Source organism: Hyla sarda, chromosome 6, assembly GCF_029499605.1.
Source record: "Hyla sarda isolate aHylSar1 chromosome 6, aHylSar1.hap1, whole genome shotgun sequence".
Classification (NCBI taxonomy): Eukaryota; Metazoa; Chordata; class Amphibia; order Anura; family Hylidae; genus Hyla; species Hyla sarda.
The window spans coordinates 125,962,974-126,107,152 of record NC_079194.1 but is presented as its reverse complement, the minus strand read 5'-3'; the positions used below and the strand labels follow the sequence as shown (position 1 = coordinate 126,107,152).

Here is a 144,179-nt window from a genome sequence, read left to right as displayed (position 1 = left end):
GGATTTTGGGCAATAAATACAATACCGGAGTAACAGGATATTTTAGAAGCAAAAAATCAAATAGTGGTTTATCAATAATCTGTAGATCAAAGGCATGTGTCACAGTATTCTCTATTTGACAGTTAAATTCCAACTTGGGGTCTGAATGTAATTGTTTATATGTAGTGGCATCTGACAACTGACGTGTAGCTTCATGGATGTATTGCGAACGATCCATTACCACAACCACACCCCCTTTGTCCGCAAGTTTTATTACCAGGTTGTGGCCATGGATCAGTTTGTTCAGTGCTACCATCTGGGACGTGGTCATGTTGGGGTGTACAAGTGTGTTGGACTTGAACTATTTCTTAGCTTTTCAATGTCCTTTCTAATGAGGGCATAGAATGTGTCTAATATGGGTGACGACACAGGTGGTTGAAAGTCACTCTGTACTTTTATACCCGCACCAGAAAAACAATGACTATTTACGCCATCATCAACAGTGACATCAGTTGCAATAACAGGTTTACAATTAAACCAGATCTTAAGTTTTAACTTTCCAATAAATTGCTGTAGGTCTAATTCAAGTTGAAACCAGTCAGTAGTATTAGTGTCACGATGCCGGCTGGCAGGTAGTGGACCCTCTGTGCCAGAGAGGGATTGGCGTGGACCGTGCTAGTGGACCGGTTCTAAGCCACTACTGGTTTTCACCAGAGCCCGCCGCAAAGCGGGATGGTCTTGCTGCGGCGGTAGTGACCAGGTCGTATCCACTAGCAACGGCTCACCTCTCTGGCTGCTGAAGATACTGAAGATAGGCGAGGTACAAGGGAGTAGGCAGAAGCAAAGTCGGACGTAGCAGAAGGTCGGGGGCAGGCGGCAAGATTCGTAGTCAGGGGAGATAGCAGGAGATCTGGTACACTGGTTATAAACACACAAAACGCTTTCACTGGCACTAAGGCAACAAGATCCGGCAAGGGAGTGCAAGGGAGGAGACTAGATATAAGCAGGGAACAGGTGGGAACCAATAAAGCTAATTGGGCCAGGCACCAATCATTGGTGCACTGGCCCTTTAAGTCTCAGGGAGCTGGCGCGCGCGCGCCCTAGAGAGCGGAGCCGCGCGCGCCAGCACATGACCGCAGGAGACGGGAACGGGTAAGTGACCTGGGATGCGACTCGCAAGCGGGCGCGTCCCGCTGTGCGAATCGCATCCCCAACGGCCAGGGCAGAGCAGCGCTCCCGGTCAGCGCTGACCGGGGAGCTGCAGGGAGAAGGACGCCGTGAGCGCTCCGGGGAGGAGCGGGGACCCGGAGCGCTAGGCGTAACAGTACCCCCCCCCTTAGGTCTCCCCTTCTCTTTATCGGGTAACTGCCTCCCCTGGGATGAGGACACCGGGAAAGGATGGAGGGATTCCTCAACGGCAGGCAGAACCGCAGGAGTAGGAATGGGGAGAGAGGGCAGAGGGCGGGACCTGGCACGGGGCAGTGTGACACCAGGACGAGGGCCATGAGGGGACACAGAAGCTTGCCTGATGGAACTGGGAGGGGGGGAGGGGCATTTCCTGTGGCAGGCAGAGTCCTTAATGACCTTAGGGGGACCAGATACAGGAGGAACCACAGAGTTACAGCAAGGGTTACTGGGAACCGGTTTTAGACAGTTCTTGGAACAAGAGGACCCCCAACTCTTGATCTCCCCAGTGGACCAATCCAGGGTTGGGGAATGAAGTTGAAGCCAGGGAAGTCCAAGGAGAATTTCCGAGGTGCAATTGGGGAGGACCAAAAGTTCAATCCTCTCGTGATGAGATCCGATGCTCATAAGAAGGGGCTCCGTGCGGAAACGTATGGTACAGTCCAACCTGGCTCCGTTGACCGCGGAGATGCGGAGTGGCTTGACAAGACGGGTCACCGGAATATGGAATTTATTCACAAAGGACTCCCGAATAAAATTCCCAGAAGCTCCAGAGTCCAGACAGGCCACGGCTGAGAGGGGAGAGCTGGCTGAAGTGGAAATCCGAACAGGTACCGTGAGACGTGGAGAAGCCGACTTGGCATCAAGGGACGCCACACCCACGAGAGCTGAGTGTGAGCGTGCGTTTCCCAGACGTGGAGGACGGATTGGGCAATCCACCAGAAAATGTTCAGTACTGGCACAGTACAAACAAAGATTCTCTTCCTTACGGCGATTCCTCTCTTCCAGGGTCAGGCGAGACCGATCCACTTGCATGGCCTCCTCGGCGGGAGGCCTAGGCGCAGATTGCAGTGGAGACTGTGGGAGAGGTGGCCAGAGATCTAAGTCTTTTTCCTGGCGGAGCTCTTGATGCCTCTCAGAAAAACGCATGTCAATGCGAGTGGCTAGATGAATGAGTTCATGCAGGTTAGCAGGAGTCTCTCGTGCGGCCAGAACATCCTTAATGTTGCTGGATAGGCCTTTTTTAAAGGTCGCGCAGAGAGCCTCATTATTCCAGGATAGCTCAGAAGCAAGAGTACGGAATTGTATGGCGTACTCGCCAACGGAGGAATTACCCTGGACCAGGTTCAGCAGGGCAGTCTCAGCAGAAGAGGCTCGGGCAGGTTCCTCAAAGACACTTCGAATTTCCGAGAAGAAGGAGTGTACAGAGGCAGTGACAGGGTCATCGCGGTCCCAGAGCGGTGTGGCCCATGACAGGGCTTTTCCAGACAGAAGGCTGACTACGAAAGCCACCTTAGACCTTTCAGTGGGAAACAGGTCCGACATCATCTCCAAGTGCAATGAACATTGCGAAAGAAAGCCACGGCAAAACTTAGAGTCCCCATTAAATTTGTCCGGCAAGGACAGGCGGAGGCTAGGAGTGGCCACTCGCTGCGGAAGGGGTGCAGGAGCTGGCGGAGGAGATGATTGCTGAAGAAGTTGCGAATGTTGGCGCACAATGGTGGACACTTCCGACAGCTGGTGGGTTAGAAGGGCGACCTGTCGGGCGATATCAGAGGCAACTGGCAGGGGAACTTCAGCGGGATCCATGGCCGGATCTACTGTCACGATGCCGGCTGGCAGGTAGTGGACCCTCTGTGCCAGAGAGGGATTGGCGTGGACCGTGCTAGTGGACCGGTTCTAAGCCACTACTGGTTTTCACCAGAGCCCGCCGCAAAGCGGGATGGTCTTGCTGCGGCGGTAGTGACCAGGTCGTATCCACTAGCAACGGCTCACCTCTCTGGCTGCTGAAGATACTGAAGATAGGCGAGGTACAAGGGAGTAGGCAGAAGCAAAGTCGGACGTAGCAGAAGGTCGGGGGCAGGCGGCAAGATTCGTAGTCAGGGGAGATAGCAGGAGATCTGGTACACTGGTTATAAACACACAAAACGCTTTCACTGGCACTAAGGCAACAAGATCCGGCAAGGGAGTGCAAGGGAGGAGACTAGATATAAGCAGGGAACAGGTGGGAACCAATAAAGCTAATTGGGCCAGGCACCAATCATTGGTGCACTGGCCCTTTAAGTCTCAGGGAGCTGGCGCGCGCGCGCCCTAGAGAGCGGAGCCGCGCGCGCCAGCACATGACCGCAGGAGACGGGAACGGGTAAGTGACCTGGGATGCGACTCGCAAGCGGGCGCGTCCCGCTGTGCGAATCGCATCCCCAACGGCCAGGGCAGAGCAGCGCTCCCGGTCAGCGCTGACCGGGGAGCTGCAGGGAGAAGGACGCCGTGAGCGCTCCGGGGAGGAGCGGGGACCCGGAGCGCTAGGCGTAACAATTAGAAGGGCAAAAATGTTGTCCCTTTGACAATAAATTCTTTTGTTCCATAGATAATGTAATAGATGAGATATTTACCATGTCTTTTAATGTGCCCTTCTTGATGAAGTTGATTTTCGTCTGTGTCCCCTTGATGCTGGTCATATACTGTCCTCAAGTGCGTATCTGGTCTTTTGTGCCGGCGGCCTCCTCACCTGGTGGGTTTTCTCATGGCAAGTCCTGTACCCCTAAAAAATCAGGTTTATCTGTAGAGGAAATCAAATCAACATCAGTATTTCTACTATTATAGTCACTTCTAGCATCCTTGGATTAAACCATTTGGGGGTTGTAGACTGTACACCCCAGCGGTAAATTTTCCCATTTGAGTAATCATTAGTGTCCCGCACCCACTTCTGATGCTTTACATCCTCCTGCTCCTGTCATTTGTAAGAATTAATCAGCACCGCTACACGATCCGAAAGGGTTGTGTAAATTTGCCAGTACCTAAAATTTTTTTAGACAGCGGACATGGCGAGAGGGATTTAAAATTTACCATAATTGATCACGTACCACTACCTAAACGTGGTGGTAACTGTATAGCCAAACTTAAACATAAAGAACTATGGTGGATCTACCAGTTGGACACCTTAAAACCACGTGGACTCAATGTGGATTTCAGAATTTTGCATTACATATACAATGCATAGGTTCCTATATGCTATTACTGTTTGTGTAGGAATATAAAGTAATATATAGTCTTTTCTCTTTTTTTTTCAAAGATGGCCATGGAGTGGACGAAGCGCTCACACCACAATCTTCTGAATATATCTAGCACAAGTGGATTATCCTGATTTATTTAATTTATTTATTATTTTGAACTTCAAATTTTGCTCCACAACAGTATTTGGAGTCTGCAACAACTGTGGAATTGATGTGCCATCCCCAAGCCTTTGTCACACTTCTTCAGAGATAAGGTATGGACCGTGAGTGATTCTGGTCTGTTACCTATGGCAGCAGCAATGGATCGCTCTAGTTCACAGGACTTGGGTTTGCTACGGTTTCCGCAGCACCCTGAGCTCCGTTGTGCAAATTACCATAATAGAAAATTGCTGTGTTGGCTACTATGGGATTTGGGCACTGATTCCCACACATAAGATGGCGCCATGACCCTCTGAACTCATTGTGCGCATGTATGGAAGGTAGCACCGTAGCTCCTTAGTTACTGCTGTCACATGATTCAACACGTGACCGCAACTCACGATGTCACATCTGGTTTATTTTACAACTTGGAAATAACTGTCTGCACGTTGTATACTGTACTGAACATAACCCTGCATATGGTGAGTGACTCTGTCCCCCCACCCATGTTATTAACACTTATATGATGAGCACCTGAAACACTATTACAGGATGTAATACACTGTATACATATGTCGATGAATGCCATATTTTTGCTGTGGATTTTATGTATATGGCCATTTCTTATGTCTGCACTTTGTAATTATGACACAAGTGTTTTTTTACACTGTATCCACTTGATTATGTAAATTATCTGATTGGCCCTGTGTGGTCATAAATAGTCACATGGTTACACAAGTTGCTTGATAATGATGGTTTGAGACCATCGAAACGTTGCTGCACATTGGGATGAATAAATAATTTTTCACTATAAATTTTCACTATACTGGAGTGCCACCATCTTTTCCTTGGAGTACTGAAAAGATTAAGGTTTTTTAATAGAAGTAATTTACAAATCTGTTTAACTTTCTGGAGCCAGTTGAGATATATATAGCTATCAAGTTTTTTCCTGGAATACCCCTCTTTGTGGTCTTCCAGCTGGAGTTAGTGCTGTATGGCTTACAGGTCAGATGTATGGGCTTCATCTTACACCCTGCGATAGAGAATCATATTACACGCAACCATCATTGCAAGTCTTCTAAAGTATATTTTCACCACAGTCAGCCAATTTGTGTAGGCCCTCCTCTGTAGAGGAATATCTTATTGAACTGTGTACATCACCACTAGCAACACAAAAGTGCATAAAGTATTACTACTACTAAAGCAACTTAAATGGAATTGTGACCAATACTCAAGTATCCCTCCAAAAGAGTATTGAGGAGATTTATCAAAACCTGTGCAGAGGAAAAATTGACCAGTTGCTTGTAGCAGCCAATAAGACTGCTATCAAGCCTTTTTAAAAATAAAAGAAGCGATCTGATTGATTGCAATGGCCAACTTTTTCTTTACACAGGTTTTGATGAACCTCCCCCTTTATCTCTGCTACCCTGTGCTGTGATGGAAGAATATCGGTCCCGTGGTCCCGAGAAAAAAGAGAAGTGCTTCTGTGGGCGCTCACCTCCGTCACAGATGTAGTCCGTCACAGGTATGTGGAAGTTTCCGAGAACTTGGTAAAATAAAACCGCTTGGACACGGATGTATTTTGGAAAATAAAAAGAAGGTTTATTCCTTCAGCATGCAATACAGCAACGCGTTTCGAGGGGCGGGGACCCCCTCTTCATCAGGCTATCTGATTGGGCAGTGTGGATGTCCTTTATTTATACCTCATTTGCCCGCGAAAATCACATGTGTGTGTTACATAACATGAAAATAAAACAATAAAGAAAAAAAAATTAAATAAATAAATAAATAAAATCCATAGAAAAGAAGACATTTACATAAAAAATGGAAGTGAGCATTCTGTAAAATAACCCACAGATGGTCAGTTTGACTAACCATTATATTATGCACCTTATCTTGTATTGCATATGTGATATGTAATAATTCTGCAGACGTCGGGCCATTTCAAACGCTCTCCCTTCGGAGATCTACAGTGGCTGGGTGAGAGGTCTGAGGCACCGACCGCCGGTCTGTCCACACATCCGTCCTCCTGGCCGCTTATTGGATGGGGGACCGGCGTCAAACCCATTTCCCCACACAGGGATGATTACATTTATTTAATGCATATGTGTATGTGTATGTACATACACACACATCCATACGCATGGTGGATGGATGTGTACTTATCAGCTGTTTGTTTTGTTTTAATTCAGTTTGTTTGTTGTGGTTGTTGTGTCAGTTGTTAACTATCTCATCTTTTTAAGATATTAATTCCACCGCTTCATTCAGGCCATGTGGTTGTAATGTCTGAAGGCTGTAAATCCAGAACATTTCTTTGCGTGACAGGATTTCAAACCTATTTTTCTTTCCCGGTGGAATGTGCTCAATTGGGGTTATGGATATGGCTGTCATGTTTCCCTCATGCATCAGGCTCAGATGTCTAGATAGGCTATGGTGCATGAATCTCTTCTTTATGTTGGAACGATGCTGATTCAATCTCAAATGTAATGGTTGTGTTGTTCTTCCAACATATTGTTTACCACATTGGCACTCTATGAGGTAGATGACATATTCCGTTTGGCATGTCATCAGATGTTTGATGGGGAAGGTTTCACCCGAATGGGTACTGGAAAAACATTTTTGGTTATGGCGTATGGTAAAGCAACATAGGCATCTAGGTTTTCTGCATTTGTATGTTCCCACGTTTCCAGTTTTGTCGTTTTTCTGGGAGGATTTGTTGTGGCATTTGAGATTGCTTGGGGCTATCATACCCTCTATGGTTGGTGCCCGCCTGAAAGTCAATCCCGGATTTTTTGGGAGAATTTTTCCTAGATGTGGATCACTTAGTAGTATTCCCCAATGTTTCTTCATGATGTTTCTGATTTTTGTTTGACCCGCTGAATATGTGGTGATGAAATTGCATCTGTTTTTTTCCTAATTCCAGATGCAATTTCATCACCACATATTCAGCCATATCCATAACCCCAATTGAGCACATTCCACCGGGAAAGAAAAATAGGTTTGAAATCCTGTCACGCAAAGAAATGTTCTGGATTTACAGCCTTCAGACATTACAACCACATGGCCTGAATGAAGCGGTGGAATTAATATCTTAAAAAGATGAGATAGTTAACAACTGACACAACAACCACAACAAACAAACTGAATTAAAACAAAACAAACAGCTGTTAAGTACACATCCATCCACCATGCGTATGGATGTGTGTGTATGTACATACACATACACATATGCATTAAATAAATGTAATCATCCCTGTGTGGGTAAATGGGTTTGACGCCGGTCCCCCATCCAATAAGCGGCCAGGAGGACGGATGTGTGGACAGACCGGCGGTCGGTGCCTCAGACCTCTCACCCAGCCACTGTAGATCTCCGAAGGGAGAGCGTTTGAAATGGCCCGACGTCTGCAGAATTATTACATATCACATATGCAATACAAGATAAGGTGCATAATATAATGGTTAGTCAAACTGACCATCTGTGGGTTATTTTACAGAATCAAGTATATGCAAAAAAAAAGAAACAGAGAAGAGAGCGCACTAATGTGCCATGATTCTGTATGTATAGGAGATACACAGGTGAACAAAGACTGGTGCGCTCACCTGGGGGTGTTGTGTTACAGACACAACACCGTTGAAGGCTTATTCCCCAGATCCCTGGGAGGTGATGGTGGAAGAGCTGCTGGGCACCCGTTCGTCTCGGGAACTGGTCCTGGACGTCTGGTATAGGGAAAAGAGCAGTGGAATCCTGGTTCCACGAAGAAGCGGTGCTTGGTAGCGCTCGTTTCCAGCGAGAGACGAAAGATTATAGTCTACGAACTCGGGTATGGCATAAAGAAAAAAGTCTTTATTCGCACATGTAGTAACACAAGGGATAACGCGTTTCGAGGGGCGGAGACCCCCTCTTCGTCAGATCCAATCATACATGATATGATTGGATCTGACGAAGAGGGGGTCTCCGCCCCTCGAAACGCGTTATCCCTTGTGTTACTACATGTGCGAATAAAGACTTTTTTCTTTATGCCATACCCGAGTTCGTAGACTATAATCTTTCGTCTCTCGCTGGAAACGAGCGCTACCAAGCACCGCTTCTTCGTGGAACCAGGATTCCACTGCTCTTTTCCTTATTTTACAGAATGCTCACTTCCATTTTTTATGTAAATGTCTTCTTTTCTATGGATTTTATTTATTTATTTATTAATTTTTTTCTTTTTTTTTTTCTTTATTGTTTTATTTTCATGTTATGTAACACACACATGTGATTTTCGCGGGCAAATGAGGTATAAATAAAGGACATCCACACTGCCCAATCAGATAGCCTGATGAAGAGGGGGTCCCCGCCCCTCGAAACGCGTTGCTGTATTGCATGCTGAAGGAATAAACCTTCTTTTTATTTTCCAAAATACATCCGTGTCCAAGCGGTTTTATTTTACCAAGTTCTCGGAAACTTCCACATACCTGTGACGGACTACATCTGTGACGGAGGTGAGCGCCCACAGAAGCACTTCTCTTTTTTCTCGGGACCACGGGACCGATATTCTTCCATTCCAGTGACCGTCCTCCGCCGGTGAGAACGGGTCTAGTGCCGGCTGCACTCCTCCAATCTGTGTCCTCCAGAATAGTGGGAAACAAGCGTCTACTGGTGTTGTGCCCACGGTACAACACAGAAAGGTGAGCAAACCTAACATAACAACTGAAAACACGAATCTGGAAACGGCTGCTCCCCCCCTTCCTTGGAGCCGACATCCATTTTTAATTTAATTTAATTTTCTTTTACACTCAGATTATCTATATATATATATTTTTTTTACTACGCTTAGATGCGCATTGTGTCTCCTCTGTCTTTTTCTATATATTTCTGTTACCCTGTGCTGTGAGGCATATATTGTCTGGTTGTGTACAGAGGACTTCAGTAAAGTAAGCCCCGTTTTGCAAGTTTATCTGGAAAGATTCTGTTGCACACACCATCACGGATACACCGCCCAGACACCTTACCCAAGCATGCCAGGGGTCAAGGACTACCTGCACTTGCACAAGTCAACAGGGGGACACAAAGAGAGAGATAGCCACAAAGCCATTCATGACCATACTAAAGATTTCTCCTGCCCTGGACTTCTCCACTCATCCAATGTTATGTTGTGAGCAAAGGAATGGAGACAAGTATTACCAAATCAAGCAGGGTCTTCCAAGCGGTGCTCAATATTTCAAGAGAGAAGCATGCTGATCCTGTAAAAGGCTTGGCAATGACCTGTCCACCTATGGGTGTTAGTGAGGACAGACCTGCATGGAAACATTACAAAATGGAAGGAGCAGAATCTCTCAGCACCCGAGTATTTCAGGAGAAGAGTGTGCTGATCTTGTGTGTGCCAGTGACTTGCCTGCACTTGAGATAATTCGGACAGATCCATTCCATCTGAGAAGGGGCGAGATCTGTCGCAGCACATGATGATTACTATTAGCAGCACGTCAGACTCTGCACAGAGATTTCAGGCTTGGTGTATAAATGTGATTAGTATCAATCTTGCCGGGTAATTTTCCCAATATCTCCAGGCTGAGGGTTCAAGAGACAATAAATTAGGGACTGAGCCTTTTTCCATTAGGATCACTTGTCTGGTAAGAATTGGATATAGCTGAGCATAGGACGCTTCTGAATTAATTGTATGGAAGGTCTTGATTTATTCTGCAGAACAAATTCAGAGAATATGAAGTTCTGCCCTTGGGAAAGTGGGTGCATGTGAATGAAGTGTCTACAGCCATGTATGCCTAGAGAAGCCACTCACATATAGTATCTATAGCTGGCTGATGTGCTTCTGGTGCATGGTTACCTCTCACAACCCACTGTCTACAGCAGTCCTGCGCCGTTTCTGACATACTCAATATTATTGACAGCTCCCATTATTCAAAGTGACAGTGCATTTATAACCTTGTGTATATGCTTCGGTAAATAGACTTTGCATTTTCATGCTGCCAGTCTACCCTGTACGGAATGATGGAGAGAGAAAGGTAAGAGTGTTAAAATCTTAGGGCCCCTAACAGTTATTAATAGCTGCAGACTGGCTACATAGAATTCTTATGTATACGCTATGGGACTGGCTGGAAAATATATTTAACACGGTTCACATTTTTTCAAGGACAATCATAACTGTTTTGTAAGGCATCTTAGGAGAGAAAGAAAAAAGATGGATAGATTGATGGATGTGAGATAAACAGATGGATAAATAGATAAAGTAGAAATTCCAGCATTTCAAAGTAAAAGCAGTTAAAGCCGTGGTTTATTCATCAAAGTTATGCAAAGTTTTAGCTCCCTCGCAAAGCCTTTATCAAGCCTATTACTGCGATTTCGGCTTAACTGTTTAAAGTAGTATTCCAACTTTAAACATGTGTCTTCTATCAAGCAAAGAGTTGCTCCATTTATTTTCTATGGAAGCACCAGAGATAGCTGAACACAGTGCTCGGTTGTGTCTGGCCATCCCACAGACAGTGAATAGATTGGCTGCAAACATGCACAACTTGCCGCTTTATTCTGAGGTGCAACTCAGGCCTCCATTCTCAAGATTGTGCCAGGTCTCAGTCACTAGACCCCCTGCAATCTGACACTTAACCCCTATCCTGTGTGTTTGATGTTGGAATACCCCTTTACGTTGAACTTGGAAACCAAGGTATGATATCTGTTAGCACCTTTCATGTTTAACTTGTGAAGTACTGCTTTCTTGTTTTGATGGATGGATGAATGGATATATGATAAATATTAGAGAGAAAGAGGGATGAATAAAAATAAAGATATGCAAAAAAAAAGATATAGATAGAAGATATAGATAGAAGACAAAGTTTCCCAGCACATTCAGGAAAATAAAGCTAGTATTTTTGTTAAGATAGATAGATTTTGCACCACTTTGAACTTATTTATGGTGTACTTCTTCTCAGGGTTGGTTCTGCCTATAGGCAACATAGGCGGCAAGAAAGTTAGTAGCCAACATCCAAAGCACCCACCGCTCCTCCAAAGCACCCGTTCAGCCAGTACCATCATCGAACGACACCCCCCTCCCTGATACCATAATAATCTGCATTCTTCAGCCTGCTGGAGGAGCTTTGTGCCATCTCCGAGGCCAGACAGGCAGGTAAGGCTCGTCCAGCATCCTGACATTGCGTGCACCTCCATACACCCGCCCTATGAGGAGGAGGTTTGTTACAGTGTGTCACCCCAGTAGTAAGGAGGGGTATGTCAAAGGGCAGGGTCAAGGTTACAGCAAAATTAGGTTTCACCTAGGGTGGCAAAAATCCTTGCACCAGCCCTACTGTTTCTCTCTCTTTTGTAGTGTACCATGCACTTCTGGCTTGGTATGTGGCTTCAGTGACTACATCCTCTTTATAGTTTATTTAGTACAAGAAGAAACACTTAGAAAAGAGAAATAATAATTCACAGCATGAGAAATTCTCAGAGGATTCCCCTCGGCTACATAAATATTTAGTAAAATCTCTTCCAGCCCTCTAGAAATGCAGACAATATTACAACGTACAGTGAAACAAATTGCTAGCTATTCAGATTCCATCCACTGAACACCCAGGAGGAGGCCGCAGGCTCATTACTACAAATAATAAAGCTAGAGAATACAAAACCTGGTGTGGAATATTTATATGTGTGCTGAATACTATTAGTGATGGCAGCTGCATTGAATTACAGATCAGACGGTGGCACCTCTCATTCTTAAATTGACTTCAGAAACTTCTGCCATCTATCTCTCTCTCTAGTGGTGCTAAGATTTATTAAAATCTAATATTGCCTCTGTGTCCAAGAGAGAACCAACTCTCCAGGTAAAATGGTTTACACCAGACCCAGCTGCATATTCCCACTGTTGTCTCCTGAAAGTTACAAGGCCCCAATCTGAACATTCCCCCCTCTTATCTAATAAATATAACTCAATAAAATTAATGAAAAAATCCCAGTAACTACAAGATCCCGAGCCATCTTCTTCCATCAGTTATTCAATTCAGATGTTAACTTGTTGTATCTGTTTTTGTTAAAGTTGCATGACATCCAACATGGCTGCTCTTTTAGCAGGTAACTCAGTATTCCCATATCCATGACTGCATGACGAGACTGACTGTCATTCCCATGACAGAAGCCTAGGAAATCTGATTGACCAAACCTATAGCAGCCATTACAATGGCCAATTTGTTTGTTGGGCATTACTCCAGATACAACTTAGAGATGGATGATTAAGTTCTTCCCTAAGAAAACATAGTTTAACCCATGGTCTTCTACCAAGCTTTAAAGCTTGTAATTTTATTAGCATGTTTCCTGTTGGTCAAAGTGTGTATCCTCTCGTGGTCCTTATCACAGTTTTTTTTCTTTATTTGTAAATAACTTTTTGTTTGTGTGGGATGGTACAAACTTTGCAGTTTTATAGGACTGTTGTCATGATTTTACAAGAAAAGCACAAGTGAAGTCACATTGGGTGAATTTACCACAAAATCATATTGATGAAGGGAACATCTCATATACATGGATTGTTTTACACACTTAAAATACATTGACCTCCCTATATTGCCAAATGGTCTATGTACTGAGGCTTGCCCATGTATCCCCTGCAGTGCCCAGTCAGTGGTGTCACCTGGTGAGGTGGAAAAGGATGTCAACACACACAGGTAATGTCTTCTCTTATCATAGCTGTCATAGTCAGTGGTGTCACCTGGTGCCCTGGAAAAGTATGTCAACACACACAGGTAATGCCTTCTCTTATCATAGCTATCCGTTTCCATTTTCTTCTCCATCTGATTTAGATTGCTATGCAGTAATTTTGCCCAAATTTCCCATACAGTAATAGTGCTCTCTTGTCTCCCATATAGTAATAGTGTCCCCTATGCCACCACATAGTAATAGTTCCCTCCTGTTCCCCTATTTAGTAATAATGCCCCCCTTTAAAGGAAAACTGTCAGCCCATTCACCCACACTAACTCTTATACACTGGCTTATAGTGTGGGTGAACAGGAGTCCAACAAGGGGGGGGGGTCTTTGCAGGGGGTGGGGCCTCATTGGCTCAATTTACATATTCATTGTCTGTGACTCCACATCCTATTGAAGTGGAGTCACTCTTCCCCGCCCCTGTGAAGCCCCGCCCCCACTGCGCGATTCACTGAATTCAGCAGTGGATCTTCTGGGGGACATATCTCAGGACCTACTGGAAATATTTAAGTAAGTGACCCCTCGTTGAACTCCTGTTCATCCACACTATAACGCATTGTGTAAGGTTTAGTGTGGGTGAACAGGCTGACAGTTTTCTTTTAACTCCAAAAAGTTATAGTGGCCTATAGAAACCATGACCCTGGATGCAGTTGCAGTTGAGGAGGTGGGTGCCTTAATATGAGGGGAATTGGCTGAAAATCATGGTGCTAATGACGCTCTTGACTTTCCGCTTGGTGATGTAACTCAGGCGCAGTCTGCATTCTGCACCCCTATAGCAATTCTGCTGTGCCCGATATCAGATCATTGTAGAGAGAGCTGTGATTTGCTAAGCGATTGCGAAAAAAAAGGCAAACCATTATGTCTAGAGGCCTTGGCTAATTGTGTGGTGTCCCGGTACCGTATTGCATAACGTACCTAGTGTAGAGGTCCCCAAAGTCAGAGTAACTACGTTCAGGTAGGGTTCCTCAGGTGGGACAGCCCCTAGTCGCCTCTCCTCAAGTCTAATTCTCTAATGTTAATATGTGTATATATAATTATAGTGTATAGTGTATACTACTCACCTTGTTTAGCGTTGCAGGACCTTCGGTCATGTGACCATGCTAATAACCTCTATGGTATGTTGGAGGACCTTTGGGGGTCCTAGGGTCATGTGTTACCCACAAGTCTTTGTAATGGTGATTGACATCAGTATGGACCAATTAGAACTAGTCCAGCCCCTGCCCATATAAGGGAGCTGCATCCAATTATTGCTCTCTTGGGTTGCTGCTCTCATGGATGCCGGACTAGCAGGACGGTTCTACGCAACTTTCAAAGACATGCTAGGCCTAAAAACCTGCCGGCCTCAGCTGAACCAAAACCGTGAGTTCAAATCTAAATCCCGCTAATGCTAGCGTGACTACTGGACCGCAACTAAACCCCTAATCTATTGGCTCCGGAAAGTTAAACAGATTTGTAAATTACTTCCAATAGTTATTAGCTTCTGTCTAACTGCTCAATGATGATGTCACGTCCCAGGAGCTGTGAGTCTTCAAAGAGCAGTTAGACAGAAAACAACAACTCAACTTCCGAAGTTAATAACTATTGGAAGGATTAAGATTTTTTAATAGAAGTAATTTAAAAATCTGCTTAACTTTCTGGAGCCAGTTGATATATAAAAAAAAAAGTTTTGGCCTGGAATATCCCTTTAATCCTGTTTCAGAAAACTCTCCGGTTGTGGACAATCTATTATTATATACCTCCCTATCGCTCTTGGGAAGGGTGGCGGTAGGACAAGCGTTACTGAGAAGCCCACACCCTGGCGTCACAAATAGCAAGGGTTAACAAGCACCCTTTAATTACCGCACAGCTACGCTCCCCATACCCTACATTCCCCAGGCTAGCACAATTGCTTTTAAGGAGTTAACATAAGTGGGCAAACAGTGCCGATAGTTGTGGGAATAACATTTGGGGGCAGGTGGGATAAATAGAATTTGGGGGCAGGTGGGGTAAATCTGTGGTCTATCACCTTGTTTGAAAATCCTAGGTTACAAACACCTTTATTAGTGTTGAAGAATTGTGATCTGAATTGGAGGACATTTAACATATAGACCCCCACCTCATGTTACTTACCGTCTTGTCTCTATGAAGATAATATATAATGGACCTTCCCTTTAATGACACTGTTAGCATTTTCTGAGTAGCTGTATGCTACCATGTTTAACCCTTCGGGTCTACAATTACTATTATCTCAATAGAAACAATTCATGCATCATTAGAACAAACAATACCGGAATCAATGTCCTCCTGGGTAGCCTGCCACTTTATGATGACATTCAACTTGACACAATGTTAATTTGTTGACAATATATGAATATTAATGTCCATGATGGTTAACATTATACAGGCTGAATAAGGTGTCAGACGGAATGTTACTCATCAAAAAAGACACCTTATGTCTACTTTATATTCGCATGGGGCAAAGAGACATTTTTATGCAACATCCTTTAACTCTTATATACAAAAAGAATTGGGGCTCAAAGGTCAAAGATAGTGGATCCCAATGGTAGGTAAAAAATAACAATGATTTATTAATAATCAGTACAAATAGTGGTACCAGTGACTCACAGGACCCTTGTGAAATCACGGTGTTCATAGTTACATAGTTACATAGTTAGTATGGTTGAAAAAAGACATACGTCCATCAAGTCCAACCAGGGAATTGAAGGGAAGGGTGTAAGGGGATAAGGGAAAGGGATGTAGTTTTATAATTCTGCATAAGCATTAATGTTATTTTGTTCCAGGAATGTATCTAACCCTGTTTTAAAGCTGTTAATTGTTCCTGCTGTGACCAGTTCCTGAGGTAGACTGTTCCATAAATTCACAGTCCTCACGGTAAAGAAGACGTGTCGCCCCTTTAGACTAAACCTTTTCTTCTCTAGACGGAGGGAGTGCCCCCTCGTCCTTTGGGGGTTTTTAACCTGGAACAGTTTTTCTCCATATTTTTTGTATGGGCCATTTATATACTTATATACGTTTATCATATCCCCCCTTAAACGTCTCTTCTCAAGACTAAACAATTGTAACTCCTTTAATCGCTCCTCATAGCTAAGATGTTCCATGCCCCATATTAGTTTAGTCGCGCGTCTCTGCACCCTTTCCAACTCCGCAGTGTCCCTTTTATGAACAGGCGACCAAAACTGAACAGCATATTCCAGGTGAGGCCGTACCAATGCTTTATAAAGGGGGAGTCCCTTGAGTCCATGCCTCTTTTTATACATGACAATATCCTGCCGGCTTTGGAAGCAGCAGCCTGACATTGCTTGCTATTCTGTAGTCTGTGATCTACAAGTACACCCAGATCCTTCTCTACCAGTGACTCTGCCAGTTTAATCCCCCCTAAGACATACGACGCATGCATGTTATTAGTACCCAGATGCATAACTTTACATTTATCCACATTGAACCTCATTTGCCAAGTGGATGCCCAGACACTTAGTCTATCCAAGTCATCTTGTAACTTATGCACATCCTCTATAGACTGTACCATGCTACAAAGCTTGGTGTCATCTGCAAAGATAGATACTGTTAATACCATCCTCTATATCATTGATAAATAAATTAAACAACAGCGGGCCCAGTACTGAAGCTTGGGGTACACCACTAATTACCGGGGACCAATCAGAGTACGAATCATTGACCACCACTCTCTGGGTACGATCCATGAGCCAGTGTTCAATCCAGTTACAAACTAAAGTTTCCAAGCCCAAAGACCTTAACTGACCTGTCAGACGTCTGTGAGGGACAGTATCAAACGCTTTGGCAAAATCCAGAAACACTATATCCACAGCCATTCCTCTGTCAAGGCTTCTACTCACCTCTTCATAAAAGCAAATTAGATTGGTTTGACAACTTCTATCCTTAGTAAACCCATGCTGGCTATCACTTATTATACTATTATCCCCTATGTATTCCTGTATGTAATTCCTTATAAGTCCTTCAAACAATTTACCCACAATGCACGTTAGACTTACCGGTCTATAATTGCCCGGCGAAGACATAGAGCCCTTTTTGAAGATTGGCACCACATTCGCCTTGCGCCAGTCCCTTGGCACAATACCAGACACCAGAGAATATCTAAATATCATGAACAAGGGTACAGATATTACTGAACTTACCTCTCTAAGAACTCTTGGGTGTAGTCCATCCGGCCCTGGAGATTTGCTTACATTTACTTTACTTAACTTACCTTGTACCATCTCTACATTAAGCCAGTTCAGTACATTACATGATGTGTTACCAGCACTGACCTGGCCAATGTCAGCTCCTTTTTCCATAGTGTATACAGAACTAAAGAACCCATTCAGTAGCTCCGCCTTCTCTTGATCGCCCGTGACAACCTCCCCATTATCATTATTAAGGGGTCCTACATGCTCTGTCCTTGGTTTTTTTGTATTTATATAGCTAAAAAAAATATTTAGGATTAGTTTTGCTGTCTTTGGCCACCTGTCTCTCATTTTGAATTTTTGCTGTTTTTATTACATTTTTACAGATTTTATTAAGCATCTTGTACTGTTTAAATGTTATAGCTGACCCATCAGATTTGAATTTTTTTGAAGGCAATTTTTTTGTTGTTTATTGCTCTTTTAACATCATTTGTCAGCCATGTAGGATTTAGTTTTAATCGTTTATATTTGTTCCCCTTTGGTATATATTTAGCTGTATAGTTATTTAGAGTTGATTTAAAGATGTCCCATTTACCTTCTGTATCAGTATTTGAGAACACCTCCCCCCAGTCTATGTCCTGTAGTGCATCTCTCAGCCCAGGGAAATTTGCCTTTTTAACCCCTTAAGGACCGAGCCCTTTTTCACCTTAAGGACCATAGCATTTTTTGCAATTCTGACCACTGTCACTTTAAACATTAATAACTCTGAAATACTTTTAGTTATCATTCTGATTCCGAGATTGTTTTTTCGTGACATATTCTACTTTAACTTAGTGGTAAAATTTTGTGGTATCTTGCATCCTTTCTTGGTGAAAAATCACCAAATTTGATGAAAAAAATGAAAATTTTGCATTTTTCTAACTTTGAAGCACTCTGCTTGTAAGGAAAATGGATATTCAAAATAATTTTTTGGGGGGTTCACATATACAATATGTCTACTTTATGTTTGCATCACAAAATTTATGAGTTTTTACTTTTGGAAGACACCAGAGGGCTTCAAAGTTCAGCAGAAATTTTACAATTTTTCACAAAATTTTCAAACTCGCTATTTTTCATGGACCAGTTCAGTTTTGAAGTGGATTTGAAGGGTCTTCATATTAGAAATACCCCATAAAAGACCCCATTATAAAAACTGCACCCCCCAAAGTATTCAAAATGACATTCAGTAAGTGTATTAACCCTTTAGGTGTTTCACAGGAATAGCAGCAAAGTGAAGGAGAAAATTCAAAATCTTCATTTTTTACATTCGCATGTTCTTGTAGACCCAATTTTTGAATTTTTGCAAGGGATAGAAAGGAGAAAATTTTTACTTATATTTGAAACCCAATTTCTCTCGAGTAAGCACATACCTCATATGTCTATGTTAATTGTTCAGCGGGCGCAGTAGAGGGCTCAGAAGGGAAGGAGCGACAAATGGTTTTTGGGGGGCATGTCACCTTTAGGAAGCCCCTATGGTGCCAGGACAGCAAAAAAAAAAACATGGCATACCATTTTGGAAACTAGACCCCTCAGGGAACGTAACAAGGGGTAAAGTGAACCTTAATACCCTACAGGTGTTTCACGACTTTTGCATATGTAAAAAAAATAAAAAAAAATTTTACCTAAAATGCTTGGTTTCCCAAAAATTTTACATTTTTAAAAAGGGTAATAGCAGAAAATACTCCCCAAAATTTGAACCCCAATTTCTCCTAATTCAGAAAACACCCCATATGGGGGTGAAAATTGCTCTGCTGGCGCACTACAGGTCTCAGAAGAGAAGGAGTCACATTTGGCTTTTTGAAAGCAAATTTTGCTCTGGGGGCATGCCGCATTTAGGAAGCCCCTATGGTGCCAGGACAGCAAAAAAAAAAATCACATGGCATACCATTTTGGAAATTAGACCCCTCGGGGAACGTAACAAGGGGTAATGTGAACCTTAATACCCTACAGGTGTTTCACGACTTTTGCATATGTAAACAAAAATATTTTTTTTTTACTTAATATGCTTGGTTTCCCAAAAATTTTACATTTTTAAAAAGGGTAATAGCAGAAAATCACCCTCAAAATTTGAAGCCCAATTTCTCCCGAGTACGGCGATACCCCATATGTGACCCTAAACTGTTGCCTTGAAATATGACAGGGCTCCAAAGTGAGAGCGCCATGTGCATTTGAGGCCTAAATTAGGGACTTGCATAGGGGTGGACATAGGGGTATTCTACGCCAGTGATTCCCAAACAGGGTGCCTCCAGCTGTTGTAAAACTCCCAGCATGCCTAGACAGTCAGTGGCTATCTGGCAATACTGGGAGTAGTTGTTTTGCAACAGCTGGAGGCTCCGTTCAGGAAACAGTGGCGTACCAGACGTTTTTCATTTTTATTGGGGAGGGGGGCTGTGTAGGGGTATGTGTATATGTAGTGTTTTTTACTTTTGATTTTATTTTGTGTTAGTGTAGTGTTTTTAGGGTACAGTCGCACGGGCGGAGGGTTCACAGTAGTTTCTCGCTGGCAGTTTGAGCAGCGGCAGAAAATTACTTACTTACTGTAATCCTCCGCCCATGTGAGTGTACCCTGTACGTTCACATGGGGGGGGGGGGAAATACCTCCAGCTGTTGCAAAACTACAACTCCCAGCATGTACGGTCTATCAGTGCATGCTGGGAGTTGTAGTTTTGCAACAGCTGGAGACACACAGGTTGTGAAACACCGAGTTTGGTAACAAACTCAGCGTTTTGCAACCAGTGTGCCTTCAGCTGTTGCAAAAGCTACAACCCCCAGCATGTACAGACAGCGGAAGTTATAGTTGTAGTTATGCAACAGCCGGAGGCATACTACATTGGCTGGGGATGCTGGGGATTGTAGTTATGCAACAGCTGGAGACACACTGGTTTGCTACTTAACTCAGTGTGCCTTCAGCTGTTGCAAAACTACAACTCTCAGCAGTCACCGACAGCCAACGGGCATGCTGGGAGTTGTAGTTATGCAACCACCAGATGCACCACTACAACTCCCAGCATGCACTTTAGCTGATTGTGCAAGCTGGGAGTTGTAGTTATACAACAGCTGAAGGTACACTTTTCCATAGAAAGAATGTGCCTCCAGCTGTTGCAAAACTACAAGTCCCAGCATGCCCATAAGGGCATGCTGGGAGTTGTGGTGGTCTGTCTCCTGCTGTTGCATAACTACAGCTCCCAGCATGCCCTTTTTGCATGCTGGGAGCTGTTGCTAAGCAACAGCAGGAGGCTGTCACTCACCTCCTGCTGCTGCTCGACGATGCCGCTCCACCGTCGCTCCTGGGGCCCCGATCCCAACAGGGACGCCGGAGATCGGGGTCCCCAGCACCGAGGGTCGTCTTCCCGCACCCGCTCACGTCCTCCGGAAGAGGGGCGGAGCGGGTTGCGGGAGTGACACCCGCAGCAGGCGCCCTGATTGGTCGGCCGGGAATCCGGCCAACGAATCAGGGCGATCGTGAGGTGGCACCAGTGCCACCTCACCCCTGCTGGCTCTGGCTGTTCGGGGCCGTCTCTGACGGCCCCGATCAGCCAGTAATTCTGGGTCATCGGGTCACTGGAGACCCGATTGACCCGGAATCCGCCGCAGATCCCTGGGCGATATGCCGGGATGCCTGCTGAACGATTTCAGCAGGCATCCGGCCCCGGCTCCCCTCCGGCTAGCGGCGGGGGCCGGAAATGCTCAGGGCGTATCCATACGCCCTCGGTCCTTAAGGACTTGGAAACGGGGGCGTATGTATACGCCCTATGTCCTTAAGGGGTTAAAGTTATATGTTTTTGCCTTCCCCGTCTGTCTTTGTTTTCTACATTTTAAGTCAAAAGTAACTATATTGTGGTCGCTATTACCAAGGTTTTCCCGCACAGTTACATTACCAACCAGCTCTGCGTAGTTGGAAATGATCAGATCCAACAAGGCATCACTTCTTGTTGGGTCCTCCACAAACTGGCTCATAAAATTATCCTGCAATAAATTTAGGAATTTTCTCCCCTTTGTAGTTTTAGTCAGCCCCCTGCCCCAATCTATATCTGGATGGTTAAATTTTCCCATTATTACCACTTTACCTGCCCGGGCGGCCCTCTCTATTTCTTTATACAGCTGACCTTCTATCTCTTCAGTGATATTAGGGGGTCTGTAGATTACACCAAATACTATTTTTTCAATATTTCCCTCCTTTTGTAATTCTACCCACAGTGATTCCACATCCTCAGAATCATCACACACTATGGCATCGTTCACACTGACTTTCATACCACTTCTTACATACAGACAGACTCCACCACCTTTTCTGTTCATTCTATCCTTGCGAAACAATGTAAACCCCTGCAGATTAACAGCCCAGTCATGCGAGGAGTCCAGCCATGTCTCAGTGACCCCAACTATATCAATATGTTCCTCCAGTATCAAGGCCTCAAGCTCCCCCATTTTATTTGCTAGGCTTCTGGCATTTGTGAACATACACTTTACATTTCCATTAAGTTTTACACATATAGTCTCACTAATGGGATTTTCAGAGTTATTGGGGTTAATGTTATTTTTTGAGTTATAAGGGCTAATTGTACTATTTAAGTTATTGGGGCTAATGGGATTTTTTGAGTTACTGGGTCTAATGTTATTATTTAAGTTATTGGGGCTAATGGGATTTTTTGCATTGCGCTTGTTGTGCCATTTGGTTTTGCAGGGTTTGTTGCTGAATACTCAGTTTATTGCGGTGCATGTTCCTGGGGTTGTCAACTCTGTTCAAGATTCTCTTTCTCATTCGCAGTGGGAGAGGTTTCTCCGGCTGGCACCAGAGGCGGAGCAGTGCGGGATCCCTTGTCCCAAATGGCTGTGGAGCGTGGTTTGGGGTCGGCAGCAGCGTTGATCCGGAAGTCTTTTGTGTGATTCAAAGTTTGGTGTAAGTGGGAGCGGGTGTTGGCTAGAGTGGGTGTGTGTTCGGGTGATGATGATTGGGTGGCAGCGGTGTTGTATTTTGTTAGTATGTTGTATGTGTCTGGTGTGTCTGTGTTGGGTGTTAACAGTCGCATGTCAGCTTTAGTGTTTTGGTTCGCTTCCAGGGGGTTGGCTGATGTAACCAAGCATTTTTTGGTGAGGAGGGCCCTGAGGGGCTATAGGAGGGGGGGGGGGGGGGTATTCGGGCAGATACTCGACACCCCGTTTCTTTTGATCTTTTGTTTTTTTTCTGGCTGGCTGGGTGAAGGTGGAATGTGTGGATGATTACAAAGGATTCCTTGTTCCGTTTGGCCTTTTCTTTGGCGTTTTTTGGTGTGTTTCGTGTGTCTGAATTGGTGGCACGTAGTTTGGCTATGGTTGGTGGTTACTTCTTTGGGGGATCAAAAAACGGATCAAGTAAGGAAAGGATGTTGGGTGGTGTTGGGGCGTTGTCTGGCTCAGTGGTTTGCCCAGTGCGGTGCTTGCGGAACTTTTTGGTAGTGAGGCCGGTGGGTCCGGGTTCGTTGTTGGTGCATAGAGATGGGTCTTTTTTGTCCCATTTTCAGTTTGTGGCTGCTTTTCAGAAGTGTCTGATAGCGAGGGGATTGGTTCCAGGGGATTAAAGTTTCCATTCCTTCCGTATTGGGTCTGCTACTGAGGCCGCACGGTGGGGGTTGGGGGATGATCTCATATGGCAGTGTTACGCCGAGCGCTCCAGGTCCCTGCTCCTCCCCGGAGCGCTCGCGGCGTTCTCCTCTATTCAGCGCCCCGGTCAGACCCGCTGACCGGGAGCGCTGCACTGACATTCATGATGGGGATGCGATTCGCATAGCGGGACGCGCCCGCTCGCGAATCGCATCCCAAGCCACTTACCCGTCCCGGTCCCCGGCTATCATGTTCTGGCGCGCGCGGCTCCGCTCTCTAGGGCGCGCGCACGCCAGCTCTCTAAGATTTAAAGGGCCAGTGCACCAGTGATTGGTGCCTGGCCCAATCAGTCTGATTAGCTTCCACCTGCCTCCTGTCCATATAACCTCACTTCCCCTGCATTTCCTCGCCGGATCTTGTTGCCTTAGTGCCTAGAGAAAGCTACTACTGTGTTTACCATTACTGTGTTCCTGACCTCCTGCTACTACTATAGACTACGAACCTTGCCGCCTGCCCCGACCTTCTGCTACGTCTGACCTTGCTTCTGCCTAGTCCTTCTGTCCCACGCCTTCTCAGCAGTCAGCGAGGTTGAGCCCTTGCCGGTGGATACGACCTGGTTGCTACCGCCACAGCAAGACCATCAAGCTTTGCGGCGGGCTCTGGTGAAAACCAGTAGCAACCCTAGAACCGGTCCACCGACACGGTCCACGCCAATCCCTCGCTGACACAGAGGATCCACATCCAGCTAGCCGAATCATAACAGTAGATCCGGCCATGGATCCCGCTGACGTGCCGCTGCCAAGTATCGCTGACATATCCACGGTGGTCGCCCAGCAATCCCGACAGATCGCCCAACAAGGTCACCAGCTGTCGCACATGACCGCCATGTTACAGCAACTTCAGTCGCAGCTACAGCAGCTGCAACAGCAGCTACCATCTCCTCTGCCAGCTCCTGCACCTCCTCCGCAGCGAGTGGCCGCTCCTAACCTCCGCTTGTCCCTGCCGGAAAAATTTGATGGGGACTCTAGACTCTGCCGTGGTTTCCTGTCACAATGTTCCCTACATTTGGAGATGCTGTCGGACCAATTTCCTACAGAACGGTCGAAGGTGGCTTTTGTGGTTAGTCTCCTATCTGGGAAGGCTTTGTCATGGGCCACACCGCTCTGGGACTGCGATGATCCTGTCACCGCCACTGTACAGTCCTTCTCTGAGGTTCGCAGTGTCTTCGAGGAACCAGCCCGAGCTTCTTCTGCCGAAACTGCCTTGTTAAACCTGGTCCAGGGTAGTTCTTCTGTAGGCGAATACGCCATCCAATTTCATACCCTCGCCTCTGAATTATCCTGGAACAACGAGGCTCTCTGCACGACCTTTAAAAAAGGCCTATCCAGTAACATCAAAGATGTGCTGGCCGCACGAGAAATTCCTGCCAACCTGCATGAACTTATCCATTTGGCCACCCGCATTGACATGCGTTTTTCTGAAAGACACCAAGAACTCCGCCAGGAAAAAGACCTTAATCCCTGGGCACCTCTCTCACGCTATCCTTTGCAATCTACCCCTGTGCCTCCCGCCGAGGAGGCTATGCAAGTGGATCGGTCTCGCCTGACTCTTGAAGAGAGGTCTCGCCGTAGGGATAAAAATCTATGTCTGTACTGCGCTAGTACCGAACATTTCTTGGTGGATTGCCCTATTCGTCCTCCACGTCTGGAAAACGCACGCACGCACGCACCCAGCTCACGTGGGTGTGGCGTCTCTTGGTACGAAGTCTGCTTCTCCATGTCTCACTGTGCCCGTGCGGATTTCTCCTTCTGCCAACTCCTGCTTCTCAGTCGTGGCCGTCTTGGACTCTGGTTCTTCTGGAAATTTTATTCTGGCCTCTTTGCTTGATAGGTACTGCATCCTGGTGACCCGTCTCGTCAAGCCGCTCTACATTTCTTCGATCAACGGAGTGAAGTTGCACTGCACTGTCCGTTACCGCACAGAGCCCCTGCTTATGAACATTGGACTGCATCACGAGAAAATTGAATTTTTGGTCCTGCCCAACTGCACCTCTGAAGTCCTCCTCGGTCTGCCATGGCTCCAGCATCATTCTCCCACCCTTGACTGGACCACCGGGGAGATCAAGAATTGGGGTCCTGCTTGCCGCAAGGAGTGCCTCACGTCTGCTCCCAGCCCCGTCTGTCGGGCCTCTGTGTTTCCTCCTGTGCCTGGTCTCCCCAAGGCCTATCAGGACTGTGTCGTGCCTCCTCATAGCCCCCGTCCTGGTGACACTCTGCCCTGTGACATGCTTCTCCCTCTGCCCCCCCTCGCCATTCCTTCTGAACTGTCTGCCGCTGGTGTAGCTACCCAGGACTTCTTTTTCCAGAAGGAGACTCAAGAGGCGCCCCCTATTTTCTCGTCTCTTTTGAAGGGACAAGGAGACAAAAAGAGGGGGAGACCTAAGGGGGGGGGGTACTGTTACGCCGAGCGCTCCGGGTCCCTGCTCCTCCCCGGAGCGCTCGCGGCGTTCTCCTCTATGCAGCGCCCCGGTCGGACCCGCTGACCGGGAGAGCTGCACTGACATTCATGATGGGGATGCGATTCGCATAGCGGGACGCGCCCGCTTGCGATTCGCATCCCAAGCCACTTACCCGTCCCGGTCCCCGGCTATCATGTTCTGGCGCGCGCGGCTCCGCTCTCTAGGGCGCGCGCGCACCAGCTCTCTAAGATTTAAAGGGCCAGTGCACCAGTGATTGGTGCCTGGCCCAATCAGTCTGATTAGCTTCCACCTGCCTCCTGTCCATATAACCTCACTTCCCCTGCATTTCCTCGCCGGATCTTGTTGCCTTAGTGCCTAGAGAAAGCTACTACTGTGTTTACCATTACTGTGTTCCTGACCTCCTGCTATTACTATAGACTACGAACCTTGCCGCATGCCCCAACCTTCTGCTACGTCTGACCTTGCTTCTGCCTAGTCCTTCTGTCCCACGCCTTCTCAGCAGTCAGCGAGGTTGAGCCATTGCCGGTGGATACGACCTGGTTGCTACCGCCGCAGCAAGACCATCCCGCTTTGCGGCGGGCTCTGGTGAAAACCAGTAGCAAACCTAGAACCGGTCCACCGACACGGTCCACGCCAATCCCTCGCTGACACAGAGGATCCACATCCAGCTAGCCGAATCATAACAGGCAGATTGGGAGATGGGAATCAAATTGGTTCCGACTATATGTGCATCCCCATCTTTTGTAGGTGGGATGGGGGGCTGTTGTTCTGTTGATTGAGGTTGTGAGTTTGGTGGTGGACGTGATGGCTTGAATTTTGTTCTTTGTCTTTGTGTTATTCCCCTCCGTGTTTGGTCTGGATAGTTGGACATTCGTATGTCTGAAGGGGAGCGCACAGGGCTGCAGTACGTCCGAATGCTCGTCAGTTGGGGTTTGACAGATCTTTTGCTGTGTTAAGGTGGATTGGTGTTGTGGTTATGTTGTGGAACCAGTTGTTGCGGGAGGTTCAATTTCATGCTGCGCTTGATCGTCCTCCTTATGTGCTTGTGGTTCATGGGGGAGGAACTATATGGGTTTGCATCCATCCCGGGAGATTATCAGGGATGTCAAAATGGATCTGCTCTGTTTGTGGTCCACTTTCCCCAGTCTTGTGGTTGTGTGGTCTGACTGAGTCTAACTGAAGCTGGGTCTGTATTCTAAAGTGTTGTATTATTAAGTGTTACATCTGAGAAGTTTTATAAGCAGAAGTTTAAAAAGCAGGAGTTGTAAGCAGGACCCACTGTAACTGTAAGTATTACACTCCCTTGATAAAAGTAGTTTTTCTTAATAGTTAATAACAGCTGTTTGTCACCAAGGATATGGACAGCAGGATTGGAGGTTTTCTTCAGTGCACATTGTGCCACATGTATACATCTCTGGAGCAGCAGCTATCGACGTGTGCGGAAATGTCCGAATTATAGAAATATATCATTAATTAAACCGCACGGTCAATGGCGTACGCGCAAAAAAATTCCAAAGTCCAAAATAGTGTATTTTTGGTCACTTTTTACATTGTGCAAAAAATGAATAAAAAGCGGTCAATAAGTCGGATCAATACAAACATGGTACCACTGAAAACTTTAGATCACGGCGCAAAAAAATTAGCCTCATACCGCCCCATACGCAGAAAAATTAAAAAGTTATAGGGGTCAGAAGATGACAATTTTAAACATATAAATTTTCCTGCATGTAGTTATGATTTTTTCCAGAAGTACGACAAAATCAAACCTACATAAGTAGGAAAAGAGCACAACCTTCTTTTCCTTGAATTTCAGCACTGGACCGGGTGCGGATCCGTGCACGCACAAGTGTGAAGGTGAGCTGGACATTCATCCATTGTCTACATAAGTAGGGTTTCATTTTTATCGTATGGACCTACAGAATAAAGAGAAGGTGTAATTTTTACCGAAAAATGTACTGTGTAGAAACGGAAGCCTCCAAAAGTTACAAAATGGCGTTTTTTTTTTTTTTTTCAATTTTGTCTCACAATGATTTTTTCCCATTTCACCGTAGAATTTTGGGTAAAATAACTGACGTCATTACAAAGTAGAATTGGTGGCGCAAAAAATTAGCCATCATATGGATTTTTAGGTGCAAAATTTAAAGAGTTACGATTTTTTAAAGGTAAGGAGGAAAAAAATGAAAATGAAAAAATGGAAAATCCCAGGTGCTTAAAGGGTTAAGAGATTTGTGACTGATACAGAGAGCACAGATGGGTTTGTGCAGATAAAGGCACATTGTGAAAGATTTCTGCCAGATTCATGCATCGGATCAAGAAAGCAGCTGCTAAAATACCATTACATAGCAGCAAACAGATATTTGAAGCTGCTGGTGCCTCTGGAGTCCCACGGACATCAAGGTGTAGAGTCCTCCAGAGTCTTGCAACTGTGCATAAACCTTCTATTCGGCCACCACTAAGCAATGCTCACAAGCAGAAATACATGAAGACTAATTTTCAAGGCGTCAGCAAGGTGGTGGTGGAGTCATGTCTTGGGCCAGAATCATAGGAAGAGAGCTGGTCGGCCCCTTTAGGGTCCCTGAAGGTGTAAAGATGACGTCTGCAAAGTATGTGGAGTCTCTGACTGACCACTTTCTTCCCTGGTACAGAAGGAAGAACTATGCTTTCCATAATAAAATCATCTTCATGCATGACAATGCACCATCTCATGCTGCAAAGAATACCTCTGCATCAATGGCTGCTATGGGGCTAAAAGGAGAGAAAGTCATGGTGTGGCCCCCATCCTCCCATGACCTCAATCCTATTGAGAACCTTTGGAGCTTCATCAAGCAATAGATCTGTGAGGGTGGGAGGCAGTTTACATCCAAACAGCAGCTCTGGGAAGCAATTCTGACATCTTGCAAACAAATTCAAGCAGAAACTGTCCAAAAACTCACAAGTTCAATGGATGCAAGACTTGTGAATCTGCTATGAAATAGGGGGTCCTATGTTAAAATGTAACGTGACCTGTTAAAATGTTTAAAAAGTTATAATGTTGTTAAAAGTTTGATTGAAATAGCTTTTGATTTCAGTAAAAATGCTGAAAACACAACAAATGACAATTTTCAGTTTGTAATAATTTAGAACAGTGCATTGTAAATTTTTTATGTTTAAAAAAATATTATCATTAGGAGGTTTGTTAAATAAAATTTGAATTGTACTCTTAATAGTTGATAACATAAAAATTATGCGGACTGTTATTTACATCAATTATTTAGGTAAATGAGAAAAATATAATTTGCATAATTATTTGGAACAGTGTGTAAACTGTGAAGACAGTAAAGGAGCGGCACTTACCCCTGTTTAAAATAATCCAGCTTTTTTGCTGAAACCTTTAAAACATGCCCAAGGTAGAGAAGTGCAGAATCCAGACTGACTGAAAGAGGAAGGTTACAGCCTTTTTGCAATTCCCAGCTTCCTCTGGCCTTTTCATGCCTGTGCAGAGTGCCCTTTTATTCCAGTGCTGCCGGTGACATCAGCACACTCGGTGAACAGATGTGAAGGAAAAACACAAAGCAAAAAGAAAAGAACAAAAAGAGACTGCAGGGAGGAAAGAAGAAGAAAGGATATGAGCAAAAGGGAAAGGGAAGGACATTAGATCAGAGATAGACATTATTTTGTTGCAGTCATAGACCAAGTACTCCTAGCACCTCTGTGCGCACAATCCACGTCGCTTCTTTTCTTCTAAACACAAAGGGGGAGAATTATTAAAACCTGTCCAAAGGAAAAGTTGCCTAGCTGCCCATAGCAACCAATCAGATCGCTTCTTTCATTTTGCAGAGGCCTTGTTAAAAATGAAAGAAGCAAGCTGATTGGTTGCTATGGGCAACTTTTCCTCTAGACAGGTTTTTATAAATCTCCCCCAAATTTCTCTCTGTCAATCCTGCTCCTTTACTTTCAATGCATTTGATACCCGCAAACATCTGGAGACTGGAATCACCATTGTGGTACATGTTCATAGGCTCTATGTCCTGTTTGGATGGATCATAGATGTTCCCTGTACCTTGTAAACAGAAGACTATACCCTGTATCCTCAGAAAATGAATTGTTTGACTCTAGCTGTAACACTTTCCATTTGTAACAAAGTCTCTTTAATAAGCTGTGTGCAATATTGGCAGTGGCCACATTTATGACTGCCTGAAACTTTGTTTCTCAATCAACATACATAGTAAATAATTTTAGGTGTCTGAAGAAACAATTGTTTTCAGTGTACACCATTTTCAGTCCCAGGCCATATTTGTATGCTATGGTGGTCCTCATGGTAATACCAAATATTTCATTTTACCACTTGGCAACAAATTTTAAGCAATTTAGTGAGGAATTCAATGCTTCAGTAACTAATTTTTTTTTTTGGGGGGGGGGGGGGGGTATTCGGATATACAGATTTTCTACATCTATAGTGGCTAATTTATCATCTGTTTCCAATTGGAAGTCATTCAGAAGGCGTAGAAAGCTATCTGTATAATTTAAGTAAGATGGAATATTAACTAGGAATGGTCTAAGTAGCCAATCCAGGTAGGTCAATAATGCCTTGGTGGCAGACCCAAACCCTGTGACAATTGGTCTCCCTGGTAGAAATTGTGTGTTTTTGGTAAAAGTACCACTTGAGTTTCTATGGTTGTGCTAGCAGCTTTCTTCATGACAGCATGCCCTTCTCTATATTTGTCCTCAAGAAGGTTTGTATTTTTGAATAGATTCATGCTGTGGGATCGAATTTTAAGGTTTCATAGATGGTATTGTTAAGTTGCCTTTCAGCCTCCCCTATGTAGTAGCTACACAACATTATCACAACGGTATTACCTTTATTATCTTTTTTTATGATGAGGTCATCCTCCAATAGTGACTATGTTTGGTCCATTTTCCAAACATATAGGGGGAGATTTATCAAAATCTGTGGAGAGGCAAAGTTGCCCAGTTTCCCATAGCAATCAATCACATTGCTTCTTTCATTCTGCAGAGGCCTTGTTAAGAATGAAAGAAGCGATCTGATTGGTTGCTATGGGCAACTTTGCTTCTCCACAGGTTTTGATAAATCTCCCCCATTTCTGTATGGGACTCAAAAGGGTGGTCTGCTGCACTTTAAAATTCTTAACAGTATATGTTCAGGAAAAGGTCCAAACATCACCATTAGTTGCCTTTTTGACAGGACGCCGACATATACCTGCAATATTTGGACAAAACGTGTAGTGAATGGCCCCATACTTTGGCATGTACCACCTGCCCACAGATATTTGCAACAACACTCTTGGTCAAAAAATGGAGGCTCTTAGCGCACTTTTTGATCAAAATGTGTCCCCCCATCCACCACACGGAGGTGGCCTCATATCAGATGGGACCTTAACATGATAACTCACCTCTGCTGTGCATATAGCCTCTGACTGTGTGACATGTTGGATCAGTCATTGACTAAACCACCTCCAGTCTGAGAGGGGTGGGGTGCACGGCTAAAGAGGGTGCCACGCCCCCCAACTTACAAAGTAAAAACAAAAGCCTGTAGGTGGTTTAGTCAATGGCTGATCCAACATGTCACACAGTCAGAGGCTATATGCACAGCAGAGGTGAGTTATCATGTTAGGGTCCCATCTGATATGAGGCCACCTCTGCGTGGTGGATGGGGGGACACATTTTGATCAAAAAGTGCGCTAAGAGCCTCCATTTTATGACCAAGAGTGCTGTTGCAACTTTCTGTTTTGTACATTTTACCCACAGATATTGTTGCAGTACAAATAGTTGAAATGTTGATTTAGTCTCCAAACTCCTCAGATCTTAATATGATCAAGATCTGTTCAATAGATAATCTGTTATCCAATCTCTGCATCTCTTTAAGGATCTGCTGCTAACATCTTGGTGTCTGATACCACAGGACACCTTCGATGGTCTTATGGAGTCTATGCCAGAGCTGTTTTGTGAGCATGAGTAGGACCTATGCAATATTAGGCAGGCAGTTTTAATGCTATTACATATAGATATACTGTTTAATACATTAGCATATACCATAAATTATTCTATATTAGGCTAGGTTCACACCACGTTTTGCTAACTACGGTTCCCGTATACAGCGGGGAGGAAAGGGGCGGGGCTTAATCGCGGCGCCAGCACTCAGCTGTATTCGGGAATCGTATTTAACACATGTCTATGAGCCGACCGGAGTGAACCGCAGCCTCCGTTCGGCTTCGTTTTCATCCGTATGCGGTTTTCCGACCGCAGGCAAAAACGTGGTCGACGTTGTTCACTCTGGTCGGCTCATAGACATGCATTAAATACGGTTCCCGAATACGGCTGAGTGCGGGCGCCTCGATTAAGCCCTGCCCCCCTCCTCCCAGCCGTATACGGGAACCGTAGTTAACAAAACGTGGTGTGAACCCAGCCTAACATAGGGGTCAGACTAGGGAAAAAATGCTTTACAAAAAGTGGTAATCATTTGGCAACACTGTTTGTGAATTGGCTGACGTATGCGGGCATGGTATGCATGTGATAAACGTGATATAGTAAGTATGGCCCCACTCTCTCAGACCACCCCTTCAAGCCAGATAGAAGGTGATGGGCTGTGAGCTGTGAGGCCTGCATTGGGATTAGGATCTCGTGATCAGGATGCTGCTGCGGGCGCATGCGGTCAGGTGCTATGCCTGCAGGTCCCGCAAATCCCGCACACCGCCATGGCAGCCTCAATATAATCAGTCCGACTCAGTGACTTCCAGTTAGCAGTGGCGTTGCTAGGGTTGGTGTCACCCGGTGCGTTAAAAAATGGTGTCACCTCATACTCATACCCCCCCCACAGAAATGTTTTTAGCCTGTTGTGACAGATGCCAGTGGTGTAGCTCATTGCAGAAGATTATTTTCAGTATAATAATCAAATATACCAATTGCCACAGAATGGGACAGTGCTAGAGAAGTTTTAACCATTTAAAACTAAAGCTCCTAATATGACCTAAGCAGTGGTAAGGGGATGCTGGGAGTTGTTGTTTCACCCATCATAACTGCAGAACTTGCAAGTGACTACAGCTCTGATGGGATAGTCGGGCAGCATACACAATGATATCAGTGACTACAGGTGACATCTTCTCTATAGTCTTTTCTTATCTAATTCAGATGGTACATACCGCCAGGACTTCATCCAGTAAAATTTTCTCTCTGCAGAACAAGACGCCTGAATGGCTCCTCACTATGTCAGTGGATTCCGATCCTTTATATGAAAACAATAATCATTATAACCCTGCTACACACTGTACCCTCTAAATAACATACTGCTACACACTGTACCCTCTGAATATAATACTACCACACACTGCACTCCTTGAATATAATACTACCACACACTGTACCCTCTGAATATAATAATACCACACACTGTACCCTCTGAATATAATACTACCACACACTACCCTCTGAATATAATACTGGAACACACTACCCTCTGAATATAATACTACCACACACTGTACCCTGTCCTGTGCCCTCATCATATTAATGCCCCCTGTCCTGTGCCCCCGACATAATAATAATGCCCCCTGTCCTATGCCCACACATACGGTAATAATTATGCCCAGTCCTGTTCCCCCTCATAATAATGCCTCATCCTGTTCCCCCCACATAATTCCCTCTGTCCTGTGCCCCCACATATAATACTAATGCCCTCATCCTCACCCCCCACGTAACACTGTGCCCCTCACATTTAATTGCCCGTCATGTGCCACATATAATGCCCCCTGTCCTGTGTCCCTCACATATAATGCCCTGTCATATGTGCCCCTCTCACATAATGCCCCCTGTAATGTGCCCCTCACTTATAATGCCCCCTGTCATGTGCCCCTCACTTATAATGCCCCCTGACCTGTGCCCCTCAGATATAATGCCCCCTGTAATGTACCGCTCAGATATAATGTGCCCTGTATAATGCCCCCATAGTGCCCCAAACATAGTAAAAAAAAAAAAATTCTACTCACCTAATCCACATTCCCAAGAGCAGGTCTCTCCCTTGCTTCTGGCTTGCAGTGTGTGAGCAGCAGGAACGCGATCCCTGGCAGGCCGGCACAATGATGTGACGTCATCGCAACGGCCTGCCAGGGATTGCGTTCCTGCGTCTCACATGCTGAAAGCCAGAAGTATCTGCAGTGTGTGAGTTAATGGAGGTGCGGGAGCTGACAGCTCCTGCTGCACCATTCTAGAGTACTGCCTCTGAGTTCTCAAAGGCAGAACACTTGCTTGCATTGCTGGGTGACACCATAGCGAGATTCCTTCCTGCTTGATGGTGTCACCCCACTTGGCCCACCCCCCCCCCCCCCATAGCAATGCTACTGCCAGTTAGCCACACCCTCTGATGCTCCTCCCCCTGCCGCTCCACCAGTTTTTGAAGCCTGCACTGAGCCTGCCCTGGAGGATCGTCTGTACTCCATCTTAGACAATCCTTAAGACAATCCATCTTCTTCTGCCGCCGGGTCCGGTAGGTCAGAGTGGACTCATGTGATGGGCAGCCACACAAACTGCAAACAATGTTACTCACAATTCACACACACAGTGTGCTGTGCTGCGGCCCCGGCCAGGTATGTAAGTGCACTGACTGCATCTGTCGGTGATCCTCTCAGCCAGGGCCTCTGTCTGCACTGCTATTCACATGGGAGTAAGTGCACTGCAGAGCATTGATTACACCCTAGTGTCTTCTACAGACACTTGGGTGCAATGCTCTGCACATACCCCAATGTGTATAGCAGGACTCTGCACTGTATAGCAGGATTCTTCTACAGACCCTAGGGTGCAATGCTCTGCAGTCTGCATACACCTGCCACATGTATAGCAGTGTGTGTAGTGTACATTACTATACAGGTAGGGGTATGTGCAGAGCATTGCATCCTAGTGTATGTACATTCCTATGTTAGCGGGAGCCAGCGGGATTGAACAAACATTTTAGCGGGAGCGGGCAGGATTGGACACACATGTTGCGGGAGTGGGTGGGAGTGGAGCAAACACCATGTGGGAGCGGGCGGGATTGGTCAAAAAATCATCAGGAGCAGGCGGGAGCGGGATTGAAAAAACAGTCCCGCGCAGGGCTCTACTGTGAGCCACCAGGGAGCAAGGAAATGTAATACCTTTCCTGCTCCCCAGGTAAACCCTCTAACTGCCCATTCTCCCATCACTGCTGTCCTGATGCCCACAAGGTTTCCAGGTATTTCCAGGTAATAATGTTTAGCAGCACCTGTTGGGGCGCAAATGTTTGGAAATCTCTTTTTGTTAGAGGGCCTGTCTGAAGCTGATGAAAATGATCTTACTGTGGTTACCTGTTGGGAGACATGGCACTAAGTTGTGCAATTCCCTTTCTTGCAGTTTCATCATAGGTAATATAAAGGATTACACATTTACATAGCCAGAAATCGTTCTTCTGGCTATGTAATGCACAGATAGTAGCAGGCAAGAAACAATTTGGCTGATGTTGTGAGAGAACTATATTCTATATCTATGCTAACACACATTCTGTATTTCAGCAGTCCATATGTTCTTCATCTGGAACATTAACAGTTAAACTTGATTTGAAATTTTCTCTTCTGACATCAAATATATTAGAAAAAACAAGAAGACGTACCCTAATGACATCACAGGCATCCTGATAATTGGGCCAGGAGGGGTATAAGAGAGGAGGCTGGAGAAGGCAGCAGCACACGGAGAACGCAGGCAGATCCCAGACAGACGCTGCTCCACACAGGAGGGGACATCCAACCAGACACCACGCTCAGCCGCGGAGTTGACATTATACAGGTAACTTCTCTCTAGATATGTTCTATCCCAGACCTCAGGGAAGAGACAGACTGCAAAACTGTTGGTGCTAAATGTGGGGAATACAAAGTTAGACACAGGCAAATAAAGTGAAGTGTATATTGGTGTTGGCTAGAACATATTTAAATATAAGAAAGAGAGAGAGTGATACAGATAATATATTTAAGTGTGAGAGAAAGAAAGATATAGAGAAACATGAAAAGATACATAGATATTACATATATGATAGATAGACAGACAGACATATACATAGATGGATAATTATTTAGTTTTGGAGAAAGATAGACATAGAGAGATGATAGATAGATAGATAGATAGATAGATAGATAGACAGATAGATATAGTTATAGATAAATAGATAGATAGATATAGTTATAGATAACAGATAGATAGATAGATAGATAGATAGATAGATAGATAAGTAGACAGATTAGAGATAGATAGATAAATATAGACTGATAATATCTTGATTTAAGATTGGGAGAAAGATAAACATAGAGAGATATAAAAAGATAGATAGATAGATAGATAGATAGATAGATAGATAGATATGAGAGTGTGATAAACAAATAATGATTTCGTTTTGGAACATGAGATAGATAGATAGATAGATAGATAGGAAACATTGCTTTATACTATATAAATCGTGGGGGAAAATCTATTACACCTCTCAGTCATAGATGTGCAGGACTTCACTGTGTTGTTCATCTATAGCAGAATCACAATAATGTAACAGTTCACTGTTCATGGGGTCCAGTCTGGAATAAAAAGTAACATTAGGGGAGCTATATATGAAATCCACATGCCACATAACATAAAGGAAGTTTTGTTGCATCTATTGTACTGTGTTTTATAAATTAAAGGCTGCTTAAAGGGGAACTCTATTAGGATTAATATTTATATGATACCCTTTTTTCACCAGTTCATCGACTGCAGAGATCCTGTATTTAATCAACTTTCTAGGGATGGTTCCTGGGGAGAATTTGGACTGGCACCCTTCACATTTTGTATTACTAAGGTTCTTTTCACTTCACATTTTGGTGCCCAAACTGGTGCCCACGGGCTGCTGCTTTATTTCACTGAGCAGTATACAGTGAAACAATGTGTGGCATATATGAGCATATTGAAAGATATATTCAGATGTATATATCAGGACATTTCCCAAACCTATACCCCCAGCAGACACTGACAGATGCGGTGTGAAAATATCCTACCAGCTGAGCAGATAAAGCTGGTGCCACATGTTGCAGACAACTTTTGGGCTGTATATTGTATCATGTAGTGCTGGCATGTGGGTGTTGCTGCCAAGTTACCCAATGGAGATCGGACCATTACCAAAATACTAGGGTATGACTCTTTCATAGACAGCTTGGCACTAGACACTTTGGCCGTTTTCATGTTGAATAATTCGTATTCTATTTAAACCTGAAGAATATTTCTACAACTTTCACATATCTCCCTATAAGTGCTTTTCTGAAACATTATCTATGCTATACATTTTTTTTAATTGTTACATACAGCTGTAGCAGATCTGATTTTTTCATTTCACACCAAGGTCTTCTGATCTTGTGAGTCCTAGGTTATATCAATTGACAAGCACAGACCGGCGCCCCAGCTCTCCTCGTGCATGGAGTAATCTTAGCTCCGTGCAAGGAGATCGCACAAAGCTGTGGTCAACGCACCCCCTCCGTGCACATTTATAGGAGAGCCAGAGATATACGAGCTAGAGAAGAGTCGGTGTTCTGAACACAAATGTTCAGAGCATCAAGGCGCTGGGCAGGAGAATGCGGGGGTCCCAAGGGGTGCTGTGAGGGATAAGAGATTATTTACCAGAGTTCCCCTTTAAAGCTGGGATTCCACTGGGCAGCTTTTTTATGGAAAGCTGGCACTGCAGTTTTTGAGCCAGTCAGAAGTGTATCCATGGGGAAGGAGAAAAATAAGTCCTTCCTATACATTTCCCATTCATTTTTAATACACTTTTGGCTTTAGCTTAAAAACTGCAGTGGCAATTTTCCAACAAAAAACTGTCAAGTAGAAACCCAACCTAGTGACCTATGGAACCTCTACAATGTATTTATTACATCTATGAATCTGATAGTTATCTTAATATTTTTGGTCTATGCCAATCTAACCATTCGAGAGTCCAGCACAAGAGATGAGTGGTTCTGTTCAGTATGAATCACATTCGGTCCAAATTCCACAAAAAGTTCAGATTTGTTTGAATCAGAATTTTCTGTCCTTTGTTTTGGAAGATCTGCTTATAACAGAGAATGGACTTCTGTCAAAGGCAGGAGTCTCTTCTTCCATACATTAAGCCCCCGAGAGGTGAGTGACCACATGTATACATCTCAGCTTACACTTACTACATATGATCTGCAACAGGCCCAGTGAATGTGTACCACCGCTCAGTGTACTGTACAGGAGCAGAATCGACTGTCTTCGACAGTAGTCCCTGCTGCTGTACATATGTTGTATGGGAAATCACAAGGCAGTTGGGGCACTTGCATTCACCTAATCTGACCCAAAAAGAATCTTGGTAATAATAATAATAATATATCAATATTGCTATAATCATCAGGCATTATTTGTGCTTTGCTTGCTATAACCATGTTGTCCAATTAGGAGACAATTCTTCTTCTAAATTAGTTCAATCCATGGAGATACCTGCTGAGATACAACTAATGAATGATTCTGAATGTTATCTAAACCTATTGATCAAAGGTGCATTTAGCAAGAAATCTATAGCAGATCGGTATGTCTCTCTTTCCATCATCTACATCATTTCCATGTCTACCACGCTACATTTAAATATGAAACAGCAGTGTTTAAAGAGGTACTCCGGTGGAAAACTATATCTTTTTAAAATCAACTGGTGCCAGAAAGTTGGACAGATTTGTAAATTACTTCTATTTCAAAATCCTAAAGGGGTACTCCAGTGGAATTTTTTTTAAATCAACTGGAGCCAGAAAGTTAAACAGATTTCTAAATTACTTCTATTAAAAAATCTTTACCCTTCAAGTACTTATTAGCAGCTGTATGATACAGAGGAAATTCTTTTATTTTTGAATTTCTTTTTTGTCTTGTCCACAGTGCCCTCTGCTGACACCTCTGTCTGTGTCAGGAACTGTCCAAGGCAGCATAGGTTTGCTATGGGGATTTTCTCCTGCTCTGGACAGTTCCTGATACGGGCATCAGGTATCAGCAGAGAGCACTGTGGACAAGACAAAAAAGAAATTCAAAAAGAAAATAATTTCCTCTGTAGCATACAGCTGCTAATAAGTACTGGAAGGGTAAAGATTTTTTAATAGAAGTAATTTACAAATCTGTTTAACTTTCTGGCACCAGTTGAGTTAAAAGAAAAATGTTTTCCACCAGAGTACCCCTTTAATCCTTCCAGTACTTATCAGCTGCTGTATGCTACAGATGAAGTTCTTTTCTTTTTTAATTTTTTTTCTTTTCACAGTGCCCTCTGCTGACACCTCTATCCATGTCAGAAACCTATCCTGCTCTGGACAGTTCCTGACATGGACAGAGGTGTCAGCAGAGAGCACTGTGGTCAGACTGAAAAGAAATTCAAAATCAAAAGAACTTCCTGTGGAACATACAGCAGCTAATAATGCTGGAAGGATTAAGATTTTTAAATAAAAGTAATTTACAAATATGTTTAACTTTCTGGCACCATTTGATTGAAAAAAAAAATGTTTTCCACCGGAGTACCCCTTTAAAGGAGAAAAGGAGATGTCCGGTGCGGACTTTCCCTATTCCATCCTGCCCCGGCTGCAAAAAAAGAGAAAGCTTTCACTTACCTTCCTACGTTCCCCCAGAGCTCCGCAACAGCTGATCGGTCGGCTGCGCTGTCTACTTCCTACTTCCCTTAGCCCGGTACGTCACACGGCGCTTCAGCCTATCACCTGCCAAGACGGGACATTGCTGCGGCCGGTGATAGGCTGAAGCACCGTGTTACGTACCGGGCTAAGGGAAGTAGGTAGTAGACAGCCCGACCGACCGATCAGCTGTTGCGGGCTCCGGGGGAACGTAGGAAGGTAAGTGAAAGCTTGTTTTCTCTTTTTTTGCAGCCCGGGAAGGATGGAATAGGGAAAGTTCGCACCTAACATCTCCTTTAACCCCTTAAGGACCACGGTTTTTAAGTTTTTGCACTTTCATTTTTTCCTCATCACCTTCTAAAAATCATAACACTTTCAATTTTGCGCCTACAGACTCATATTTGTGGGGCAGAATTAGAACAAAAATGCCATTTTTTAACTTTTGGTGGCTTCCGATTCTACGCAGTGCACTTTTCAGTAAAAAATGACACCATATATTTATTCTGTAAGTCCATACAGTTACAATGATCCTCTACTTATATAGGTTTTCTTTATTTTACTACTTTAAAAAAAAATTATAACTACATTCACCAAAATTTGTATGTTTAAATTTGTCCTCTTCTGACCCATATAACTTTTTTATTTTTTTGGTTTACGGGGTGGTATGAGGCCTCATTTTTGTGCCACAATCTGAAGTTTTTATCGCTACTATGATTGTTTTGATCGGACTTTTTGATAACTTTTTATACATTTTTTAGGGTATACAAAAAATATGCAATTTTGGACTTTGGAATTTTTTTTACGTGTACGAAATTGACTGTGCGATTTAATTAACCTTATATTTTTACAGTTTGGACATTTATGCACGCGGCGATACCACATATGTTTATTTTTATTATGTTTATATATTTTGGATATGGAATTTGGGAAAAGGGGGGTGATTTGAACTTTTAATAAGGAAGGGGTTAATGTGTGTTTTTAACCTTAGGGGACTTTTAGGAGGAATCATTAGATTCCTCATGCAGATCAATGTGGTTCCATAGAACCACACTGATCTGTGTGCTCAGCACTCGATTGATAAGGCCTGCCTGCAAGGTCGTGCCAGGCTTTATCATTCACAGCTGAGCAGCCTACACAGGAGCAGAGGTAAACCCCACTGGACCACCATGGAGCAGTTAAAGGTACAGTACCTTTAGATGCCGCTGTCAGCTTTGACAGTGGCGATCTAAAGGGTTAATAGCCGGCCGCGGCAATCGCCATATGTCGGCTATTAACGCCGGCCCTCAGCTACAAGAATCAGCTGGGGGCTGCCCAGTATGGCACGGGCTCGAGTCGGGAGCCTGTGCCATACCTGCTTAACGGCATATGGACGTATACACATCCATGGTCGTTAAGGGGTTAAAGGCGGTGTAATTGCATTGATATTATATAATGAAATTGCGTGTAAAATAATCCCATAGTAAACTCATCTGCCATAAATTTAAAACTCTCTCCCTAAATGTGTAGCCTTGACAACTTTCATATCATTAACTCCATAAAACCTGTCATATGAGGCATCAAGATGTTAATAGGGTTATCCAGGAATAAAAAAAAACAGCATTTTTTCAAAAACAGCACCACACCTGTCCTCAAGTTGTGTGTGTTAATACAACGTAACTCCATTCACTTAACCCCTTAAGGACCGAGCCCTTTTTCACCTTAAGGACCAGAGCATTTTTTGCAATTCTGACCACTGTCACTTTAAACATGAATAACTCTGGAATGCTTTTAGTTATCATTCTGATTCCGAGACTGTTTTTTCGTGACATATTCTACTTTAACTTAGTGGTAAAATTTTGTGGTATCTTGCATCCTTTCTTGGTGAAAAATCCCCAAATTTGATGAAAAAAATGAAAATTTAGCATTTTTCTAACTTTGAAGCTCTCTGCTTGTAAGGAAAATGGATATTCAAAATAATTTTTTTTTGGGTTCACATATACAATATGTCTACTTTATGTTTGCATCATAAAATTTATGAGTTTTTACTTTTGGAAGACACCAGAGGGCTTCAAAGTTCAGCAGCAATTTTACAATTTTTCACAAAATTTTCAAACTCGCTATTTTTCATGGACCAGTTCAGGTTTGAAGTGGATTTGAAGGGTCTTCATATTAGAAATACCCCATAAAAGACCCCATTATAAAAACTACACCCCCCAAAGTATTCAAAATGATATTCAGTAAGTGTATTAACCCTTTAGGTGTTTCACAGGAATAGCAGCAAAGTGAAGGAGAAAATTCAAAATCTTCATTTTTTACATTCGCATGTTCTTGTAGACCCAATTTTTGAATTTTTGCAAGGGATAAAAAGGAGAAAATTTTTACTTATATTTGAAACCCAATTTCTCTTGAGTAAGCACATACCTCATATGTCTATGTTAATTGTTCGGCGGGCGCAGTAGAGGGCTCAGAAGGGAAGGAGCGACAAATGGTTTTTGGGGGGCATGTCACCTTTAGGAAGCCCCTATGGTGCCAGGACAGCAAAAAAAAAAACATGGCATACCATTTTGGAAACTAGACCCCTCAGGGAACGTAACAAGGGGTAAAGTGAACCTTAATACCCTACAGGTGTTTCACGACTTTTGCATATGTAAAAAAAATATTTTTTTTTTTACCTAAAATGCTTGGTTTCCCAAAAATTTTACATTTTTAAAAAGGGTAATAGCAGAAAATACCCCCCAAAATTTGAAACCCAATTTCTCCCGATTCAGAAAACACCCCATATGGGGGTGAAAATTGCTCTGCTGGCGCACTACAGGTCTCAGAAGAGAAGGAGTCACATTTGGCTTTTTGAAAGCAAATTTTGCTCTGGGGGCATGCCGCATTTAGGAAGCCCCTATGGTGCCAGAACAGCAAAAAAAAAACACATGGCATACCATTTTGGAAACTAGACCCCTCGGGGAACGTAACAAGGGGTAATGTGAACCTTAATACCCTACAGGTGTTTCACGACTTTTGCATATGTGAAAAACATTTTTTTTTTTTACCTAAAATGCTTGGTTTCCCAACATTTTTACATTTTTAAAAAGGGTAATAGCAGAAAACACCCCCCAAAATTTGAAGCCCAATTTCTCCCGATTCAGAAAACACCCCATATGGGGGTGAAAAGTGCTCTGCTGGCGCACTACAGGTCTCAGAAGAGAAGGAGTCACATTTGGCTTTTTGAAAGCAAATTTTGCTCTGGGGGTATGCCGCATTTAGGAAGCCCCTATGGTGCCAGAACAGCAAAAAAAAAAAAAAAACACATGGCATATCATTTTGGAAACTAGACCCCTCGGGGAACGTAACAAGGGGTAATGTGAACCTTAATACCCTGCAGGTGTTTCACGACTTTTGCATATGTGAAACATTTTTATTTTTTTTTACCTAAAATGCTTGGTTTCCCAAAATTTTAACATTTTTAAAAAGGGTAATAGCAGAAGACACCCCCCAAAATTTGAAGCCCAATTTCTCCCGATACAGAAAACACCCCATATGGGGGTGAAAAGTGCTCTGCTGGCGCACTACAGGTCTCAGAAGAGAAGGAGTCACATTTGGCTTTTTGAAAGCAAATTTTGCTCTGGGGGCATGCCGCATTTCGGAAGCCCCTATGGTGCCAGGACAGCAAAAAAAAAAAAAAAAACATGGCATGCCATTTTGGAAACTAGACCCCTCGGGGAACGTAACAAGGGGTTAAGTGAACCTTTATACCCCACAGGTGTTTCATGACTTTTGTATATGTAAAAAAAATTTATATTTTTTACCTAAAATGCTTGTTTTCCCAAAAATTTTACATTTTTAAAAAGGATAATAGCAGAAAATCACCCCCAAAATTTGAAGCCCAATTTCTCCCGAGTACAGCGATACCCCATATGTGACCCTAAACTGTTGCCTTGAAATACGACAGGGCTCCAAAGTGAGAGCGCCATGTGCATTTGAGGCCTAAATTAGGGACTTGCATAGGGGTGGACATAGGGGTATTCTACGCCAGTGATTCCCAAACAGGGTGCCTCCAGCTGTTGTAAAACTCCCAGCATGCCTAGACAGTCAGTGGCTATCTGGCAATACTGGGAGTAGTTGTTTTGCAACAGCTGGAGGCTCCGTTCTGGAAACAGTGGCGTACCAGACGTTTTTCATTTTTATTGGGGAGGGGGGCTGTGTAGGGGTATGTGTATATGTAGTGTTTTTTACTTTTTATTTTGTGTTAGTGTAGTGTTTTTAGGGTACAGTCGCACGGGCGGGGGTTTACAGTAGTTTCTCGCTGGCAGCTTGAGCTGCAGCAGAAAATTTGCCGCAGCTCAAACTTGCAGCCGGATACTTACTGTAATCCTCCGCCCATGTGAGTGTACCCTGTACGTTCACATTGGGGGGGGGGGGACATCCAGCTGTTGCAAAACTACAACTCCCAGCATGTATGGTCTATCAGTGGATGCTGGGAGTTGTAGTTTTGCAACCGCTGGAGGCTCCGTTTTGGAAACAGTGGCGTACCAGACGTTTTTCATTTTTATTGGGGAGGGGGGCTGTGTAGGGGTATGTGTATATGTAGTGTTTTTTACTTTTTATTTTATTTTGTGTAAATGTAGTGTAGTGTTTTTAGGGTAGAGTCGCACGGGCGGGGGGTTCACAGTAGTTTCTCGCTGGCAGTTTGAGCAGCGGCAGAAAATTTGCCGCAACTCAAACTTGCAGCCGGATACTTACTGTAATCCTCCGCCCATGTGAGTGTACCCTGTACGTTCACATGGGGGGGGGGGGGGGGGAAATACCTCCAGCTGTTGCAAAACTACAATTCCCAGACATGTATGGTCTATCAGTGGATGCTGGGAGTTGTAGTTTTGCAACAGCTGGAGACACACAGGTTGTGAAACACCGAGTTTGGTAACAAACTCAGTGTTTTGCAACCAGTGTGCCTTCAGCTGTTGCAAAAGCTACAACCGCCAGCATGTACAGACAGTGGAAGGGCATGCTGGGTCTTGTATTTATGCAACAGCCAGAGGCATACTACATTGGCTGGGGATGCTGGGGATTGTAGTTATGCAACAGCTGGAGACACACTGGTTTGCTACTTAACTCAGTGTGCCTTCAGCTGTTGCAAAACTACAACTCTCAGCAGTCACCGACAGCCAACGGGCATGCTGGGAGTTGTAGTTATGCAACCACCAGATGCACCACTACAACTCCCAGCATGCACTTTAGCTGATTGTGCAAGCTGGGAGTTGTAGTTATACAACAGCTGAAGGTACACTTTTCCATAGAAAGAATGTGCCTCCAGCTGTTGCAAAACTACAAGTCCCAGCATGCCCATAAGGGCATGCTGGGAGTTGTGGTGGTCTGCCTCCTGCTGTTGCATAACTACAGCTACCAGCATGCCCTTTTTGCATGCTGGGAGCTGTTGCTAAGCAACAGCAGGAGGCTGTCACTCACCTCCTGCTGCTGCTCCACGATGCCGCCGCACAGGTCAGTCCCTCGCCGCCACCGTCGCTCCTGGGGCCCCGATCCCAACAGGGACGCCGGGGATCGGGGTCCCCAGCACCGGGGGTCGTCTTCCCGCACCCGCTCACGTCCTCCGGAAGAGGGGCGGAGCGGGTTGCGGGAGTGACAGCCGCAGCAGGCGCCCTGATTGGTCGGCCGGGAATCCGGCCGACGAATCAGGGCGATCGTGAGGTGGCACCAGTGCCACCTCACTCCTGCAGACTCTGGCTGTTCGGGGCCGTCTCTGACGGCCCCGATCAGCCAGTAATTCCGGGTCATCGGGTCACTGGAGACCCGATTGACCCGGAATCCGCCGCAGATCGCTGGACTGAATTGTCCAGCGATCTGCGGCAATCGCCGACATGGGGGACATAATGACCCCCCTGGGCGATATGCCGGGATGCCTGCTGAACGATTTCAGCAGGCATCCGGCTCCGGCTCCCCTCCGGCTAGCGGTGGGGGCCGGAAATGCTCAGGGCGTATCCATACGCCCTCGGTCCTTAAGGACTTGGAAACGGGGGTGTATGGATACGCCCTATGTCCTTAAGGGGTTAAAGGGGAACTCCGGTGGAAAACAAGTGGGGAAAAAATGTTTTCAAATCAACTGGTGCCAGAAAGTTAAACATATTTGTAAATTACTTCTATTTAAAAATATGAACCCTTCCAGTACCTATCAGCTGCTGTATACTACAGAGAAAATTGTGTCGATCTTTCCAGTCTGACCACAGTGCTCTCTGCTGACACCTCTGTCATATCAGGAACTGTCTAGATTAGAAGCATATCCCCATAGAAAACCTTTCCTGGACAGTTCCTGACATGGACGGAGGTGTCAGCAGAGAGCACTGTGGTCAGACTGGAAAGAACAACACAATTTTCTCTGTAGTCTATCTGTAGTATACAGCAGATGATAAGTAATGGAAGGGAAAAGATTTTTAAATAGAAGTAATTTACAAATTTGTATAACTTTCTGGCACCAGCTGATTTGAAAATGTTTTTTTTCCACCGGAGTACCACTTTAAATGAAGTGTAATACCACACACAACCTGTGGACAGGTGTGGTGCTGTTTTTGAAGAAATCAGCTCTGTTTTTCTAATCATGAATTACTCCTTTAACAGCCTATTCTTTAAAGGAGTGTTCCAGATAATACAATTGATTTAAATACGCTGTTGCCGGAAAGTAATACATGTTTTTCAAAAAAAAAAAAAAATGTAATCCTTCCCATACTTTTCAGCTGCTTTATAACCCGGGCAGACATGAAGTTTCTTTCAATCTGACACTGTGAAAACCTCTATAGCTGACATGGACTGTATAACTTTCTGGCACGAGTTGATTTAAAATATATATATTTTTTTCTCTGGAATACACCTTTAAATGAACTGATGCCAGAAAGTTAAACAGACTTGTAAATTACTTCTATTAAACAATCTTTACCCTTCCAGTACTTATTAGCAGCTGTATGCTACAGAGGAAATTATTTTCTATTTTAATTTTTCTGTCTGACCACACTGCTCTCTGCTGACACCTCTGTCTTTGTCAGGAACTGTCCAGAGCAGCATAGGTTTGCTATGGGGATTTTTCCATGCTCTGGACAGTTCCTGATACGGGCATCAAGTGTCAGCAGAGAGCACTGTGGACAAGACAAAAAAGAAATTCAAAAAGAAAAGAATTTCCTCTGTAGCATACAGCTGCTAAAAAGTACTGGAAGGGTAAAGATTTTTTAATAGAAGTAATTTACAAATCTGTTTAACTTTCTGGCACCAGTTGATTTGGAGAAAAATAATAATAATGTTTTCCACCGGAGTACCCCTTTAAGTCCTGTAAGTTTGCCTCCATGGATTGGACTTGTTTTTCCAGCACAACCCACATATGCGCAATTTGGATTGAGATCTATAGAATTTGCTGGAATAATCACAATCATGGATTTCTTGTAATTCTCCTTATACTGTTTCTAAATAATGTTTGCACTGTGACAGACCACATAATGAAAGCGGCCACTGCCATTAGGGAATACTGTTGCACTTGGTCTTGAACAATTAGGTGGCAAGTGTAACAAGACCCAGCAGACCATGCCCAGAGCAACACAATGGCACCACTGGCTTGCCTTTTTCTGGGGCATTTTGAGGTCCTCTTTTTTCCCTGCAAGTACCTGGATGTCAATTTGTTGTAAAAGAAAAGGGGTCAGCCAGTTTAGCTGCTGTCCTTCTTAAGACCTAGTCATCCAGCCATTATGATTTGGCCCTTGTAATGACACAGCCACTTTGCTACTTCTTCCTTTTATAGCCACCCACTGCCTAACAATTCTTATGCTACCCCTTAACCCCTTAAAGCGGGTTATCCAGGAAAAAACTTTTTTTTATATATCAACTGGTTCCAGAAAGTTAAACAGATTTGTAAATTACTTCTATTAAAAAAATATTAATCCTTTCAGTACTTATGAGCTGCTGAAGTTGAGTTGTTCTTTTCTGTCTAAGTGCTCTCTGATGACACCTGTCTCGTGAACCGCCCAATTTAGAAGCAAATTCCCATAGCAAACCTATTCTACTCTTTGTAGTTCCCGAGACAAGCAGAGATGTCAGCAGAGAGCACTGTTGCCAGACAGAAAACAACAACTCAACTTCAGCAGCTGATAATTATTGAAAGGATTAAGATTTTTTAATAGAAGTAATTTACAAATCTGTTTAGCTTTCTGGAGCCAGTGATATATAAAAAAAAGTTTTTTCGTGGAATACCGCTTTAAGGCCTTAAGGACCAGGCCTTCTAAAATCCATAACTCTTTTATATTTCCATTCACAGACCCATATAGGGCTTGTTTTGTGCACGATCAACTGTACTTTGTAATAACGTCACTCATTTAACCCTAAAATGTATGGTAAACCCCAAAAATTATTTTTTGTGTTTAAGGAAATTTAAAGGAAAATCAGATCAGCTATTTATAGTGCTGCACTGCCGCAGATGCCGTTATCTGTATTGGTCATGGCATCTGAGGGGGTTAATGGCGGACATCAGCTCGATCGCTGATGTTACTCAGTACTTCATCCTGATCAAGTACATGCAATTTATGTGTCTAGTACTTATATTTCTCTCACAAATAAAAAACTTTCTGTTGCTCACTTGGTTTTTCATCCTGGTTTTTCATCTTTCTCTCACCTACCATGTATTCACTTCCTCTCTGAGTTTGCTGTGATTCACTGTAGGCTGCTCTATAACCTCCTCTTCTTTGTTAACAGAAGTCTGATAGACAGGAGTGAGCACAGAGGATTGCTAGTCCCGCCCTCACTTACTGGACTTTGTCCTAGCCTGTGCTTCAGCTGGGACAAAGGTGATGTTGCAGCCGGATAGGATTGTGTTCTGCATGGTATGGGGACCCCTAGTGGTCTTTTTCATAAGCCATGATTTCTATAAAAAGATAAAAAATTTTTAATGAAGTATATTATAAAGAATGTTTTGCCAAGATGTACAACATATAAAAAGATTTTGAATCTGATAGTGCCCATATAAATGCCAGCTACAATGCCACCCCCTCCTAACAGTAGAATACCCATGCAGGATGTTCCTTTCTCCAATGAGTGGGCCAAGGTGTCTCAAATAGCATTGATAGGTGTTGATGTTGGCTCTACTATGTGTTATATGTATACACCAATGATAATGTGAACATATATATATATAGGAAGGGGCATGGACAGTACCTGGACAATAACGCTCTGCTTACGCAAAAAAATAAAACATATTAACCTATAGGAACCACTTGCAGCAGACACTGAATTTAACTAAGTATAAAAAGCACAAGGAGAAAGTCCCCAGAGACAGGGCTGACGCCTTTCATGCTATGAGTAAAGGTCAGAGGACCAGAAACGCGTCAGCCCTGTCTCTGGGGACTTCAATGGACTTTTATTTTTATCCAACTTTTATTGGATATTTCATTAAAGAATTTTCATGTTTTATCTAAAGTGATGACGTTTCCACAAGCTTTTTATCCATTTACCTAGAGGTTGCCGTGCACATCCCAGGTGAGCTGAGACATTATCTATTTTTTTCTAATAAAATATATTTTTATTGAAATTCAGTGTCTGCTGCAAGTGGTTCCTATAGGTTTATATGTGTAGAAAATTCCCTCTTTGTGAAATAAAAATTCATTACAAAGATAAGAAAGCTATTTTACGCCACAAGGGTTAACAACATTTGCCTAGAATCTGATATTTAAGGCATTGTTATCTGGAACTTTGGGTGATCCTTTTACAGCTTAAATTACAGAGTGTGCCGCTCCCTGGAGATAGGTTCGGGGCTGTATATAATTGTGTTGATATGTAATAATTATCCGCACATCCTGCTATGTTCTGTTTGATACACAGGGAGCTGCTGTTAAATAGATTGTGGTGCTACCTGCAGATTCCAACACTACCTAGCGGTGATAATTATTTGTAATGTGATGTGTTAATTTACAGTGATCTCTGTACAGTAATAAGGCTGATATTAGAACTTTACGGGACAAGTACTAATCCCTCCGTCTTTCTTCTGCATTGCAGTTATGATGTTGTCTACTTGGTGGTTGCTGCTTCTAGGAGCAGTGTTATCCCATTTGGTGGTGGCTCAAGAACAACCTCTGCCAGATGATGAAGAGGATATATCTGAAGACAGCATGGACCTCAGCAGTGTACTGAAGAGAGCCCAAGGGGCACTAATTCGCAGTCTTCTCGCTCGAACTGAAGAGGAGCAGAGTGACAGAGGTAATGATTTTTACTTGGGATATTACTTGTCCTGGGGTAGCTCCTGTGGCAATGTCAGATCTATCTCATGAGACTGCAACTAGAGGCGAGTTTTTCATTGTCTATGGGATTTCTGTTTTTCTATTTTGGCTGCCACCATAATAATCCACAATTAGGCCCACTTTATAACAGGCAATGTCTATTAAGAGTAATACATTACAGTACTTTCCATAGACAAACTGGGTCACGCGTGCTGTGTGACTTTGTTACAGTGGCTTGTACATTAAGGTTTGTGATATGAGAAAGCATTACTTTACAGCCTTCCTGTAGAAGTTGTAGCTGCAAATATAGTGAAGGCAGGGCTGGTGCAAGGATTTTTGCCACCCTTGGCAAAACCTAATTTTGCCGCCCCCTTGGCCCTTAGCAGGGAGCTTCATGCAGCCGAGGCATCATAGCCCAATGCGTGTTGGTAATTCCCAGTGTGTGCTCCAGTCTCTGAGCTCAGGGCTGGACTGGGACATATTAGACTATGCAGCCCATTTATTTATTTATTTTGGTGGGGCCCCAGCATTTGAACCCCCAATAAAAGTAAATGTGCTTCATAGTCTAAAATCATCTCAGTTAAAATGGCTCTCCAGCTGTTGCAAAGTTACAGCTCCCATCATGCACGGGGAGCTTCAGGCATGAAGGGAGTTGTAGTTTTGCAACAACTGGAGAGTCACAGATGGTGGTACAAATTTATTAATCATCACTGTAGAACTTACAAGTGACTCCAGCTAGTGGGAGTGACTCCCGGGAGACGTCTTCCCCGTTGTCCTTTATTTTCCTTTCTTCTACATCTGGTGCAGATGCCAGGACTTCTTTCAGTATCTTCCTCTTCAGAGTCTGACGTCCGGACATCATAGGTTCCTCACTTTGTCAGCAGATTCTCATCCTCTGTATGAAGACAGTAATCATTATAACCATGCCAGACATTGAGCACCCTTGACACACACTGTGCCCCCTAAGAATGCCAATGACAACAGTGGAGTGTCTGCAGTGTGGATGAGGATTAAGTCCCCCACAGACCCCTTTAGTACTCCTCCAGACTCCTAAGTCTTCTTCTCCTCCACACTTATCTGCCCCCCCCCCACCCCTCTGTCATCCTTCATACTCTTCTTTCACCCCCCCCCCCAACCCCTCTGTGATCATCCATGCTCCTCTTCCACCCCAAGCCCTCTGTAATCCTCCATGCTCAACTTCTACACCCCCACCCCTCTGTGATCCTCACTACTACTCTTCTACACCCCCACCCCTCTGTGATCCTCACTACTACTCTTCTACACCCCCACCCCTCTGTGATCCTCACTACTACTCTTCTACACCCCCACCCCTCTGTGATCCTCACTACTACTCTTCTACACCCCCACCCCTCTGTGATCCTTACTACTACTCTTCTACACCCCCACCCCTCTGTGATCCTCCATGCTCCTCTTCTACAAACTCCCCCCCCCTCCCATGATCCTCTGCACTACTCTTCAACTCCCTTCAGACCCCTCTGTCACTATCCCTGCTTCTCTTTCCTCCTCCCCTCTGTAATCCTTCATGCTCCTCTACCCCGTCCTCCTCCTCATCTTGTAGGAAGGCTGCAGCAGCTCTTGGTGGTGGGACATCACTAAGGGAGCAAGATACTGCTGTTGTTCTGGCAGCGCATGGTGAGGTGATAAGGGAGGGGGGAGGAAGTGGGGGGCGGTGCGTGAAGAGCATGCGGTGGCGTTGCGCTCCAGTCAGTGAGGTGAAGCGCTCTATCGGGCTGTGGGTTTCATCCAGTCAGAAGCACTGTCAATAGTATATAGTAACTTACTTGCAGCTTCACAGAAATACTGTCGCCTCGCCGCCCTCATCAAGAATGCGCTCTAGGCCAGTGCCTACCTTGCCTATAGGTGGCAATATATAGGCACCTATAGGCAAGGTAGGCACTGGCCTAGAGCGCACTCTTGATGAGGGCGGCGAGGCCACAGTATTTCTGTGAATACGCAAGTAAGTTACTATATACCATTGACAGTGCTCCTGACTGGCTGAAGCCTGCAGCTGGATAGAGGAGTGCAGTGCACAGCTGCTGTATGCTCTACAAGCAGCCCTGAGTAAAGGAGTTAAAGCATACATGGAATAAGCATCCTAAGGCTATCCTTCATATACAATAGAGCCAGGGACGATTGATAGTATTCAGAATATTGGGCAAACTAGATGGACCAAATGGTTCTTATCTGCCCACACATTCTATTTTTCTATGTATAGTTATATAACCTATGCTACTATATTATTATTCATGCTATACAACAAGTGACTTTATTTATATACTGTGTCTGGATTTGAACTTTGCAGACACAGATTCTCCAGGACTGGAATGGATCTCCAAGAGGCAACATCCTGGTAAAAGGCTTCTTGAAGAAGTAGAGAAGAGACAACACCCAGGCAAAAGAGAGGAAGGTGATTGGTATCTGGAGTTGCCCAAGAGGCAGCACCCAGGCCGGAGATCTACAATAGGTGATCCATTCCTAGATAACTCTAATCCTTCTTTGGGTCTCATAAGTGATGTTTTAAAGAGGCAACATCCAGGCAAGAGGTACCTGCCCTTTGCCAAACGCCAACATCCCGGTAAAAGAAGCTGGGATGATGATGAAAATGCTGACATGGGTGACCTTCAAGATGTAGAGAAACGGCAACATCCAGGTAAGAGGTATATAGAGTCGGAGAACTTTGACTATGTACCCCCTTGTGAGGGGCCAGACCCTTTCAACTGCAACAAGGGAAGTCTGCTGGAGCTTCTAGATAATGTGAACAGGGAAAAGATGGAAGAGAAGAGACAACACCCTGGGAGGAGGTCAACTTGGGAGGCAGAAGTCCCCGTTGTCCAAAAGTAATGTCACCAAGTTTTATTAGACCAGTTCAAGTAGCACCTCAACTCACCCCCTCCAGTTTTGGAGACCAAGTCAACTCTACCTGCAACCATGAATCCAAGTGAAATCCCCCCATGACCCTCAAATTATAACCGGCACTATGTCTACAGGGAACCAGCATATGTTACATCTCAATACAATTTTTGGTGTATGAAATTTAAACTTTCCTCCTCCAGTCTCTATCCACAACTCATTGTACCCAGCCAGAGACGAACTATGAGTGTTAATATAATGCTGTCCTTTGACTCCCCATATAATTATTATTGGTTTTCATCCTGTATTAATAGTTTGGTCTCTTAATACAGATTGGGTTTATTGGATCTTCCTTGTGTTGTGTGTCAGTATCACAGCAGGTTATAAGTTGCAGGGCAGGTAACTGGCACTAGATATAAATGAGAGTATTTCAGTACGCACTCTATTTGCATAAAATGAGTCACTAATATACACCCACACACCACTAAAATATAACATTAAACCCACAATAACATATAAGACAAAGAAAAAGATGGCAAGCAAAATATGAGCACAGAAAAATACATAACAAATCACATTTCATTAAAATTATAACTTGAGATATCATTGCAAATGTTAGAGAGCTAAAAGCACACCAAGAATTTATTTGTTTTTCAGGGTGTGTGTTTTTAACTTTTGTGATCTGAATTTCTCTGGTTGTAATTTAAATAAAATCGTGAATTTCTTATTCAGATTTTTCTATGCACATTTTTGCACTTAATTTTCAAATTTTTTTGGCACATAGGAGATAGATATACAAACTTTTAAAGGAGTTGTTTGGTGAAAAATAACTTATCCCCTATCCAGGGATATGGGATAAGTTATAGATTGCGGGGGTTACGAGTGCTGCCGGGACCTCCTGCACGAGGTCCCGGCAGCTGGATGGAATGGGGCGTGCTGACCCCCACATGGAGGTACATGGAGGGGGTGTGCCGTCCGCGGCTTTCTGCAGGGGTCAGACATCAGCTTCTGGCAAACTGCTGGGACCCCGTTTAGGAGATCGCAGGGAGACCCGAGTGCTGGGACCCCCCCCCCCCCTCCCCCCGTGATCTATAACTTATCCCCTCTCCTTGGATAGGGCATAAGTTATTTTTCACTAGACTACTCTTTTAACTCTTGTTCTTTTCACAATGGCCCAGATATATCAATCTGCCTGAGGCAAAAATGATCTGTTATTACCCATCACAACCAATCACAGCTCAGCTTTCATATCTTAAAGGGGTATTCCGGGATCTAAGCTTTTATCCCCTAACCAGAGGATTGGGGATAAAATGTCTGATCACGGGGGGTCCCATTGCATTTTATTGTATGCAGGGCTGCGTCTCCAGTGTCGGAAACTTCCGGGTTTCCGAGACTGGAGAGGTGACGTAACGTAACGCCCCCTCTGTGAGGTCACGCCACAAGGAGGCGTTACGTTACGTCAAGTCTTCAGTCTCGGAAACCCGGAAACGGGTGCTGCAGGGAGATCGCGGCGGGTCCCAGCAGAGGGCCCCCCGCGATCAGACAATTTATCCCCTATCTTCTGGAAAGGGGATAAAAGCTTAGATCCCGGAATACCCCTTTAACAAGTTTGGGTAAAGTAAGAGCTGAGCTGTGATTGGTTGATATGGGCAAAACCAGACAGTTTTATTTTATGGCAAATTGATACATCTGGGTCTATTCATTAATCCCTTTCAGTTTAAGACAAGAAGACCCATCAGTCACAGTAGGCTTTGAAGTTCAAAGGGTAGATAAAGGGAAAGGGGGGGGGGGTATAGAAGTCTCAATAGGAGCAAGGACTCTATATATTGGTGGGGGTGCAGGCATTAGACATGGGTAGAAGATCGCAAGGATCCATTAAGAAGTACCGTAACTAATGTGTAAGCATTTTGAGGTGGACATTGATGACAGGGGGTGCAAATGAGAACTGTCCACCAATTCTGCTGGGGAGCCCAGTTACTGCAGTAGCAACAGGCCCAGTTATAGGTTGTTAGACTTTGAGGGGAAGGGGGTGTTGGTCTAGGAGCTTTACTTGTATTTTTTGCCGCTGGACCTTTGTTCAGCATTAGAAGCACATGGCTGTTTTCTTATAAACATAGTGCCACATCTGCCTGCAGGTTTTATGTTGTATTGAAGCCTATCTTAATTTTCTGCAAAACCTGACACAACCTAGGGACAGGTAGGGTATTTTTTGGGGGAAAAAAGTAACTATGTATTTGTAACTCCTTGAAATCCTAGGATGTAGTAAAGAAAGGTTTGATATTATAATGATTCCTTCCCCACCTCCTAACAAGGCTCAGGTCTTATCTCTGCATTTACCTGTAGGAAGGCCTAGCCCTAAGGGTACGTTCACACAGGCGGATTACCTTCAGAATTTCCGTAGCATATTTGCTGCGGAAAATCTGCAGCGGATTTTGCCACCATTGACTTCAATCGGTCAGAAGGAAAATCTGCAAATCTGCCTCTATTGTGGAATTTCCGCTGACCCATTAAAGTGTGTCAGCAAAATCTGCTGCGGAAATTCCTCAGGTAATCAGCCTGTGGCAATGTACCCAAGGCTGGATTTCCACTTGTCAGTTTTTTGGAAAATTGCCACTGCAGTTTTTTGCGCCAAAGCCATTAGTGGAGTGAAAAGGAACGGGGAATATAAAAGAAAGAATTTATACTTCTCCCTCCTGCTGGATCCACTTCTGTCTTTGGCTCAAAGACTGCACTGGCAGTTTTTCAAAAAACTTGCAAGTGGAAACCCAGCCTTGGTGCTCTTGCAGTCAAAGTCTTGTATTTCTGCCAACAGCCACTAGTTTCATGACCAATGCACAACCACAAGACTTGCAGGACATCAGCTGTCACGCACCACAAATCCCAGAAAAGACACATCATGAGCCATGTCACAGGAAACTGCATTTCCCCGGTACCTGTGAAGTCCTAGTCATAGACAGCACAAGCTAGGATTCCTTCCAATATACATTCAGCAGGGTCACGAGATGGGCTGAAGGATAAAGGTCCATTTTGTTACCAGCCTAAGGCCCCTTTCACACTACCGTTATGCCCCGTGAATAACGGCCGTCAAACTCTTTTTTTTTGGGGGGGGGGGGAGTTTGACGGCTGTCATTTTGACAGGTCATAACGGGTCCCGATGGACCCCATTATAGTCAATGGGGTCCATCGGGCGCTACTATTTTCAGAGAGAGTAGAGGGAGAAAATGGTGCAAGCACTATTTTTTCTCCTGCTATTCGCGATCTTAAAGGGGTATTCCAGGAAAAAAACTTTTTTTTATATATCAACTGGTTCCAGAAAGTTAAACAGATTTGTAAATTACTTCTATTAAAAAATCTTAATCCTTTCAGTACTTATGAGCTTCTGAAGTTAAGGTTGTACTTTTCTGTCTAAGTAATCTCTGATGACACGTGTCTCGGGAAACGCCCAGTTTAGAAGCAAATTCCCATAGCAAACCTCTTCTAAACTGGGCGTTTCCCTAGACAGGTGTCATCAGAGAGCACTTAGACAGAAAAGAATAACCTAAACTTCAGAAGCTCATAAGTACTGAAAGGATTAAGATTTTTTAATAGAAGTAATTTACAAATCTGTTTAACTTTCTGGAGCCAGTTGATATATAAAAAAAAGTTTTTTTTTCTGGATAACCCCTTTAAAATAACGGACTTCACACTGCCGGAGACAAACCGGCTACTAAAACGGACATAGACTGATCACCTCTTGAAACCTTCTTTTAACTATAGGACCCAACACATATAAGCAGAAGTCCCCTATTATTCAGATGATTCCCCTCAGTCTTTGTGCACCAGTTACCAACTCTCACTGGTATTTTAGTGGTTAATGTTGTTCCCGCTTTAATGGATATCTCAGACTGACTTTAGTAATGTGAACAAGTAGAGCTATAGTGCAGGAGAGTCTCATAAGCAAAGCAGCTACAGCTTCATTCACATCACGTTGTTGATGTCCACTATAGCAGTGTTTCCCAACCAGGGTGCCTCCAGCTGTGGCCAAACTACAACTCCCAGCATGCCCGGACAGCCAAAGGCTGTCCGGGCATGCTGGGAGTTGTAGTTTGGCCACAGCTGGAGGCACCCTGGTTGGGAAACACTGCACTATAGTATACATCATATGTGGTATACAATGTACTACCATCAAAGAGGTATTCAAATCTATACTGCAGCATTGCCATAGGCTATAACATAGTCCACTTGTGACATTTGGCTTGGTTTACACACATAAAAGGTTAGATTAAAGGGGTATTCCATGAAAAAACTTTTTTTTATATATCAACTGGCTCCAGAAAGTTAAACAGATATGTAAATTACTTCTATTAAAAAAATCTTAATCCTTTCAATAATTATCAACTGCTGAAGTTGAGTTGTGGTTTTCTGTCTGGCAACAGTGTGCAGTTCCCGAGACAAGCAGAGATGTCAGCAGAGAGCAGAGTAGAAGAGGTTTGCTATGGGGATTTGCTTCTAAACTGGGCGTTTCCCGAGACACGTGTTATCAGAGAGCACTCAGACAGAAAAAAAACAGCTCAACTTCAGCAGCTCATAAGTACTGAAAGGATTAAGATTTTTTTATAGAAGTAATTTACAAATCTGTTTAACTTTCTGGAGCCAGTTGATATATAAAAAAAAGTTTTTTCCTGGATAACCCCTTTAACATCCGTACATAAAATATATACCTGTGTTAAGGCCAAACATAACCACAAGTAGACTATGTTTGATATTTTAAAAATCTATGGCTGTGCAACAGTACACATTTGAATTCCTTTTTGATGTTATTCCTACATATATCCGTGACGGACACTATAAAAGTGATGTAAATGTACCCCTGGAGTCACTGATCATAGCATTGCTATAAAGGGCAGAGCTGATGCATGGATATCTGCATCAATGACTGGCGAGCATGCAATCAATGTGAGTGGCTCAATCTTCCACGCTTTATAGTAGCAGTAAGTAGTTTAACATTTTGTTCATAATGAGAAATGTGATTAATATGAATAAAATAGCTATGGTAGATGGTCGCTCAACAATTGTGCATAATCCACCATTTTTTATTTACTAACCTGCTCTGGTAAAATGAAAGGTGCAATGTGATAGGTAGCTATGGGCAAAGCCTCTGTCTGTTTACGCTGGTGTTTAGACATTAAATTTTCTGCATTTCTTTCCACTTTATACAGCCTGGGTAGTTCTTTATAGTGGGGCAATTTTTCCTTTCCTAAAGTGCAAGTAACTAATAATATTTAATGAAATTTCCACCAAACAATTCCTAGTAAATATAAAGGCTTGTGTCTCCCTCTTCTGTCATGTTGTGGTAAATTCCTTTAAGCTGTTCCATTCTATCTGTTTCTGAGGAATCAGGGTGACAACTAAGGCTGCATTCACATCACGATTTCTCCATCCGACCTGAGTACACGTTTTTTCTAACTTAAAATCGTATGAAATCGTATATAAAGTCGGATCCATTGACCTCCATTAAAAAATCAGATCCATTACACACATCCGATTTGATCCGCATCCGATTTCACACGATTTTTGTTCGGGTCTGAAATCGGGGTTGACTACGATTTCAGACCTGAACAAAAATCATGTGAAATCGGATGCGGATCAAAGCGCATGTGTGAAATGGATCCGATTTTTTAATGGAGGTCAATGGATCCGACTTTATATACGATTTCATACGATTTTAAATTATAAAAATCGTGTACTCAGGTCGGATGGAGAAATTGGAGAAATCGTGATGTGAATGCAGCCTTATATAGAAGCTATTACAGCCTTGGTTGGGTTTTTTCCCGTTCTGAGAGGCAAATTTGCCTAGCTATGTTATGGATTTAGTTATGGATTTTTAACCCATGTACATGGTCGTATTACTGCTCTGTTTTATAAGGAGCCATCACAGGATTTCTCTAAAATGGCATGAGGTGCCTATTGTACAATATGACAGAATACAGAGATTTTTTTCTATGTTAGATTCCATACAAATCTGATAGGAATAAATCAGAGCATGCAACACTGAGGTGGAGAAGGATAAGAAAACATGAGAATAGCAGTACCATAAGGCCGTATTACCCCATAAAGAACCATAAGGCCTCTGTACACTGAGCTCTACTTTGGGCATAAGCCCTTAGGTAGTTTTGCTATTCAGATGTCTGAAAATGTTAACTGGGTAACAACCAATTTGGCTGTTATAGCACCTTTCAGAGAAACAGGTATTACTAAATAGAATTTGTAACAGCTCAACAGGGAGCGGAGGTAAGAAAAAAAATTGATCCTGCTACAGTTATAAAAAAAACAAAAACACTATTCTAATCCATTTTTGGGTCCAGCACTGCCGCTTTGGTCCACTACACTGCTTTCCTGATGACGTGCCATCCCTACTTTCCTGATTCCATTACTAGGACACTACAGCCAAACACTGAGGCCAGTGCATGGGAGAGCAGGTCATCCAGGAAGGTAAAAGAGGCAGCGGATGGACTGGAAAAGCAGCGCTGGACTTTGTTTTTCATTTTTTTTAACCTTAGCAGGCTGGGTACACATTGGCCTTCATTTACTATTGAAAACCTGACATGTATTGTCGGGTTGTGCGCCAGATTCTGTTGCCAGAAATTCTGTCTGTGCCAGAATTTGCGCCAGAATTGAAAAAACCCCAACTAACTCTCCATTTTGCTAAGAAAACCCGAAAAAGGGGCATGGCTGCCGGGAAAAGGGGGCATGGTCTCCGAAAAGGGGTGTGTTCCCGATATTTTCACAAAAACCCAACATATTTACTAAGGTTTCCACATAAAATGTGGTGGATTTCAGCTGAGGAAACCCGACAGATCAGAGCATGTGTAAAAAAAAAAGCAAAGTGTAGGGAAAGTGGAAAATGTAGGGAAACCTTAGTAAATACCGTGGAAAATAAATTGTAGGGAATTAAAACCCACAAAGAAACCTACACAACACTTTTAGTAAATAAGGTCCAGTGTGTTTTTCCCTTAGTTTCAATGCAGTACATTTAATTTTGCTGAATATAAAAACGTGGTCAACCACACTTTTACATACTTTAAAAAACACCATCTGTTAACATAAATGTATAAACTGTACACGGTAAACAAATTAAAAAACACAGTGTGAACCTAGCCTAAGTTAATATAGGGGAGAGAGGATTAAAGGGAATCTGTCATCAGGGTCACCCACACTAAAATGTTGATACAGGCATGACAATGATGATAACGTTACTTACCTATCCCCGATCTGTGGTCTCGTTTGTCTGTTATCTTCCTTATTCTGGCGTCAGGTTTGGTGCACGGCAGGAGCACGTTGACGTCACTGCTGCTGCTTCTCTGCTTGGCCCTGCTATAAGCGGGCTTGGGGAAGCAGCAGCAGTGATGTCAGCATGCTCCTGCCGTCCACCAGGCCTGCCACTGGAATAAGGAAGATAACAGATGAATGGGACTACAACCAGGGGTAGGTAAGTATTGTTATCATCAGTGTCACCCACACAGCCTGTACCAACAGGTTAGTGTGGGTGACACTGAGGGCAGATTTCCTTTAATGTCAGCTGTTATATATTTCCCTTTGCCCTGGATAGCAAAGAAATTAAATGAATGTGGAAAATTATTTTTATATTGGCAAAAAATCTTTTTGTGTGTTGTCATTAAATATCTGTGTATTCTGTACAGAACTATTTTATTATTGCTATTGAAAGCTTGTACATATATGAGAAGCATGGTCCTTCTACTGCCTGTATATGATACAATAAAGGTTGCATCAAAAGACTGATGTCTTCTCAGGACACTTGATTCTCTACAACTGAACTTCATTGCAATCTGACGAGTGGAATATTAGAGATTCAGCTGCAATACCGAACACATCCAATGGATACGAGTGGCAGCAGTTATGCTTTCCTAATCTTTTAACACCCTTTTTAGATGCAAGAGAAAATCATCTTCCATTTTTTTCTGGAGGCATTTGTAGCAGTTGACTTATGGTGGCATCCGTGGCAGGTAACAAAGCTGATCAGCAATTTAATGGAGAACTCCGGCAGGAGGTTTTCCTAGCAACCAATCAGATCGCTTCTTTATTTTTAAAAAAGACCTCTGAAAAAATAAAGAACTCAAATTGGTTGCAATGGGCAACTGCTCCACTACACATTTTCATACATTTTTCCCCCATTGTGTGATGTATAAGAAAATAAATATCTGTTTACCTCCAGCGTGCCTGCGATGCCTCTGCTGTCCTGCTTCAGTACCCGCAGTGATCGTTTTCTTGAAGCTGCAGTGTGACTTTTGTCTATGGAAGCACCCGGGCCCAGTGTATCATACTGCAGCAGCTCACCGAACTGGTGCCTCAGCAATGTCCTGGATGCTTCCATAGACAACAGTCACGCTGCAGCTTCCGGAAGACGATCGCTGAGGGGGCGAGGAGCAGGACACTGAAGGAACGCTGGCAGTAAGTTTGTTTATTTTTATATTTCCCACACAATGGCCATAATTGAAAAAAAAAAAAAAAACTCCCGCTGAAGTTCTTCTTTAAGGTGCATTTGTAGCTGAGAATTTAAAGGGAACCTGTCATCAATTTCATGCTGCCTAAACCCCGAATCATTGGGCTCCTCCTTAGCAGCTTCTCCCTGCCCTGTTGGCCATGATTGATTGATCTGTCCCTTTACCCAAACAGGAAGAGATCTAGTCTGGTGAGGCGGAGAAACAAATGGGGAACGCCCCAATGACTAAATGATTCAGGAAGAATGAAACTGATAACAGGTTCCTTTTGAAACTGTCTGGAACTTTGCTATCCATTTATTCGGCTGTGTAAAGAATCACAGAGTCGTGGTTAGAGCATTTAAGAACCCTGGGATTCGTCGCCACTCCCTGCTTTCTCGCATCACCCTCCTCACCCCTCCATCCATGATTAAAATGCTTTCACCAGGGTTGCAGCACAGCTCCAGTGACTGCCTCATTGCCCTACCACAATCCTGATGAATAGCTCCAGCACTGGATTATATCAGAGGTCTGTGATCCCTATCTGGTAATCATAAAGGGTAATGCAAGGGAGGGAGAGAGACGATGCAGCCCAGTGTACTTCAGTACCCCGGCCACGCTACCCCGCCTAGACAAAAGCATTGCAGACACACTCTGTTTTGAGTTGTTTAGGGCTTACTTTAAGGCTAAGTTTCCACTTGTTTTTTTTTCTGGCAGTTTTTGGAATACTGCCACTGCAGTTTTTGAGCCAAAGTCAGAAATGGATCCATAAAGGGAGGAGAAGTGTAAGTCCTTCCTTTTATATGTCCTATTCCATTTGAATACACTTTTGGTTTTGGCTCAAAAATAGCAGTGGCAGATATCCAAAAACTGCCAGAAAAAAAAACAAGTGGAAACTTATCCTTAGGAAGTAGTAAATGAAAAATATGTACGCATCTTGGAGTGCATGTTATTGAAATGCACCATATTCGTCAACAGAGGTACACAAACTACATTGCTCTTTCTGACTAAAGAATAATGCAGGGGATCAGCAGTCATCTTTTGGAAGGTGAAAATTTGGTCACAACAACTGATCTTGCAGATTGCTCATTGGCTATATACAAAAAGGTACTTTTTGGTTTTTAATAGCCCTAAATGTGCTAAGTGGAATTCATTTTTAAATAGGCACTTCTAAAAACTTCGAGAGATATTTCAAAGTTTTTATCGGTCAGGGTCTGGGTCAGTTCAAACCCCAACCGACTGCAAAAATTAGGTAGGAGAAAAGGCCACTTAGTGCATTCTCCCCCGGCTTTGTGCAATGAGACAATGAGATTTTCTCATGCGTTGGGCAGAGAGCAGGGAGAGAAGCACACGGCTGAGCGCTTCCCTCCCTGCTTTACATGCCAATGCCCAAGACAATCTCATTGGTCCCATACCACTGTTCGTTCTAGTGATCGGTCAGGTCTGAACACTCCAGTTAAATCTTTGGACAAGTTTCTAGGACATGTATTCCAAATTAACATACATATTTAACTTACTAAAAAATATGCTACCAAAACCTCCAAAACAAAAATCCAAATAATTATAAAACATATATTCTTTATTTAAAAGTATATCATACAAGACAATAAAATAAAATTAGTTTAACCGTAAAAAGGAGCTAAGGCAGTTACACAAACACCAACAAGAGACACTGATAGTTTGTTATAAAGCAAAATGAATAAATTGCAAATGCATGTATCACTGGAAAAGTGCGGAGTGCATGAAAAGGGGCATCTATTCCAAAAGCCCTAAATGAGATACACTAATAAAGTGCTAAAGCATTAAATGGATATGTATGTCAGTGGTTACCAGCAACATACTAAAGCATACCTTTTATAAGGAATGAATAACAGCGTATACAAACAGACATAACTAAACCCCGAAAGAATAAGACGCACCTTGACGTGTGTTTCGGAAATGTCAGAAATTTGGATTTAGTTTTGGTGTTTGGTATAGGACATATAATTTGTCTTTTTTACACATTAACATATTGGCCAAATGCAGGAAGATAATTCATTTACCATGAGCCTTGAAAGAGCAATGTGTTAGGCTCTGGAGATTCAGGACACTGGGGACCATGATTCATGAATGTCTCCTCATTAGATGCCCAATCAATTCATGGAAAAGATTCGGGCAATTAGCATCTCGAGAGCAAATCTTCAAACATTGCCTGCTAATCCAGCCTTGTGCGAGCAGGTACTTCTAATCTGCAGGCACATCAAAGCCGGAGGGTAGCCTGGCCTCCCCATGCACTGTGGCCCCTCGTGTTTTCATTAATTTTTCCATTTTCAGTCCTAATGATGGTAAAAAGTCAGGGAGTCTGTGAGAGCCGATCGAGGAGAATAATAAGCGAGGTCACCGCAACCTGAAAAAAATGTCTCACTTCAAACTTTCCAGCTCATTGTTAACTGTGACTCTCTATGAACTTCTACTGAAAGCAAAAAAATTGTTGGAATCTAAGACCCTACATGGGTAACACGTGTGCCATCCCCACCAGTACAGTGTGCCAGTGCAAATCCTCATGTGTACTGTACAGAACCATAATGCCATGCCAATACATCCTACAATATGACTCCAATACTACATGAGCCATTGAGTCACTCATCACTGTTGTTCTTGCACTATATTTGTGAGCAATGAGGCACTAGAGGAACATTACAGGATGGGTTTACATGTAGTATGTATAGCTAAAACAAGAGCCAACAAAAGCTTTAATGAAGAAACGTGTAACTTTTTTGTGTTTTGGACCAATTCTTGGTTTTGTCTAAAAATCCTGACAAAAATACTATGTGTGAACTAAGCCAAAGGTTTCTCAAGTAAAATGTCGGCAACACACAATGTTAAAATATCTTCTACCATTTTACAAAACTTGTTATTATAATATGCGCTCTGCTGGGTGTCCTGCCATAACTCTCTAGTCATGTCGCAATGTGTGCTGCTGAATGGTATCTTGCAGTGTATTATGGACATATAGCTCCATATATTACTTTTAGTATATTATTTTTTATGTATTTTTTTTTTGTATTTTACACACCCAGTGGGGAGAAGAATTAAATTATGATATCATGCAGATTCCCTCTATTTCACTTACTGTATTATTATATTGATTTATTTCTACACAGAGGTTATGTCTGACTAAACATTATGATATACACTCAAAGGCCTCTTTATTAGCAACACCTGTTCAATTGCTTGTTTACACAAATAGCTAATTAGCCAATCACATGGAAGACACTCAATGCATTTAGGCATGTAGATGTGGTCAAGACAAGGCTTTAAAGAGAACCGTCCAAGAAATAGCCAGTGAACAGCATTTGTGTGGGCAAAAATGCCTTGTTGATGTCAGAGGAGAATGGAAGGACTGGTTCAAGATGACAGAACGGCAATAATACCACTTTTATAACTAAGGTATGCAGAAAACCATCTCTGTATGCACAACATGTTGAACCTTTAATGGGGTACTCTGGCCCTAGACATCTTATCCCCTATCCAAACGATAGGGGATAAGATGTCTGATCGCGGGGGTCTCGCCACTGGAGACCCCCACAATCTCTCATGCAGCACCCCCTTTCATCAGCCTCACAGAGGGAAGATCGCTCTGTGTCTGATGACTCACAATCTTTGCTCCGTGAGGCTGAGGGGGTCTGCATGAGAGATTACGGGATAAGATGTCTAGGGCCAGAGTACCCCTTTAAGCAGATGGCCTACAGCAACAGAAGACCACACTGGATGTCACTACTATCACTTAAGAACAGGAAACTGAGGCTACAATTCACACAGGCTCACAAAAATTGAACAATGGAAGACTGGAAGAATGTTGCCTGTTTTGATGAGTCTCGATTCCAGCTGCCACAATCAGATGGCAGGATCAGAATTAGGTGCAAACAGCATAAAAGCATGTATCCATCGCCATCATGCCTTGTATCAATGGTTTAGGCTGGTGGTGGTGTAATGGTGAGGGGGACACTTTTGGCCCAATTGGGCATCATTTTAATGCAACAGCCTACCTGAGTACTGTAGCTTTTATGATCAGTGTACCCATCTTCTGATGGCTGCTTGTGGGATAATGCACCATAACGGAAAGGGGGAGGAGTCTGCCTTTATGTAAAGTCCAGTCTGAAGGCCGCACTGCAGGAGGATATACGGGAGGGAAAAGATATTGTGGAGTCATTATGGGTAGAAATATATGGAGATAAAAATAATAAAATTCGGATATGGGTTTGCTATAAGCCACCAAAAATAATGGAAGAAGCAGAAGATACATTAATGAGGCAAATAAACAAGGCAGCAAATCAGAATGAGGTGATAATAATGGGGGACTTTAACTATCCTGATATAAACTGGGAGACTGAGTCCTGTGAATCTCATAAAGGAAACAGGTTTCTGACTATAGCTAAAGACAATTATCTGTCCTAAATGGTGCATGGCCCGACCAGAGGGGGCGCCGTACTAGACTTAATATTAACCAACAGACCTGACAGAGTAACTAATGTGCAAGTAGAAGGACACCTAGGAAATAGTGATCATAATATAATACATTATAACTTGTTCTTCAAAAAGGGAATCTCTCGAGGGGCCACAAAAACAATGAACTTCAGGAAGGCAAAGTTCGATCAACTCAGAGAGGCCCTTAACAATATAAAATGGGATAATGTCCTCAAAAACAAGAATACTGACACTAAATGGGAGACTTTTAAAAACATCTTAAACTCTCACTGTAAGATGTATATACCTTATGGGAATAAAAGGGTCACAAATAAAAGAAAACTAATATGGATGATTAAAAATGTTAAGGGGGCAATAAATGACAAAAATAAAGCATTTATACTACTAAAACAGGACAGCAGTGAAGAAGCATTAAAAAGCTATAGAGAAAAAAGTAAAATATGTAAAAAAACAGATAAAAGCCGCAAAAATAGAGACAGAAAGACCCATTGCCAAAGAGTGTAAAACTAACCCCAAAATGTTCTTTAACTATATAAATAGCAAAAAGGTCAAAAATGAAAGTGTAGGCCCTTTAAAAAATGATGAGGAAGAAATTATAAACGAGGATCAGGAAAAAGCAAATATATTAAACAAATTCTTCTCCACTGTATTCACTGAGGAAAATGAAATGCCAGGTGAAATACAGCGAGATAAGGTAAACTCCCCAGTACAGGTCACCTGTCTAACCCAGGAAGAAGTACAGTGCCACTTACAAAAAATCAAAATAGACAAATCACCAGGTCCAGATTGCATTCACCCCCGATTCTAAAGGAATGAAGAAGTGTAACAGACAGACCCCTATTTTTAATATTCAGGGACTCTATAGTAACAGGGACGGTTCCCCAGGACTGGCGCATGGCAAATGTGGTGACAATATTTAAAAAGGGGACAAAAGGTACCCCAGAAATTATAGGCCTGTTAGTTCAACCTCGGTTGTATGTAAATTGTTTGAGGGTTTTCTAAGAGATGCTATTTTGGAATATCTTGATAAAAATAAATGTATAACTCCATATCAGCATGGCTTTATGAGGGATCGGTCCTGCCAAACTAACCTGATCAGCTTTTATGAGGAGGTGAGCTCCAGACTGGACCAGGGGCAATCGCTGGATGTCGTATATCTGGATTTTTCCAAAGCATTTGATACGGTTCCACATAAACGGTTGGTGCATAAAATGAGAAGGAGGGGGCTGGGGGAGAATGTGTGTAAGTGGGTAAGTAACTGGCTCAATGATAGGAAACAGAGGGTGGTTAATAATGGTACTTATTCTGATTGGGTGACTGTAACTAGTGTGGTACCACAGGGGTCAGTATTGGGTCCTGTCCTATTTAATATATTCATTAATGACCTTGCAGAGGGGTTTAATAGTAAAGTAGCAATCTTTGTAGATGATACTAAACTCTGTAAAGCGGTAAACACAATAGAGGACAGGGCACTGTTACAAATGGATCTGGATAGGTTGGAGGCTTGGGCTGGGAAGTGGCAAATGAGGTTCAACACTGATAAATGTAAGGTAATGCACATGGGGAGGAAAAATCCGTCCTGGGATTATGTATTAAATGGGAGCACACTAGGGACGACTGATGTGGAAAAGGACTTAGGAGTCTTAGTTAATATTAAATTTAGCTGTAGTGACCAGTGTCGGGCTGCTTCCAAGGCTAATAATAAAATCATGGGGTGCATCAATAGGGGCATAGATGCCCGCGACAAGGAAATAATTCTACCGCTGTACAAATCACTAGTCAGACCACACATGGAATACTGTGTACAGTACTGGGTACCAGTGTACAAGCTGGAGAGGCTTCAGAGACGGGCAACCAGGGTAATACGGGGAATGGGAGGACTACAGTACCCAGAAAGATTATCAGAATTAGGGTTATTTAGTTTAGAAAAAAGAAGGCTTAGGGGAGACCTAATAACTATGTATAAATATATCAGGGGGCAGTACAGAGATCTTTCCCATGATCTATTTATACCCAGGACTGTATCTATAACAAGGGGGCATCCTCTACATTTAGAGGAAAGAAGGTTTCTACACCAGCACAGACGGGGGTTCTTTACTGTAAGAGCAGTGAGACTGTGGAATTCTCTCCCGGAGGAGATGGTCATGGGGAACTCTGTAAAAGAATTTAAAAGGGGTCTGGATGCATTTTTGGAGAATGATAACATCGCTAGTTATGTATACTAGATTTATAGGGACAGAACGTTGATCGAGGGATTTATTCTGACTGCCATATTTGGAGTCGGGAAGGAATTTTTTACCTCTAGTATGAGTTTTTTTTGCCCTCCTCTGGATTAACTCAGTAAGGACTCATTAGGGATATAATTTGAACATGATGGACTCTGGTCTTTTTTCAACCTTATGAACTATGTTACTATGTTACCATAACCCAAAGCTCATATCACTGGTTTCTTGAACACGACAACAAGTTCACTGTACTCCAATGGCCTCCACAGTAAGATCTCATTCCATTAGATGAGCTTTAGGAAGTGGTGGAACGTGAGATTCCCACGATGGATGTGCAGCTGACAAATCTGCAGCAACTGCGTGATGACATCACCTCCATATGGACCAAAATCCTAATACCTAATAAAGTAGCCAGTAAGTGTATATGACATTTACTTGAATTCATATGTTTGACTAGGGCTGGGCGGTATGACCAAGTATGTGTATCACGGTATTTTTGTAACTTATGGCAGTTCCACGATGTATAACGGTATTTCTTTCACCCCCCAAAATCATGTGACCCGCGAGCTCTGTTCTGCTCCCCCCTCCAAATCATGTTACCCGCCAGCGCTGTTCTGTCCCCCCCCCCCCCAGATCATGTTACCCGCCAGCGCTGTTCAGCTCCCCCCCAATTAATGATCAGCCCAGCAGGGTACTACTCACATATGTCACCCGCAAGCACTGCCCTCCTCCTCTTTGTTGGGGGCCGCCGGCGATGGAACTCTATACTTTATGCCAGTGGTCTCAAACCTGCGAACCTCCAGCTGTTGCAAAACCACAACTACCAGCATGCCCAGTCAGCCAACGGCTGTCTGGGTATGCTGGGAGTTGTTGTTTTGCAACAGCTGGAGGTCTGCAGGTTTGAGACCACTGCTGTATGCTGTATCCCTATGCCCGGGCTGCAAAAGATAAAGAAAATAAACTTTAACTTACCTACGTCGGCCACACGCTGTTCCTTGGGACTGGAACGTCGGACAGCCGCCAGCATATCAACGGCCGGAGTGATGTCCCGCCCCTGCCAATGATAGGCTGAGCCCAATGTCATGTAAGAAGCCAGCCAGAGCTCAGCCTATCACTGGCCGGGGCGGGAAATCGCTCCCATCTCCAGCGTGTGGCCGACGTAGGTAAGTTAAAGTTTATTTTCTTTATCTTTTGCAGCCAGATCATAGGGATACAGCATACAGCAGTGGTCTCCAACCTGCGGACCTCCAGCTGTTGCAAAACTACAACTCCCAGCATGCAAGGACAGCCGTTGGCTGACCGGGCATGCTGGGAGTTGTAGTTTTGCAACATCTGGAGGTCCGCAGGTTGGAGACCACTGGCGTACAGTATAGAGTTCGATCACTGGCAGCCCCCAACAAAGAGGAGGAGGGCAGTGCTTGCAGGTGACATATGTGAGTAGTACCCTGCTGGGCTAATAATTAATTGGGGGAGAGCAGAACAGCGCTGGCAGGTAACATGATTTGGGGGGGGGGGGGGGGGGGGGGACAGCGCTGCGCTGGGCTGATAATTCATTCCCAAGGGGGAGGGGCCCAACCGGTATTGCAGTATGGGAAAAATTCATATCGTGAAGCCAAAAATTTCGGTATTCGGTATGAACCGATATACCGCCCAGCCCTATGTTTGACCTTTTTTTTTTTTTTGACACCTCAAGATATTTATTATGTATCATTATTTTGAGATCTGCTGTGAACACGGCCTGAAGCGTTGGTTATATTTTATCTGATGGCACACCATACTTATGGTCTAATAACATTTACTAATCCTCCATGCCGGTGTCTACTAATAAAAATGAACACATAGTCTTCACTTTGGACTTTGTGCTGTGATTTCTTTACTCTTTTTATCTGGACTCACAAAATCACTACTACAAAATCACAAGAAGCTACAAGTGTATGCTTTCAATACTGAAGTAAACATGTAGTGCCATATTGGCACAACACTGGCCTATAGACAAAAGTGCTATATTACTGCTCCGTAGAACTCGGATCTTGTAAGAAGGCTTAGGCGCTGCCCAGGAGTCCAATACCATGTGAAAGCCCTTTCTTCTCTACCCTGATGATGCTCTTGTGGTCTCTTCAGCAGTGCTGACCAGCAGAACATCTCAGTGACCTCCGCAGGTTGTGCTATTTGAAGTCATCACTGCTGAGGATAGTGTGTGGTTGTAGCGGTCATATGGACTGCTGCATATACATCCCATCATGGCCACAGCAATGTAAACAAATACTGGCAGGTAACGCTAGAGCCAATCGCTGGATCGGAGAGATTGAGCAGGTAATTTTTTCGATTGTTTGGTTAATTTTAAATTTTTCACTGTTAGACTTAATCCTACCGGATAACCTATTTTAAAACACTGTGTATATGACTATATATATATATATATATATATATATATCTTTGGTATCAGAGATTTTTTTCATTCTGTGACATTTGGAAAAGAAGTGAGGAGTGATATGGCAGTCTGACCTGTATCTCGAATATGTGAACATGGACCTTTTTATACCTCCACAAATTCCGCTTCTAATAGTCTTCTAATTATTAACAACTACAATCAATGTGCACAAACTACAGTAGGTTGTAGTTGTTTTGTGTTCATGCTCCATCTACTGTCCAGTAGGAGAATGAAAAAAGGAAAATGAAGATAAAAATAATCATTCACATATTGCAGACATATTCTGGAAGTATCTTTAGCCAATGACACTTGGGGTACAGGGCAGTGACACAGAGATGTACAGGAGAGTGATACACTGACACTTGGGGTACAGGGCAGTGACACAGAGATGTACAGGAGAGTGATACACTAACACTTGGGGTACAGGGCAGTGACACAGAGATGTACAGGAGAGTGATACACTAACACTTGGGGTACAGGGCAGTGACACAGAGATGTACAGGAGAGTGATACACTGACACTTGGGGTACAGGACAGTGACACAGAGATGTACAGGAGAGTGATACACTGACACTTGGGGTACAGGACAGTGACACAGAGATGTACAGGAGAGTGATACACTGACACTTGGGGTACAGGACAGTGACACAGAGATGTAAAGGAGAGTGATACACTGACACTTGGGGTACAGGACAGTGACACAGAGATGTAAAGGAGAGTGATACACTGACACTTGGGGTACAGGGCAGTGACACAGAGATGTACAGGAGAGTGATACACTGACACTTGGGGTACAGGGCAGTGACACAGAGAACTACAGGAGAGTGATACACTAACACTTGGGGTACAGGGCAGTGACACAGAGATGTACAGCAGAGTGATACACTAACACTTGGGGTACAGGGAAGTGACACAGAGATGTACAGGAGAGTGATACACTAACACTTGGGGTACAGGGCAGTGACACAGAGATGTACAGGAGAGTGATACACTAACACTTGGGGTACAGGGCAGTGACACAGAGATGTACAGGAGAGTGATACACTGACACTTGGGGTACAGGACAGTGACACAGAGATGTACAGGAGAGTGATACACTAACACTTGGGGTACAGGGCAGTGACACAGAGATGTACAGGAGAGTGATACACTAACACTTGGGGTACAGGACAGTGACACAGAGATGCACAGGAGAGTGATACACTGACACTTGGGGTACAGGACAGTGACACAGAGATGTACAGGAGAGTGATACACTGACACTTGGGGTACAGGGCAGTGACACAGAGATGTACAGGAGAGTGATACACTGACACTTGGGGTACAGGGCAGTGACACAGAGATGTACAGGAGAGTGATACACTAACACTTGGGGTACAGGGCAGTGACACAGAGATGTAAAGGAGAGTGATACACTAACACTTGGGGTACAGGGCAGTGACACAGAGATGTACAGGAGAGTGATACACTGACACTTGGGGTACAGGGAAGTGACACAGAGATGTACAGGAGAGTGATACACTAACACTTGGGGTACAGGGCAGTGACACAGAGATGTACAGGAGAGTGATACACTGACACTTGGGGTACAGGACAGTGACACAGAGATGTACAGGAGAGTGATACACTAACACTTGGGGTACAGGGCAGTGACACAGAGATGTACAGGAGAGTGATACACTGACACTTGGGGTACAGGACAGTGACACAGAGATGTACAGGAGAGTGATACACTGACACTTGGGGTACAGGGCAGTGACACAGAGATGTACAGGAGAGTGATACACTAACACTTGGGGTACAGGACAGTGACACAGAGATGTACAGGAGAGTGATACACTGACACTTGGGGTACAGGACAGTGACACAGAGATGTACAGGAGAGTGATACACTGACACTTGGGGTACAGGGCAGTGACACAGAGATGTACAGGAGAGTGATACACTAACACTTGGGGTACAGGACAGTGACACAGAGATGTACAGGAGAGTGATACACTGACACTTGGGGTACAGGGCAGTGACACAGAGATGTACAGGAGAGTGATACACTGACACTTGGGGTACAGGACAGTGACACAGAGATGTACAGGAGAGTGATACACTGACACTTGGGGTACAGGGCAGTGACACAGAGATGTACAGGAGAGTGATACACTAACACTTGGGGTACAGGACAGTGACACAGAGATGTACAGGAGAGTGATACACTGACACTTGGGGTACAGGGCAGTGACAGGGAGATGTACAGGAGAGTGATACACTGACACTTGGGGTACAGGACAGTGACACAGAGATGTACAGGAGAGTGATACACTAACACTTGGGGTACAGGACAGTGACACAGAGATGTACAGGAGAGTGATACACTGACACTTGGGGTACAGGGCAGTGACACAGAGATGTACAGGAGAGTGATACACTGACACTTGGGGTACAGGGCAGTGAAACAGAGATGTACAGGAGAGTGATACACTGACACTTGGGGTACAGGGCAGTGACACAGAGATGTACAGGAGAGTGATACACTGACACTTGGGGTACAGGACAGTGACACAGAGATGTACAGGAGAGTGATACACTGACACTTGGGGTACAGGGCAATGACACAGAGATGTACAGGAGAGTGATACACTAACACTTGGGGTACAGGACAGTGACACAGAGATGTACAGGAGAGTGATACACTAACACTTGGGGTACAGGACAGTGACACAGAGATGTACAGGAGAGTGATACACTAACACTTGGGGTACAGGACAGTGACACAGAGATGTACAGGAGAGTGATACACTGACACTTGGGGTACAGGGCAGTGACACAGAGATGTACAGGAGAGTGATACACTAACACTTGGGGTACAGGACAGTGACACAGAGATGTACAGGAGAGTGATACACTGACACTTGGGGTACAGGGCAGTGACACAGAGATGTACAGGAGAGTGATACACTGACACTTGGGGTACAGGGCAGTGACACAGAGATGTACAGGAGAGTGATACACTAACACTTGGGGTACAGGACAGTGACACAGAGATGTAAAGGAGAGTGATACACTGACACTTGGGGTACAGGGCAGTGACACAGAGATGTACAGGAGAGTGATACACTAACACTTGGGGTACAGGACAGTGACACAGAGATGTAAAGGAGAGTGATACACTGACACTTGGGGTACAGGACAGTGACACAGAGATGTAAAAGAGAGTGATACACTAACACTTGGGGTACAGGACAGTGACACAGAGATGTACAGGAGAGTGATACACTAACACTTGGGGTACAGGGCAGTGACACAGAGATGTAAAGGAGAGTGATACACTGACACTTGGGGTACAGGGCAGTGACACAGAGATGTACAGGAGAGTGATACACTGACACTTGGGGTACAGGACAGTGACACAGAGATGTACAGGAGAGTGATACACTGACACTTGGGGTACAGGACAGTGACACAGAGATGTACAGGAGAGTGATACACTAACACTTGGGGTACAGGACAGTGACACAGAGATGTACAGGAGAGTGATACACTAACACTTGGGGTACAGGACAGTGACACAGAGATGTACAGGAGAGTGATACACTAACACTTGGGGTACAGGACAGTGACACAGAGATGTAAAAGAGAGTGATACACTAACACTTGGGGTACAGGACAGTGACACAGAGATGTAAAGGAGAGTGATACACTAACACTTGGGGTACAGGACAGTGACACAGAGATGTACAGGAGAGTGATACACTAACACTTGGGGTACAGGACAGTGACACAGAGATGTACAGGAGAGTGATACACTAACACTTGGGGTACAGGGCAGTGACACAGAGATGTAAAGGAGAGTGATACACTAACACTTGGGGTACAGGACAGTGACACAGAGATGTACAGGAGAGTGATACACTAACACTTGGGGTACAGGACAGTGACACAGAGATGTACAGGAGAGTGATACACTGACACTTGGGGTACAGGGCAGTGACACAGAGATGTACAGGAGAGTGATACACTGACACTTGGGGTACAGGGCAGTGACACAGAGATGTACAGGAGAGTGATACACTAACACTTGGGGTACAGGACAGTGACACAGAGATGTAAAGGAGAGTGATACACTGACACTTGGGGTACAGGACAGTGACACAGAGATGTACAGGAGAGTGATACACTGACACTTGGGGTACAGGACAGTGACACAGAGATGTACAGGAGAGTGATACACTGACACTTGGGGTACAGGACAGTGACACAGAGATGTACAGGAGAGTAATACACTGACACTTGGGTTACAGGGCAGTGACACAGAGATGTACAGGAGAGTGATACACTAACACTTGGGGTACAGGGCAGTGACACAGAGATGTAAAGGAGAGTGATACACTGACACTTGGGGTACAGGACAGTGACACAGAGATGTACAGGAGAGTGATACACTGACACTTGGGGTACAGGACAGTGACACAGAGATGTACAGGAGAGTAATACACTAACACTTGGGTTACAGGACAGTGACACAGAGATGTAAAGGAGAGTGATACACTGACACTTGGGGTACAGGACAGTGACACAGAGATGTAAAGGAGAGTGATACACTGACACTTGGGGTACAGGACAGTGACACAGAGATGTACAGGAGAGTGATACACTGACACTTGGGGTACAGGACAGTGACACAGAGATGTACAGGAGAGTGATACACTGACACTTGGGGTACAGGACAGTGACACAGAGATGTACAGGAGAGTAATACACTGACACTTGGGTTACAGGGCAGTGACACAGAGATGTACAGGAGAGTGATACACTAACACTTGGGGTACAGGGCAGTGACACAGAGATGTAAAGGAGAGTGATACACTGACGCTTGGGGTACAGGACAGTGACACAGAGATGTACAGGAGAGTGATACACTGACACTTGGGGTACAGGACAGTGACACAGAGATGTACAGGAGAGTGATACACTAACACTTGGGGTACAGGGCAGTGACACAGAGATGTACAGGAGAGTGATACACTGACACTTGGGGTACAGGGCAGTGACACAGAGATGTACAGGAGAGTGATACACTGACGCTTGGGGTACAGGACAGTGACACAGAGATGTACAGGAGAGTAATACACTAACACTTGGGTTACAGGACAGTGACACAGAGATGTAAAGGAGAGTGATACACTGACACTTGGGGTACAGGACAGTGACACAGAGATGTAAAGGAGAGTGATACACTGACACTTGGGGTACAGGACAGTGACACAGAGATGTAAAGGAGAGTGATACACTGACACTTGGGGTACAGGGCAGTGACACAGAGATGTACAGGAGAGTGATACACTGACACTTGGGGTACAGGGCAGTGACACAGAGATGTACAGGAGAGTGATACAATGACACTTGGGGTACAGGGCAGTGACACAGAGATGTAAAGGAGAGTGATACACTAACACTTGGGGTACAGGACAGTGACACAGAGATGTAAAGGAGAGTGATACACTGACACTTGGGGTACAGGACAGTGACACAGAGATGTAAAGGAGAGTGATACACTGACACTTGGGGTACAGGGCAGTGACACAGAGATGTACAGGACATTGCCACAATGACACTTGGGGTACAGGACAGTGACACAGAGATGTACAGGAGAGTGATCCACTGACACTTGAGGTACAGGACATTGCCAAAATGATACTTGGGGTATAGAACAATTACACACTGACGTCAGGGTAAAGGACAGTGACACACTGACACTTGAGGTACAGGACAATGCCACACTAATACTTGGGGTATAGAACAATTAGACACTGACATAAGGGTACAGGACAGGGACACACTGACACATGGGGTTAAAGGACAATGCCACACAGACACATAGGGGTACAGGACAGTGTCACTCTGACATGTGGGGGTTCAGAACAATGTCACCCTGACACATGGGGTACAGAACAATTACACACTGACATTGGGACACAGGACAATGCCACACTGACACATAGGTGTACAGCATAGTAATACACTGACACTTTGGGTACAGGACAATGCCACACTGATACTTGGGTACAGAACAATTACACACTGACATTGGGGTACAGGACAGTGATACATTGACACTTGGGGTACAGGACAATGCCACACTGACACTTGGGGTACAGAACAATGCCACACTGACATTGGGGTACAGCACAGTCACACACTGACACATGAGGTACAGGACAATGCCACCCTGACACATGGGGTACAGAACAATTACACACTGACATTGGGGTACAGGACAGTGATACACTGACACTTAGGGTACAGGACAATGCCACACTGACACTTGGGGTACAGCACAATTACACACTGACATCAGGGTACAGGACAATGCCAATTGGAGTACATTTCGGGAAGCAAAATACATGACAGATGGAGTAAGAAACAATTAAATATAGCCACTTGAGGGAAGGTTTAGCAAAACTTGTGCAAAGAAAAATTTGAGCAGTTACCTATAGCAACCAGATTGCTTTTTTTTTTTTAAATTATTATTAAAAACTCTAGAAAATAAAAGCTGGAATCTGATGCACAAGGATTGATAACTCAGTAGACAGAACACCTAGTTGAGAGGTCAGACAGTATACCTCCATGTCCACATCAATAGTGCATCTCAATGGCACTGACCTGAGTAGTACCCAGTGGTTTCCCATGTGGGTAAAGTTCTATCCAAATACTGTACCACTATTGTGGAGGTATGACATAAAAAATGACTATTTTATTATTCTCACAGTGGGTACGTTTCAAAGTCGTACTGTCTTCTTCGTCAGGTCTGTCATGTACAGCTAGAACACACCTGACACTTTAGGTATAGAACAATAACACAACAGAATTCAGAGGAGAATAGAACAATAACACACTGACACAAGAGGTACAGAACAATAACACAACAGAATTCAGAGGAGAATAGAACAATAACACACTGACACAAGGGGTACAGAACAATAACACAACAGAATTCAGAGGAGAATAGAACAATAACACACTGACACAAGGGGTACAGAACAATAACACGCTGACACAAGGGGTACAGAACAATAACACAACAGAATTCAGAGGAGAATAGAACAATAACACACTGACACAAGGGGTACAGAACAATAACACGCTGACACAAGAGGTACAGAACAATAACACAACAGAATTCAGAGGAGAATAGAACAATAACACACTGACACAAGGGGTACAGAACAATAACACAACAGAATTCAGAGGAGAATAGAACAATAACACACTGAAACAAGGGGTACAGAACAATAACACGCTGACACAAGGGGTACAGAACAATAACACACTGACACAAGGGGTACAGAACAATAACACACTGACACAAGGGGTACAGAACAATAACACCCTGACACAAGGGGTACAGAACAATAACACACTGACACAAGGGGTACAGAACAATAACACCCTGACACAAGGGGTACAGAACAATAACATGCTGACACAAGGGGTACAGAACAATAACACACTGACACAAGGGGTACAGAACAATAACATGCTGACACAAGGGGTACAGAACAATAACACGCTGACACAAGGGGTACAGAACAATAACACACTGACACAAGGGGTACAGAACAATAACACGCTAACACAAGGGGTACAGAACAATAACATGCTGACACAAGGGGTACAGAACAATAACACAACAGAATTCAGAGGAGAATAGAACAATAACACACTGACACAAGGGGTACAGAACAATAACACGCTGACACAAGGGGTACAGAACAATAACACACTGACACAAGGGGTACAGAACAATAACACACTGACACAAGGGGTACAGAACAATAACACACTGACACAAGGGGTACAGAACAATAACACACTGACACAAGGGGTACAGAACAATAACACCCTGACACAAGGGGTACAGAACAATAACACACTGACACAAGGGGTACAGAACAATAACACCCTGACACAAGGGGTACAGAACAATAACATGCTGACACAAGGGGTACAGAACAATAACACACTGACACAAGGGGTACAGAACAATAACATGCTGACACAAGGGGTACAGAACAATAACACGCTGACACAAGGGGTACAGAACAATAACACACTGACACAAGGGGTACAGAACAATAACACGCTAACACAAGGGGTACAGAACAATAACATGCTGACACAAGGGGTACAGAACAATAACACAACAGAATTCAGAGGAGAATAGAACAATAACACACTGACACAAGGGGTACAGAACAATAACACGCTGACACAAGGGGTACAGAACAATAACACACTGACACAAGGGGTACAGAACAATAACACACTGACACAAGGGGTACAGAACAATAACACACTGACACAAGGGGTACAGAACAATAACACACTGACACAAGGGGTACAGAACAAAAACACACTGACACTTAGGGTACAGAACAATAACACACTGACACAAGGGGTACAGAACAAAAACACACTGACACAAGGGGTACAGAACAATAACACACTGACACAAGGGGTACAGAACAATAACACACTGACACAAGGGGTACAGAACAATAACACACTGACACTTAGGGTACAGAACAATAACACACTGACACTTAGGGTACAGAACAATAACACACTGACACAAGGGGTACAGAACAATAACACGCTGACACAAGGGGTACAGAACAAAAACACACTGACACAAGGGGTACAGAACAATAACACACTGACACAAGGGGTACAGAACAATAACACACTGACACAAGGGGTACAGAACAATAACACACTGACACTTAGGGTACAGAACAATAACACACTGACACTTAGGGTACAGAACAATAACACATTGACACAAGGGGTACAGAACAAAAACACACTGACACAAGGGGTACAGAACAATAACACACTGACACAAGGGGTACAGAACAATAACACACTGACACTTAGGGTACAGAACAATAACACACTGACACAAGGGGTACAGAACAATAACACACTGACACTTAGGGTACAGAACAATAACACACTGACACTTAGGGTACAGAACAATAACACACTGACACTTAGGGTACAGAACAATAACACACTGACACAAGGGGTACAGAACAATAACACACTGACACTTAGGGTACAGAACAATAACACACTGACACTTAGGGTACAGAACAATAACACACTGACACAAGGGGTACAGAACAATAACACACTGACACTTAGGGTACAGAACAATAACACACTGACACAAGTGGTACAGAACAATAACACACTGACACAAGGGGTACAGAACAATAACACACTGACAAAAGGGGTACAGAACAATAACACACTGACACTTAGGGTACAGAACAATAACACACTGACACTTAGGGTACAGAACAATAACACACTGACACAAGGGGTACAGAACAATAACACACTGACACAAGGGGTACAGAACAACACGCTGACACAAGGGGTACAGAACAATAACACACTGACACAAGGGGTACAGAACAATAACACACTGACACAAGGGGTACAGAACAATAACACACTGACACAAGGGGTACAGAACAATAACACGCTAACACAAGGGGTACAGAACAATAACACGCTGACACAAGGGGTACAGAACAACACGCTGACACAAGGGGTACAGAACAATAACACGCTGACACAAGGGGTACAGAACAATAACACGCTGACACAAGGGGTACAGAACAACACGCTGACACAAGGGGTACAGAACAATAACACACTGACACAAGGGGTACAGAACAATAACACGCTGACACAAGGGGTACAGAACAACACGCTGACACAAGGGGTACAGAACAATAACACACTGACACAAGGGGTACAGAACAATAACACACTGACACAAGGGGTACAGAACAATAACACACTGACACAAGGGATACAGAACAATAACACGCTGACACAAGGGGTACAGAACAACACGCTGACACAAGGGGTACAGAACAATAACACGCTGACACAAGGGGTACAGAACAATAACACGCTGACACAAGGGGTACAGAACAACACGCTGACACAAGGGGTACAGAACAACACGCTGACACAAGGGGTACAGAACAATAACACGCTGACACAAGGGGTACCGAACAATAACACCCTGACACAAGGGGTACAGAACAACACACTGACACAAGGGGTACAGAACAATAACACACTGACACAAGGGGTACAGAACAATAACACGCTGACACAAGGGGTACAGAACAACACGCTGACACAAGGGGTACAGAACAATAACAGGCTGACACAAGGGGTACAGAACAATAACACACTGACACAAGGGGTACAGAACAATAACACACTGACACAAGGGGTACAGAACAATAACACACTGACACAAGGGGTACAGAACAATAACACACTGACACAAGGGGTACAGAACAACACGCTGACACAAGGGGTACAGAACAATAACACACTGACACAAGGGGTACAGAACAATAACACGCTGACACAAGGGGTACAGAACAATAACACGCTGACACAAGGGGTACAGAACAATAACACGCTGACACAAGGGGTACAGAACAACACGCTGACACAAGGGGTACAGAACAATAACACGCTGACACAAGGGGTACAGAACAACACGCTGACACAAGGGGTACAGAACAATAACACACTGACACAAGGGGTACAGAACAATAACACGCTGACACAAGGGGTACAGAACAATAACACACTGACACAAGGGGTACAGAACAATAACACGCTGACACAAGGGGTACAGAACAATAACACACTGACACAAGGGGTACAGAACAATAACATGCTGACACAAGGGGTACAGAACAATAACACGCTGACACAAGGGGTACAGAACAATAACACAATGACACAAGGGGTACAGAACAATAACACGCTGACACAAGGGGTACAGAACAATAACACGCTGACACAAGGGGTACAGAACAATAACACACTGACACTTAGGGTACAGAACAATAACACGCTGACACGAGGGGTACAGAACAATAACACACTGACACAAGGGGTACAGAACAATAACACACTGACACAAGGGGTACAGAACAATAACACACTGACACAAGGGGTACAGAACAATAACACGCTGGCCTGACACAAGGGGTACATAACAATAACACACTGACACTTAGGGTACAGAATAATAACACAATGACACAAGGGGTACAGAACAATAACACACTGACACAAGGGGTACAGAACAATAACACGCTGACACAAGGGGTACAGAACAATAACACACTGACACAAGGGGTACAGAACAATAACACGCTGACACAAGGGGTACAGAACAATAACACACTGACACAAGGGGTACAGAACAATAACACGCTGACACAAGGGGTACAGAACAATAACACGCTGACACAAGGGGTACAGAACAATAACACACTGACACTTAGGGTACAGAACAATAACACACTGACACTTAGGGTACAGAACAATAACACACTGACACTTAGGGTACAGAACAATAACACACTGACACAAGGGGTACAGAACAATAACACACTGACACTTAGGGTACAGAACAATAACACACTGACACTTAGGGTACAGAACAATAACACACTGACACAAGGGGTACAGAACAATAACACACTGACACAAGGGGTACAGAACAATAACACACTGACACAAGGGGTACAGAACAATAACACACTGACACTTAGGGTACAGAACAATAACACACTGACACTTAGGGTACAGAACAATAACACGCTGACACAAGGGGTACAGAACAATAACACACTGACACTTAGGGTACAGAACAATAACACACTGACACAAGGGGTACAGAACAATAACACACTGACACAAGGGGTACAGAACAACACGCTGACACAAGGGGTACAGAACAATAACACGCTGACACAAGGGGTACAGAACAATAACACACTGACACAAGGGGTACAGAACAATAACACACTGACACTTAGGGTACAGAACAATAACACACTGACACTTAGGGTACAGAACAATAACACGCTGACACAAGGGGTACAGAACAATAACACACTGACACTTAGGGTACAGAACAATAACACACTGACACAAGGGGTACAGAACAATAACACACTGACACAAGGGGTACAGAACAACACGCTGACACAAGGGGTACAGAACAATAACACACTGACACAAGGGGTACAGAACAATAACACACTGACACAAGGGGTACAGAACAATAACACACTGACACAAGGGGTACAGAACAATGACACAATGATACCTGGGGTACAGGACAGTGACAGGCTGACAACTGGGGCTCAGTGCAATGTCATGCGGTGATGATGAGCAACTGTGAATCGGCTGTCAACTGCTTAAGCACCAGTATATATACCCGCACTGTACTTATACACACTTATGGAGTATACGTGTGAAGCTCATCTGGTCTGTTACTGCCGCTGCCTTATTTCTATTTCAGTGAATAAAGCAAGTAAACTTGTCATGACATTGTGACACCAGATATAGAGTATCTGTCACTCATATCTCTCCACAATCAAGATTCGAGCTGGTGCAGATGCAGCAGAGAAAAAGATGTCCTCACGGCACTCTCCAAGGGTTAAAAATAATTATTAACCTTAACTCCGGACAGGTAAAATAACAAACATTTATTAGACATAAATAGTGCACGGACTACGCGTTTTGAGGGGCGGGACCCCCTCTTCATCAGTTGGACCTGACGAAGAGGGTGTCCCACCCCTCGAAACGCGTAGACCATGCACTGTTTATGTCTAATAAATGTTTGTTATTTTACCTGTCCGGAGTTAAGTTTAATAATTATTTTTAACCCTTGGAGAGCACATCTTTCTCTCTGCTGCATCTGCACCAGCTCGAATGTTGATCGTTGTGACCGCCCGAAGGACGGGATTGATGTCGGCTGCACTCCAGACCTGTTGAGCCACTGTTTGCTGGCGATATACGTGAATTGGTGTTGTGCCCACAGCACAACACACCCAGGTGAGCACATTTCACCACAGCACACCATCCATTGATTTAAAGGAGTAACGGCACATGATTGCGCTTTTTTCTGTTTATTTTTTCTTTTAAAAAAACGCATCTATTCAAATCTCTCCACAGCAATGCTACACAGAAATAGGATCTCTCTTATCCCCCCACTACCATTTTAATGCTTCTTGCTGGCCAATAAATAGTAAAAAATGCTGTTTTAAAATCCATGGCAGTGTTTGGGGGTTGAGCCAAGGGGTGCAGGCCGGTCTGCCAGGCTTACTTGCATGACATCACAGCAATTTGACAGACAAACCCCACATCCCTCCTGGCAGCAGCTGTGTCTGTACCGTCTGCGCATGCGCCTGTTCTGTTATTTCCAGCACATGCGCAGACTAGCTGTGACACTCTGACCAGGCCAGCTGAACTTGGACCGACTGGTAAAGCATTCCGGACTCTGCCATAGATTTTAAAACAGCGTTTTCTACTATTTCTCATCCCGCATGAAGCATTAAAATGGTAAGGAAGGGGAGAGAAATCCTATTTCTGTGTAGCATTGCTGTGGAGAGATTTGGGTGACAGTGCTCTTTAAGTAGACATGACATGTTTTAAGACCAAACGTGGTTTGTAAATTGAGACAAAACTGTCACATCTGGATTTTGCTACAAATGATCACTCCTGACCAGGGCTGGAAATTCTCAAGATTACAGCCCAAGAGTAAATGAACCTACTCTCTAGGTCAAAGATAAAGGAAAGGACAATCCCTTAAAAGGGAAGACACACCCAGAATACACTCATTGCCAAAAAAAGATAATAGAAATGTTGGATTGCTGCAAAACTTTCCATGCAGTAATATCTGAGGCAGATATGTAAAGGTTAACAGGCGTGGTGTGATTAGGGGGAGATCTATTGAACCTTGTACAAAGATACAGTGGAGCAGTTGCCCATAGCAACCAATCAGATTGCTCCTTTCATTTTAAAAAGCCCTCTAAGAAATAAAACTTGTAATCTAATTGGTTTCTATGGGCAACTGCTCCACTGTTCCTTTGCTCAAGGTTTCATAAATCTCCCCCTGGGTCTTGCCATGAGAGGGTGTAAAAATGCTTCCACAGCCGCCCTCTTGGAGGCTACTTTTGGGTAGTGTACCTCTTAATGCGAGATCACTGACTGCTAGACATGCCTCTACAATGCACACCAAGACATTTTCCTCTGTTGAAAGACTTTGAGACGGGACGCATCATTAAAGTGAGAAAATCAGTATGGTTGTTTTGATGAATGGATTGGCCGTCTATGTCTGGCCCTTCGTTTGCAGCGGTGTTGTGGATGAGAAACTTGGACTGCTATGGACTGAAACTATATTGTCCTTAAAGGGGTACTCCGGTGATAAACGTGTTTTTCTGTTTTTGACTTACCCTATTTGTTTTCTTTAATTTCTATTCTTGTTGTTTAAGCTACTCTATTTCCATTCTTTGTTGCCTTTTTATCCCCCATTTAGTTTTCCTATCTTTGCTTCTATTTCCTGTTTCTTGCTGTGCTGAAAACTACAAATCCCAGCATGCCACATGTCTTGCTGGTTTGGGGCGGCTCCTTTTTTTTTGTTTGTTTGTTCCGCCCTTTACCCATCCTACTATTTTCCCGGGTCGGCCCCTTATACACAGCACATTAATATAAATCAGCCGTGGTTGGGATACACTGGCAAACACACAAAAGGGACTAAAACTCTTCAGTCTGTGGTATAACACCAGCATGCTGCCTCTGTAGTCTCCTGGGGGTTGTAGTTCACCACACCTCTGTAGGGCATACACCAGTGTTTCCCAACCAGGGTGCCTCCAGGTGTTGCAAAACTACAACTCCCAGCATGCCCTGACAGCCTTTGGGCATGCTAGGAGTTGTAGTTTTGCAACAGCTGGAGGCACACTGGTTGGGAAACACTGGTGTAACATGATGTGTATGCTGAATAGGCTAGAACAGTGTTTACCAACCAGTGTGCCTCCAGCTGTTGCAAATCTACCACTCCCAGCATGCCAAAAGTCTGTCAGTGCATGCTGGGAGTTGTAGTTTTGCAACAGCTGAAGGCACACTGGTTTGTAAACACTAGCATACACACACAACAGGGACTACAACTCCCAGCATGTGTCATTCAGGAGTCGTCCCCCCCCCCTCCCCCGCCTTCACATATAGAGCTGGGACATCTTGTCCACAACAGACTCAGAACTGTGGACAACAGTAAAAGAAAACACTGAACTACAGAACTTCCTGCCCAACAAACAGGTAAGAAAAACACATACATGCTGCCAAAACATATAACACCTGTATATTGCAAAAAAACTAAACTTACAAAGAAGATGCCATATAGTCACAAAATTAACCACTGGAGTACCCCTTTAAGTACTACAACATATCTCTAATATACTTTAATTTAAAAAGTGATTTTAAACCAGTTTAAAATCTATTTTAAATTCGGCCACTAGGGGTCGCCCTCCTAGTGGCCGAATGCATTCGGCAGTGACGTCACTACAGAATTTCGACTCATTTAAGCCTGGCAATGAGTCGAAATTCAGTCACTGCGGTGCTCGCTCCCGCCTATCAATCAGACAGGCGGGAGCGAGCGCTTTGAAGGAAGTAGATACGCGCAGGCTCCCGGGGACAAGGTAAAGTATTATGCCGGGGGGATGTCAGGGCAAGCTGGGAGTTGTAGTGGGGAAAAAAAAGCTGGAGGGACACTGAATAGGTGAACTAAGGGGGGTGGGGAGGGGGAGTGGGTTGAGCGGAGCAGCGGGGCCAGGGGGGGTTGCGGGCTGCGCGGCGGAGAGGGGGTACTCTGAATGGGTGAACTAAGGGGGAGGGGGAGTAAGTTGAGCGGCGCGACGGGGCGGGGGGGTTGCGGGCTGCGCGGCAGGGAGCGGTATGTGCAGCCATCACAGATCCAGTGTTCACCTATACAGGGTGCCTCCAGTTGTTTCCCCACTACAACTCCCAGCATGCCCTGACAGCCAATAGATGTCAGGGCAAGCTGGGAGTTGCAGTGGGGAAACAGCCGGAGGCACCCTGTATAGGTGAACTAAGGGCGGAAGTGTCGGCCCCAGCAGGCATCAGTGACGTCGTTCCTGCTGGGGAAGTCTGCCTAGTAGTGAGAACACTGCCAGGCAGACAAAAATGCATTTTTAATATGTAAAGAAAGGGGGGGGGGGGTTAGGGAAAGATGGGTAATAGGCAGGGACAGAAAAAATAAAAAAAGTGATGGTGGGAGCTACCCTTTAACCCCTTAAGGACCAGGCCATTTTATACCTTAAGGACCGGAGCGTTTTTTGCAATTCTGACCACTGTCACTTTAAACATTAATAACTCTGGAATGCTTTTAGTTATCATTCTGATTCCGAGATTGTTTTTTCGTGACATATTCTACTTTAACTTAGTGGTAAAATTTCATGGTAACTTGCATCCTTTCTTGGTGAAAAATCCCAAAATTTGATGAAAAAAATGAAAATTTTGCATTTTTCTAACTTTGAAGCTCTCTGCTTGTAAGGAAAATGGATATTCAAAATATATTTTTTTTGGGTTCACATATACAATATGTCTACTTTATGTTTGCATCATAAAATTTATGAGTTTTTACTTTTGGAAGACACCAGAGGGCTTCAAAGTTCAGTAGCAATTTTGAAATTTTTCACAAAATTTTCAAACTCACTATTTTTCAGGGACCAGTTCAGTTTTGAAGTGGATTTGAAGGGTCTTCATATTAGAAATACCCCATAAAAGACCCCATTATAAAAACTACACCCCCTAAAGTATTCAATAAAACATTCAGTAAGTGTATTAACCCTTTAGGTGTTTCACAGGAATAGCAGCAAAGTGAAGGAGAAAATTCAAAATCTTCATTTTTTACACTCGCATGTTCTTGTAGACCCAATTTTTGAATTTTTGTAAGGGGTAAAAAGGAGAAAATTTTTACTTGTATTTGAAACCCAATTTCTCTCGAGTAAGCACATACCTCATATGTCTATGTTAATTGTTCAGTGGGCGCAGTAGAGGGCTCAGAAGGGAAGGAGCGACAAATGGTTTTTGGGGGGCATGCCGCATTTAGGAAGCCCCTATGGTGCCAGGACAGCAAAAAAAAAACACATGGCATACCATTTTGGAAACTAGACCCCTCAGGGAACGTAACAAGGGGTAAAGTGAACCTTAATATCCTACAGGTGATTCACGACTTTTGCATATGTAAAAAAAATATATTTTTTTTTTACCTAAAATGCTTGGTTTCCCAAAAATTTTACATTTTTAAAAAGGGTAATAGCAGAAAATACCCCCCAAAATTTGAAGCCCAATTTCTCCCGATACAGAAAACACCTCGCATGGGGGTGAAAAGTGCTCTGCTGGTGCACTACAGGTCTCAGAAGAGAAGGAGTCACATTTGGCTTTTTGAAAGCAAATTTTGCTCTGGGGGCATGCCGCATTTAGGAAGCCCCTATGGTGCCAGAACAGCAAAAAAAAACCACATGGCATACCATTTTGGAAACTAGACCCCTCGGGGAACGTAACAAGGGGTAACGTGAACCTTAATGCCCTACAGGTGTTTCGCGACTTTTGCATATGTAAGAAAAAATAATTTTTTTTTACCTAAAATACTTGTTTTCCCAAAATGTTTACATTTTTAAAAAGGGTAATAGCGGAAAATACCCCCCAAAATTTGAAGCCCAATTTCTCCCGATTCAGAAAACACCCCATATGGGGGTGAAAAGTGATCTGCTGGCGCACTACAGGTCTCAGAAGAGAAGGAGTAACATTTGGCTTTTTGAAAGCAAATTTTGCTCTGGGGGCATGCCGCATTTAGGAAGCCCCCATGGTGCCAGGACAGCAAAAAAAGCCCACATGGCATACCATTTTGGAAACTAGACCCCTCGGGGAACGTAACAAGGGGTAATGTGAACCTTAATACCCTACAGGTGTTTCACGACTTTTGCATATGTAAAAAAATATATATTTTTTTTACCTAAAATGCTTGGCTTCCCAAAATTTTTACAATTTTAAAAAGGGTTATAGCAGAAAATACCCCCCAAAATTTGAAGCCCAATTTCTCCCGATTCAGAAAACACCCCATATGGGTGTGAAAAGTGCTCTGCTGGCGCACTACAGGTCTCAGAAGAGAAGGAGTCACATTTGGCTTTTTGAAAGCGAATTTTGCTCTGGGGGCATGCCGCATTTAGGAAGCCCCTATGGTGCCAGGACAGCAAAAAAAAAACACATGGCATACCATTTTGGAAACTAGACCCCTCGGGGAACGTAACAAGGGGTAATTTGAACCTTAATACCCTACAGGTGTTTCACGACTTTTGCATATGTAAAAAAATATATATTTTTTTTACCTAAAATGCTTGTTTTCCCAAAAATTTTACATTTTTTAAAAGGGTAATAGCAGAAAATACCCCCCAAAATTTGAAGCCCAATTTCTACCGAGTACGGCGATACCCCATATGTGGCCCTAAACTGTTGCCTTGAAATACGACAGCGCTCCAAAGTGAGAGCGCCATACGCATTTGAGGCCTAAATTAGGGATTGCATAGGGGTGGACATAGGGGAATTCTACGCCAGTGATTCCCAAACAGGGTGCCTCCAGCTGTTGTAAAACTCCCAGCATGCCTGGACAGTCAGTGGCTATCTGGCAATACTGGGAGTAGTTGTTTTGCAACAGCTGGAGGCTCCGTTTTGGAAACAGTGGCGTACCAGACGTTTTTCATTTTTATTGGGGAGGGGGGTTGTATAGGGGTATGTGTATATGTAGTGTTTTTTACTTTTTATTTTATTTTGTGTTAGTGTAGTGTAGTGTTTTTAGGGTACAGTCGCACGGGCGGGGGGTTCACAGTAGTTTTTCGCTGGCAGTTTGAGCTACGGCAGAAAATTTGACGCAGCTCAAACTTGCAGCCGGATACTTACTGTAATCCTCCGCCCATGTGAGTGTACCCTGTACGTTCACATTGGGGGGGGGGAACATCCAGCTGTTGCAAAACTACAACTCCCAGCATGTACGGTCTATCAGTGCATGCTGGGAGTTGTAGTTTTGCAACCGCTGGAGGATCCGTTTTGGAAACAGTGGCGTACCAGACATTTTTCATTTTTATTGGGGAGGGGGGCTGTGTAGGGGTATGTGTATATGTAGTGTTTTTTACTTTTTATTTTATTTTGTGTTAGTGTAATGTAGTGTTTTTAGGGTACAGTCACACGGGCGGGGGTTCACAGTCGTTTCTCGCTGGCAGTTTGAGCTGCGGCAGAAATTTTGCCGCACCTCAAACTTGCAGCCGGATACTTACTGTAATCCTCCGCCCATGTGAGTGTACCCTGTACGTTCACATTGGGGGGGGGGGGGGGGGGACATCCAGCTGTTGCAAAACTACAACTCCCAGCATGTACGGTCTATCAGTGGATGCTGGGAGTTGTAGTTTTGCAACAGCTGGAGACACACAGGTTGTGAAACACCGAGTTTGGTAACAAACTCAGTGTTTTGCAACCAGTGTGCCTTCAGCTGTTGCAAAAGCTACAACCCCCAGCATGTACGGACAGCGGAAGGGCATGCTGGGTGTTGTAGTTATGCAACAGCTGGAGGCATACTACTTTGGCTGGGGATGCTGGGGATTGTAGTTATGCAACAGCTGGAGACACACTGGTTTGCTACTTAACTCAGTGTGCCTTCAGCTGTTGCAAAACTACAACTCTCAGCAGTCACCGACAGCCAACGGGCATGCTGGGAGTTGTAGTTATGCAACCACCAGATGCACCACTACAACTCCCAGCATGCACTTTAGCTGATTGTGCAAGCTGGGAGTTGTAGTTACACAACAGCTGAAGGTGCACTTTTCCATAGAAAGAATGTGCCTCCAGCTGTTGCAAAACTACAAGTCCCAGCATGCCCATAAGGGCATGCTGGGAGTTGTGGTGGTCTGCCTCCTGCTGTTGCATAACTACAGCTCCCAGCATGCCCTTTTTGCATGCTGGGAGCTGTTGCTAAGCAACAGCAGGAGGCTGTCACTCACCTCCAACGATCCTCGCTGCACCAGGTCAGTCCCTCGTCGTCTCCGCCGCCGCTGCTCCTGGGGCCCCGATCCCAACAGGGGCGCCGGGGATCGGGGTCCCCAGCACCCGGGGTGCACGTCCCGCACCCGCTCACGTCCTCCGGAAGAGGGGCGGAGCGGGTTGCGGGAGTGACACCCGCAGCAGGCGCCCTGATTGGTCGGCCGGTAATCCGGCCGACGAATCAGGGCGATCGTGAGGTGGCACCAGTGCCACCTCACCCCTGCTGCCTCTGGCTGTTCGGGGCCGTCTCTGACGGCCCCGATCAGCCAATAATTCCGGGTCACCGGGTCACTGGAGACCCGATTGACCCGGAATCCGCCGCAGATCGCTGGACTGAATTGTCCAGCGATCTGCGGCCATCGCCGACATGGGGGGTCATAATGACCCCCCTGGGCGATATGCCCCGATGCCTGCTGAACGATTTCAGCAGGCATCGGGGACCGGCTCCGCTCCAGATGGTTGCGGGGGGCCGGTAAAACACATGACGTTCTCATACGTCATGTGTCCTTAAGGACTCGGAAATGGAGACGTATGAGAACGTCATGTGTCCTTAAGGGGTTAAAGTCCCATACAAGTCTATGGGAAATATATGTTACTGCATAACTTCCAAACGGCTGGAGATATTTCGATAATACTTGGTCACATGTTACTTATATGTCAACTTAAAATATAGGATAGTTAATTTAACCCTTAACTACCCCCATTTGTGAGGGTCGGGGTTTTTGTTTAAAGTCCCATGCAAATCAATGGGAAATGTATGTATAACTTCCGTACAGCTGGAGATATTTCAATACCTGGTACATATATTACAGGTCGGGATAAGAGGTCGGGATAGGAGATCGAGATAGGAGGACGAGATAGGAGGAAGGGATAGGAGGAAGGGATAGGAGGTCGGGATAGGAGGTCGAGATAGGAGGACGGGAATAGGAGGTCAGGAATAGGAGGTCGGGATAGGAGGTCGGGATAGGAGGTCGGGATAGGAGGACAGGACAGGAGGTCGGGATAGGAGGTTGGTATATGAGGACGGGATATGGGGTTGGGATATGACAACAAGATATGAGGACAGGATATGAAGTCAAAAGCTTCCTCCTCTGTTGATTTTCCTCCACAACAAGGATTAAGAAGGAAAAACCGGGCAACGCCGGCGACTCAGCTAGTATTATATGTTGAGGTATCAGCAAATGCTATGGTGATGTATACACCAGTGTATACATGACAGGCCATCTCTGCAATAGACTGAATTTAATCTACTGGTGACTATTTTTGATTGATTTTCCAAATATGCACTTTTCTTATGCAGGACCCAAGGTGTGAGAGTCTACGCTTCTAAGTCATGCAAAGAAAAAAAATCAGATTCAGTACAAAATTCACAAAAAAAAAATCAGATTTTTTAGATTCCAAACTTTTTGTAATTTATTTAAACATTTTTTTTGTTCCTGTATACTGAGCAGCCCAGAGGTAAGCGGCGATGTTGTATGCATTACAGCTTTTATTCTCTCACTCTGTACCCTGCCCAGATTCTCATTATACTGTACAAGAGAAGGGACTGCTGCATTTGACAGGAGTCCCTTCTCCTGTGTATATTATGCATTGGCAGTCAGTGCACTTCCAAGTTGGAATCGGGATCCAAATATGAAACATACTGACACATTTGCCAAATTGGACCTGAAATGAATCTTGGGAAATCCTCTCATCCCTAGTGGTCACTGGTACACAACATTCAGTCCAGTATGGTATATATCAGCATACAGTTTTTGCCTGTACCCAAACATAGGCCAAAAATAAGAAGTCAACAGGTACTTATTTGTAATATTCTATTGGCATGCTATTACTTACTTTGGTGAGAAAAATTCATTCCCTAATACTGTACATCTTGCAGTGTGGTTTATTTCGCAAAACCTATCAAATATATATCTGGCTGCTGCTTAGCAACAGATACCGCAGGAAGTGGGTGACACCATCAGATGTCCGTGTTCCTCTTTAGAACCGATGGTGCCAACTGTTAATCTAGAGCAGTGCTTTCCAACCTGCGGACCTCCAGATGTTGCAAAACTACAATTCCCAGCATGCCCGGACAGCCAACGGCTGTCCGGGCATGCTGGGATTTGTAGTTTTGCAACATCTGGAGGTCCGCAGGTTGAAGGCCACTGATCTAGAGGATTGACACAGCACTTCTGCTCCCAATGCCGGTGGGAAGGACAATAACCGTCTCTCTCTATATTTCAGAATCAAAGATTATTATCTTTATACACTCACTGATAAAAAAAAAAAAGAAACATAACAATCCAAGAAGGAGTTATCGATGGAAGAATTTATTAAAACTTAAAGGGGTTATCCAGGAAAAACTTTTTTTTATATATCAACTGTCTCCAGAAAGTTAAACAGATTTGTAAATCACTTCTATTAAAAAATCTTAATCCTTTCAGTACTTATGAGCTTCTGAAGTTAAGGTTGTTCTTTTCTGTCTAAGTGCTCTCTGATGACACCTGTCTCGGGAAACGCCCAGTTTAGAAGAGGTTTGCTATGGGGATTTGCTTCTAAACTGGGTGGTTCCCGAGACACGTGTCATCAGAGAGCACTTAGACAGGAAAGAACAACCTTAACTTCAGAAGCTCATAAGTACTGAAAGGATTAAGATTGTTTAATAGAAGTAATTTACAAATCTGTTTAACTTTCTGGAGCCAGTTGATATATAAAAAAAAGTTTTTTCCTGGAATACCCCTTTAATATGTGAAAATATAAAAGTGATATCTGTGATTACAATATTAGAGTGACAGGATACATTTATTGGGAAAAACTGTACAATTGAAAGGAGGCTCTAGTATCCTTTTGGGCGCCTCTAGCCTGGAAACATGGTGACATACAGTTAGGCATGGAGGCATGCAGGTTCAGTATGGTACATTTGCCCACAGATGTTGCCGCTGGGCCTGTAGATCCTGCACACTGGTAGGTCGCTAAAGGTGGCTGGGTATGTGTAGGCCAAGGGTCATCAAAACCTTTCCTAAGGAAAAATTGTAGTACAAAGAGAAAGGTGAGGAGGCACTCATGGTTTTAAAGGGGTACTCCCGTGGAAAACTTTTACTTTATTTTTTTTTTTTAATCAACTGGTGCCAGAAAGTTAAACAGATTTGTAAATTACTTCTATTGAAAAATCTTTACCCTTCCAGTACTTTTTAGGGGCTATACTACAGAGGAAATGCTTTACTTTTTAGATTTTTCTGATGTGATGACCACAGTGCTCTCTGCTGACCTCTGCTGTCCATTTTAGGAACTGTCCTGAGCAGCATATGCTTGCTATGGGGATTTTCTCCTGTTCTGGACAGTTCCTAAAATTGACAGCAGAGGTCAGCAGAGAGCACTGTGGTCATGACATCAGAGAAATCTAAAAAGTAAAGCATTTCCTCTGTAGTATAGAGCCCCTAAAAAGTACTGGAAGGATTAAGATTTTTTTAATAGAAGTAATTTACAAATCTGTTTAGCTTTCTGGCTGTTACGCCGAGCGCTCCGGGTCCCTGCTCCTCCCCGGAGCGCTCGCGGCGTTCTCCTCTCTGCAGCACCCCGGTCAGACCGCTGACTGGGAGCGCTGCACTGACACTGACGACGGGGATGCGATTCGCATAGCGGGACGCGCCCGCTCGCGAATCGCATCCCAAGCCACTTACCCGTCCCGGTCCCCGGCTGTCACGTTCTGGCGCGCGCGGCTCCACTCTCTAGGGCGCGCGCGCGCCAGCTCTCTGAGATTTAAAGGGCCAGTGCACCAATGATTGGTGCCTGGCCCAATCAGGCTAATTAGCCTCCACCTGCTCATATAACCTCACTTCCCCTTCACTGCTTTGCCGGATCTTGTTGCCTTTGTGCCAGAGAAAGCGTTTACAGTGTTTGCCTTACCAGTGTTCCTGACCTCTTGCTATCGCCATTGACTACGAACCTTGCCGCCTGCCCCGACCTTCTGCTACGTCTGACCTCGCCTCTGTCTAGTCCTTCTGTCCCACGCCTTCTCAGCAGTCAGCGAGGTTGAACCGTTGCCGGTGGATACGACCTGGTTGCTACCGCCGCAGCAAGACCATCCCGCTTTGCGGCCGGCTCTGGTGAATACCAGTAGCATCTTAGAACCGGTCCACTGACACGGTCCACGCCAATCCCTCGCTGACACAGAGGATCCACATCCAGCCTGCCGAATCCTAACACTGGCACCAGTTGATTAAAAAAAAAAAAAAAGTTTTCCACGGGAGTACCCCTTTAAGTACTACAACATATCAATTTTTTTATTTCATGACAGTGCCCATTTAAACAAAAACCCCGCCCCTGGCAAATGGGGGTGAGTAAGGGTTAAATTACCTATCCTATGTTTGTTGTTGACATATAAGTAACATGTGGCCAAGTTTCATGTTAATATCTTCAACCGTTTGGATGTGATGCTGGAACATATACACACATACATATACACACATTGATATATATATATATAGTACAAAAACAAGATGTGATCAGAGCCTGATTGGTGGGGATATTATCTCTGGGACCCCCATGACCCCTAAAATATATATATATATATAAGTATATATATCTGGGAATAGGTGCTGGTACAATAGGATATGTGAAGAACTGTAAAAGTATATTATTTGGATTATTATTTCATGTTATTGGGCGGTGAATTGCAACCATGCCCATTCACATTATTATTACTGCCGTCACTGAAATCTCTGACTAGTATTATAAAATAAAAAAAAATCGAAAGATCGTATCTTCAAAGATCGAATTACATGTTGAGAATAAGAGGAGGCCCCATCCCCATATTCATTTCCTATATAAAACCACCTACAGTTCACATTATACCACCCACCGTTCAGTATCATCTTCTGTCGCTGCGCTGGACTTTGATGCGTTAATCTTGCTCCATACATGGCTGATACTGAAAAGAACACACAAGATAATGGTCAGGGCCACAAATTAATATGGAAATGATGTGCGGACATGATCAGCACGGAATATAATATAGACCCTGCAGATAACTGATAGTGATGAGCGGCTTTGGCCATGTTTGAATTTGGGATATTTTGCGAATATTTGGAACGAATATTCGTCCTATATTCGTGAATTTCGCATATTCGTTCACTTTTTTTTCCCATGCAAAATTCGTAATAAAATTAGCAAAATGCACTTGCACGATTATATGTTTCAACTAACTACTTTCCTATTGGTTGCTAGGGATGTTGCTAAACTCTGACAACTGTATGTGCATCCTTCTCATTGGCCCACAAAGGGAGGAATTTTTGCACAAAATTTGCATTTTCGCCTTCTTTGGACCACGAGCTGGAAGCAGGGAGGGATGATCACTTTTAATTTACACAGTACACATCATTGTGATGTGTACAGTGAAAAAAAAAAATAAATAAATAACAAAAAAAAAAAAATATATATATATATATATATATATATATATATTCGTTATAATGAATATGATTCGCAATATTCTAAATATTAAGTGCCGATATTCGCAAAAAAAATCGCTATTGGAATATTTGCACTCAACACTAATAACTGATGCACATCACTGGTTAGCAGTGACATTGTACAACAGTGGTCTCAAACTGTGGCCCTCCAGATGTTGCAAAACTTCAACTCCCAGCATGCCCGGACAGCCGTTGGCTGTCCGGGCATGCTGGGAGTTGAAGTTTTGCATCATCTGGAGGGCCACAGTTTGAGACCACTGTTGTACAATTTAAAGGGGTACTCTTTTTTTTTTTTTTTTTTTTTTTCAACTGGTGCCAGAAAGTTAAACAGATTTGTAAATTACTTCTATTAAACAATCTTAATCCTTCCAGGATTTATTAGCTGCTGAATACTACAGAGGAAATTCTTTTCTTTTGGGAACACAGTGCTCTCTGCTGACATCTCTGTCCATTTTAGGAACTGTCCAGAGCAGCATATGTTTGCTATGGGGATTTTCTTCTACTCTGGACAGTTCTTAAAGGGAACCAATCATCAGATTTTACCCTATTTAATGCTTGGCAAAGCGTTATATAGTGTAAAATTGTTGTCCTCACCATCCCCAGGGGACGCTCCTGCCCCCCAGGGATGGTGAAGATATGAAGTTATAAACTAGTCACGCCGCCGCCGTAAGTAGCCACCTGGGCGGGGAGCTCTTCTCACCGGGAGCGACGCCCCCTCCGCTTGATTGATGGGCCGCGTCATTGTTCCGCTCACTGAACAGACGGAGCAGAGTGATGACGCTGCCCATCAATCAAGCGGAGGGGGCGTCGCTGCCGGCCGAAGAACGGGAGTAGATGAGAAGAGCTCCCCGCCCAGGTGACTACTTACGGCGGCGGCGGTGACTAGTTTATAACTTCATATCTTCACCATCCCTGGGGGCAGGAGCGTCCCCCGGGAATGGTGAAAATAAAGATTTTACCCTATATAACACTTTGCCAAGCGTTATATAGGGTAAAATCTGATGATTGGTTCCCTTTAAAATGGACAGAGATGTCAGCAGAGAGCACTGTGCTTGTGATGTCAGCAGAGAGCTCCGTGTTCCAAAAAGAAAATAATTTCCTCTGTAGTATTCAGCAGCTAATAAGTACTGGAAGGGTTAAGATTTTTTTAATAGAAGTCATTTACAAATCTGTTTAACTTTCTGGCACCAGTTGATTTTTGAAAAAATAAAATAAATAAGTGTTCCACTGAAGTACCCCTTTAAGACATCAGAGTTATGGGAAGTGATCCCCAAACTGTGGCTCTTCAGCTATTGCAAACTACAACCCCCAGCATGGTTAGGGATCACTGCTATAGAGAATCAATGCTGGTTTTAGCAATTGGTAGGAAAAACACTTTAGATTCCTGCAATATCACTATCTGTATCCATCTATCTCCTGCTATGTGTCAAGGATACAAAGATGATGACAATGTTATTAGGAAACAGATCACCTATGACTGTGCAGCAGCGATCACACACAGTAATAACTATGACTGCACAGGAGAAATCTCCTCACGTTCTCACACAGCACAGCCTGCCGCTCGACTCCCAGACCACTATCGATTGCTCGGCGCTCAACTCTCTTAGTCAGGCGGCCTGGGATCGAGCGTCGAGCTATCGATTCCGGGAGTGACAGCTATGGCGTCCGGCGAAGAAAGAGGGAGGGACGCCGCCAACAGGGGGTAAGAGGAGATCGCGGTAAGATGCCGGGAATGTAGGGACATCAAGAGGCAGATTTATGACAGCAGGAGACTGAGTGTGTATGGAGAGACAGCTCCGTGACTGTGTATGGAGAGACAGCTCTGTGACTGAGGGTGTATGGAGAGACTGCCCTGTGACAGGGTGTATGGAGAGACAGCTCCGTAACTGAGGGTGTATGGAGAGACAGCTCCGTGACTGAGGGTCTATGGAGAGACAGCTCCGTGACAGAGGGTGTATGGAGAGACAGCTCCGTGACTGAGGGTGTATGGAGAGACCGCCCTGTGACAGAGGGTGTATGGAGAGACGGCTCTGTGACTGAGGGTGTATGGAGAGACGGCTCTGTGACTTAGGGTGTATGGAGAGACTGCTCTGTGACTGAGGGTGTATGGAGAGACAGCTCCGTGACAGAGGGTGTATGGAGAGATGGCTCCGTGACTGTGTATGGAGAGACAGCTCCGTGACAGAGGGTGTATGGAGAGACGGCTCTGTGACTTAGGGTGTATGGAGAGACGGCTCTGTGACTTAGGGTGTATGGAGAGACTGCTCTGTGACTGAGGGTGTATGGAGAGACGGCTCCGTGACTGTGTATGGAGAGACGGCTCCGTGACTGTGTATGGAGAGACGGCTCCGTGACTGTGTATGGAGAGACGGCTCCGTGACTGTGTATGGAGAGACGGCTCCGTGACTGTGTATGGAGAGACGGCTCCGTGACTGTGTATGGAGAGACGGCTCCGTGACTGTGTATGGAGAGACGGCTCCGTGACTGTGTATGGAGAGACGGCTCCGTGACTGTGTATGGAGAGACGGCTCCGTGACTGTGTATGGAGAGACGGCTCCGTGACTGTGTATGGAGAGACGGCTCCGTGACTGTGTATGGAGAGACGGCTCCGTGACTGTGTATGGAGAGACGGCTCCGTGACTGTGTATGGAGAGACGGCTCCGTGACTGTGTATGGAGAGACGGCTCCGTGACTGTGTATGGAGAGACGGCTCCGTGACTGTGTATGGAGAGACGGCTCCGTGACTGTGTATGGAGAGACGGCTCCGTGACTGTGTATGGAGAGACGGCTCCGTGACTGTGTATGGAGAGACGGCTCCGTGACTGTGTATGGAGAGACGGCTCCGTGACTGTGTATGGAGAGACGGCTCCGTGACTGTGTATGGAGAGACGGCTCCGTGACTGTGTATGGAGAGACGGCTCCGTGACTGTGTATGGAGAGACGGCTCTGTGACTGAAGTGTTTGGAGAGACATAAGAGCTGTAGTGACCGGTATGAGAGCGCTCTCTTTCCAGTCTGGTGGCCTGCTCTGGTGGACACCCCTCACTCATGCGCTCTCTTAGCTCAGCATTGCACATTTCTGGCGTTCCTTTCATTCCTTACAATTTGTCCACGTTTTTTTGGTAGAACTGTAGTAATCTCTGCTTCTGGGCATGAATGCAGTGGGTGCTATTACAGCTGTCACCCAGCTTTCCCACAGTCCTGGATGGTCAATCTGCCTATGTTGCTTGTACAAATCCACTGTGCTTACTACACACTCAGACGGGTTTTCCTTTTCAGGTCCCTAGGAAAGCTGGGTGACAGGACCCTTGGGACCTGTGATGTGGCCATATTGTTTGCCTGCTGATATTTACTATCATGTCCTCCTGCGGCTCAGTGACAGTGAGAGCCCCTGGAGATCAGCTGGGAAGCCCCTCAACATGCCAGCATCATACAGCACCCATTAGTGTGCCGGTGTAATGGGCACTCCACATTTTCTAGCTAGTTAGAGATGAGTCCCAGTCTGGGCACTATGCCCAAGTAGGGTGACCCCAATAATGAGCCATGTTAATGAAGACTTATGTAACTGTCAAGGATATGACTGCAATGACAAATGTCACTAAAGATTTCCCCTTCTGTCGTGACAGGTGCGTCTGAATTGCTGCAGGGTTTCTGCCATCTTGAATTATTTCAGCCTCCTTTTAAAGGTTTGGTGAGCCCAGGTCACTTATGGCGGCACAGTACAATGCTCCGTTTGATGAACAAGGTGAAGTGCGAGAAGGATTCCTGTGCCCGCTGTGCCTGAAAGATCTCCAGTCCTTTTACCAGCTGCACTCTCACTATGAGGAGGAGCACTCCAGTGAGGACAGGGATGTCAAGGGTCAACTCAAAAGTGAGTGTAACATTCCTGATATGTAATCTCTTGCTTTAAAGGATTATAAAAAAATTAAAATAAAAAATATGTATTGAAAAATCCTACAGACCATTGGGGTTGCTGCTGCAGCTGTCATCTCTAGCTTAAAGTGTACCTGTCGTCAGCAAAAACTTTTTATATAATGTAGATAATACTATTATATGTATATTTGCAAGTGTATATTTTTGGGTAAAAAAATGCTGTCCTTGAGGAGGAGTCCAAATACAGGAAGTGAGGGGAGGACAAGCAGGGCTCTGTGCAGTCTCTTGGCTTGTCAATCATCCTGATGTGTGAGCCAGGAGCATGTCACAGAGCCTCAGTGCAGAGAACCCTGCGTGCCCTCGGCGCACGGAGCCCCGCTTGTCCACCCTCACTTCCTGTATTTGGACTCCTCATAGAGACACACAGACAATAGATGCAGGGACAAAAATTTACATATTTTTTAACCAATGTATATTACAAATCGACATATAATGGTATTATCTACATTATATAAAAAGTTTACATTGATGACAGATACACTTTAAGCTGTAGGCCAGTGTTTTCCAAATAGTGTGCCTCCAGCTCTTGCAAAACTACTGCAACCTGAAATCCCCATTATGTGAACAGGGCCAAAGAATAAAAATGTCTATCGCTAGACGGAGGCTGCATAATACATCTGTGAGGGTGGCTGCATAGTTCTGTCCCCACATACACACATGTAGAGGGCTATTCTAGAGAGCACCCCCCCCCCCCAAGAGTCAGACGGCCATCCACAATCCTCTAAACTCATAAGGTCACCGGGCCCTCTTGAAATCCCAGCCAGCCGCACTCTCTTTCTCTGCAGCGACATCTCTAGCTCGACAACTGTTTCGGGGGGTGAAACAGTGGGCAGTAACCTAGACAACAAGAAAAATGGCTATATCTGAAAAAGGATCCAATTTAGATAACTAAATGTATTTGCAAAAATTCTTTTTACAGTTTCTATAAGTGTGCATATGCATCTATCAGTTGGGAATTCCTCTTTATAAAATAAAACATACAAGCTGTGAGTCCATAACTTTTTATCCTCTATCCACAGGTGGCGGTCAACACCCCCCTCAATGCACTGTCTATGTCAGAGCTGGAGATACACGAGTGCTGTACTTGTATATCTTCGATTCTCCCAGAGATATAAGGAGGGTGCATGTTGACCATGGATAGGGGATAAGAAGTTAGAGGAATAGTCCAGTATCCAAAAAACGCATTTTAAGTTTTAGATCGCGAGTTGTCTGACCGCTGGAATCTCCCGTCTGGTGTCCCAGATCTCTGCCTGAATGGGAGTGTGCCGACCACGGCACGAAGCTATGGCCGACATGTCTCCTCCATGTATCTCTGTGGGAGAGCGGGAGATACCCCAACACTGTATCTCCAGCTCTCCCATAGAGATATGGAGGGGGGCATGTTGGCCACAGCTTTGTGTGACACATTTATTCCTGAGGAGAGCGGGGTGCCGTACGGGAGCTCATGGGGCCCCAGCTGTCGGACCCCCGTGATCTTACATTCATCCCCAATATTGCTGTTAGGGGATAAGTTTTATTGAACTGGATAACCTCATTATCTCTACTTCATCTGGAAGTATGAAGCTTTCATTTGTTTGAGTTTTTTAGCATGTTTGGTGTCGTGTCTGAGATTAGTTTATTTGCTGCTAAGAAAAGCAGCTGGTTGACTATCCTTTAAGGGTATGTTAACCCTACAACATCTCCTCACAGAGATTCTGCAGCGCTAATCTAGCATTGGTGTGAATGGGTGTTCCATTGACCCATTCACATTGTGCAATTTCAGTGAATTTTAGCAATTCTGACTCGCACCTTTTTCCCCACCACCCATCCCCCTCCAAAAGAATGAACATGTTCGTTCTTTCAGTGAAGATTCGAACAGACTGCATTTCCATCAATGGTGACAGCACAGGTCTGTGTGGTCCTAGAACCAAAGGATGACACAATGTTGGACCGGGAAACTCTCTGGGCAGAATTTCTGTAGTTTGAACATACCCTAGTAGTGGTGGTTCCATAATTTTTTACCAGGGGTAGTGTTATAGGGTAGACTTTTTGTGGTGACACACTATGTAGTATCAATTCTGATAAATTCAACAGTTCACATTTAACCAGAACCTTACTATGTACATATGTAATCCTACTGTCTCTCTTAAATATTTACCTCTTTTGCTCTGTTAGACCTGGTTCAGATTGCTAAAAAGGCAAAGAATAAACTTCTGAAGAAGGAGGGAGGCGAGCGGGCCGAGGGTGGATCCCAGGATCGCTATGAGGCTTACAGCTATGGAGGAGTGGACCCTTGTATGTGGGACCCACAAGAAATAGGTAAATTTACATTTTATACCTTTTTATAATGGGGCTCTAAAGGCTGAAATTGGAATGAAGTTCATCCTTCTAATATACATTCAATCCAGATTCTGTCCCTGCAGACTGGAGTAGAGTAACTGCCCGTCACATGGAAGCAATGCAATACATTGGTCCCTCAACATACAATATTAATTGGATCCAGGACCATTGTAAACCATTGTATATTGAGTCCATGACTCTATGGAAAACTGGTCATTTGTTCTGAAGCGCCCGAAATGTCATCCCAAAGAAAGAAAATGTGAAGAATGAAGAAAAATAGGCACATAAATAGTGGAAATAAATTATGTCCTTACTTGTATTAGTCAGAGGGAGCATCTGGAAACAGGTAAATCACTTTCTAGAAGAATGGAAGCTCTCCTGCACGTTCTGCAAAGTTTGGCGTGGAGAGACGCTGGTCATGATGGGCAATCCGGTTGCAAAGGCAACTATACTTAGAAAAGGGGTTTATGATTGGAACCTGCTGAACGTTGGTACTGTTGCCTCAGCAACTGTACCGTCCATCATGTCCAGCAGCTCACCATGCCAAACTTTGCAGAATGGGCTGGAAAGCAACACTGGACTTGCACTGTAAGGCTGGGTTCACACCATGTTTTTCAAATACGGTTACCGTATACGGTTTTCCGCTAAAAACCGTATGGCAAAAACCATATACAACCGTATGACTCCAAATTAAAACGTATACGGTTTTTCCCCATATACGGTTCCAAAACGCACATAGGGTTCTATCCGTTTGCATCAGTTTTTGCCAACGGTTTTGCTATTTTGTTGGAATCAGTTTTCCAGCAATTAAATAAAGTTACTATTGTTCTATTGAAATTCCTTCTGCGCATGTGTCAACTCCAAAAACGGATTAGAAAAACCGTGTGCAACTGTATTCTGAAATTCTGTGTACGGTTCTTATAGACAACAATGTTTAAAAGAACCGCATACGGTTCGCATACGGTTTTCCAACCGGAGGCAAAAACGTGGTCGACAGCGTTTTTGCCTACGGTTGAAAAATCAGGAAAACCGTATCCGAGGCAAAACGGATGCAACCGTACACAACATTTGGAATACAGTTTACAATGCATTCTCTATGCATACGGTTTCGGATACGGTCGTGTACGGGTTTTTGCGGAAAACGGTATACGGTTACCATATTTGAAAAACGTGGTGTGAACCCAGCCTAAGAAGGATTGCTTTATAGCTGCAAGGAGTACTTCAAATCATCAGGTCTTGAAGGCCTGAAGCAGTCAGGGCATGTTGGAACATGTAGTTCTCAGCACATGGGAACAGGAAAAGAGTATAGGGAGTATGTGTGATGTGTGTGAACTGTACCGTACCCACAAGGACAGAATCTGGGTCTGGGTGGGAGGCATCAAAGCATGCTGGGACTGCATATTTATCTACACTGCAGCTACACTTCTCCACTTTACAGTAACACTGCAACCTAAAGTATCTGTGATGTCACTGTGAGGATGGCTCAGCAGGTGATTGGATTAGGGCCTTGCAGCGCTATCCAGTCCACCTGCTCTACTTCCTGCATGTTACTGAGGGGTTGGGCCCCGACTGGGAAGCACAGAGGCGGGGGCACGGAGCAGCGTAGAGACACAGTAACGTGACAGTGATCTTATTGAGCAGTCCGGAGGCAACTGTAACAATCGGCTCCGCTGAGTAGCTGCCAATGGCCCCAAAATAGCATCGAAAGTTAATGCTGTAACTTACGATTGCCTCTCATTTGAAACAATCTTATTGGGGGGGGGGGGGGGGATCACTATAGATAGGTATGCTTCCTTGAAAGTGGTACCCCATCTTGTACTAGCTATAAACAGGTGTTTAAAACCCTTGTGAAATTTGGGGGGCAGATAAAGCATTTTTAAAGTAACCTCAAAACAGGTAATTGCTGGATAGGACTGGAGCTTCTGCTGCAGGCTGATGTATTCCACTTATGACTTTCCACTGCTGCTATTAGGAAATATGCAGTGCCGTATAATATAAAAGTGGCAGAACAGCGCAGCGCTGGGCTGATAATTAATTGGGGGGGGGGGTAGAAAAAGGTACAAAAGTTCCGTGATACACACATTTGGTCAAACCGCCCAGCCCTACCGCCAGCTGTATTTGAATATTCATGGATGCTGGTTACATGAGCGCCTGTGCCTACTGAGCGCTCACGTGACCAGCGACCATGAATGTTCAAATACAGCCGGCGGGCCCGCCTCTAGTGTGCAATTCACAGAAGAAAGGATCTGATCTTCAGAGGGACCGGGCGACTGACTGCAGGTACGTATTAAAGTCAGAGAGCCCGCATCGGTCTCCTATTCACCCGCACTATAACCCATTGTGGGTGAAGGGGTGACTGTTTTCCTTTAATTCATCTTTTTCGGCTCCCTCGTAACCTCCATTATCATGATCTCTGTCTCCAGCTGATCTCTGGACTGTCTGCTTCCCGGAGCCGGCCGGAGCAGTAGATGTGACATCACAGTGCCACTCAGCCAATTACTGGTCACAGCGGTGCCCGTCTCTGCTAATTATTAGCATGCGGCTCTGTCAATTTACCTAGCTGTTGATGCTGTGCTCTGCAGCTAAGGAGAAATCAGTCACCTGGCACATATAGAGCCCCCTGACACGGGAGGCTACGAGGGAGTGGAGAAAGTTGAGTTAAAATTTTTTGTTTAGGCCGTCTGGGAAGGATAGGGAAAAAATATCACTGTCAATTTCTTTTAATTACCAATTTTTTTTCACCTATTAGACAGCCACGGCTGGGTTCACACAAGGATTTGTAATTACGGTTCCCGTATACGGCTGGGAGGAGGGGGGGGCGGGGCTTAATCGCGGCGCCCGCACTCGTCCATATTCGGGAACCGTATTTAATTCATGTCTATGAGTCGACCGAAGTGAACCACAGCCTCCGGTTGGCTGCTTTTTCGGCCATATGCGGTTTCCCGACCGTAGGCAAAAACGCGGTCCACCACTCCGGTCTGCTCATAGACATGCATTAAATACGGTTCCCGAATACGGCTGAGTGCGGGCGCCGCGATTAAGCCCCGCCCCCCCTCCTCCCAGCCGTATACGGGAACCGTAGTTACAAACTGTAGTGTGAACCCATACCTTTTATTTAATTTATTTGTACATTAGTATGGGGCAGCCATCTTGCCAGGGTTCTTTTTGACAGCATTTAGAGATCCTCTTAATAGCAGGCCCCATGGACACAGACAATAGGCTGGAGCTGTCCCGTTCATCTTAAACGGGAAGGCATCTGGACATTCTCAGTGACCTGTCTAGAGGTCAGTTTTACATGAAGGGGGGGGATGCTGATCTGTGAGAAACAGCTGTTGTGTATACCTCTCATCTATATTCTGGTGTCACATTTCACTGTCTCCTGTCTATGAGGATAAGAAAGGCATCACTGGAAAATAAAATTGGACAGTACAGAGCAGGAAGTCTCAGCTTAGTTTAAAGGGGGTACTCCAGGGAAATATATATATATAAAAAAAAGCTCCAAAGCGACCACACTTACTGGATATGTTCCCTGTAAATGATCGTGCCGAAATATGCATGGCTCCTGTGGTCTTCTTCTGGCTGCTTGATATTCTTTACCACCCTTCTCTCCCATTGCCTACATCTTCCAGCAATCATTGCAGCTCTGCTTTTCAGTCCCCACCCTCCTGCTCCGAGCAGCCGAGAGAGATTCAGGGTCTGATTGTCTGAGGCTGCACACACCTCCCAGTTCTCAGAAGTGAAGAGAGCATGACTCATCAGTACTGGGAAAAAACCACATGGTGTGAGTCTCTCAGGAGGGTGGGGCTGCTTTCAGAGAGGGATTTTTCTCTATCGGCTCCATTGGGGGACACAGACAGTGGGTGTATCTTGCTGTCTCTAGGAGGTGTGACACTATAGTGATAAAAAAAAAAAAAAAAGTCAGCTCCTCCTGGCAGGATACACCCGCCTTCAGGCTCTGAGCTAGTCAGTTTAAGCTTAGTGTCTGAAGGAGGTGGACGTGGTCTGGATTGCTCCAGACCAGGTCTTCTGATTTTTTTTGTTTTCCTAGTTAGGGACGTGTTAGTTTTTTATTCCTTTTCTTTTCTGTTTTCAGGTGGGGACTCAGGGACTGCGGTTCCCCGTTTCCCCATTGCGAGTAAGGGGGCACAGACATTGCGTATATGCGCTGTTAACCCCCCCCTCGCCAACGGTCAGCACTTGGGTTGGTACCTCATGGGTCTGGGTCCCCCTATTTCCCTGCTCGCCTCGCTCGTGCATAGCAGCCAGGCGTGATGCAGGGACAAAAAGCTGACTGAAGACTTCACTGAAGACTCCATTAGGTAAGTTCTTCTGATTGAGGTAAGTACTTTCCCCTTTTTCTCCATAGGTACGTCTGGAGACCCCCTGTTTTGGCCCACCTTCAGGTTTTGGGGCTGGCTTACAGGGGCTGCACTTTATTTTGGGGGAGCAGTGGCACCTGAAGGGACATCTTATATGGGGCACTTCACTTATGTATGTGTGTGTGTGTGCTTGGTGTGACTACGTCCACAGCGCCTTATTCCCGGCACTTCACTTATGTGTGTGTTTGTGTGTACTTGGTGTTACTTCGTCCACAGCGCCTTATATACGGCTGTCATCCGCGGCGCTGTCCCGGGCCGGGCGCTCTCAGCGCCGGCTTACTTTCACTTTGCCGGCAGCGCCTTATACGTGGCTGACAGCCGCGGCGCTGCTATGAGCCGAGCGCTTCTGCGCTGGCTTACTTTCTTTTCTCCGGCAGTCTCTGCCGGCGCTTGGCCGCCCGCTCTATTCCCCCGAGCGCACAAGCGGCCGACAGGTGCGCTCGGGACAAGGAGCGGGCGCCATGACAGTTCTCTTCGGCCGGTCTCTATCTCCACCCACAGGGCTGGGAGAGCTCCGAGGCGCGAAGCAGCCTCCGATCAGCGCCGTGGGCGCGATTTTCAGTAGGAAGGGGTCAGTTACTTTGTGCCTTGCTTCAGGCACACCCCTCTCTTCCTATTGGCTGGCCTGTTTCACTCTCTCTAGTTGCACAGAGCGAGTTTCCTCACTGCAGCTGACAGGGGACACAGACTAGGGTGAGAAAGTTCCTGTCTCCCTTTTTTCCCACATTATGTCCGTACACAGAGCTGTTCCTCCCTCTAAACAGAGACCTGGAACTTCAGTGACTTACTATTGCTGTAAGCACTGTAATACGAAGATGTCTGGCTCTGCTGAGCCCACTTTCCCTGCCTGCTCCACTGCTCCCCCAGACCCCCTGATGCCCCTTCGGTCCCGGTGGATTCAGCCGCTCCACCAGCCTGGGTTTCTTCCCTTTCCCAGTATATGGCTGACTTGACCCAAGTCTCCCAGTCGGTGGCTGAGGCCTCCCGGGAAGTGGTGTCCATCTTGAAGGGGTCTTCCCTGCGCAGGACCTCTGGAAGGGCCCGCTCCTCGTCTCCACATACTTCACACTCTCACAAGCGTCCTAGGGGTGCCTCGTCTGACTCTTCCATTGAGTCTTCAGATAGACGTGAGCGTTCCCCTCGTGGGTCCCGCCCCCCCCCCCCCCCTGTCATCTGGACACAAACGTCGCTCCTCCAGAGGAAGTTCTCGGAGTCGCCGCTCTGCCACGCCAGAGCCGCATACTTGGTCAGGGTCTCCCCCCTCCAGGACTGCCTCCACTCATTCTCATTCCCCTGGTGAACTGGTGGACGAGGCTTCCGAGCCGGCATCTGACTCAGAGGACCGCCCGGACTCAGTTGCAACGGTGAACTCTTTAAGTGAAAGGTGTCTCTTAGGGCTGTCACCAGAGTACCCAGGATCTTCGGATGTCAATCCAGGAGTATCCTTTCATCGTGCTAAGCCAGCACCTCAAAAGTTCAGCTTTGACGACATTCTGGAAACCGCATGGAAGCATCCAGACAAGAGGTTCCCGGGAATCAAGACAATTCAAGTTATCCATTTGACAAGGTCTTTGTCACTAAGGTGGTTTCCCCTCCCTCAGTGGATCCACCAATTTCCCAGATCTCTAAGGCGACTACACTGCCTCTGGCAGATGCCGCTTCCTTCAGTGATCCCACAGACAAGAAGGTAGAATCCTTAGCGAAGTTTGCCACTGAAGCAGCTGGCTCTTCTCCTCTTCCCATATTAGCCTCGACATGGGTGTCCAAGGGCCTGTCTGAGTGGTGCCAAAAGCTCCATCAGGATATCTTAGCGGGATCCCCCCCCCCGGAGAATCTATCTGCTCTGGCTCTCCAATGCTCTAAAGCTGGGGGTTTTCTGTGCGCAGCTTCCATGCAGGCAGCCCGTTGTTCTGCCTTTGCTGTGGGTCACCTAGCGGCTCTCCGCCGCTCTATGTGGCTTAAAGCTTGGAATGCGGATGCCGCTTCCAAAAGGTCTCTCACTGAGCTTCCCTTTACGGGTGGCCGTCTTTTTGGCAAACGCCTTGATGAGATTATCTCCGAGGCAACGGGAGGTAAGAGTTCCTTGTTACCTCAAAATAAGACTCGCCCTACTTCCCAAAGGAGGTCCTTCTCCTCCTTTCGGACCTCTGGCTCCAACAAAGGGTCCGGGCAGGCGCCCTCGCGGGACAAGAAGGCTCCCTCGTACCGGGCTCGCCCGTCTTGGAAGTCGGACTCCAACCGGTCCGGCCGTTTTGCGCCCAAATCAGGCAACCGCAAGCCCACTTCTGCATGAAGTTTTCTGCAACCGCGGTTTCTTCTCGGTTGGGAGGTTGTCTCTTGCTTTTTCGAGACATTTGGACCTCTCACATTCAAGACTCTTGGGTCAGGAACGTGGTGTCCAACGGTTACCGGATCGAATTTGCATCCCTTCCGAGGGTTCGCTTTTTTCGATCCCGTGCCCCCCCCCCCCCCCCCGGTCTCCTCCTCTGGCGAAGCAGTTTCGAGCGGCTCTCCAGTCTCTGCTTCTCCAGGGGGTTATTGTTCCTGTTCCTCCAGGGGAACGGTTTCGGGTTTTCTATTCAAATATTTTTGTGGTCCCCAAGAAGGACGGTTCTATGCGCCCAGTTTTTGACCTCAAGCGTCTCAACCATCATCTTCTCATCCGCCACTTCCGAATGGAATCTCTCCGTTCGGTGGTGGCGTCCCTGGAACAAGGGGAGTTCCTTTCATCGGTGGACATCAAGGATGCCTACCTCCATGTGCCAATATTTCCGGGCCATCATCGGTACCTCCGCTTTGCGGTCCCGGAGGGGCACTTTCAATTTGTAGCCCTCCCCTTTGGTCTAGCCACGGCTCCTCGGGTCTTTACAAAGGTCCTTGCGCCGATGATGGGCCTGTTACGGTCGAGGGGAATCTCGGTGATACCCTATCTGGACGACCTTCTCATCAAGGCTCCAACCAGAGCCCAGACTCTGGAGAATCTGGACGTCACTCTCCACACTCTGACTCGCTTCGGGTGGATGGTCAACCAGGACAAGTCTGTCCTCAGTCCTACCCAGTCTCTAACCTTCCTGGGACTTCACTTCGACATGGCCTCTGCCTGAATTCGTTTTCCGCCGGACAGACGTCTTGCGCTCCGGTCGGGGGGTCCGCTCCCTTCGGACCCAGGTATCAGTCTCCATCCGCACTTGTATGGAAGTCCTGGGTCGGATGTTGGCAACTATGGAGGCCGTACCTTTTGCCCAGTTTCATTACCGCCCCCTTTAACTGGCGATTCTCTCCTGATGGAACAGGTCTCCTCTGTCCCACGATCGTCAGATTGTTCTCCCTCGCAGGGTCAATCAGTCTCTGCTCTGGTGGCTCCGCTCCCCCCTTCTTCTCCTAGGGCAGTCGTTTCTTCTCCTTCACTGGCAGGTTGTTACAACGGATGCCAGCCTGTTGGGCTGGGGCGGCGTGTTCAGGGATTGGACGGTTCAGGGACTCTGGTCTCCCCAGGAGACCATTCTTCCGATAAACATTGGAATTACGGGCGATTCTTCTTTGTCTTCTTCATTGGGAGTCCCATCTTCAGTTCCGTCCTGTCCGCGTTCAGTCGGACAATGCCACGGCTGTGGCGTACATAAATTGTCAGGGCGGCACTCGCAGCTCGGCAGCCATGGCCGAGGTGACCAAGATTCTCTCCTGGGCGGAGAGCAAGGTTCCGGCCATTTTCGGCGATTCACATCCCGGGGGTGCTCAACTGGGAAGCGGACTTCCTCAGTCGGTCCTCACCCGACCTCGGCGACTGGTCTCTACATCCAGAAGTCTTCGCGCAACTCTGCGACCTCTGGGGCATTCGGGACGTGGACCTCTTCGCGTCCCAGCACAATCGGAAGAGCCTTCCGTTTGTGTCCATGTCCCGGGACCCTCAGGCTCTGGCCGTGGACGCCCTAGTGATTCCTCGGGCGGGGTTTGCCCTACCCTATCTGTTCCCTCCTCTTCCGCTCCTTCCCAGGGTGCTGAGGAAGCTCAAGGCAGAGGACGACCCCGCCATTCTGGTAGCTCCAGATTGGCCCCGAAGGTCGTGGTACGCCGACGTATTCAGGCTCTCCACTCCACTGCGCCTTCCGCTCCGTCCGGACCTGCTCTCTCATTTCCTCTTTGCCACCCCAATTTACAGTCGCTGCATTTGACGGCGTGGCGGTTGAGACCGCGGTTTTGAGGGCCCGCGGGTTCTCTTCCCAAGTCATTCGCACCATGCTCGAGGCTCGTAAGCCCTCCTCCGCAAGGATTTACCACCGTACTTGGAGGTCTTATTTTCGTTGGTGTGAAGCCCAGGACTTCTCCCCGGTGACCTTCTCTGTTCCCCGTCTTCTCTCCTTTTTGCAGTCGGGGTTGGAACTGGGGTTGTCTCTCAGTTCCCTTAAGGGTCAGGTTTCAGCCCTTACTGTTCTTTTCCAGCGGCCCCTGGCTTCTAATCCTCATGTCCGGACCTTCCTGCAAGGAGTGGCGCACGCTTGAATTTGGTTCTTTGTGCCCTCCAGGGTGCACCCTTTGAGCCCCTTAGAGAGGTGTGTCTCCGTCTCCTTTCTTGGAAAGTGGCGTTTCTGGTGGATATCGCCTCCATCCGGAGGGTGTCTGAATTGGCAGCCCTTTCCTGCCGTTCTCCGTTCTCCGTTTCTGGTGATCCACCAGGACAAGGTTGTTTTCCGGCCAGACCCTTCCTTTTTACCTAAGGTGGTCTCGGCCTTTCATCTCAATGAGGATATTGTCCTCCCGTCATTTTGCCCGGCTCCTTCTCATCCTAAGGAGCGCTTACTGCACAAGCAGTAAGGTTCGTGCTGTTCGGTCTTATCTCTCCATCACTTCTTCGTTTCGTCAGTGTGATTCCTTTTTCGTCCTTACGGAAGGTCGTCGCAAGGGACAACCTGCTTCCAAGGCCACCATTTCTAGGTGGATTCCGTCCGCCATTTCGGAAGCCTATCGCTGTAAGGGGAAGATTCCTCCTTTCAGGGTTGTGGCTCATTCCACCCATTCTGTTGGGGCATCCTGGGCTCTCCAGAATAGAGCCTCGGCCTCGCAGATTTGCAAGGCGGCTACCTGGTCGTCTTTGCACACTTTCTCTAGGTTTTACTGGGTTCATACTTTCGCATCACAACAACAAAAAATCCCCAGGGATTCCAGGGCAAATTATATATAACAACAACCTTTTTAGGGGTCGCCCCCCAAGGGGTTAACCCTAAACTAGAAACCCCCCTTAAAACTGAATTTTATTATATCATTTAAAATATATGAGCTCCGGTATAGTGATTAAAAATACAGCTAATAGTTGCCTATATAGTATGCGTGCATCCTGTGACTCTTAATAGTGATACTGTGCTTTAACAGCACTATTGTGCGGATGCCGCTCCACTAACAGATGGGCACTGATAGCTGCTAGTTAAAACATGAATAGCCCTCCGCTTCCCGACGTTTCGTTTGATAAACCAACTTTATCAAGGTACAGAGGCTATCAGTGCCCATTTTTTAACACTTATCCTTTCTCGAAGTATCCATTGGGGGACACAACTCCCGCCCTTTTTGGGTTTTTCCTTGGTTCTCTGTCCGAGGGTGTGTTCAGTTATGTTTTTTCTTCTGGTTCTCGGACAGTTTTGGGTTTTTCCTTGACCTATTGGTCTCCTCCTATTGCTCTGGAACTTAAACTGACTAGCTCAGAGCCTGAAGGCGGGTATATCCTGCCAGGAGGAGCCAATTGTTTTTGTTGCCATAGTGTCACATATCCTAGAGACAGCAAGATACACCCACTGTCTGTCTGTGTCCCCCAATGGATCCTTCGAGAAAGAGATTTTACGGTAAGTGTTAAAAAATCTCCTTTTTAGAGACAGAGTGGGAGGCTGGAGGATGTCATTCCCTAACTTCATGCATGTAAGTTAAAACCAAAGAGGGGAAACTACTCTATTTAGCTAATGAATATTATTTAGACAATTAAATAGGTTGATGAGAGGGAAGAGATGGGTTTAGTTCCCCAGAGTACCCCTGTAAGGGTTAGTGGCCAGAATGGAAACTGCAAGATTTCAGGATTATTTGAAAATATAGATAATAAAATGAAAAAAAGAAAAAAAAAATTACCAAAATTCTTTGAAAGTAACATAAAACTTGATTTAAGCAACAGATCATTTTCTGGTGCCACATTCTCTTTAAACCTTCATTTCATTTGGCTTTTTCTCAGGCACAGTTCGTAGTCACCTGTCAGAATTTAAGAGGCAGCGAGCCGCTAGAATTGATCACTATGTGGTGGAAGTCAATAAGCTTATTATACGTCTAGAAAAGGTGAGTTTTAGCTGGGTTACAGGCTATGACCACAATTTTTTGTTGTCTCAATGAGGGGTATTAATCAAAAATGAACTTGCCTTTTGTTCAGTTTACAGGAAAAAAGTTGCAAGGAAAATGGCGGCCGTGCCCCAGATTTATCAATTGGCCCACAGACTTTGATGAATGCCTGTTGAACTGCTCTCAATAAATGTCGCAGAGCAGTGGCGGACGACAATTGTATTAAAAGTCGCATGGACCCTAATACAATTGTTACATAGAGACATGTAGGGCAGGGTCGAATTACCCTGTGATATGTTCTAAATCTGGTCCGTACAACTTTTCTGCAACATTTCGCAGAAAAGTCGCACATGATGAATTAGTGACCACTGCACAAAGTGATCTAAATCAGGTCACTTTGTGGTCATAAAAATTAAACAGTCTAAATAAAATGTCACTGGAAAAGTCTCACAGGCCAGCCTGCGACTTTTCCTGCAACAAATTTAGATGAAAAAAGGAGTCTAAACAAATTAATAAATTCCCCTCAATCTCTCTAAAATATGAAATGCAGCAACTTTACATTAGGTCTTTAATACAAATTTTCTACCATTTTGTTTCTATCGTTCCGATGGCTGACATTTACTAAATCTGTCTAAATCTTACAATGAATACTTAAACTAGACAATTTAGGAATCTGCCAGATTTATCAAAGTGTGTTATTCCATTTGATAAATCTGTTTTTTCAGACTGTCTAGTCTAACTTTAAACTATTAGTTGCCTTTAAAGGGGTACTCCACTGGTCAGTCGTCATGCCCCCTCCCATTGACTTGCATTGAGGGGGCGTGACCATGACATCACGAGGGGTGTGGCCGACCCCCGCAGCGTGAAAGCAGTGTTTGGAGCATTTACTTCGGAACGCTCGCCAGTGGAGTACACCTTTTAATTATGGAAGAATGTTGCATGTCGCATAGTGCCTTATCTAAAGCCACCCCTCTTAAGTCACATGCTGGGGGAGGGGACAGGGGGGGCTGTCTAAAGCTTATAATAAATGGGGCACAAAGTCATGGCTGCTTTCACATTGGGGGAGATTTATCAAAACCTGTGGAAAGGAAAAGTTGCTGAGTTGCCCATAGCAACCAATCAGACTGATTCTTTCATTTTGCAGAGGCCCTGTTAAAAGTGAAAGAAGTGATCTGATTGGCTGCTATCGGCAACTGGGCAACTTTTCCTCTGCACGGGTTTTGATAAATTTCCCCCATTGTGATTTTTGTATCTGTCAAGTTTATATGACTCTGCCTTTGAAAATTGTATAGAATCTTGTATTCATTGACTTCTATTGACTAATTGTATCCAACACATGCACCCATCATAGTCGTTTTTGTTTTTTTTTTTGCCAAATTTTTTGTCTAGTGAAAAATCGTGGTAAATCATGATTTTTCTTCCCAATTCAAAAATGGATTAAATTGTATTATATAACTGTACACGTTAATCTGTTTATTCTTACGAGAGACATAAAAATTAATACTGTTTGCTTTTTAACAAAGTGTGAAAACTTACTAATGTACATCCTACAGATATAGGGGGAGATTCATCAAAACCTGGGCAGAGGAAAAGTTGGCCAGTTACCCATAGCAACTAGCAATCAGATCGCTTATTTAATTTTTAGAAAGGCCTCTGAAAATAAAGAAGCAATCAGATTGGTTGCTGTGGGCAACTGGTCAACTTTTCCTATGCACATCTCACCCATAATTTTTAAATACACAAAAGAAAGGAAGCTTAACCGGTACAGACCAGAAAGTCATGACTACATATACAGTGACCCCTCGACTTATGATGGCCTCGACATATGATCATTTCAACATATGATGGCCTCTCAGAGCCTATCGTATGTTGAAGGCAGCCTCGACATATGATGCTGCTGTGTGTCAGGGCCATCGTACAAACAGCTATCTGACAGCGCTGACAACTTCAGCATCTGACAGATAGTTGTTTAATGTGCCCCGTGTGCCCCGTTCTGCCTCCTGTTACTCACATGCTGTCCTGCTAACTCATACAGGCTTCCACTGTGAGCTCCGTGTAAGCCCCGCCCCCCCAGTGCAGACATAGCCAATAGCATGCAGCATCTTGCTGCAGGCATCCAATGAGCTGCTAGCTGCCCTCCCCTTCCTTTATTAAGGAGCTGTAGTCGGCAGGATCGTAATGGAGGACATTCTGTCCCCCCTGAAGGTATTTAAAGAACTGTACAGTACTGTATGCGATGTCACACATCACATACAATACATAGACACACTATACACCCCATACATCAATGTTTCCCTATCAGTGTGCCTCCAGCTTTTGCAAAACTATAACTCCCAGCATGCCCAGACAGTCAATGGCTGTACATGCATGCTGGGAGTTGTAGTTGTGCAACAGCTGGAGGCACCCTGGTTTGTTAAACACTCCCCATACACTCCACATACAATGGTCATCCCAGAACCAATTGGCAGTTTCCCATAGAGATATGTATTCAACATACAATGGTTCCGAGGCCCCAGAACCAATTACCATTTTTACATAGACATATGTACTCGACATATGATGGTTTCAACATATGATGGTTCCTCTGGAAACAATTAATATCATATGTTGAGGGACCACTGTACATATATTACATTATATACATTTATATATATTTATAATATATATATAATATATATATATATATATATATATATATATATATATATATATATATATCACACACACACACACACACACACACAGTCATGGCCGTAAATGTTGGCACCCCTGAAAATTTCTAGAAAATTAAGTATTTCTCACAGAAATGGATTGCAGTAACACTTGTTTTGCTATACACATGTTTATTCCCTTTGTGTGTATTGGAACTAAACCAAAAAAGGAAGGAAAAAAGCAAATTGGACATAATGTCACACCAAACTCCAAAAATGGGCTGGACAAAATTATTGGCACCCTTAACTTTTGGAAAAATTAACTGAAATCAGTCGCTCCCTATAACCATCAATAAGCTTCTTACACCTCTCAGCCGGAATGTTGGACCACTCTTCCTTTGCAAACTGCTCCAGGTCTCTCTTATTGGAAGGGCGCCTTTTCCCAACAGCAATTCTAAGATCTCTCCACAGGTTTTCAATGGGATTTAGATCTGGACTCATTTCTGGCCACTTCAGAACTCTGCAGGGCTTTGTTGCCATCCATTTCTGGCTGCTTTTTGACATTTGTTTGGGATCATTGTCTTGCTGGAAGACCCAAGATCTCGGACGCAAACCCAGCTTTCTGACACTGGGTTGTTCAGTGCGACCCAAAATCCATTGGTAATCCTCAGATTTCATGATGACTTTCACTTATTCAAGGCACCCAGTGCCAGAGTCAGCAAAACATCCCCAAAACATCATTGAACCTCCAACATATTTCACTGTAGGTTCTGTGTTCTTTTCTTTGTAGGCCTCATTCCATTTTCGGTAAACAGTAGAATGATGTGCTTTACCCAAAAACTCTATCTTGGCCTCATCTGTCCACAAGACGTTTTCCCAGAAGGATTTTGGCAAAATGTAGTCTTGCTTTTTTATGTATCTGTGTCAGCAGTGGGGACCTCCTGGGTCTCCTGCCATAGCGTTTAATTTCATTTAAATGTCAACAGATAGTTCGCACTGACACTGATGCTCTCTGAGCCTGCAGGACAGCTTGAATATCTTTGGAACTTGTTTGGGGCTGCTTATCCACCATCCAGACTATTCTGCGTTGACGCCTTTCTCTTCCGTCCACGCCCAGGGAGATTAGCTACAGAGCCATGGGTTGCAAACTTCTTGATAATGTTGCGCACTGTGGACAAAGGCAAATCTAGATCTCTGGAAGATGGACTTGTAACCTTGAGATTGTTGATATTTTTCCACAATTTTGGTTCTCAAGTCCTCAGAGAGTTCTCTTCTCCTCTTTCTGTTGTCCACGCTTAATGTGGCACACACACAGACACACAATGCAAAAGACTAAGTGAACTTCTCTCCTTTTTATCTGCTTTCAGGTGTGATTTTTATATTGCCCATACCTGTTACTTGCACCAGGTGAGTTTAAAGGAGATTCACATGCTTGAAACAATCTTATTTATCCACAATTTTGAAAGGGTGCCAATCATTTTGTCCAGCCCGTTTTTGGAGTTTGGTGTGACATTATGTCCAATTTGCTTTTTTTCCTCCCTTTTTTGGTTTAGTTCCAATGCACAAAAAGGGAATAAACATGTGCATAGCAAAACATGTGTTACTGCAATCCTTTTCTGTGACAAATACTTCATTTTCTTAAAAAATTTCAGGGGTGCCAACATTTACACACACCCACACACACACATATATATATATATTAGTGTGTGTAGGTATAGTAGTACATCCAACATACCGTATCTAGACACAGGATAAAGAAAAAGACTAATAGACAGTGAAAAAAACGCCAGTGCTACCTTATACATGTATGTGCCGATACACAAGTAAATGCTGCAAAGACCATAGTACAGAGTGCCAGACCAGGGATCAGACGGACAGCGGTAAAAGTAGTTACAACATTGCTGCCACAGACCTTGACCATTTTTCTTCCTATTACTTGAGATATATGCATTGCACTGTAGTGTATCCACTGTGTTCTTGTATCTGTGTTTCCCAACCAGTGTGCCTCCAGCCTACGGCTGTCTGGGCATGCTGGGAGTTGTAGTTTTGCAACAGCTGATGGCACCCTGGTTAGGAAACACTGTTTTATCTAGATAAGATCATCCGTATATCTATACGTTTGATGGATGCAAAAATCGTCCTGTGAATGCAGCCCACGACCATGTGATCAAACTGCACCGAGCATGGTGTCTGTTTTAATGGAGATTTATAGGAGCTGTAGAAACAAAATGATAAGAGATATTTAATGATGAGCTCACCTTCGAATTGACTTTCTTTTCTGCAAGTTTTACCAAGGGTCTCATGTGTTCTTCATTTCTTCTGCTTTTCCACTGACGTCATGTACATTGTGGCTCAGTATGTTGTTAGTGTTGACATATGTAGAAACAAGCTGTACCTTGATCTTCTAATAGTATGCACAATGGGGGAGATGTATCAATACATGTGCAGAGGAAAAGTTGCTGAGTTGCCCATAGCAACCAATCAGATTGCTTCTTTCATTTTGACGGGCCTTGTTAAAAATAAAAGAAATCTGATTGGTTGCCATGGGCAACAGGGCAACTTTTCCTCTGCACAGGTTTTGATAAATCTCCCCCAATATCCGGTATGACCTGTGTATTTATTCATTGGAGCTGACATGTGTAGCTACATCAGTGGAAACCCCTCCCCTCCCCAAGAAGAATAGTATAGTGGGATATTTTGGGAAATGTAAATCTTTTATAAATTGACTTGCTGTTATTAATAAAATGCAGTGGAAGGAAGTTGTAGAACCCCTTTAACCTCTCAAAGTTGATCGCCGTGTCTAAAATGTAAAAACCGTGGTGTCCCGATCAGCTGAGGACACACGAGGGAGGGTCCCTACCTTCCTCCTCAGTGTCCGATTGGTGATTGATTGCTCCAAGCCTGAGATCCAGGCTTGAGCAATTGACTGCCAATAACACTGATCAATGCAATGCTATGGCATAGCATTGATCAGTGCCTGCAATCAATGTATTGCACGTTATAGTCCCCTATGGACGCTATAACATTGCAAAAAAAAAAAGTTTCTAAAAATGATTTAACCCCTTCCCTAATAAAATCACCCCCTTTTCCCATTAAAAAAAAAAAAAAGCTGTATAAAAAAAAAAAAAAAAAAGTTTAATGGCGTACACATAAAAAAAATTCTAAAGTACAAAAAGCATATTTTTTTCACTTTTTTTTATACCATTAAAAAAAGAATAAAAAGTGATCAAAAAGCCTGATCAAAACAAAAATGGTACCGATAGAAACTTCAGATGATTGCGCAAAAAATTAGCCCTCATACAATCCTGTATGCGGAAAATAAAAAAGTTATAGGGGTCAGAAAATGACAATTTTAAACGTATTAATTTTCGTGCATGTAGTTATGATTTTTTCCAGAAGTACGACAAAATCAAACCTATATAAGTAGGGTATCATTTTTATCGTATGGACCTACAGAATAAAGAGAAGGTGTCATTTTTCCCGAAAAATGTACTATGTAGAAACGGAAGCCCCCCAAAGTTACAAAATGGCGTTTTTTTTTTTTTGTAGGTTTTTTTTCTATTTTGTTGCAGTGGCTTTATTTTTTATTTTTTTTTGTTTCGCCGTAGATTTTTGGGTAAAATGACTGATGTCATTGCAAAGTAGAATTGGTGGTGCAAAAAAACAAAAAACAAAAACCATCATATGAGTTTGTAGGTGCAAAATTGAAAGGGTTATTATTTTTAAAAGGTGAGGAGGAAAAAACGAAAATGGAAAAACACTCAGTCCTTAAAGGGTTAAGTTCATTTAAATATTGATGTCAGCCTGGACATTTTGTCTGTCTGTGAAGATCAGTGGCTTTATGGCTTTGCTTTTATGTTTTCCCCTCCCTGCAACTTTAATACACAGAAAACAAGGTTATTTTACACCAGTCCATTGTATTTTTCCGTTTTCTTTTTCCCAGATATTGCGGTCAGCTAGAATCCGTTTCCTGCTGTGAATTACTTTACCAAAAATAAATAACTCCTTATTTTTAGCAGCAGAAAGCAGATTTAGTAACCCATGTTTCTTATCTGTTTGTCTCCAGCTAACATCGTTTGATCGTATTAATACGGAGTCTGCCAAGATAAGAGGTATGACGGATTTATTTAGCTTATGACTGACTTCAATTAATATTGTGTATAAAGGGGTATTCCGATGACTAATATTAAAGGCAAAGCAAATAAATGCGTAATAAACTTCAGAAGCATAAAACAAAGTCATAACTATGAGGTTAGGAGTAGTAGTCAGTACTTACAACAGTTCATATTTAAGCAGAAGAGTGATACAAGTGTTACTGTTATTATTTAATTAAGACCACCTCTGATCTTTAGATATATCTGGGTGAAGCGTGTGACAGCATGCTTCAATCCCTGGCTAGGCTCTCAGTTTGTCATATTGTAGAAGATGGGCTTCATTATAGTCTATGGAGCCTGTCTCCTGCATTGAGCACCGAGGTGGAGAGCGAAGTGTACTTTTGTGTGCTTCATCCGACCAAACCTACTAGCAACAGGTCATGTCCACTTTAAATGACAGTAAAGCTTTAAATTAGGCAGCTGGGGTTGTATGGTGAAACATTTCCTACTTCCTATTCTGTGTATCTACCTGATCGCAGGGGGTCTGACTGCTGGATACCCCCCCCCCCCTGTCCTGTTCCTGAGTTCGAGGGGAGGGGGGGGGGCATGGTCCTGTGGATAATTTCACCAGATAACCCCTTTAAGTACAAGTCTATGTACTAAATCCAACAAAAAAATAGGCACTTACCATATTTCTGAAGATAATATCCAAAGTTTTATTCAGTCCATTAAAAATGAAGCAGGCCCTACAAAGTTCTAGGTGCAATTCATGGTGGCATCAACAGCTGCATTGCAAGAACACTTCCTCATGCTTGCAACACAGAACAGCAGTTGCTTATACAGTGGTCCCTCAACATACGATGGTAATTCGTTCCAAACGAGCCATCGTTTGTTGAATCCATCGTATGTTGAGGGATTCGTGCAATGTAAAGTATAGGAAGCTGTAGTCACCTGTCCCCGCCGCTCCGGACCGCGTCTTGCCACTCCTGATGGTGTCCCCGGGCCTCCGCTGGGCTCTCCTGGTCTTCTCCGGTCCTCTGCTGTGCTCTCCTGGTCTTCTCCGGTCCTCTGCTGTCTTCTCCGGTCCTCCTCTGTCTTCCGCAAGGCCTTACTGGGCCTACGTAGCGATGTCCTTACGCCGCTCCTATTGGATGACTGGACAGCGTGCGCAGCAGCGTATTGACGTCACCGGAGAGGGCCGAGAAGACACCGGAGGACCAGCGCTGGACCCGAAGGGCACCCCGGAGCATCGTGGAGGGGTAAGTAATACTCACCGCACCACATGGGGAACATTAAGCTGCTATCCGACAGCAGCTTAAGCATTTTGCGCTGCAGGATAGCACTTAATGCGATGGCCCCGACATAAAAAAGCATCGTATGTCAATGCTGACATCGACATGCGATGGCCTCTGAGAGGCCATCGTATGTCGATTTGATCATATGTCGGGGCCATCGTATGTCGGGGGGTCACTGTACTATGAATTATTCCTAGCACTTTGTAGGCCCAGCTTAATTTTTTATGGATTCAATAGCACCTGAAATCTCCACTAAAAGTTGCTTTTTTTTCCCTACATTGTGGCCCAACCAGACTCCGCAGTGTGTATTGCAACACAATCTGATTCCAGTGAATATACGGGCCCTCATTTACTATTGCAAACCCGACATGTTTTGTCGGGTTGTGCGCCAGTTTCGGGCGCATTGCCCCTAAAATTCTGTCTGCGCCAGAATATGCGCCTGAAATTCTGTCTGCGCCTGAATTTGCGTCTGAAATTGTGCCTGAATTGAAAAAACCCCAACTAACTCTCCATTTTGCTAAGGGGTGTGGTCACAGAAAAGGGCCGTGTTCCCCCGACATTTTCACAAAATCCCAACATATTTACTAAGGTTTCCACATAAAATGTGGTGGATTTGAGATGAGGAAAACCAGACAGATCAGAACATGTGTAAAAAAAGCAAAGTGTAGGGAAAGTGGAAAATGTAGGGAAACCTTAGTAAATACCGTGGAAAATACATTGTAGGGAATTAAACCCACAAAGAAACCTACACAACACTCTTAGTAAATAAGGGCCACAGTGTTGGATCAGAAGTAGGGCTTTGTAAGAGTGAAGCCAAAGGGGTTTGCTAGGCTTTACTTGATTTGACTCCCCCATTTTAGTGGACAGAGACCTACCTATCAGAAATTGATGTTCTCATTTTTGTTGTTTTGCATTTCTCTTAGCCATAGAGAGATCGGTGGTACCATGGGTCAGCGACCAAGATGTGCCCTTTTGCCCAGACTGTGGGAACAAATTCACCATTCGCAACAGACGACACCATTGCCGGCTTTGTGGGTCCATAATGTGCAAGCGATGCACAGAGCTTATCACCATTCCATTTGCCAGTAAGATGTGAAATAGTATGATATAGTGTTCTTCATGCTTTCTCTGTAGATAGTTATGCTTCGCTCTCCAATTGTTTTCTCCAGAATTCGATATTTCTGTGTATGACTCATGAACTCATCTATTTTTTTTTTTTTTTCATGAATCGTGTACCAATGTATTTTTTCATGACTCACATTGTCTGTTCTCTATTGAATATCTGCACTGACAACCCACTATATCAATTTGTAGAACAAAAAGGATTTTTCAGGTTTCTTAAATGTCAGTCAAATTATTCACAACTTTTTTCCATAAGGTTGCTCCCTGTGATCATTGACATTTTTGGCTGGTCAGCATTCAGAAGAGCTGTATGGAAATACAGTAATGATATTGAATAATGTACTTTGTGGCCACATTATTATGTGTATCCCAGTGTTAAGTCTCTGCTTATTTCAGCACTGCAATAAAATAATTCTTTTTCTTTTTCAGTAAATCTTTAGACCTGTCTCCTGCCTTTTCTTTTACAGATAAATTAACTAGCGCCAGCAAACACTCCATCTCTACCCATGGCAGTCCAAACTTATCCCCAAACACTAGTGCTCAGACCTCTCGTCGGGGCAGCATCAGTAGCCTCAGCAGCGTCAGTTCTGTTCTGGAGGAGAAAGATGATAAGATCCGCTGCTGTCAGCACTGTAAGGACACACTACTAAAGAGGGAAATGCAAATGGATGAGAAGGACCACACACCAGAAATTGTCAAAGTCTACCAGGTAAATCTGGGCAGGAGGTCACGTGTCAAATATATAGATGAACAAACAAAACATTTGAGCATACAAACATTCTGGGATTATGGTATTTATACTATTTCAAGATTTCATACACCAACACTTGGGAGACAGGACTATCAAACCCTTGCCCGGTCCTTGAATGAAAAGCTTCAGCAGACAAGCTGATATTAGAAGAAAACTTGATTCAAGACAGTAGGGGTACAGAATAATGGTACTGTGATGCTTGGGGTACAGAACAATGTTACAATAAAGCTCAGGTTAACGGAACAAAGGCACAGTGACATTTAGGGTAACAGAACAATGACACAGGGACATTTAGGGTAACAGAACAATGACACAGGGACATTTAGGGTAACAGAACAATGACACATGACATTTAGGGTAACAGAACAATGACACAGTGATATTTAGGGTAACAGAACAATGACACAGGGACATTTAGGGTAACAGAACAATGACACAGGGACATTTAGGGTAACAGAACAATGACACAGGGACATTTAGGGTAACAGAACAATGACACAGTGATATTTCGGGTAACAGAACAATGACACATGACACTTAGGGTAACAGAACAATGACACAGTGATATTTCGGTTAACAGAACAATGACACATGACACTTAGGGTAACAGAACAATGACACATGACACTTAGGGTAACAGAACAATGACACAGTGATATTTCGGTTAACAGAACAATGACACATGACACTTAGGGTAACAGAACAATGACACATGACACTTAGGGTAACAGAACAATGACACAGTGATATTTAGGGTAACAGAACAATGACACATGACACTTAGGGTAACAGAACAATGACACTTAGGGTAACAGAACAATGACACAGTGATATTTAGGGTAACAGAACAACGACACAGTGATATTTAGGGTAACAGAATGATGATACATTTCTGCCATTTCTTTTTTTTTTTTTTTTCTTTTTACAGAGACTCCGTATCTGTATGGAGAGAGTGGATGAAAAGGCTCCTGAATATATCAGGATGGCGCAGTCTATAAAGTATGCACAATAATTGTGCTAAGTGATCATAAATGATAATATCTATGGTTATCATCAAAGGATCTCACAAACTAGTATTTTGTGACATGTCAGTCAGATGTAATAGAATCATGATCATATGGAATTCACCTATTGGGACTTCCAATGATTCTGGGCTTTTGGTAATCTGCATAACTCATTTTAATGAAGAATGACTATACATACTTGGCTGATTTAAATAGCGAATGACTGAACATACTTGGCTGAATGTTCATCAAGAAGACGGAAGTGAAAGGATGCACTCACCCGGGGGTCTTGATATCAGAAGACTTTATTACATCAATGGTAAAACATGCAGGCGGGTAGGCGCAGAGGAGCAACCTCAAAGCGACAAGCTGTTTCCTGCCCAAAGATGTGCGCCTTGTGTGCAGGAAACAGCTTGTCACTGCGAGGTTGCTCCTCTGCGCCTTACCCGCCTGCATGTTTTACCGTTGATGTAATAAAGTCTTCTGATATCAAGACCCCCGGGTGAGTGCATCCTTTCACTTCCGTCTTCTTTATGAACATTTGTTTTTACTACCCTGTGGATTGCACCCCCCGGAACCACACGGACTGCGTGAACTGTATGCACATTGTTTGCGGGGATCGGTTGGTGTTGGGCAGCAGTGCCGGACGACAATTCTTGCTACTGGTTTATACTTGGCTGAATGTCTGGGATCAAAAACAGCCTTTTTTCATCATCCCTGCAGCAGGTCCACTAAATGTAACCTGTCCTACCTTTTATGTTGCCTAATAAACAAGTCATTGGGGCGGTTCCTGTGGTTCGGCCTGCCCTGTCTGCCCATTCCTAAACAGGCCAGTGGTATGGGAGAAAGCCAACAGGGAACTCCCTGATGACTCACTTTCATTATGCATTTTTAATCAGGTGGAATTAAAGTGATAACAGATTCACTTCAACAAGCGGATTTTTGCACTACACCCTTTATAATGCATTTGTTTTAGCAGACCCCCATAACACAGCCATAGATGTTTCTTTAAACCTTTTATAACATCTTTATTCGCCTCTGTTCCCTTCCCTGTCACTAAACATTGTGTTCTCTGATCTCCATTGTATTACTTTGAAGAAATGCACTAACACACCAAACTCTGTTGAATGTAAAATAATATATGAAATGAACGTGGGTGGGAGTGGAGGCTGTGCAACATCGCTTCTGCTCGCCTCCCATATTTGTCCCTGTGTTTGCCTATGACAGGGTGTAATTACCTGACAAGGACTCTGCTATATGTTTTGTGTTTATTTTGATTCACAGTGCTGGGGAGACAACCTACAATTTGGACCATGCTAACAACCTGAGAATGGAGGTCCAGAAACTTTATGAGTTAATAGATGCTTTAAGGTGAGAAGTGACACTGTGGTAGGGGTAGTCATTGTCAGGGAGTAAACTGTATTGTACCCTGAATGTAAGGAGGTTGCTGTATACCAGAAAGACCTGACCTATTCTCTGTGAATAGGAAAAAAACAGGGAACAGAGATGGTGCTATATAGTGCAATTATTTCTGGTTGATAACTGTAAATACAGTAGATGGATGAATCTGCTCACCTTGGAGTGTTGTGCTAACAGGCACAACACTGTGAAGTGCTTTGTATAGATAAATGGGAGGCATCCGGCCGTGACATGGACCTGAGGAAGAAGGAAGAGTCCTTCAAAACGCGTTGGCCATGAAGCTGTCTAGTATACTCACCTAATAAGACACATTGCTCTCACCATCATTGTGTCCTCGGGTGATGCACAACAAGCCACAAGTCGAATTTTTTATGGAAAAAGTGGAACCCTGCCAGGTCATCCTTATCCAGATTGTCTACCTGACATATTCTCTGGTATAGCACCATGCATGGGCTGTATGAATATACATCTTTTCTTTGCATTTAATATAGTTCTTGTGCTCAGTTTGTCAGTATCTTCATTGTCAGTTTCTTTAAACAAGCACTTTGCAAACACAGCATTAAATAAAGACAACAAATCTGCAAGTGTGCATGTATTCTAAGTGTTCTTATTAGTTATTGCTGATTTGATGATTTAAAAGGAGTACTCCAGTGTTTTAAAAAGTATCCCCAATCCACAGGAATCTTATCGCTGGGGGTTCTCGAGCACTTCCATAGAGAATGCATGAAGCAAGCTCCATGCAGGGGAGCGATTTGAAGCCCTGTTCTTGAGATTGTGGGGGGTCTGGTCCTACAGAATTTATAGAATTCAGAAGTACGATCTTCAGATTAGTATTTATCGCTGTTACCTTAAGTAATTCCCTGGACCCCCATGTCCAACAGAGAATAATATAATATAATAAGAAAAAGTAATATCAGAGATAATTGCAATTATATGCAGATTTCAGCTTTCTCACTCGTTTTAGCAGAAGAGATCCTAACGCATAAAAGTACGTCCAGCATATGGTTTGCCAAACTCCAACAACCCCCCCCCCCCCCCTTAATAGGGTAGTTAGGCGATAAAGACAGAGCGTACATTTTGGTTGGTATGATGCCACCAGGCCATCAATGTTTGATCACTGGGGGTAGGAGGTTGGCCACCTTTTTATTTTGCTGTTCTCTGTGTATTCCAAGGGTCATACCTCTATCAGTTAAACATTCATGGCCCTTCTCTTTTTTAAAGCTATTTTTATCATAATACTACAGAGAAATATTAGTCAGTGTGTTCCACCCCTATAATGTCCTACAAAGGAATATATCAGTGCAAATACATTGTCAGTATGAAATTAGAAAAAAATAAGAAATTTTAAGATTAATTCATTAGTTTGAATTATTTCAAACAATTACTATATTTTATATTTCTTTTTTGCTATCCGTTACAGTAAGAAAATACTAACCCTGGGATTAAATGAAGAACCCAAACCCCACCCTAAAAACCTACAGCTGCAGAAGATGATCAGATACTCAGCGACATTGTTTGTGCAGGTAATCTACCTTTACACGAGGACTAGAACGTATTTCAATCTCAGAAGATCTCACCCTGTTCCTGTTTAGTTTTTGTGACCTGTTAAAATTTTAATTTCCTTAGGAAAAACTGCTAGGGTTAATGTCTCTGCCAACTAAGGAGAAGTATGAAGAGTTAAAGGAAAAACGGAAACTGGAAAATGAGCAGAAACTACAACGAGAACGTCAGGTGACCTTACATATCCAATATACAATAATGGGTTGTTGATTTTATCTCTCTTGTAATATTACCGTATATACTCGAGTATAAGCCGACCCGAATATAAGCCGAGGCCCCTAATTTCACCCCAAAAACCCAGGAAAAGTTATTGACTCGACTATAAGCCTAGGGTGGGAAATACATCATCCCCCCCATGTCATCTTTCCCCCCCCCTGTCATCATCCAGACCCCCGTCATTAACACCCCCTCATCATCATCCTGTCATCATCACCCTGTCATTTTCACCCCTGTCATCATCCAGACACCCGTCATCATTCCCCCCCTCATCATCACCGCCTGTCAATCCCTTCATCAGTGGTCTTCAACCTGCAGACCTCCAGATGTTGCAAAACTACAACTCCCAGCATGCCCGGACAGCCATCGGCTTTCTGGGCATGCTGGGAGTTGTAGTTTTGGAGGTCCGCAGGTTGAAGACCACTGCGGCCTTTGTCATCATCCAGACCCCCCTTTAGTTTTCTACTCACCTCCCCTCGGTGGGAAGGAAGGGTGAGCTGGTCCGGACCATCTATGCTGCAGGGACCGTCCGGTGGGGAGGGTTAGTCGTTCCGGGCTGTCCATTTTCACCGGGAGGCCCTCTTCTCCGCTCTGAGCCTGGCCCCGGACTAGTGACATTGCCTCAACGACGACTCACAGGGACGTTCGTGCGCAGGTACGTCTGCTGCACATGGACGTCCCTGTGCGTCGTCGTCAAGGCAACGTCACTAGTTCGGGGCCAGGCCCTGGGCAGAGAAAAGGGCCTCCTGGGGAAAATGGACAGCCCGGAACGACTAACCCTCCCCACCGGACGGTCCCTGCAGCATAGATGGCCCGGACCAGCTCACCCTTCCTTCCCACCAGAGAGTTCACTCGAGTATATACGGTATGCCTGCCTATTTGGATTTATTGACAGTAAAATAAAATCCTGTAAATGGTAAGGAACTAAATCACAAAATATGTTAAGTTGCATAACTTTATTGTTACAAAAGTGGAACCCCTATTTAAGATTCTTTTTACTGACAGGCTGCTCTTGAAGCACAGAGGAGAGGAGATGAGAAACAAAAAGACTCTTTCGTGCGGTCCTCTGATGCTGTGAATGGCGTGCTTCAGCAGAGAGGCCGCATTCGTAAAGTGGAAGGATGGTTACCGACATCTGGTGTTACTCGAAATCGAGAAACCTTTGACCCTCTCCTCCAACAAATTGAGAACATAACTTCCTACATCCAGCAGGCTCAGGCGGCCGGTCGCGTGGACGAAGTTCATATGTTAAAAGAAAACCTGAGGCAGCTGCAAGATGAATATGACCAGCAGCAGGTGGAGACAGCCATAAGGATTTCCAAAAAGCTAGCAGAAGATGAGGAAATGCAAAGAGAACAGCTGGAGGTACTTAGAAAATGTGAGGAAAGCAGGGAGCAGAAGAAGAATTTGTCCCAGCAAAATAGAGCTCACTCCTTGGACTTTGGAGACCGTCGGCAGATGTCGGGATGGCAGGATAAACACACGGCAGCGCTAGATCTCCAACTTCCTAGACAAGATGTTATTCCTGTGCAGCCTCCGAGTCCTCAAGACACAAGACTGGTCCTCCCTTTACATATCTCTCCTGTTCTCCCGAGTAAAACTGTGAGCATACCTGTGTCCTTGAATCCCTTTGAGGAGGAAGATGATGTGTCAGAGGTGACCCCTTCAGACCAGATCCAGCAGAATGGAAACAAGGAATACAATCCATTTGATGAGGATGATGAGGAAAATCCAGAAGAACAAGGAGGAAGCACCCATGAGATTTCACAAACCTCTTATAATCCCTTTGAAACCTCTCCAGAACATGACTGTACACCACAAGTTCCAAAAAATCAATTTAAGGAGGATGAAGGAGCTTGCATCGGGAATCCATTTGAGGAACCTGATGATTTGGGAGCAAATGAAGAGGAGTTGATTGAGGAGGATCTGCTTCTACAACAGATCGATAACATCAAAGCTTATATATTTGATGCCAAGCACAGTGGAAGGCTGGACGAGGTGGAACTCCTAACTGAGAACCTGAAGGAACTAAAGAAGACCTTGGCCAAACAGAAAGGACAAACAAAGTGATCCAGAATCCAATGCTTGGTTGTCATAGTCCACTTCTACATTACCGAGTTCTTACCAGCAAAGCCTATGGTATCAAAAGCATTAACCAGACTATGCTGGGGTGCTTCATAATGACCAGCACAACTGCTTTTGGATCACTACTGTATATTTCTGGTAAATGTATACATTGGACTGGAAAGGTGGGTTGGAACTTTTATTAACCCTTATGCTGCCTAACTTTGTGCCACTGAATGTGAAGGGTCCTTTAAAGGTTCTATTTAATCCCATGAGCCCATAATATGGATTAATCCTTAGGGATATTAGCCACTGTCCATAGAAACGATATTACATGGACCATATGATGGTTTGAGGAGATGTGATCTCGACAGAATGATCTGTTACATCTTATAACACTACAGAACATGGTATACAAGCAGAGACCATAGGATATTATGAGATATGGGGAAGCTGTCGGCCTGTTGTTTGTCTCTAAATTGTGAGCCTTGTAGAAAAGATGTGATCACTCGCATAACCTGATAACTAGAACAATTTTGCATAATTTTAAGGGTATATTTACACCTTTTAAACACCATGTTTACATATATATATATATATATATATATATATATATATATATATATATATATATAATCTACATATAAGGTAACGCTGTGTTCATACATTGCATTACAGATCCTGCACTGATCCTGAATAACATACTGTTATATTTCAGACCTACGCTCACAATTCTGCTGGTTACGCAAGGGACATTTATTTTTTCCCACATCACACTACTTGTCAATTTCTTCTGTAAAGATTTCAGCTTCAAACTCTGCATGTACACACTGACTCATCCGGCAGAATGGTAAGTGCAGTATATAACAGGATGTAACTCGGGATCAGTATCGGATATGTAATAGATTTCCAAAGTAACTTTTTATGTAGAATTTTTTAATATGTAAACTGTAAAACAAAGCTTAAAGGTGAACATACAATACAGCGGCTAATACTATATGCAGTAGCATCTCAACCATTAGTCAGGGTGTTATGCTCTGATGATCTTTCTTTTAGTCACCATAAATGTCCGTCAAATATATAATTAGGTAATGCAAAGTATATATACCCTATCTATGAGCTTTGCAAGCACTTTGGGGGGAATTTATTAAAAGCAGCATCTGAGAGTAACAGAAGGCTGGCTTAAAGGGGTACTCCACCCCTAGACATCTTATCTCCTATTCAAAGGATAGGGGATAAGAAGTCTGATCGTGGGGGACCCCCCACAATACAGCATGCGGCACCCACCTGTTTCTTGTCCTGAAGCGCCGGAGGGTCTGGGTCCCGACCATGGGAACGGAAGTCTGTGACGTCACCACTCCGCCCCCGTGTGACGTCATGCCCCGTCCCCTCAATGCAAGTCTATGGGAGGGGGCGTGACAGCCGTCACGCCCCCTCCCATAGACTTGCATTGAGGGGACGGGGCGTGACATCACACGGGGGGCGGAGTCGTGACGTCACGCCCATCCGCCACGCCCCCTCCCATAGACTTGCATTGAGGGGACGGGGGCGTGACGTCACACGGGGGCGGAGTCGTGAAGTCACTGACTTCCGTTCCGGTGGTCGGGACCCAGACCCTCCGGCGCCACCGGCCAAGAAACAGGTGGGTGCCGCATGCTAAATTGCGGGGGTCCCGTAGCGGCAGGACCCCCTGCGATCAGACATCTTATCCCCTATCCTCTGGATAGGGGATAAGATGTCTGGGGGTGGAGTACCCCTTTAAGAGCCACATTTTTTAAGAGGTGCATGCCTCATAATAAATTTAGCTCATCTCACGCATAGTCCATTGCCCAGACTTAGAAATCTACACCAGAGCCTTCGTAAATTTAGAGTTTTCTCTACATTTGCTGTTACAGTATGGTTTCCACATTGTAGCAGTTAATGACTATTTTGGCATGTGAGACGCCACCCAGGGTATGTTCACACAGGGTATATAGGCTGTTAAATTGCTGTTCTGCTGCAGAAATGTCATGGATATGTTGCAGATTTTCCCCATTGACTTCAATGGGGAAGTCAGAATCTGCACTGAAATGTATTTCTGTAGATGTTATTGCAGTTTGTGTGGATCCACAAAATCCACAAAAAAATTAGCAATAAAGGATTATAAACCCATTTTTTTTTCCACCTGCAAATCCAGACCAAAAATAAGCAGCAGATCAACCTCATGTGAACATAATCTCCACAGAATTGTCTAGTGACCACTGAGCTCTTCATAGGATGGAAAATATTAAAGGGCATCACCTTCATGTTGCCTGAACCACAAGTCATCAGGACGGTCCTTGGCAGCTTGTTCTCACCCCTGTTGGGTACAGGAGGAGATCTATCCATAATAGCTGGTTTGGGCAGGGAGAAGCTGATGAGGAACATCTTGATGACTCTACGTTCAGGCAGCATGAAAGTGATGACAGGTTTCCTTTAAGAAGGGGGGGGGGGTATATGCAGAAACCTGTCTAGTCTAGATTATTGGCTCTGTTTATTTCCATCCAGCAAGAGAGATTCTGACCTGATCAGATTCCCAGCATTTAAGTGGATAGAAATCCAGCAGCTTCTGGGGTTCTTTGTAACAGGACAGGATACCTTTTAGTTTAGGCTGACTATAGTGCTTAGCTGAGATCATCTCATAGGCTTTGCTACAATGTATCAGTCTTAAAGGAGTACTGTAGTGGAATATAACTTATCCCCCATCCTTCGGATAGGGGATAAGTTATAGATTGCAGGGGGTCCGACCGCAGGGACTCCCCTGCAATCTCCTGTACGGGGGCCGTGGCAGTCTGCAGGAAGTGCCGTGCCGTCCCCAACATGGAGGGGGTTTATCGGCTGCCGCGTCATGCGGGGTCGAGACACCTCCTTTTGCGAACTACTGCGGCCCCATACAGGAGATCGCGGGGGGTCCCAGCGGTCGAACCCCCTGCGATCTATAACTTATCCCTTATCCTTCGGATAGGGGGTAAGTTATATTCCACTACAGTATTTATTTAAAGCAATGCTATTCAGCTTGTCTAGGCTTGAGAATTGTTGCAAAGCTTAACCTGTAAGAAGTCCTGAAATATTCCTATTCATTTATAGCTTGTAGGGCATTGAAACAGAAAGTTTATTTGAATGTTGAAGAACTTTATACAATAAATAAATACCTCATGTTAAGGGACCTGTCCTGATGAGTCCTCAAGAAGGGCATTGTAAGTGCTTTCTCACACAACGGAAAATGAATCCACAAGAAATTCAATGCAGATTTTGCCTTGCATCACACTTTCATTGACTTCAACGGGTTCTGTGACGGAACGTCCTATGGGGTTTTGAATTTTTGGAACTAATCACTGATTCAGCATTTTTTCTGCTCCATGAAGCAGAAAGAGCGCTGATCCACAGAGGAATCCCGTAGTGTGATCGTACCCTAAAGCCAGGTTCACACATCGGGAAAATATGCGGACTGTCCGCACAAAAACACCTTGTGGGCATTCCACACATTTGCCCGATCCAGCAGGCGCTAGGACCGCTCAAAAATGTGCTGTCTCATAGACGGCAATGCATTTCCTTGTGGACTCCGCAGAAATAATATACATGTCTATTCTTACTGCGGATGCCGAAATCAGAATTGCAGCGGCAGAAAAATCTGGCGCGGGAATTCTGCCGTGTGAACAGTGCAGCAGAATCCCATAGAAATCAATGGGACTGTGCAGACTTTCCGCCCGTGTGAACATACCCTAAGGGTGGTATCGTACGGGTACACTGCTGCCGCGACGCAAGCGCCAATCAAGCAGGTCGGTGCTTGTTTAACCTCTTAAGGACGCAGCCCTTTTTCACCTTAAGGACTGAGCCCTTTTTCGCAATTCTGACCTCCGTCACTTTTCGAATTAATAACGCGAAAACGATTTTACGGAATATTCTAATTCTGAGAGTTTTTTCGTGACATATTCTACTTTATTTTGGTGGAAAATTTTCGGCGTTAATTGCATCCTTTTTTGGTGAAAAATCCCAAAATTTCATGAAAATTTTGAAAATTTAGCATTTTTCTAACTTTGAAGCTCTCTACTTGTAAGGAAAATGGATATTCACAATAAATTTTATTTTTCTTCACAAACACAATATGTCTAGTTTATGTTGGCATCATAAAATGGACATACTTTTGCTTTTTGAAAAAATTAGATGTGCCAGGGTGCCTGCTGAATGATTTCAGCAGGCATCCGGCTCCGGTCCCCAACCGGCTAGCGGTGGGGACCGGATTTCCCACGGGCGTATGGATACGCCCTCGGTCCTTAAGGACTCGGAATGCAGGGCGTATCCATACGCCCTGTGTCCTGAAGAGGTTAAAGAGCCTATGACATGGCTCCACTAACATGGAGACAAGGCCTCATGAACAATCGCTGGATCAGTCGTACAGCCGTTAACTTTTATCATTGATACAATGGAAGATGGATCCGGCTTCACGGCAGAAACTGTTAAAAACCAATCTTTATTTGTTCATTAAAACATGGGAAATTCAGGGAAAATACGAGATGCCGACAGGTTTTCGGGCTGGATGCTAGCCCTTAATCATGGCCATGATTAAGGACTAGCATCGAGCCCAAAACGCGTCGGCGTGTCTTATTTTCCCTGAATTTCCATGTTTTAGTGAACAAATAAAGATTGGATTTTAACAGTTTCTGCTGTCAAGCCAGATCCATCCTCCATTGTATCCATGTACTCACGGGTAGGCGGCCCACTTTTTCCGAGCTCCAGCGCTTCTACCCAGAGCAAGTCTTTCTACATCTGGTCCCTGTGGTGAGTGAGCGGAGTTGCTTTTTCTATTAACTTTTATCATTGTCTGCCATACATCGCCTACTGGGCGGAGAGATGTGTGACCAAGGAACAATGATTTATTTTTTATTAAGAAGGGCTACATCGGCCTGGTCGGTTGATGATTGCCCCATGTAATACTTTGTCATTGTTTTCTCTAAGTTCCCCTTTATTTCCTCAAATGGAGAAGATTTAAAAGCATTTTAATCTAAAGCACAATTAATATTTCTTCAGTTTTCATTGTATCAATGCCTAAGACTGTATTATAAGAAGCTGCAGTATTATAGTGTGTGTATGTGTGTATATATATATATATATATATATATATATATATATATATATATATATATATATATAGTGTCTTTGTGTTCTCATAACTCGTGTCGTCTGTGGCCCCCCTTGTATGTGTTCCTGGTTGGCTCAGAGGTCTTCTCTCCTTTTAGAGCAGTGTTTTCAAAACAGTGTACCTCCAGCTGTTGCAAAACTACAACTCCCAGCATGCCCAGACAGGAATCTAAAGAGTTTTTCCTACCAATTGCTTAGAAGCAGCATTGATTCTCTATAGCAGTGATCCCTAACCATGCTGGGGGTTGTAGTTTGCAATAGCTGAAGAGCCACAGTTTGGGGATCACTTCCCATAACTCTGATGCCTTAAAGGGGTACTTCAGTGGAAAACTTTTATTTTTTAAATCAACAGGTGCCAGAAAGTTAAACAGATTTGTAAATTACCTCTATTAAAAAATCTTAATCCTTCCAGTACTTATTAGCTGCTGAATACAACAGAAGACATTTTCTTTTTGGAACCATGAGCTCTCTGCTGAATCACGAGCACAGTGCTCTCTGCTGACATCTCTGTCCATTTTAAGAACTGTCCAGAGTAGAAGAAAATCCCCATAGCAAACATATGCTGCTCCGGACAGTTCCTAAAATGGACAGAGATGTCAGCAGAGGGCTCTGTGTTCCAAAAAGAAAAGAATTTCCTCTGTAGTATTCAGCAGCTAATAAATCCTGGAAGGATTAAGATTTTTTAATAGAAGTAATTACAAATCTGTTTAGCTTTCTGGCAATAGTTGACTAAAAAAAAAAAGTTTTCCACCGGATTACCACTTTAAATTGTACAACAGTGGTCTCAAACTGTGGCCCTCCAGATGTTGCAAAACTTCAACTCCCAGCATGCCCGGACAGCCGTTGGCTGTCCGGGCATGCTGGGAGTTGAAGTTTTGCAACATCTGGAGGGCCACAGTTTGAGACCACTGTTGTACAATGTCACTGCTAGCCAGTGATGTGCATCAGTTATTAGTGTTGAGTGCAAATATTCCAATAGCGATTTTTTTTTTTTTTCGCGAATATCGACACTTCGCTATTTCAGGGAGTTGTAGTTTTGCAACAGCTGGAGATACACTGTTTGGAAAACACTGCTTTAGAGAATCCCTGAGCCTGCTACAGGAAGGATGGTAGGTTTCCGATGAGGAAAAGGTTTGTTATGCTGCCCACAGATCAAAGCCCCCTGTGGGGTGCGGAGGGGAACATAAGCTTGGACATGTTGTCCGGCAAATATTATTCCGTGTGTAATAGCTATAACAGAAGCACTTCTTTATATAGGAAGGGTCAGGATGTGCTCTTATACTGTTCCACTATTGCTCCATAGTGAAGCAGGGAATATTTTAGGACCTTGCAGTTTTTTTTCCTTATTTTATGGCAGATCTTGCCCTTTTTAACCCATTTTATACCCTATACCGCTTGTCGTGTTGCTTCCCAGCGCACATCCGCATTACATGATGACCAATAGTTACTGCACCATTCTTTACAGCAGGTTAGCAGGGCCACACTGGATGCTGACTGCTGATTGGTCAATGAGCAAAAGAGTAAGTGAACATCAGTTTGTTTGTTATTCAGTTTAGCTTTATTTTTAAGTGTTTATATATTGAATGACACTGGACTGTGCTTGAAGACTATTGGGGGCACTGCTGTCTCTTGTATGCTGTTAAAGTTTTCCACCGGAGTACCCCTTTTTTTTCTTGAACTGGTTCCAGAAAGTTAAACAGATTTGTCTATTACTTCTATTAAAAAAAAATCTTAATCCTTCCAGTACTTATTAGTGGCTGTATACTACAGAGGAAATTCGTTTCTTTTGGGATTTCTTTTCTGTCACGACCAGAGTGCTCTCTTCTGACACATCTGTCCATGTCAGGAACTGTCCAGAACAGGGGAAAATCCCCATAGCAAACATATGCTTCTCTGGACAGTTCCTAAAATGGACAGAGGCGTCAGCAGAGAGCACTGTGGTCATGACAGAAAAGAAATCCCAAAAGAAAAGAATCTTCTCTGTAGTATACAGCCATATTCAAATTCGCGAAATTTGCGATGTTCGTTCTCTTTTTTTTTTTTCCATGCGAAAATTCGTAATGAAATTCGCATAGTGCGCATCTGCAATTAAATCTTTCACCTAAAAGAAGGGAGGGATCAGTATCCAGTCTGGAAGTGCCGATAGTCCCATAAATATTCTCATAAATTCGCATTAAAAAAAATGTAAACACTGATATTCCAGGGCTGTGGAGTTGATGGAGTAGATAAATGTTCCGACTCAACATTTTTTTTGTACTTCCGACTCCTCTGTATTAATATGCGAATGTATTTATAAACACTTACAGTTGAATCCAAGAAGCTGTTCCACCAAGTTCTTCTAAGCTCTTCTAGCAGAGAGAGGTAGTTGGGCAGAAGCTGCTGCCTTCTCCTTTTTGTGTGCTGATCTGCTGCTGAAGATAGGGCAGTGGGAGGATCCAGGAAGGGGCATTTGTTATAAAATATGATTTCCCTAGTAGAATCCCATAGTCATATTTAAAGTTTAAGCTAACAATCAGAGTTTACAAGTTTTGATAGCTTTAGCTGAATGGCAGAAGTTTTTCCAATGGTTTACAGCTTCAGTCTTGAACTATTGACCCTCCATTCCCTTATACAAGTGTCTCTAGCATGCTTCTTCACGGTCACTTAACGTGTTCGTTTTGCAGTTACGTGAAGCACTGCATGCATTGGTCTTTATTCTTAAAGTAGAGAAGTCATTAATTATAACTTTTTGTGAATTGGGACATTTAAACTTGCTTTTTTTTTATTCCAATCTAAATTTAGTAGGAGGTGCATTGTTTGCCGACTCAGACTCCAGGTACCCAAAATTTCGTCTGACTCCTCGACTCCGAATCCACAACCCTGGGATATTTGTTATTACGAATATATCGCTATATTTAAAATATTGGCGAGTCGCGAAGTGCCAATATTCACGGTAAAAATTAGCATTTCGAATATTCGTGCTCAACACTACTGCTAATAAGTACTGGAACAAGGATGAGATGACCGTAGAGTCAGGAGTTTGTCCAGCGCAGAAAGTAACCGTCAGGGAACAGAGTAAAATCAGAGGATTTATTAAATGCAATGCGTTTTGCTGCGCATGCGCACCTTCTTCAAGCTAATAAGTACTGGAAGGATTGAGATTTTTCAATAGAAGTAATTTACAAATCTGTTTAACGTTCTGGCATCAGTTGATTAACATAAATAAATAAAAGTTTTCCTCCGGAGTACCCCTTTAGGGCTGTAGGTGCTTTTCCAACCATGCCATTTTCTTTGCTGAACTCTCTAGAGGACTCTGTGGTCAGTGATATTCTCAATGATCAGTCATGACCTTAAAACCACCCACATACGATAGCGTAGGTCCCTGTCGTACTGCTAAAATAGCTCTGACCTGCAGATTAGTGGACGCCACAAGACCTCTGAAGGTGTCCTGTCATATCTGATACTAAGATGTAAGTTGCGGTTTGGGGTCTTGATTTTCCAGCACATCCCACAGATGTTGGATCGGACGGTGATCTAGAGAATTTGGCACCTAAGTCACCACCTTGAACTCTTTGTCATGTTCCTTAAACCATTCCTGAATAGTTTTTACAGTGTGGAAGAAGGTCTTATTTAGCTGCAATAGGTCACTGCCAATAGGGAATACTGTTACCATTAGGGGGGGTAGTCTGGAGCTACCTGGACATTTAGGGATGTGGTATAAAGTAACATCCACATGAGTGCCAAGATCCAATGTTCCCTAGAACATCACACTGACTCTGCCGCCATACCTTGCCATGTATCATGATTTCAACGTTTTAAATGTATTCCATAATAGTTGGTGCACGCATTGGTAGGCCCCAAAAGATTGCAGACACAAGTGGGGAAAAAAAAGGAACACCATCACTTCTTCAAATCTACTTAAGTTACAAAAAAGATTTATACTTCACCAAAGGTAAAAAGGCTACAACGATTCGGCAGACACATGGTGTCAGGTACTTGACAAAGGCAGCAGGTGTCTGCCGAAACCTTGTAACCTTTTTACTTTTGGTGAAGAATAAATAATGACATGCCACTCTGCCCCCATGCCCACTTACCGGGAGCAGGGATTAAAAGGGGTACTCCGCTGCTTAGCGTTTGGAACAAACTGTTCCGAACGCTGGAGCTGGGAGTTCGTGATGTCATAGCCCCGCCCCACCCCAATGATGTCACGTCCCGCCCCCTCAATGCAAGTCTATGGGAGGGGGTTTGACAGCCGTCACGCCCCCTCCCATAGACTTGCATTGAGGGGGCGGGATGTGACATAGTGAGGGGGTGGGGCTATAATGTCACGAGCTCCTGCCTCCCAGTTTGTTCCAAATTCTGAGCAGCGGAGTACCCCATTAAAGTTGCCTATTCTGAAAATGCAGCATTGCATCTTTAAGGCATTGAGGAGAGTTTCAAAGCCATAAGGGAGGTGACTGGTTCCCTTTTAAGCCGCAAAGGTTGAAATTAGATAGAAGTAGCCATGGCCACCCACAGATGCACAGGAATTTTTTTTTTAAACATGCTACTAGATTAAGTGAGAAGTGCAATGTTGCAAACTGGAGATTGGCCTTAGGTCTGCCATGTAGTGTAGTTATAGACGTTCTGTTTGGTTGCCTAGTCTCATTGGTATCCATGTTTGCAGAGGTCTATAATTATTTCTTACATAGATCTGCCATTTCCTACATAGCATGTCTAAAGGAGCCCAATTATTTATTATCTTGGAAGCCGCCAGACCACATAACAAAATCTTTTGGAAAACAAAGCCGAACCGTTTGCACCTCGGTTATAACACTTACCAGAATCACCAGCTTTCACCATATCAGCAAATGGCTTTCTTCTTTTCTTCTTCTCTGAGCACTCAGCTCCTTGCCTAGACCTGATCTCTAGTCTGGGTGCAGCTATTTAGGCTTTGTTCCCCCATTTCAGCATGTAAAGAAAATGGCAAACAAATAATATACACACTGTTCCTAAGATTGCAGCTATGGAAACCTGAATAAGATATGTAGAAAACAATGGCGTCGAAGTCAATTGGAAAGAAAACAGCAATGCAAAATATCTTCTGCGGGGCCTTATGCTGCAAATAACAGCACAAAAACTGCAAAATGTGAACAATGCCCAAGCGGGGGAAGTTTTCCTTGTTTTTATTGTATTATTTGTATTAATATAGAGCAACAGTCGTTGATGATTAGGCTGTACCGCTGCTCACTATAAATCAGCCGAATACTAACAAGATCTACACTAAAGCTTCTCTCATATTCCCAAATCATTGATTTATCCCCTATGATTGCCCTGTAAGCACTACCAGTATTGTACCACTAAAAGTATTACCGTGTATAGGTATCTATAGTAGAAACACAATGGAGGTTTGTACGGAGAGTTTAGTTCCAAGAGCTGCAGAGTTACTCAAAGGTCATATAGGTCATAGCCTGTAAGCAAGATGGCACCTGAGGACTACGGATTCAGTCAGACTCATGTTATTGCTAACTGAAGGGGTAGTCCACTTTGAGAAGCTAATTTCTAGTTTTTGGGTCTCCCAACAATGTGGATCATAGGAGAGTCCTGATGTAAGCACATCTGTCCATTAACCTTATCTATGAGGGAAAAGGGAGTCTTAAAGGGGTATTTCAGTGTTCTTTTAACTATAATTTTTTTATTTATTTTTTTAATCAAATTTCTGGGGCAGTAAAGAAACAAAAGCTATACCTACCTACCCCCAGTCCCCCTGCAGCTCCGGTTTAGCTTCTTCTGGTCCCGATACTCATCACTACTCTGCCCTCTTCCAAGACAAGAGCTGAAAGCAGGTCGGTCCTGTCCGCTCAGCTAATCATTGGCCAAGACGGGACACTGCTATTCCAACCTATTGTCTCACAAGTAGGCAGAAGGTATCGAGGGACTGAAATGAGTCAAATGGGAGCTGTATCAAGATCAGGGTTAGGTAAGTGAAGCTTTTTTTTTTTTCTCTAAAGCCCCAGCAATATGATTTTTTTTTAATTTTTATTTTTTAAGGATACTGGAATGCTCCTTTAACTTTAAAGAGTCTGTATTAAGGAAAGTTTTGCAACCTTCTAATATATTGTTTCATTTTACTTGTTTGAAAATGTCGACTTGCTGACTTTACATTCATTGCCTTAAAACCCACCCAGACCTAACTTTTCACCATTGTAAAGAATGCTCTGTAAGTAAACTCATCTGATACATTGTAGCAAGTTGTCAGGATATGTCTTTTCCTCACAGATGACTGTCCAGGCTGAAATACAGAGCAGAGAAGTATTAGGTCTGCACTGTGTATTCAGCCTCTGGCTAGAAGCAATTCACTAATAGTGATCAGAGATCTTTAAATGCAAAGTATATCAGAACATTGCAGAATCATTTACATAGGACTTCACTGCCTCTTATAGATTCCCTTGTTTTTAGGGGGTCTATCCCGGTACCCCTTTCCTTTTATGTGACAGGGACAGCTCTGTGCACTCAATGGGGAAAGTGTATCAAAACTACCGGTGGGTACAGGTGACACTGATTACAACGCTACTTACCTTGTTCCATTCTGTGGAGGGGATCTCCGGTAATCTTGTCAGTTAGCTTCATCTCTGGGCACCTGGCTTGGGGCATGGGCGGAGCTTAGTGACATCAGTGCTGGGTCCCACTGCTAGAGAACAGCAGCAGTGATGTCACTAAGCTCCACCCATGATCCAAGCCAGGTGCCCAGAGGTGAAGCTAACGGACAAGATTACCGGAGATCCCCTGCAAGGAACGGGAGAAGGTAAGTACCGTTGTTATCAGTGTCACCTTCGGTATCTGTCAGTACCGACAGATTTCCTTTACGGAAGAGTGGTGCAGTTGCCCATAGCAACCAATCAGATTGCCTCTTATTTTTCGGAGGTCTTTTAAAAAAATTCAAGAAGACATCTGATGGTTACTATGGACAACTGCACCACTCTTCCTCTACACAAATTTTGATAAATCTCCCAGAGTCACTAAACCTAAGACACGACTGTAACCCTCTAAGCGGTCCTGTCTTCCGCTGTTGTACTGTGAACATCCAGTAGTGACGCAGCCGCCGCTGTGAGAGTCTGAATGCAGATGGTGTATTTATGCTAATGATGTTCTACAGCCGCTGTTGATTATGCGGAGCAGATGATGCATGTAATGACTCCTCATCCGTCAGTGACTGCCGGGAACTTTTCTATCATTTAAAATAAAAGTCGACTAACTGCAGTTTGTGTCATCATTAATAAAAATGCCATTAAGGCCAAACAAATGTATAAATCTGGGTTCATACGTTGCAATTGTACAAGCCATGTACAGGTGTGGTGCTCTTTGTGAGATGATGCAGCCGTGCTTTCCTAATTCTAAACAACTCCATAAGGGCAGGGTCACATGGGCTGCATCCGCAGCGTATTTGATGCTGTGGATGCGCTGCCGGCAGTGCAAGCTCCCAGCTGTGGCCGGATATGGCTTTGTGTCTGCTTGTAATGGCGGATTTCCCACTGTAGACCACTACTAGCGGAAACACAGGGCTACACGGCCGCAGCCAGGAGCGCGCTCTGCAGTACCTCTGTGACTGCTGTCAGCGTATCTGCTGCTGTGACCCTACCCTAAGAGTAAAATCCCACGTGACGTATTTGCTGCACATTTTCCATTTATTGAGGATTTATTGCAGATTTTCCCCATTTACTTCAAAGAGGGAAGTCAAAGTCCACAATAAACCTGCAGATGTTACAGACTTTGCAGTGGATAATAAAAACTGTCTAGTGCACCCAATTTTTTACAGTGAAACTATTACACTGCACAGTTTTAAAGATACGCCAGATTTATAATGTTTTATACCACTTTTAAACAAACTTTTAAATCAGAAATGTGCGCCAAAATTTAAGCCACATCCTTTGATGCAAAGCTGCGCCCACTTTTTACTATGCCCACTCCCTTGGAAAGGTACATCTCTTAATTCTTTGACAAATTTTGAAAGTGTGTCCAAAAACAAGTGCCGGTTATATTTGCCGCAAATCTGGAGCACACACCTTTATTTATCTCCCCCATTGACTTTAGTGGCAGCTTAAAGATGGTGTGGTGGTGGCAGTCACAAGAACGAGCTCCCTGCTGCGGTCCGGTAGGTCTGTATGTCTGCTCATAGCGGCGGATTTCCTGCTGTAGACACAGTGCCTGCTCATAGAAAATGCGCAGAGGGAAATCCTCCACTACGAGTGGATACACAGAGCTACCCGGCCCCAGCAGGAAGCTCGCTCCTGCGACTGACTTCGGGGCATCCGCAGTGTGAAATACGCTGCGGATGTGCTCCATGTGACCCTAACCTTAAGGTTTATTCACACGTACAGTATCCTGTACATATTTTATGCTGCAGATTTCAATGTTAACTAAATGACTGAACACAGCTTCAAATATGTGCAGGATACTGTTTGTGTGAATACACCCTAAATGTAAAAAAAAATTATCTGTTTTTAATAACCACAGCATAGAGCTGTGAAATTCTGTCTTTGTTACATGGCTTTTAAATGCAGGGTGGTATTATACCCAAATTGACTGCAGGATTGTTCTCATCTCAGAATTATATGGCATATGGCAAGGTTAATATGCCACCACCTATTGGTAGTGGTCTGACTTAAAGGGATATTCTGGCTTTATACATGTTATCACCATCCAAAGGATTGGGGATAAGATGTATGATCCCAGGGGTCCCACCGCTGGGGACCGCCGCGATCTCAGTTCAGCCCCATGGCAGTCACACCCCCTCCCATAGACATGAATGGAGGGGGCATAGATGTGATGTCATGTCCCTGTCTCGGAGGCAGCGCCTGGCACAGAATGATGGGGCTGTACTGAGATTGTGGGGGTCCACAGTGGTGGGACCCCTGCGATCATACATCTTATCCCATATCTTTTGGATAGGGGATAAGATGTATAAAGCCAGAATACCCCTTTAAGACAATTCTGAGAATGAGCAGTGCTGAATTACTGGTGATCTGCTGGACTTGTAGTTGTGCAACAGGAGCAGATACTGTGTCCCCCCCAATTTACGGAAGTTGGTTAATGGGTTAAGGAGTAGTATATTTGTTGGAATAAAGAGCTGCCCTACTTAAGTGTGGAAGACAGAATGTATCTCTCTGATCTACTTCCGTATGTGCGATCCCTTTTACTCTAATCACTGAGAGGCAGACATGGAAATGAGGCAGTAATTACCGCGCGCTCCTACATCAAAAGACCCGGGAGAAGTCGGCTGATCAAAAGCATTGGAGAATTCATATGTAAATCGCCCCAGATTACCTGCCATTACACCAGCGCTCGATGGCGTCTGAGGTGTCGCGGGAACAACTGACAGAATCTATAAAAACGTCCTAATTACATTTTACTTCGAATATTTCCCCCATTATATACATATATTCAAATGTGAAGGATAAGGCGCCACTCCAGGACATCCAAATTGTGAGAAAAAGATGTGTTTATTCACCCATCTGGTTACAGCAATGTTTTGGTTAAAAAAAATAGAACTTTTTTCAAGCATGCTTCTTCCTGCACACCTTCTAAATCCTAGAGCTGAGCACCCAGCTGGGTTTAAAACCTTTAGTGACTAAGTCAATGCACTGTGCTTTTTACTATTTTTGGAATATATACCAACATACTCACACATACATTTTTATCAAGTGAGCGGCGGTTCACTAGCTTTTATATGACAAATGTATCCAAAGACCCCCATAAGCTAAGAGGCCAAAAGAGTGTCATGGTTTTATGTCGGGTGGATAAAACCGCACAGATCTCCGCACTATTCTGTGCAGCAGGATCCAGTATATTTTATTTTTCAACATAGGAGTCTAAGTATTGACCGATGCCACTAAGTGTCATCCATCATGAGTATACTTGGCGGTATATCCTTAGGAATCCTGCAGTGTATACATCCATTCGACGTTGCAAAAACTGTGTAAAAAGAGCCTTAAAGGGGTATTTCAGTAAAAACAATAAAAAAAATGGTTTTCATATCAACTGGCTCCAGAAAGTAACAGATTTGTAAATTACTTCTATTAAAAAAAAAATCTTAATTCTTCCAGTACTTCTCAGCTGCTGAAGATGAGTTGTTCTTTTCTGTCTTACCACAGTGTTCTCTGCTGACACCTCTGTATGTCTCAGGAACTGTCCAGAGCAGGAGAGGTTTGCTATGGGGATTTGCTCTTACCCTGGACAGTTCCGGAGACAGACAGGTGTCAGCAGAGAGCACTGTTGTCAGAAAAGAACTCAACTTCAGCAGCTGGAATGATTAAGATTCTTTAATAGAAGTAATTTACAAATCTGTTTAACTTTCTGGAGCCCAGGCATAAAAATGTAAAATTTGATCAACTACTTGTTTATGTTTTACTCCCATTAACTAGAGATGAGCGAACTTACAGTAAATTTGATTCGTCACGAACTTCTCGGCTCGGCAGTTGACTTATCCTGTATAAATGAGTTCAGCTTTCAGGCGCTCCCATGGGCTGGAAAAGGTGGATACAGTCCTAGGAGACTCTTTCCTAGGACTGTATCCACCTTTTCCAGCCCACCGGAGCACCTGAAGGCTGAACTCATTTATGCAGGAAAAGTCAGCAACTGCCGAGCCGAGAAGTTCGTGACGAATCGAATTTACTGTAAGTTCGCTCATCTCTATTTCTAACCTAAGGCACTCA

General features: G+C 44.2%; 2 protein-coding genes and 1 long non-coding RNA gene across 5 annotated transcripts; 2 read left to right on the top strand and 1 right to left on the bottom strand.

Annotated features, from left to right (window-relative positions):
- The first annotated feature begins 35,095 nt into the window (after positions 1-35,095).
- TRH (thyrotropin releasing hormone) lies at positions 35,096-52,527 on the top strand. The gene is made up of 3 exons (XM_056524951.1): positions 35,096-35,238; positions 49,089-49,289; positions 51,633-52,527. Exons 2-3 carry the CDS (start codon positions 49,091-49,093, stop codon positions 52,169-52,171), a joined length of 738 nt encoding a protein of 245 aa, XP_056380926.1. The 5' UTR covers positions 35,096-35,238; positions 49,089-49,090; the 3' UTR covers positions 52,172-52,527.
- A 30,609-nt stretch (positions 52,528-83,136) lies between these two features.
- Positions 83,137-129,543, top strand: RBSN (rabenosyn, RAB effector). 3 transcript variants are annotated; one of them, XM_056524943.1, is made up of 12 exons: positions 83,137-83,238; positions 98,863-99,107; positions 101,324-101,467; positions 112,076-112,176; positions 118,894-118,939; positions 121,140-121,301; positions 121,806-122,047; positions 123,018-123,088; positions 124,378-124,464; positions 125,933-126,035; positions 126,139-126,243; positions 127,294-129,543. In XM_056524943.1, the coding sequence occupies exons 2-12, from the start codon at positions 98,945-98,947 to the stop codon at positions 128,356-128,358; spliced, it is 2,289 nt and encodes a 762-aa protein (XP_056380918.1). In that variant the 5' UTR covers positions 83,137-83,238; positions 98,863-98,944; the 3' UTR covers positions 128,359-129,543. The 3 variants fall into 3 exon arrangements, with proteins under 3 accessions (XP_056380918.1, XP_056380916.1, XP_056380917.1); XM_056524941.1 differs by lacking the exon at positions 83,137-83,238 and adding an exon at positions 96,795-96,939; XM_056524942.1 differs by lacking the exon at positions 83,137-83,238 and adding an exon at positions 96,830-96,955.
- On the bottom strand, positions 92,522-96,832 carry LOC130276082 (uncharacterized). Its single transcript, XR_008845015.1, has 3 exons — positions 96,709-96,832; positions 94,628-94,696; positions 92,522-92,785 (listed from the first exon to the last, which is right to left on the bottom strand). It is a non-coding gene; the product is annotated as an uncharacterized LOC130276082 (long non-coding RNA).
- Positions 129,544-144,179: the final 14,636 nt, after the last annotated feature.

Excerpts from the sequence above, each read along its gene's own strand:
- TRH (XM_056524951.1), top strand. The coding sequence starts at position 49,091 with ATGATGTTGTCTACTTGGTGGTTGCTGCTTCTAGGAGCAGTGTTATCC. Across the intron at positions 49,290-51,632 it reads AGAGGAGCAGAGTGACAGAG|ACACAGATTCTCCAGGACTG; the intron begins GTAATGATTTTT and ends TGAACTTTGCAG.
- RBSN (XM_056524943.1), top strand. The coding sequence starts at position 98,945 with ATGGCGGCACAGTACAATGCTCCGTTTGATGAACAAGGTGAAGTGCGA. Across the intron at positions 118,940-121,139 it reads GGAGTCTGCCAAGATAAGAG|CCATAGAGAGATCGGTGGTA; the intron begins GTATGACGGATT and ends CATTTCTCTTAG. Across the intron at positions 126,036-126,138 it reads CAGCGACATTGTTTGTGCAG|GAAAAACTGCTAGGGTTAAT; the intron begins GTAATCTACCTT and ends TAATTTCCTTAG.